Source organism: Zosterops lateralis (assembly GCF_965231275.1).
Source record: "Zosterops lateralis genome assembly, chromosome: 3".
Taxonomy (NCBI): Eukaryota; Metazoa; Chordata; class Aves; order Passeriformes; family Zosteropidae; genus Zosterops; species Zosterops lateralis.
The window spans coordinates 14,275,273-14,419,451 of record NC_139764.1 but is presented as its reverse complement, the minus strand read 5'-3'; the positions used below and the strand labels follow the sequence as shown (position 1 = coordinate 14,419,451).

At 40.8% G+C, this 144,179-nt stretch overlaps 1 protein-coding gene across 1 annotated transcript; it reads right to left on the bottom strand.

Moving 5' to 3' along the window:
- Positions 1 to 43,091: 43,091 nt before the first annotated feature.
- Positions 43,092 to 121,502, bottom strand: FSHR (follicle stimulating hormone receptor; the record flags this gene model as incomplete). The annotated part of the gene is made up of 10 exons (XM_083858561.1): positions 43,092 to 44,319; positions 50,106 to 50,291; positions 55,120 to 55,194; positions 55,305 to 55,373; positions 58,935 to 59,012; positions 61,249 to 61,320; positions 68,929 to 69,003; positions 69,394 to 69,468; positions 92,808 to 92,879; positions 121,351 to 121,502. 10 exons carry the CDS (start codon positions 121,500 to 121,502, stop codon positions 43,092 to 43,094), a joined length of 2,082 nt encoding a protein of 693 aa, XP_083714687.1.
- Positions 121,503 to 144,179: the final 22,677 nt, after the last annotated feature.

Sequence of the window (144,179 nt, the reverse complement as noted above, 5' to 3'; positions counted from 1 at the left end):
TTAATGTATGTTGGAGCATTTCTTCTCTGCATAGAGTTGCTCTACCAAAAAAAGGATGTAGCACATGTTCAGAATCCAGTCTCTTTCCTTTCTTGTTTCTGCTGTCTTAAGGACTAAATAATATTAAGTTGCACCAGAAAACTAAGCTCAAAGCAAACTTATTTCTATACTATTGGGGACTGAAGAGCTGCAAAGGCATATTTGTGGGATGTATGGGCACAAACAGTTTTAGGCATGGTAGAAACGTGTGCACTATAATTTCTTTCATTTCACCTCCTTATCCTACTATTTTTAGTCCTCTTCCTGTAATAGGAAAAGTTAGGATTAGACTGCCTGTCCAAATCCAAATACTGAGTTTCTGTGCAATATGACATGCCTGCACATTATTTTCCACAGGTTCTCTGTATCTTTAGTGCACAGAAGAGGGGTGCTCAAAGAACCAGTGGATGTTTGCTAGTTCTGTTTTTCTCATTGTTTCCTGAGCAGCCCCATGAATTACTTGCACACACCATTCAAACCTTACTCAGCAAACAATTGTTATTTTCCTCCTGGGCTCTCCTTTACTGTTCATTGCTACAGTACCTAAAATGCTTCACAAATATTAAGGTACTTATTTTTATGCCGTTCACCTGGACATGCAATAACTCCACTTTACTGATCATAAAATGCAATTCAGGGAAAGAGGTTGAAAATATTCCCATCTGCATACCCAGATGGAGGCATGGGAGTTTGGGTTTCAGCACAACCAGACTATTCCTCTCAGCTGGAGCTGCACAGTTCCAGCCTTCTGTCAGCACGGCTCCTGTGCCTTTTTAGGCACCTGGGCGTGCCCTCATTCCCAGTGCCTCTGGAATTCTGCTTGCCAAAGGTGGGGAGGAAGTACAGCTTTTTAAGTGGGCAGGGAGGCTCTAGCCCTTCTGGGTCTAGATAGAAAATTGGATGTTGAGATGCCTTGAGCTGGTATCATCCAGCCATGGTCCTCATCATGCAGGTGGAGATCATCTCACAGCTTCATGAATCCCTGTTGTTCCTGCAGAAGGACAGGAATTAAGAGTCTGTGGAGACCCTTGTTGCTTTTCCTTGTCACTGCAGTAGTGTGTGGCTGCTCAGTTTCCATCTCAGTTTTGTGGCTCAGCTCCAGATAAAACTGGGATGATCTAGGAATATTTGAGAGAAGTTACAATTAATATGTGAAGCTAATGGAGCATCTGCATTTGGCCTGGGTCAAGGCGTCGGCGTGTGACCTTGGAGACAGTGAGAGTAGTTTCTACAGGCACATCTTGCAGATAGATCAGCTCTTGTCAAGCAGCATGTTGGAAGTTCAGGAATGCCCCTTGCTATGTGTCTTCTTGTTATACAGTGCTCAGTGAGGGTGTCCAGATGGTTGGCTCCATCAAAACCACTGCAAGATCTTTTTACAAATGAACAGCCCAGAGATGCTGCTGAAACCATAAAGAAATCTGCAGACTGACGTGGTTTTTACACGACTGTGGGCTGCAGAAAAGCAACAAACAGGACTATCCAGAGCTGATACTGTTTTGGAAGAAACCTCCCTATCAGAGCTGTGGGTTAAAACTTAGCAAATAAAATTTGTAATGCATAAGATCCATTCTGCTTACAGGAGTTTCCTCAACAGCTGTTGTGCATCCACACTGACACATATTCCCATCAGTTACCAACCCAACTTGGATTTTGGACTGCAAAATCAGGCAGAATCACAGCACCAGGTTGAATGGCCTCAGGCCAGTTTCTGCAGCCCAGTGAGCCTCACACAGGCTCTGAAGTAATTTCTGGGAGCCTTTGAATGACTTACACAGAGGATATATTAAATATGCTTTAGGGGAAGAAAGGCAAAAGACTGAATTATTCTAAGACCTGCAGAAGTAATATTCAAATATCTAAGGAGTGCTCTGGTGTCCTGAATTGAACCAGGGAAGGGGATCAGTTTTATCATGGCCAGTGGGTCTCAGACATCAGCTAAACTTTCCCTTTTGCTCCTACACAGGAAAACCATTTTCTTGGCTTTGAGGGGGGTGGGGAACTGAATATTGCTACCTGACTAGTAGCAATATTTGCACAGGGCAGCAAGAACACTTGCTAAAGAGATTAAGTCTCCTCACTCAATTCTGTGACCATCCATCCCCTAAAGAAATAAGATGGAAGTGGGATTAAGGTACTTTAGGAAATTGGATGGTAGTTCTGAAGATATGAAAACTTCTGTCTCTGATATTATCTATTCAAGAGGTAAGCACTTTTTTTTCCCCCCAAGAATGGGCTTTTGCTAACCTCTCATCCTGTGAGAGTGAAAGGAGCAGCTGTTTCTAGTGGTGACAGAGGAATCGGTCAAATGGTTGGTTAGTTGCCTTCTGGAGAAGCCCCTGTAAAGCATCAATGCTCACCCAAGAAACATTTAATTTTCATAGTAATCAATGAGAATTTGGGCAGAACTTGTGAAAAGATACAGCTTTAAAAACTCTCATAATTCTCTGGTAAGTTAAAAGGATAGGGGAAATATACATTGGGATGAAAATCAACCAGGATTTCTGACAAAAGGCAGTTAATGCTAAAACAGAAATAATAAATGTCAAAACCGAATTTTAATATCCTGAGACTGTCACCCTTTTTCCCGACTATAAAACCATTCTATGTATAATTCCTTGATTTAATTATTTAGGGTTAGAGGTAGTTTCTACCACAAAGGTGATTACTATCACAAAGGTTACTATCCCAGAGTTACACAGCTATGACATGTTTTCACTGTGGGGAATTTTCATCTGAAATGATTTATTTGGTAAGTTACAAACCACAAAAATTGATCAGATTAGGGAATATGGAGAAGTGCTAATGCAGATAGCTCTGCCAGGTGGTTCAGTCTGGGATGAATTTGAGGGTCATCATCAAGAAAAATCCCTCGACTCCCAGCCTTGGGGCAGCAAGATCCATGTTCTGTAGGATGTGGTAAGAAGGTTCATCCTGCAGAACAGACGTTAGTACAGATGTAGTAGAGGCTGAGAAAATAAACCAACTCCCAGAGTGAGGAGTGCAGGCAGTGCCTGGATATGTACCCATCTGGCAGCTCATGGAGATGGGGGCAGATATGTTCTGATTTTTATGTAGTTTCAGCCTGCTCGTATGGTGAGTAAAGAAGTGGCTTCCCTCCAGCTGGGCTTGGCAAGGGGCTCCATGAACACTTCATGTCACAGTCAGTGTCAAGGAATATGCATGTGGAAACCCAGGACATGGTACCTTTGGCAGTGATAGGTGGAGAAATGTGTGGGTGACAATCCTGTTTTTTCATCAGGACTGCAGAAAAACGTGTTGCATCATATTGCAGTAACGACTCCATCAGCATTCCTGGATTTTTGCAGCCATTGCTGAAATGAGAGGGATTTTCTGTCAATGTGTTCTTAAGAGTTTTTTTTCCCAGTCTGAGCTAAGTGTTTGTAGATTTTGTGTTGATTTCAGACAGTTCAGTCTCACTGTCTCCTGTTACCTTTGTCTAACAGAACAGCTACCTTAAACAGAGTCCTTTCTGGGTTCTGGCTGGGTAATTTAAAATTCTCAAATGGGAAGATTGGGAGATAGCATTTGCTAAATAATTAATCACATATGATCTTGTTTGCAGGCTGAATTTTCTTCTTGTGGGGATAAATGTATGCTTGCATGAAGAACAATCCTTTTGCACTAATCTGTCCAGACAAAACTTTGTTGTAGCCAATATCAAACATCATGGGAAATCAACATGGCTGCAATGAATAGCTGTTAAGAATATAAATGAGAGTGCTAAAGTTTTATTTGGGTTATCTGAAATCCAAGCTGAATGCAGCAGCAATCCTCAAAGAATGATTTTTTTTAAAAAAATATAAATAATTCACTGTGTGCACAAAGCCTGCATTTTATTTCTATTTAGCTTTGGATTGCTCAGGTTTATTTTTCTGGTGTTTGGGAGGTATGGAAGTATAATATTGACCCTATCTTTGCAAGCAGAGATGTAATTCTGAGAGTGGTGGGAGAGCTTGACTCATGCCGTGATTTCTTCCAGAGAGCTTGAACCATGACAGCTTTTGGTCTCCTGTTCTCTCCACTCACCCCTGACAAAGGCAAAAAGCAGGAAGAGTGTTTTATGAACAGGGAGGGGAGGCCAAGGACTTTTTTGTACCCTGTGATCTTGCTGAGGGGAGGCAGCCATGGTTCTGAACAGCTCTGGGCAAGAGCTCAGGTTACACTCCTCCACTCCTCCAAAATGTGTGGCACACCTTGCAGTGCAGCAAAACAGGCAAACCTCAAAAAGGGAAGCAATATGCTGCCCTTCCTCAAAGATCTTATCAGCTCATACAAAGGGATTTCAAATATCTTTGGGAGTTTTTACTGGTACTCCAACTTGCAATTCTCTTCACATACCCCTTCAGTCTCCAAATAGCATCTTAGAGATCTAAAAATCAGAGCCCCCTGGATCTCCTGCTAGCATAATAAGATTTGTTTCCTGTTTATTTGAGTGTGTCTGTGCGTGTTGAGAGCATGGAGGCCTGGAGCAGGGCGAGAAGGGAGCCAATGTCAGGCTGAAGTATCTGTTTTCTTGCTAAACTGCTGGGAACACATAATTATAATCGGCACCTTAAAATTTCAAAGCATCTTTCAGAATTGCTTCCACTCCATAGCAATAATTATTGCTGTACAGTCATGAGGAAACATCACATTCAAGCATGCTTAGTGTAGTTCACTTGATGAGAACGTGTATTCAAAGACTAAAAGAACAATAAATGGAGTTATTCCTCTGAAGGCATTGAAATTCATTTGAGCTGATGGCCTCAAATGTGTGTTTGTCAAATGCAGGTAATGTTCAGTTGTACTGTAAATCACAGACTACCAGAGCTTGTGCATACTGATGTTTCATAAAAAGGATGTGCTAATGCTGCTTCTGCTTGATTTTGTCAGCTCTATTTAGCCTTATATTGGTTGTCTATCTAATAGTGGACTGAACCTGTATAATTTAATGTGGTTTTCCTTATTAAATGTACATTTGGTTTGGCTTGTGGCAGAGGTGTGAGAACAAGTCAGGCAGGAAGCTGCCTCAGAACCTGAAGGCTTAAGCTAATTTCACTTTAAAAAAAATCTTTTATCAAGAATTAAGCATTCTATCCTTTCAGTCTGTTCTTATAGTCCTGAAAAGGTGAGCTGAGCTAACATTACAAGTCAGGGCCTTAACCATCCCCTGAAATAACTGTGGTTTTGCTAACACATAAAACCTTTAATTAAAAGGTTGAAGGTTTATACAACCCTCAAATTGGGAGAACTGCTTCTGGTTTTTAATCACATTTTGAAGCAGAAATGGTAGAGTCCATGGGAGTTTATTTTCACTGTAATAAATATTTCTCCTGGGTTCTAGGGGCTCAGAAATTGAGTGGGCTTCTCTAGGGTCTTGACACAGAGTTTGTGTGGTCTTATAAGATCAGTGGGATTAATAACTGGCTTGAGCTTTGCTCCCCACCAGTAACTTCCAGCATTGGCTGAAGCCTCCTGCAGCCTCCAAAGGGACTATTGGCCATGAAGAGGCAGTGTTTGACTATCTGAACCACTCATGCAGCATTTGTTCTGCTCCTTTTTGGCCTGTATTTAATACCATGTCTGCTGAAATGTCTTCTCCCAGTGTAAGCCAGTTGGTCCTGTGGCTGGAAGAAGCTGCCCCTTCCCAAATGAGCCCTGGAAGGTGTTTGGGTGAGCCCCAGCCAGAGCTGAAACACACAGAGAGGAGATTTGGTAGGCACTGCAAGGTGTTCAAACAGCTATCATTTTCCAGGACACAAGCTGAATAACTGCATCCATCCTTTTGGGAACAGCCTGGGAAGCTAGTGAAAGGAACTGGTAGTGCTAGAGAAGAATTAAATAACCTAGAAGTGCAGCTTTGGCTACCAAGGGAAATATTCAATTTTGATTTTTGAAAAAAAAAATTGTTACTCAGTATAATTTTGTCTGAAGTTTTCTCACATTGTTTCTGCTCTTGGAAGAGGGTATGTGGGAAAATTAGGTTCTGTGTAGGATATGAGTTTGTCTGAAGACCATTTATGAGAGTGTGTGCCACTAAGAAAGCACTGAGTTGCCTCTTTATGGCCTTCTGCCTTTTACTACCACAAAGGAAAAACATAAAAACATGAGATATGTTTAGCATTTGAGGTTTTCATATGTCAGAACTATGGAAAAAATGGGGATGCAGAGAGGGACCAGACCACATTACCCTCTTCAAGTGCTGCAGTATTTTGCCTCCATAGACGCTGCTCCTTAGCTCAGTTTCTTGGGTTCATCAGTGCACCTATGTGACAAAAGTTTGCAGGAGGTGTCCCTAAAGGAGTCTGGTTTTGACAGTAACCCACAAGTTGAGGAATGTCAGTGAGATTGTTTCCAAACTGTCAGAGATAAACAATTAGCGATAAAAATCTTGCTTTTATTTTTTTTTCTTTTTTTAAAAATACATAATTGGCTTCTAATTTCAACATTTTAGAGCATTTTAAACATCCACCCTAATGTTAATTGACTCACAGTTGGGCAGCATGATGAGCAGATGCCACTTACCTGTTCCTTGGCACCCTGAGCAGATACCACCTGCCTTCTACAAGGCATCATTAACAGATTCAACCTGTTCATTGGCAATGTGAGAGAAAAATACCTTCTGAATTCCCTGGGAAAATGGGGAGTTGCCACTTGCCCTCAGCTTATTATCTTGAGCAAAGAGCTGGCACATACTTTCTGCCTTGTGTCAGCAGGAGAGATCAGAGATTGAAATTTATCTCAGACTCACTCTCACCTTTAGGTGCACACGATGTCTCATTTTTAAAGAACAATTAGTTGTAGGAGAAATCATCCCAGCAATAACAGTAGTGCTGTATTTGTGCCTGAAAGCCCAGACTCAGATCTCTTCATGAGGCTGCTGGATTTTTCCATAAGTAAAAGTCCAGGAAAGGTGCCAGGTGGGGTTAAGTAGTTTGTCATCATTTAACTTGGCTTGTGAATTGAATTTATGTTGGTGTTGTATAAAGCTTGAAGGATCCTCTGAGTGTTTTGGTCAGAGGTTCTTGATGGTTTTGAGATTTGCTTTCTCCCTCAACCAACTGATCAACTGGTGGCCAAAAAAGGAGTTCAGGCTGCAGTGAATACAAATGTTTGCTGGAATGAGCCACCAGTAGCTGCTTTGCAGCAAATGAAACCTGGGGAATTTGCTCATGCTGGAATTAAAAGCTTGAACACATATAACCCTAAAAGTCTGGAGAACGAACCAGAGTGTCCTGGAGGTGTTCTAGCTGTCCTGTGAAATGATGTGAGAAGGACAGAATTCATCAGGGATTTTTCTGAGTGAAAGATCCTCAGTTTCATTCTCATCCATGTAAAGTATTCAAAATGGGAAAGCTCTGCCCATTATTTACGTCTTGCAGGTATCAGTCCCTGGTGCTGTGGCAGAGAGAGTTTTCTTAACCAATCCCTTAGGCTATGTATTTCATTTTGTCTTTCTCCACAGCTCTCCCTTTGCTGTCAAGTAGTAAATACACTTGCTATGTGTCCTCACTTCAGTGAATGACAGATCTTACCCTTAAGTATTCTCTCTCATTAAGATGTCACTCCTGCCTCTCCTGCCCAAGGCAGCAGCCTCCAATACCTTTGCCTTATGTGTGCTGCAAATGCTTCTCTGTCTTCTCCCATGCTGCCTTTCATTCTTGAATACACTTCCTGTAAAAATTCATAACTCCCCTCATTATTTTCCTTTAAATCCCTTTTAAAAGCTCTCCTAGGCCATGTTACCCACAAGAAACTCCTTGATAACAGACCCCTGGGTGTAGAGACTGCGGCTCCTTGCAACAACCTTGGTGTTTTCTCCCAGCAGCTGACATAGTTCTGTAGTGCCTTCATTTCTTCTCCTGTGTGAATAGTGGAATTTTGATATGGCCTGGGCTGGATATAACTCCCACAGACTTGGAGCAGATGCTGCAGAAGTATTTGCCTCCTGGAGAGGCCACAAGAAGCTCTCCTGGGCAGCACCAGAGCCTAAAGCAGAGTGGCAGCCCAGAGGGATGGCACGCATACGCCTTGTTTGAGCCAGGACAAAACCATCTCAATTTGTTTTTTCCTGTTGTCAAGTTAAAGCACAGTTCCAGCTTTCACTTCTACACAGCTGTTACAATTAGGAGCTGGGCCCTCTGAACTACTGATGAGGCTTTCATTTTAAACATTCATGATGCTGAGAGAGCAATGTTAAACTGTACAATGAGTGTCCAGCAAGCCGTGTGGGCAACAAGATGCAGCTAATACAGAATTTCTGAGGATGCAGGCATCTATTTGAGCAAGCTCTTGGGCACATCAAACTGTCACATAAGATTTCCGTGACGAGTTGGCATGAAATTCAAATTATGAGCAACTATTGCTTTCCAGTCTGCTGACAATTTATTGGGAATCGCTCTGAGTCTCTGCTGCAGGCCACTCCTTTAGCTTAACATGACCTGACAGACAGTACCCAGCGCTGTGCTTCATGACACAGAACATCACACAGTGCCTCTGAAGAGAGAAGGGGGCAGTCCTGGGGGTAGAAATGCTTTTTAAAGGTTTTATAGGGAAAGAGAAGTCTTTATTCACAAATGCTCAGGATGGAGGCACTTGGCTTTAATTCCCCTCTATACCCTCAGGAAACTGGTGATGTGCTTCTAATGCAAAAATTGCCACCAGTACCATCCTGCACCGTGGGTGATCTCGGACAGTGGGATATTCAATGACCAAATCAATTGCTTGCCTTGTGGCAGCACAGTGACACCCTCAGCCCAGGTGACAACTCCTGGGGCATTACACACCCAGCATTCCCCAAGGGAGCAATTCCCAGCCGGGGCTCATAAGGGTCTCAAATTAAACATGCCTCCAGCCCCTTCTTCTGCAGTACAAATGTAAATTGCATTTAAACCCTTCTCTCTAATTTAATTAGGAAATAATATAAATCTCAACTTTCTGTCCAGGTCAGAACTGTATTTGCTGCATCAGGAAAAGACTGTGCCCAGAAGGGTAGTTTAGCACAACCATCTCCTTTGTGTATGAAATATCTAACTGCATTTCAGACTTCATTATAATTTATCTTACTCTTCCCTTCTCTGCTTCTTTCCCCCCATATATTAGGCTCTAAAAAGCCTGCAAACTCACACAGCTTAATATATGAATAAAACTTTTCGCTACACTCTTTTACAAGCAAATTTCGGATTAGATCAAATAAGAAACTTAGCTGACGCTGCCCAATATCTCGGCAAGCTCGGGTCCTCCCAGAAGGTCTGTACCTATAAATACCACATTTCTGCAAGCTCAGTAGCAAAGCATAGACATGCAAATGTGAGCTGGCCTCCCTGAACCTGGCAGTGGCAAGCACACCAGCTGCATTTGCAGGCAGTTGCACTGCATATCGAGTAGGCACTTTGGAGCAGCTCCACTTGAAATGATCTGAGAAAGCCACAACCCTCTCTGCCTGACTGCTGGGCCAGTAAAGATGTTGGTGGGTCCCTGGAAAGAACGAGTGTGCCTTTTCCAATTTCACCACAGCTGTGGAAATAGAAAGGCACAGCACTTTTTTGGCCAAGGAAGTGCCAGCAGCTGGGTGGGGAGGGATCAGGGGCCGCTGGTGTGATCAGAGCAAGGAAAGTGCAGCGTCAGTGGCCTTGCAAGCAAAAGGCTGAGGGGCTGGAGGAGGGACAGAGTGCTCTGCATTCAGCAGCTGAGCTGCTCTGTCTGTGCAAAAAGTGGTAGCCTACAGGTCTGGGGATGTTGGCTCATGATCAGTTCAGTTCAAAAGCAGAGTCATGGTGAAGTGACAAGGGAATCCAGAGGCATCATTCCGACTGAGTGGAATTAAGGTCTAACGTAGATTTACATGCATTTGCCAATTTCTGATTTTCAAGACATGTCTTTTCCTGAATTTAAAAGTTTCATCAGCCAACCTCAGCTCTTTACTTTGCAAATCAATCTCTCCTTCTCTCTGGTGGGAATGAAATCATTATTTGTAAGAGTTAGGATTATACAGAGAGCTGTAATTACTATCCATATTTTCAGTTCATGCTGCAGCAAGGGTGAAAGGTCCATGTAATTTTCAAGTGTTCTTCACACTCTTCTGTTTATACTTTCCTGGTAGTGAAACATGTGCCAAAATCCTCTACAGACCAGTTTCTCCATTTGAAAAGTCCTGCCTGTTTTACTCTATGGAGGGGGTGATAACACTTTGAGTATTTGATGCCTGCCTCTTGCAGCCCCTTCCTGTCCTGTCCCTTCTGTCCTGACCCCAAGAGCTGAACCCTGGCTAGTGGAGTCCAGCTGCTGCTGAGAGCAGGTCTCATTTTTCCTTCCTGACAGGGATGTGCCAGAGCTAAGGTGAATGCTAGGGGGTTAAGTCTCTAATTAGAAACATGGTTTCAGTGTGCAACTCATTCTGGGACACATAGGAAAGGATTTTCTAGATCTAAGTCTGTGGAGCTGCAAGGATGGGGCTCAGGGGCCTCCCAAGGGTGGGGACACAGCACATACAATACATGCAGGACAAGGCTATAATGTCACATGGATGTGCTTTCCCGAATCCAGCTCACAAAAGGGAACAGAAGCCCATGGGATTCAAGGACACTTAGGTCCAAGATCTTATAAGAACACCCCACTCTTCGTTTGTCAGTTAGAGGAAAGTAGAGCATGAAAGTTGCTATGCTGTTATTCTTCCTATCTTGCTTGGCTCTCTAATCTCACATTGTTTTAAAGCTATTCTTACCCTTATGTGCCCCTCTATTCTTCATATAAGTCCTCTGAATTTTTCAACCTGTCACACATCCCATTTTCTCCTTGTTCCCATCCCATATTTGCTTCCCCTTCCCTAATACCTTCCTGCAAGAATTTGTCACTTTCTGTTTGAAAATACTTCTAAGCATCTTCTGTTCTTCTCAGATCACATCTCCCCCAGATAAAATTCTGTAATAAAACCCCTTTTGACAGAGTCAGGCAGTAGCAACATTCATTTTTCTTTCTCAGGCTCCTGCCAGCTCTCCTATGAGAGTGAGCTGATGCTGACTGTGTGTGGGTCAGATTTGGTGGCTACTGCCTGTACCCCCAGGCTACCCAGTGGATGTGAACAGCCTTGCAGCTATTTGGCCTCCATTATGCAATTTTTTTTTGGTTTTATGAGCACCAGGCTCTATCCCTCCACAGAACTTCTCTCTTCACTGGGTGTTGGAAATGGTGCTGTCATCAGGTGTGTTGTAGATGCCATTAACTGAAGTAATTGTTATTTGACCCCACTGTGTGGGAAGTGTGAGAGTTCAAGGAAGCTTCTGAGGATGACTGCGCTGTCACAGTGACAGATGGAAAGGATGAGATCTGACTGCCTGATCCTTGAGTTGGTATTAGAAGGACAATGTGGTGCTCTGTCAACTTGTCACTCCTTTCAGCTGTGCTCTAATGTCTCCAGGTGGAGCTCAAACCCTTTCTTGTACAGAACCCAGGTAAAATAAATTAGCACCTGAGTACTTTGAATACTGACTTTTAAACAGAAGAGGTTGGTGCATCTTTGCCTCTCTCTTATAACTGGTGTTTTCCTGTAGTGACACCAGTCAGGCTTGGCTGGGGAGCTGTGTTAGGAACTGTGAACATCTGGAGATCTTCTCATGGTTCTGGCTGTGGTTCAAGTAAAGGTGCTGTCTTCGGGACAGATTTATCATCCCCATGGAAAGAGAATATCTGATGATAAAGGTAAAATTGGTGGAGTGGAGAAAAATGAGCAGAACCCATCAAAGGGTCTCAGGAGCCATCTGTGATGGTGATGAGCTCCTTCTTTAAATGGAGTGTTTGGATGGGCACATCTGGTGCCCAAGGCAGAGCCTTAGGATAAACCACCACCTTTACTGGTCTGGAAAGGACATTTGGGTTCTACATCCAGCCCTTTACCAATGTGGTAACTTAGTTCAAATTAAGTTAATTAACTCAAGTGATAAAATCTGAGGTAGATGCACTCAGGTATATTCCTGACTGATCATGGAAATGGAATGAAATAAAAACCTTAATTATTCTAGCTTTTAGAAGTTAAATGAAATAAATCCTATTTTATAGATTTTTCAAACTAGATGATAGCAGACAATAAGAATAATGGGACAGTGGACTGGATAATGAATGCCATGAGTAACACCCAAAATATTAGGCCAAGACCTCCTTCTCTGAATTTCAAAAGCAGCAAGTTTCTTTCTCAAACCTCTTCATGTGCAAGGGCTGTGCATAACTGAGGTGCCAGATAGTGGAGACATAGAATCATATTCCTGAAATACTACTGATTCCTTAAAATGCTCTAAAATTAATTCCCTATGTATATGTATCAGTTTATATCTTCAGTTTCATAGTCTTGAACTGAGTGATTATCAATAAAATAGTGGTTGATTGACTTACAGATCAAAATCTGTGAGTGAGGTATTGCTGCCAGTGACTCTCCTTCTACAGCTGGCTGGACCATTTGGCTTTGGATTAAGCAATGCTACTTTACATTCTTGTTCTTCACTATTTTCTTTCAATCTTTTTCCCCCTCCCTAATTTCACAGTTCTTCTCTGGTTATCACCTTTGTCCCCTTTGGCTTAGTTCTGGGTCACCTACTCTTTTCCACTGTACATCTACTTCCTTGTGATTCTCTGCTTTCTCCTCCACAGAGCACCAATGGACAGAAGCAATCAGCTTCCTCTCCTTCTGCTCATGAAGATCTCAAGCAAATATTTTAGAAGAAAAAAGGGACATACAAAGGAGCCTGGGATCCTCCTTTGCTTGCTGGTCAGTCCATGAGCTATTCTGGTGGGATGGAAATAGGCAGGCAGAGTGACCGGGAGGGAGGAAGCTCAGAGATCCCTCCTTGAGGCATCCCTGGGGCCTGGGAAGCAGTTGCTGTCTGCTTCTCTCTGCTTCTGTGTTCTCCTGGAAGCCTTTGCCCTTGGTCACTGTCAGGGGCAATGAGCTGAAGAGCCCCCAGGTTGGCCCAGCAAGGCCAGCCCTCAGGCTGCCTGCAGCAAGCAATGAAACCCTGCTGTCCAGATCACTCAGGCACTGGAGAGGACCCAGACTCTTGGTGAACCACAATATTTCTTCCTCAGAGGCAGAAAGGGGCTCTCAAATCAAGCTCTGACCTCCTGAGTGTTTGCACAAGCATTTTCAGCCACATCCAGGCAAAGTTTCACATGGATGGCTGAGTCTTGCAGCTCTTTTCAGATTAGAGGGATTGTTCTGCCTGGCCACAAAAAATGACAGAACAGGGAGAGCACTGGGAAATACTTGGTGTCTTTGTCCACCTTGTCTTCTACTAGCCCTGGGAATCAGAGATGTGCCACTGGATACAGTGCAGTGTATGGAACTGTGTCTTGTTTCTGGAATAGCCCACGGAGAGTGAACCTGCAGGGCAGGAATACAAACATGTCAGGCAACAGCTGGTGGACCAGGGCATGTAAAAAGAAAGCAGCAGTAGAAGTATTGTCTTCTATAAATAAAATATTCTGGGGATTGTTTTAAAATAAGCTCATGGTGTATTAGAAGGAGAACATTAAATTTGTCAAATTTGGGTTCTAACTTACTAAAGCCAGTCCTGTCCTCACTTTAAATGTTGCCCAAAGCAAACTTCAGTGAATGATGAGCTTTCTGCAAAAGAGAAAGCCACACATAGATAGTTCAGAGCCATGGTCAGCCTCACATGTTACTAACTTTTTAATATGGTACTGTGTTAGTATCTTAACAAATATATTACTATGTTCTGTATAGATGTAGAAACTGGACTTCATTGCAAAGGGAATGTTTTACCCTCCAGGAATTTGCTATAATCAGTAAATTCTGACCAAATATTTAGTCTACAGACTAAAACTGATTTTCTTCCAGAAATAAGGCAAAAACTGGGTACTGAAAAATAAGCTTATAGGCATGGCTGTGATAATCTGATTTTAGGACTAGCACTCATCATTTTCTTTACACTGAGAATGATAGACAGGTAAGAAAATAGCTTGGCTGTAGCTCTCTATTCCAGCTGGCAGAAAGAATTCACTTACCATCCACCAGAATTTCCAATAAATCTATATTTAGTATCGTTCATAGTCTATCACTTGATGAAATTACTTTCCTTCGTGAATGTGCAATAAAGTCTGACAGTGAAATATGTAAGAACATTAAATTCTCAATGGCCATGTTATGAGCAAAGGTGATCTAACAAAAAATAATATACTTTAAGGAGCAGACAGCAGGGCCCTGTCTCTGATCTCATTGACAAGGCTTAAAAGTGGTAGACCTCTCTTTACATTCCTAAAATCATTCATTTATATGAATGTATGGGAGAGAAGCTCTTTTTTCCACAGATGTGCTTCTCCTCTCCCACACAACATTTCAAATGTTTGATTTTACTAGAGTAAAGTGTATTACTTTTTGTTCATCTTTGCTCATGAAGTCTAGTTCAGTGTAAAGACAGAGAGAGAAATTCATAAATGAAAGAAGAGAACTAATTGATTGAGCGATATAGGCTGAAAAAACTATTACCACCCCACCCAGAAAAAACATTCCCCTCAGGCAGACTATGATTTCCCTTATGCCATCTCCTGTTTATGTTTGGAAAGCTAAAATTCTGCTGTTTCTTATGGAGAGGAGAATTTTAATGTTGGTAGTCAAGTTTCTCTGAGTTCCTGGTGGTTATTATCTACTCCTCTGACATGGTTAAAGATCTGCTTCTATTTTTAGAAGTAAGAAAAAGACTAGCATTTACTTGAGGATTATGGTTTCAAGTGATTGACGTGCTCATGTGTATTTTCTTATAACTGGGTATTTTACAAATTCTTCCTATCTCCACTCACCCTAAGAAAACTGTCCTTGCACAGCCTTCTGCCTTTCTCTTTCCCTTTTAATTGTGTGTGTTTATTGGATTTCATCTCTGGAGGACCCCTCACAGAAAGGTTTTTCCTATCCTAGTTAAAAGGTGCTCCCCTTTTATCACCCAGCTAAGGCTGAAATCCAATTTGAGCCCTCCCGTGTGGTGCTCTTTATTTATGGTATCATTACAGTGTGTTGCAGAAGAGTAAACCCTCTGCAAAACTTTCAGTAAACTTATCTAGCAAGCACTGTCACTTAGCTGTGGCTGGGCTCCAATCTGATGCCTTAAATACTAGCCTCACATAAAGATAATGCCTTTAATCAGGAAAGCGAGACAGGTTGCAAGAGCTTGTTCACAGTATCTGTCAGCAGGGAGCTGCAGTGGAATCAGGACAAAATCTAAGTCTTTGTTTCCAGAGAGGTTTTGTTCTTGGGCTCTGAAGGCTTATTAAACAGCAGGACCAGGTAACTGCAAGGAGAGGAAAGGCAAGCCTGCACTGCCCAAAGTTGTCCTTGGTAACTCCTCCCACCTGACAGAAAATGTCAGGCTGGGCATCCTCAGCTCCAGAGAGACAAGAGGCAAAAGCAGGGCAGGGGTGAAGGCTGCAGAAGTGCTGGTGAGGGACAGATTTGCTCTCCAGCACTGCTTGGGCATCTGGTGGGAAGTTTGCTGTGGCAGAGGTAGAGGCTGATGAGCCAACAGAGCTCTACTGCAGTGTCTGAGCTTCATCAGCTGCTCTGGGAATTATGTGCCAATTTATTTTTCCTCTTCTTGTAGACCAGCACTGGATTTTCTGAGGAAAGTTGTCAGTTGAGGCAATTTGGAAATAGCTGATTAACCTGGTTTGCTGATTGCCTTTCAATTGCAGCTGACATTTCTAACGTGATATTCCAGGTTTAGTTTCAACATTTCCTCTTCTGTAAGGGATCAGATAAGGCCAGACAGAATTACTCATTGCATTAGTGCAGGATTTACATATATGACTGTAAATTCCTGACTGGTACATATCAGCCACTTTTGCATTGTGGTAATTTCTACAAGCTCAGAGTGATATACTCTGATGTATGAAAGAATTCTTAAAATTAAACAGACTAATATCCAACCCAAATTTCTGAAGTAAACAGAAAAGCATAGTAACTTTCCTAAGATAGATGAAATTCTACTGGAGTTAAACATTTCCTCACCATCTCTATGTTTTCCTTATAAAGGAGTGTACAGGGAAGCACAACCCTTACAGTTTGAAAGAAGCAACTTTCTGTGACAAGATAAGGATAAATTTGCAAATTATAGTTTTCAATATGAAGAATTCATTAATCTTAAAGCCCAGCTTTAGCCTTCTATAAAAACATAAATATTAATTAACTTTGAATAAAGGAAAAATCAAATTAAAAACCACCTAGGTTTAGATATGTATTCAACAACACACATCTAAAATAACAAATCTTACATAAAATACCCATAATGATTAAAATATAATTCCAAACCTTGATGTCTTAGTCTCCACATGAGTTTTTAGTGATATGGAGAAACAGAAGTGCTGATGATCCACACTTTATTAAGGATACTCAATTTTTAAGAACACATGCATCTGAAGTTCACAATTTTATATCAACTGGAACTCTGCTGTATACCTACATCAAGTAAAAAAATCTCTGCAGAAGACAACAGCAAGTCCAAATGAGGAAGGTAAGCACTTCCCACCTAATCACAGAAACAGGGGAAAATGCACCTCTCACAGCAGGACTGGTAAAAGCTGTGATCAGCCTGGCAGGGCAGGAGTCACATGTACAGGTTTTAAAAAACCCCATTTCTGGTCAAAGTGATGAGACATTGTGTGGCCAGACTTCTCTTTGGGAATTTGCATGAATCTGAGCCTGCAAAGCACTTATATGGCTCTTGGTCCTTGTCTGTGTGAGAGGTAGAAATTGAACTGGAGGTGTGAAGACATGGGAAAATTCATAGCATGCCTGGGTGCTCTCACTCAGGAGTTTTAAGTGGCTGTAGATCTCTGTGGTTTATGCCTCAGAGAATTAAATTATAGTGAATTAAAGACTCTGCTGCACAAACTCCAGTGATTCATGCAGGGAAGATTTAACCGATTATCAGGCTGTTCCGTCCTCTAGCTGGAGACTTCTTCCAGCAGGGTCATAACTTGGCCTGCCTTCATCCTCTCCGCAGTGAGTGCTGCAGTTATCACTCTGTCTTATTAATTGCTTACACAATCAATTGCAGTTTGGATTAACTCTCGAGGCAATGAACTGTGGCACCAGGAATTAGAACTTCCCCATCACTGGCACTTTCGCTTCGGTGCTAGGAATAAACAGAGAGGACAGGCAGGTGGAAAAGGCAGTGTCCTCTGTCATGCCAGCTAAATCCTGCAGAGCCAGTGTGTTAGGACCCTGAAGCCACCTTAGCATCCTCCTGCAGACTGAATGTGCTTGGAATTATGTGCATCATCTCTTGCCTGCAGTAGGTTTGCTTTGACCTTCCTGAGTGTGTGTGTAAAGAGGACCCTAAAAAGAGGGGGCTCTACCCTACCCAGGCAAACAGGAGAGGCAGGACAGCTCAGTGTTCCTGCCACCCCAGGAACTGTCACGTGGGAATGAAAAGGCAATTTTACTATTTCCCTTTTTTATGTTGTCAGGTTTTCTTATGGAAGCTGTAAGCCTGAGCCTGTTGCCATAGGCAGGGATGCAGAGTGACAAAAGATCTGTATTGCCCACTTCAAGGAAAAATATGCCAGTGTGGTAGGTGTAGAAGGAGCTGAGTCCCATGGGGGTGTATATTTGGAAGTGTTAGGGCACTGTGCATTGAAGGAAAGGAAATAAAAGGGAGTGAGGGCATGAATAGACTCATACCTGGCCTGGAGAGGATCCCCTGCCTGCGGCGGCAGGAGAAAGGGGATCTGTGCCTGTGGTCTCTTTCTGCGCCTGCTGAGGTTTCCCATGGAGGGATCTGCACTGGCTGTGGCAGGAGGGCTGAGTGGCAGAAGGCAGAACAGAGCTCTCTGCCTCTTCTGCAGGTCAGGAACAGAAATTCTACACATTGGAAAGCCCAAAGCAACCATCAAGGCCACAAGACTGATCTGGGCTAATTCTTACTTGAATTATAAGTGAATCCAAACCAACCCCTCCCCCTTTAATGCAACATTTTGCTGTGGTGGAGAATCAAATTTACCTTTGGGAAATTGATCTGGTGATTAAATACAAATATTGTTTAAAAATTGCACTGGATTTTGAGCACCATTTTTTCTGCCCTCAGGTTCTAGCCATTTGGTATTTGATGCATTTCACTGCTAGATAGCAATTTTTAGAACCTATCCAAGTAGCCCCTGAGGCCTGATGGGATAAATAGCTGGAGCCCCTGGAGTTGGTTCTTTGTAAGCATACTTTCAAATCACTCAGTAATTGTCAGGAAATTTCTTGGAATCTTTTCCAACTTTTCAGAGTTTTTGTGAGTGACAGATGCTGTGTTTCCATCACAGATGGGTAAGTCTCATATGCAGACAAAATCTAAGCTCCCTGCTTCTATCAATACTCTTTAATTATGCACCTAATGACTGCATTTGTCCAGGGTCACCATGTTGTACTAAGAATTCACACTGAACTGATTATCTGCAAATCTGTCCTGCTGAAGATAATGTTTGCTGTAGAGAGCCAGGGGAATGTTTATCCCTCTGCTGCTTTAAAACACAAGCACTTTTTCTAGGTGGCTTTGCTAAAACATGCAAGATGCCTCAGTCAGTGAGCCAGGCTCCCCAGCCCAGCCAATATTCTGCACTGACTTGTCCATATTTTACCATGTGAACACAAGGAGGCTTTTGAAGGGTGCTGTGTGCCACAGTTGGTCTGTGGACAGGAGAGAGAATTTGAATAGGTTCATAAGCACTGAGGGAGCAGAGGGAGACACAGCACAGCAACTGGCACTGCTCTCACTCGAGTTCCCATAATGGCTTTGTTATCAGGACTAGATGGACTTGTCAAATTTCCTCTCCCCTGCAGAAAAAGAGAGAGAAAAGCTGACAACAGTACATCCCTGAGGGCTGCACACCCGGAGCTAATCTCTGCAGCTCATCCCAAGGCTGTGAAGAGCCGCCTGAGGAACACCAGTTTGTGAAGGCAGCATAGCCAGCATGCAATTTATTTATAACAGCAGTGAGACCAGGAGGAACAGTGCTCGGGGGAGGGTAGAGCTCTCCATGTGGGTTTCATATAATACAGAAGGAATATTTAGTCTTTCAGGCCCCTCTTGATACTGCGAGCTTGCATGGTGATAAGGTGGCTTGCCCATAACCTGCGGATATTAGAGGAGAAGCAGGTCGTATCCTGGTGGTCATAATGCCTAATATCCTAAGGAAATGATGTGATTAATGGGGCTGGAGGCACTTCTTATGTGCCACAGCAGTGAATTGCACAAATAGTCGTCAGCAAAACCAGCACTGTTAATAATTTCAGTGTAATAGGTACATGTCACTGTGCTATATGGGCATCCAGAAGATTTCTGCAGTCAATGCACTTGGGGGGAGGAGGAGGGGACAGCTGGGCTTAAGCACTATGAAATGTATATTAGAGACATGAGGATACAGGAGGAAGTATATTTAAGAAGGAGTTTGGGCATGATTCTCTACACCATTACTTTTAAGTGCCTTCTAAGTGAGAAAGCGAGAGTTTCATCCCTGTCTGTGTTGGCACTGCAGAGCTGTGAGTGGCAAGGGAGTGGCTGGAAGATGTGTGCCTTGGGTCTGAGACAGCTGTCCATCTTCTGGGGAGCACCCTGCCCAAAGTGACCCCAAAGATTTTAAAGCAGCGTACAAATGAGAGAGAATTAAGAAACACTAACAGAACACATTCACTCTGGTCGTGTTACTTAAGGTTACAGCAGTGTAAAGAACCAGAGCACCGAGGCATTTAGAAAAAAAGTAGATCTGTAGCAGCATTCCTACCAACACAAGAAGCTTGGGCAATAAATAAGAGGAATTACACATGAAAAGAAATTGGATGCCCTCAGGAGTACTGAGAGCTGGTTGGAAGCCTGAAATACCTGGAGTACCCAAATACTGGGCATAACCTCTGTAGAAACATTAAATTGTGCAGAAAGGTATGTGTTTTGGGTGCTTGTGATAGGCTGGAAGTAACTCTATCAAAAAGGCCATTTGTACCCCAGAGTGATGTATTTCTAAAAGGCTGAGAGTTCTTATGTGCTGATGGTCACAGGATAGATACAGAAGGGCTGGGAGGTCACCAAGGGGCCCCCATCCCCTTACAAGCTAAGTGAGTTAAGCAGAGGGAATAAGCAAAGGCGGAAAAATTTTGAAGCACATGTACATTCTCCTAGTCACACCATAACCTTAGAGTTTCTAAGTATGACAGGTAGTTTTCAAGCACAAAAAACCCCAAAGGTATTTTAAATATCATTGAGAAAGCCCCAGTTGCATTTGATGATCCTGACTGGAAGGCAGACATATCCAGCAATTTCCTCTCTTGATTCCTCTCTGCTTTAAAAAGGGATAATTCTCAAAAGGCAAAATCATAATGAGAAAAATTGAAACACCAGAGTACACACAGTAATAGGAAACTCTTCAGGAAATGTTTATTAAATTTCAATCCTCTGCAATTCAGCAGTGGGGGGAAAACCAGGCCACAACCTCCTGCTGATTAGAAGGAAGAGCAGTGATTGTAAGTGAAACCAAATAGGTGTATACACATTCATACACATTCCCAGATATGAAACAGGAATGTGGGGCTCTTGAATTTAAGATAGAATTCAGAATATTGATAAAAGAGGCTAAAGACAGTTTTGAACAACCTGAGGAGCAGATGAAACTTTAGTATTGGTACATGGAGAGTCATAGAGAAGGATGTGATAAAATATTAGTTATCTAATACTAAATCTAATACTGATACTATCTAATTACTATTACTATCTAATACTGATACTAAAAAACTGAAATCTTTATCATAAGGGTGCTGTTGGAACCATGGTAGCTTAAAGACTTAGGTAAAGCAGATTTTTCTAGGCAGTGATAAAATCTTTTCTTATACCTGCTATCAGCATGATCAAAACTATTTGATAGTCCAACAAAGATTTTGCTTCTCCCCAAAAGCTTTGCCTCAGGACTGTTCAATAATTGTTTGTTCTTTGCCTAGAAAGAAGGAGAATGATGTTTTCATGTTAAGAACATGTGTGGTAACACTTTCCCTTCTGTTCTTAATTAGGGAGGATGTTGAACAGCAACTACTGAAACATTTTAAAATCTCAGGATTACAGTGCTTATATCCAGAAGCACTGAAAGTGTTGCCTGAGGAGTTTTATGAACTGCTTGTACTGATTTCTAGCAAGTCTTGGAGCAAGAGGGCTGAGGGATGCCAGAGTTAATATTGTGTCACAATTTAAAAGGGTAAATCGAATGACCCAGCAAATTACAGATGAATTAAACTAGCAACTCTCTGGAGGAGACATCATGTAAAAATAGAAGAGGATCCATAAGTAATGAAAGAAAAATAATAGCAGAAGTATTGCTTTAGGTTTATGAAATATCAGTTTGCTCATCTTAATGATGTTAACACAGTACATTTTGATTTCTGAAGAACAACTGCAACTTGACAAATTGGTGGAAAAAGTAGTCTGGAGATATCGTGGTGGGCGTATCATGGATACCTTGTTTAAAAAGAGAGATTAAAGTTGTTTTTATTACTAGGGTGTGTCTCATTTATCCAAGGCAAAGAGGCAAGCTGTTCACTGTATAAATCCTACCCCAGCTAGAGGAAAAGCTGCTGGTAAAAGCCAGTTCTGTGATACAGCAGAAAAAAGAGTAAGGACAGAGATGGGAAAAATAATTACTCAGGATGGACATAAATATATTAAAGCATGCTTTTCTTTCTTTTATCTTCAAACAGTGATATAATCACCCATCTTGTGCTGGGGTCACTTAGATTTCTACCCATGCTTGGTTACCTTCCCAGGGGGCTCAGCCCACGCTGTCAGCTTGCTGCAGGTGGTGCTGGGTGAGGTTGTCTGTGCCAAGCAGCTCCCACTGTCAGTATTGCCTTCCTGGGCTTAACATTTTATAAATGAGGAAAGTCTTGCTGGTTTAAATGAGCAGGGACATCAGTCTAAAGAGGTGAGAAGGCTCAGCTGGCAAAACACTGGGAATCTGCTGTCAGGCTTGGGTTTAAGGGCAGTTATATATTGTGAAGGGTTGGGGTCTTTGTACAAAGCATTCATTGGTGGTGCTCTTTACGCTGACAGAATCACCATATTTTTTTCTCCTCCAGAATTTTAATCATCCTCTACAGATGTAACTTTGCCATTATGGGAAGCTGGTTCTTTGTAATCAACACAAGTGCTCAGCTTGGAGGTCTCAAGCCACCTTTACAATCTTCATCCCTGCAATAAAAGTCTCTGGATGGCAAAAAAAATTCAGAATACCCATCTAACTTTTATGAAATCAAACCCGTAGGCAAAACTCATAAAAAAAACCAAACCAACAACCAAAAACACAGCAAAAAAAGCAGTTGGAAATGAATGATTTTATTTTGAAGTATTTTGCATTTTGCTATGTGTTAAAGTATATTTTCTTTTAATGTATTCCTGTATTTGTGAACAGGATCTAAAAAGAGATAATCTCATGCAAAGAGCACAGTGACCTGATACATTTACCATTACCATATACTTGCAGAAGCCAAATGAAACAAGAGTGTTTTCAGTTCCATGTAAATAAATATGTATTTTAATAACAGCTAATGTTGGTTCATAAAGGGAAGCACACTAGGAGAGTTCTTTAAGAGAAGATTATACTCTCGGTGCAAAATCCTTTGTAGAAAGTGATTGAAAAGAAATATTAACTTACAAAATATCATCTCCAACATAGAACAGTCTCAGCTCCATTTTTTTTCTGGCTCCCTTAGGAAAGTGGAAAGGCATTATTAAGGCATATCAATCAATTTAGGTAACACCTTTACTGCCTGATATTATCATTGTGTACATACTGATAATTTCTCCACATGATGTTTACATAGAACATTTTACCCATCCCTGCTTCAAGGATGTGGTAACACCTTGTAAGTGTTACCACAAAAGTGCATAATCTGAATAATGCATAAGTGCACCAACTGCTCAGTGGTGCTTTGACATTACCCACCACTGGCAAAATCCATGAGAAATATAAAGAAAGGGTCCCTTTGTCTCTAGTACCATAACCCTTTAACATTAGACATGGCCTGTACTCCTCCCTTGCTTCTCCTTCAGATTGTATCTTTCAGGAGAAATCTCTCACACAGTGGCGCTCCCAGAATCAATTACAGGTGTAACCAGAAATTTAAAAACCTGCAGTGTGTCACAACTCTGCTGTCAGACCTGGGTTTGGCCAGAGTTCAGTCATATTTGGATCTTGGAGACATGGAGTTGTGGTCAAAACTCTAAGAAGTTGTCCCAGCACCCCTTTGGCTCTTACGTTTATTGCTTGCTTAGCTTGCTACAAAATAAACTGAAGAAATGTGGTGAAAGACCAAAACATCCAAATCCAGTGTGTCACAGGACAGCTGAGGGCATTTCCAGAGTCTCAAGTCTAACAAAGGTGATGTTTTAGCTGGAAGAAAATCCCAGAGTGCCCTGAAAAGGGGCTCATACCAAGCAAGAGACAAAGATGGAAACAGCAAAAGCAAAGAAACTAAAAGCAGTCAGTCAGGAAACAATGATTGTTTCAAAGTGATCTGTAGAAAAACAGGTTTGAGTCCAAGCCAGATGATGAGTTTAACCCTGAACTAATGGGGGAAAAATGACAGATGGCCACCTGGAGGGGTTTAAAATCACTGAGCACACACTGCACTGTCTCCTGTGGACAAGCTCTTGTGATTTAGAAGAAGGTGGGAAAAGACCAGCCCTTCAGAACCCACATTGTGTGTTTATAAAGAGGAAGAAAAAAGCAAAAAAAGCTCCCACACCCCAGTGCTGGTACTCTGAGAGATTTGAGGCATGTGGAAGTACAGAATAAATAGAGTGTGAGCAAACACTATTAACAAGTGAGATCTGATCCACTCCCTGCTCTGCAGGTATTGGCAATTTGGAAGTTTCAGGATTGATACAGCAATCCCATGTCTTAATCCCTTTTTTATACAATCCCATTAAGATATCATCCTCATTTTAAAATAGTGGTAAGTTCCAGTTCCTGCTGTCTTTTATGTAGGCTACTTCAGTTTCATTTTTTTATTAATCAGAACTAGTTTACTGATTTCCACTCTGAACTTGTTCTTGATTTACTCATGGCTATTTGATTTTGTATCAGTAGTTTTTTTTAAACTATTAATATTTTCTTGGTATGTGCTTTCAAACCCATTTAAATTTTTTTTATAATGATGGTGATGCCACCAAGAAAACTATGTTTGAAAAACAGAATTGGGACAGGCTACCTCTTCTGGCAATGAACAGTAACTGTTGACTGACTGAGACTGTGACTACTCTTGAAAATTACATTTTTTGGCTAGTACTACTGAAACACTCAAACCATTTCACAATAGACCTCTTGCAAGTTAGAAGTGAGAAAATTATATAAGTGAGTCCAGAATTAGCATTTCAGAGACCTGGGCTCTCTTAGGACACACAATGCAGCATCTGCATTAGCATCTTCAAGCAGAACTGGAGTGTGTTTTGAAATTAATTTCCTGTCCATTTCTGCTCACTCCACTTTTGGTTCCCACTGTGGAGTGATTATGGACCAGGTAGTCTTTTCAGAGCATTCACCTGCTGCACTTTGCTTGTGAGTGTGGGTCCAGCTTTATGGGCCCAGACTAGAAATAAGTACACAGCAAGGAGTCTCCATGTGGGTGCTTTGATCCCAAGACAAATATTGTGGTCCTCTTCAGATTTTTCTCCCCATAGCTCCACTCCTCCTGGGCTGTGCTACTTGATCAATCTCAGATGTCCTGCATGACCACAGCAAGGTGATTTCAGGATCTGTGCACCTTGTTTTCCATCTGCAAGGCAGGGCTAACTTGTGTTTCTTTTTTTTTTTGAGATCATTACAATTATTGGTGACTTGTGCTGAGTCCTTACAATGGTGATCACAGCAATATTTTTGACCTCTTCCTCTTTGTGATACCAGAAATTTCTCATTGCTGTTAATTAGCAACCAACTGAGCAAAGGAAAAAAAAAACAAACAAACCAACAAACCCACTGACAATTAATTTAATGAAAAAACCCATGGATTTTGAAGAATTGTTTTTAATTTCTTATTTATTTTTGAAACAAAAGAATTCTTTTCAATGCTTTACATTACTTTTTAAAATGTCAACAAAAAATGTTGTTTTCCATTTGAACTTAACACAAAATTTGCTTAAAATTTTGATTATAACCCTGATTATATAACAGAAAACTATATCCAACAGAAAACTATGTCCAAAACATTTGAGTTTTAGGTCAAATATGACTTGTTACCTCTTCCAGAATATCTATGTTTCCTAGAGTTTTCCTGTGACATTTTTCAGGTAAATGTAAATATTTTGATCTGACCTGAAACAAATTTCTTATAAATATTGAGATCAAACATAAAACTGAGGAAAAAAAAAAATAAACTCATACTTTCCTAAGTTATCCAACAAAACACTGAAACCAAGCAAAATAAACTGAGAGTGAGATTACTTCTGAAAGAAAAATCCTTGCGTAACCTCAATACTCAGCACAAGCCTCCTGTGGTTAAACTACATCACTGGAGTGCGGCTTTGAATCCTAGAACAGTCTTTGGTGCACTAATACATCATTAATGTGTCTGCCTTTGCCTCTGAGCTGGCAGAGCATCTCTGCAGAACGTCTCTGCTGGAGACAAGGAGATGTGCTCCCTCTGGGAAGAAGGGTTTGCAGTTTCATGCAGCTCTGGCTCCAGCGAGTGTCTGTCCTCAGGGGGCAGCCACCATAAACAACTGGGGATCATATGCAGATGTGCTGAATATATTCACACATTTAAAGCATTCTCTTTACACCGAGTCAGACTCTGCTAACAACAGTAACAAACCCTTTTAGCATAATTTGACAACAGTTCAGATGGTTTTCTTCCTTTTTTAATTTCTTCCCCTCTCTCTCTCTCTCTCTCTCTCTCTCCCCGTGTCATGAAGCAAAGACAAATATGTCTGAATTTCTTCCTTCTTATGCTTGAAATAAAAAAACTCAGTAACTCTCTTCTACCCAGCAGTGAGAAAGATTTTCCATCATACCCAAAAGCCATGTGATATTCAACTGGTTTCTGGTTCTAGCTCCAGCAGGGCTTTCTTTGAGATCTCTTAGAGGCTGCAAATCTTAGGCCTAAATTGCGAATGGAATAATTTAGCTGCCTCCAGAGCAGCACAAATTTCTTGTGTCAGAATCTCCATTGATTTGTTTCATGATCATTAATAAAATCCACATGGCAAGTATTCTGGGCCTTCATTCTTCAGAGCTCACATGCAGGAGCTGATAGAATAGACTCCATGCCAGTCCCTGTTAGATGTTTGTTATGTACCAGATTATTTATTTCCTTGTGTTTTTCATACCCCCAGTGAGCTGAATGTGGAAGGCTGCCCAGGTCTGTAAACCACAATTCTCCAACCTGCCTATAGGAATGGACACACTGATTAACTGCAGGGAGACAATTAATTAACACAAAATTTTGATGCTGTAGAGCATCTGTTCCAATAAAGACAGGCCAGTCACCTCAGATTCTAGAAAAAAACCAATAATATAATGTGTAGCAATATTTCTAAAAAACTCTATTTTTGCCCACGACTCTCCAATCAAGCAGATAATAAAGAAGAAAGAGTTGTTTTCAAAATCAGTCTGACTTGGTTTAGCCAGGGGGAACAGTGCTGGGTGGATCTGGAGGGCTCTGACTTCGATTCTGCTTTGTGTCTGCACTTGTTATTTCTGTCCTCATCCTTGAGGCAACAAAACAGTTGAGGAGCCTTGAGCTAGCTCTAAGAAGTATATAGTCTTCCAGCAATCTGAAAAGCACTCAGTGCATATCTGATAGAGAACTGGGTGGTTCATTCTGGGTTTACACCATGATTTAGGTAATGAGTTGCCCAGTTGTGTCCCTTCCTGGGTCTGAGGTTAACCCCGCACTCTGATCGTGTTGTTAGGGTGGCACTCTCTATGTTCATGGGGTAAATCATATTTATGTGATGTGAGTTAGAATGTCCTTTGTCTTCAAGCCTTCAGTACTCTTACAAGATTAGTGACAAGAAGGAAATATTAAAGAATCCCAGAATATGCTGAGTTGGAATGGACCCATCAGGATCATTGAGTCCAGCTCCTGGCCTCGCACAGAACATCCCAAAAGTCACACCAAGTGCCTGAGATTGTTGTCCAAATGCTTCTGGAACTCTGTCAGGCTTGGTGCTGTGACCACTACCCTGGGGAGCCTGTTCCAGTGCCCAGCCACCCTCTGGGATATAAAACCACATATGTTGTGAGCATATGAATAAAGCACACTTTCTGTTGCAGATATTAATTTACTTATTACTTTACTAATTAATACAATTCAGGCAATCCCATTGGAATGAATCTCTAGCCTGCATGCAGTAAGAAAGGCAGCAAACTAGAATTCTATTTCATGTTCTGATTTTCCTGTTACCCAAACCCCCAAGTATATTCCTCAGCAGACAGGAGGTCTGCAGGTCCTGGAGGCCACAGCTACAGCTTTAATGGGAGCAATCATCCCACAGAGAACCCCTTGTTCCTCAGACACTGACTTCCCCCTTCAGCAGTCAGGTTTTGCTATTGTTGGCAACCTGGCTGTACGTTTTTCTTGGAGGTTTGTGGTTGATTGTTGTGGGTCTGTGTTGGCTGGAAAAACAACATTCTCTGGGCACCTTTCCCTTCTGGGTGTCAAAGAGCATTGAAGGGTTTTTCAGTTTGTTTTGCACTGTTTCTTCTGTCAGAACATATTATTACATTGAATCTAGCAGTGTTGTGGGTGTTTAGGGTTCATGATGAGCAGAATGCTTGCATACATTCCCTCCCCAGGATTTCACACAAACATGACAACCTTTCTAGGAATAGCTCCAGGAACATGATGGTGTTTCAAGTTTCATTTTGTGGGGGTTTTTCTGCTGCTGTTTTAATTTTCAGAGTTTTCCCAAAATTTTTTAACAAATAAATAATCCCTGACATCACTATCATTAATAAATAGAGTATGAACATGTTAGGCCAATATAGGATACTTATATTCTTGGTATTTTAGATTATGGTGGTATAAGCAGCAATGCAGAAAAATCAAAATAAGTTTTCTTATTAACCAAGATTTAACACCAGTTTCTAAGTGTAACCACCAAAGACTACGTGATATCATTAAGCAAACTAAAGGAGAGCACCAACACTGCAGCCATTTAAACTGACTATATTCACACTTTGTAACCTGGGCATCAGCTCTTGTCCAAGGACATATGGAAAACACATATTTCCACAGTCTTCACAAGGAAACTCAGAGGTTCTTCTTCCTCCTGAGCATGTGGAGTGTTTTGTAGGAATTACTGGGACCTCAGACAGCTGACCTCTATACAGGAGTTGTAACCTCAGTACAGCAGAACTGACTCACAGAGCACATTGTCTTTTTATTGATACAATTAATCTTTTGTCCCATAAGTGGAAAAACCCAGAAATGCATTTAAAAAGTCCTTGAAAGCACAGTGTAAGTCTTTGCCAGTGCAGAGAGAGAAATTCCGAAGTGAGTCTACATCTCTTACAGGGCTGGAAATAATCTGTTTCTCTGAATTCCTTCTAGGTGCAATATTTATTTGAGACGGAGGAGAGACAGCAACAAAATGACATATTTGCAGCAGTACGTGACCAAAGATGCATCAAGATGAAATCTGCCTTTTTGCTGTGAGCAAATCTCTTCTGTCAGGCTCCTAGAAGGGTTTATTCACATGTGCAGCACTGTCTCCAACTCCTCACCTGGTATTAAATGCATCCTGTTGGCTTCAACAGTAGGGGCAGCTGAATTAAAATTCGGGGGTCTTTTACACAGCACAGGAGAAACTACAGCCATGGTGCCAGTGATCTGGTTCATCCCTGTTACAGCTCTTTTTTTTCCCCTGTGCACATTCCAATTGACATGCAGAAGTGCTGAGCACCTGCAGAGTGGTTGCAGAGGGTTAAATTGTCATCACCTGCCTGTGCTCCAGGGATGGGTTTACAGGGTTGGCCATGGGTCAAGCCCAACCATGTGAGCATCCCCTGAAGTTCTCTCTCACCCTGCCATGCCAAAACTGAGTGTGCACTTCAGGGACCCTCATAGTCCTTTGCTCTCCTCAGACCCCCAGGAGATGCTGGGTGCCTCACTGCTTTTCTATAGGTGGGACCACAAAAATTTCTCTGCACACACCATTCTAACTCCAAACAGTTGTCTCCCACAAGTGAGAAGCAGAGGAATAATGAGGGCAAGGTCACAAAGCAATGGTAGAAGAATCCTGCCTCTCTCCTCCCTACCTGCGAGCATCCTTGCATTTTAATCACACATTTTAATCACGCATTTTGAGATAAACTTTGTGCTGTTGTCCTTAAGGAAGGAGTGTTTCTCAGTATAGGCATGATGTAATGCTCCTTTTTTCACTTCAGAAAGAAAACAGGCATTGCAGTCTGTGCCTCACTAATGTCTGTGCAGTTAAATAGCTCACTGTGCAGCTGTGTGTGGGAGCACACCACAATGTCAGTCCCAGAGCAATTCATTTTCCAGGCACAGCAGCACCGAGCAGGAACCTCCCTGGCACTGGGCTGACCTGGATGTGGGGAGCAGCCAGGAGACAGTGTCATGCCAGAGGCTGCTCTGCCTGCTGTTTGCCATCTGGGAGTGATGGTGGATCCAGGCAAAACTTCCCTGCAAGGCTTTCTGTGAATGAGGCAGAGTGAGCACTGTGGAATTGGCTTCCTGCGACAGACCTGTCTCACATGGCTCATTCACCTCACCTCTGGCTCCATGGCTCTCTCCTGAGCCAGAAGCTGCAGCAGCAGGGAGCTGCTGTACCCTCCAGGTTGTGCCCTCTGTGGGAGATTTCAGACATTTCCCAGGAATGAAAGCCCGTCCTTTCCACCAACTTGCAAGCCTGAGGTATATGAGGCACGGAAAGAAAATGTCAGTGTCTCCCTGGGCAATGGGAAAAATTTCCCTCTGTGTTCAGCAGCTTGAAACACTCTCCAGAGACCAGATAAGGGTGAGCTACCCAAGCACCCTGATGATTCCAAGCAGGTTGGACGTGTCATTTGGAGTGTTGCTCATCTACCTCTTTGGGATTATGTGCTTGCTCTTTTTATGCCTGGATTGCCCCAGGAGCCTGGTGTTGCCACGGGCCATGCCCATCATTTGTACACCAGCTTTCCTGGCTGCAAGCTCTTCTGTATTCCCATAGGCAAAACGTCTGATTTTTATGCTGTTCAAAAGTTTGCAGTTACTCAGAAACTTCTGTCAGCTCCTGCTGCTCAGCCTTGGTTTTCATGTCCTTCTCTGAGCCTGAGCCTTGGGCATAAAAGCCTATTGTATTGCCACAAAGCAAGCCCAGAATTTATTAGTATTTTTGCTGTTTCACTAGCACAAAGTGACTGCTGTGAAATTCCATCATGATAAACTCCTCTGGGATGCCATGGCCTGAAACTGATCAAAGATGTTCAGGAAGCAGAGCAGTGAGTGAGCATTTCCAGCTGCTGCACGTGTGCCAGGAATGCTGGAGTCCCTGAGGACTGAAGCAGTGGAGAATAAGAGGCACCCAGCAGTGTTTATACATCCAGCAGTGTCCTGATGACAGCCAGCACATGGGCAATACTACGAAAAAGGGGTGGTGGTTTGTTTTGTTTAAATGCCTCACCTAAAAGCCTTGCAAGGTCAGAAGTTCTCTGCTATAATGAGCACATTTTCCTGGGGTGTAAAAGCATAGGATTTGCTAATCTGCAATACCACAATGTTTTTACCAATTGAACTGGTTAGTAAACAAAAAAACCTCTCTGCAGCTCTAGGGAACCTTACTTTCTAAGATGGAAAAATAAATCAGAGGTCAAAACGGATCTTTGACCTGAGTGGCTGTACAAGTCACAGCATTTTACTTTGCAGCAATCTCAAATGTGTCAGGACCTTAAGTCTCTGCAGAGAAATTTATGCCATTTGTCCAAAATGGCTTGGAGGTCAATGGAAGCTTGACCGAATATAGAGTGTGTGTTGCTATGTGAAGACTGTTGGTCTCTTAACCTCAAAGCAACAAGCCAGACCTGTTTTTTCTTTTAGTACCATGTGCACATTTTCATTAGGCTACACTAAAATGTCACATCCCTCTTCCAGATAAAATAGAAAAAGCTCTGGGAGCAATAATTTTGGTCTAAGAGAAGTTTGGAGGAAGTTTGTAGCAGCAGCTTCTCCCTCAGTCATGGGAAGAGAAAGGGTTAAATGAGCTGTCTAGAAAAAATTGGTGAGGCTGAGGCATGAGAAAAGAGAAGGAAATACTGCTCCAGGAAAGCCTGAAGTCCATTCCTAGCAGATGCATAGGTGGTGGAGTCTAGATGGACAAACAGCTATTGACCAGCAGGGTAGCTAATGCCATCCCATTCATATGCTAAGCACTGGATACTGTAGAAATCCAGGGCAGCTGCTTTCTACTTTAAGAGGAAAGGGAAGCTTCTGCATTATTAATAATTGAGACTGGGTATTCTATGCAGCTGTGAGTTAATCCCATTAAGGGAATGGATAAGAAACCATGACAAAACTTTCCAAGCACAAAAATAGCGAGTGGTCACAAAGCCCCAGGGTGCTCTCAGAGAGCTGAGGTGCATTTCACAGGCTTGCCCTGTTCCCTGGCCCCACCACACCCAGCTGGTGGGACAACCCATCTCCAGGTCCCCATCTGCAGATGCTGTGCCCTTGCTCTCTGCCCACAGGGCTTAGCAGGCAGAAAGAAAATGTGCTAAGAGATAGGAATGTGAAGAGAGGAAAATTTCATGTTCACAGCAATTTCCCAGCAACTGGCATTTCTGCTTTCTGGAGCAGCTTCTCAATCTTAGGAGCTTGGCTGGGCCACCTGTGGAGTGTGGGGTTTATACATCCAGTCAGCCTGATTGCCTGATTTTGTGGCTGGAGGCTGCTTAGCTGCGCTTTTTTTTTTTTTTTTTTTTTTTTTTTTTTTTTTTTTTTTTTAATCTGCAATGCTTTTAAAGCAGAGCAGCTTTCTTTACTATTCCTCTTATTAGCTGGAAAATGCTAGCCATGCTAGCCAATGTCCTGTAAATAATGTGACCGTGTTTTCATAACTGCTAGCATCTCTGCCTCTCCGTCATAATGTACATAAACCCAGTCCTTCTGAAGGGTTCAGTCTTTGGTGTCAAAAGTCTATCCCAAATTAGGATAGACCCTTTGGGCTAGGCCAAGGTTTATCCTTCTTCTTCTAAGTCCCCCAGAAAAAATTGTCCCACCTATCAGTGTCTTGCTCAGGCTCAGGCTTTCTGCCTTGAGCCTCCCTCATCTCCCCTCTCAGCTGCCTGTATGATTGAGGGGCACAGAATATTCCCATCAGAAGTGAAACATCCAGGCTGGTTCAAAGAAATGTAACAGGGAGGGAAAGGGAAGAAACAAAGCACTTGAGCAAAAAAGAGGGAGAGAGGAGACCTGTGCCTTGGGAGGTGGTGAAGGAAAACAAAGAAGGGGATTACAGAAGAGACATGTGGTGCAACATGGTGAACAATAGAGGAGGCAAGAAGGAGCTGTAATGGTAGCAAGTGCCTCCTTCTCCTTGTAACCAGACTGACTGTGTGCTTTCTCCTGCTCTGCACAAGTGGATGCTTTAGCTTTTAAAACGCTATGCACAAAGAATAGAGGAGAGCTGGGGGGCAAACTCTCCCCCCAACCAAAGCCCTTGAGTAGCTGGGGAGCTCAGCTTGCTCTCATGGACCCTGCTCATCATGCCCTTGAGTAGTTAATGGTGTTCAAGCACCAGCTTATTTTGGTGTCCTGGCTCTTAACAAGGAGCAAGGAGCAAGAAGAGTGCACTAGCAAAGCACAACATGCTCATTTCCTCATTTCCTGAGCTCGTCTTGCTCTCTTGCTCATCACACTCACCTGTATAAAAAAATTCTGCACTAGAACAAGGGAGCTGTATGAAACGGAGGGGAGGGCAGGGACTCTTCAGCCTCTGCCTGCTCTCCTCCATGCATCCCCCACTGTCTATTTGGCTTTAATGCCCACACAGCAGGTGGGACAGTATGTGCTCACTTATTTCACATGGTTTTCTCTGCAAGTTGCTCTGATGCAGAGTGTGAACAAAAGCAATTCTGTGAAAGCACTGAGGTCTTGCTCTCGTTTTGCAGCACCTACCACTGCCTGGGGACAGCATGCCTTGCATATACATTTTTGGGTTTGCCAGGCTGCACAGCTCTGCTGACCTATGAGGGGTGAAGTAGAGGGTTGAGTCAGTCTGCATACCCTGCTGTGATTGCTGATATTTGATATCACTGCCTAGGAAGCAGAAAGGGATGGGGTCCTGGACTGCCTGTCCTGTGCAGGTGGGAGGCAGAAAGAGAGTTTACTCTGCCACTGGTGGAGATATCAGTATCCTGAGCAGACATGGGAGGACTGCAGCAGAGGTTTACTGCAGACAGGCTTTCTGGCACTAGGAAAGGCTTGATTAGGAAAAGATTTTTTTTTTCAAGAAAACTGTAAAGAAATGTAGAGGTAAAGCTTAGAGTGATGAGGCAGTGAGAGAATTGCATTCAGTAATGGTGAAAGTGGTGCTTGGTGATGAAACATGAGGGTATTTTTTATGTATGTGTGTAAATTTGGCTGTAATTCAACAGAGGAGTTAATTTGGTTTGTTTCTAAGTAAGAGCAGACACAAATCCATGTCAGAAGCAATGGCAAGCCCACAATGTAGATTTGGTGGGATCTCAGGACCTTCCAGCCCTTTAACCACCCTTTTGCAGAGAGAAGGGTGTTGGCTTGAAGAGGCTGAGAACTGAGATAGTAAAATCAAACATTCCTTCCTTTTGTCCAGGCTTTCTTCCCTCTGGGTGTTGTTTTTTTTTTTTTTTTTTTTTTTTTTTTTTTTTTTTTTTTTTTTTTTTTTTTTAATATATATACAGCTTGAACAGATAGGAGCTCAGGTGCTCATGTAGCCTGTCTGCCTTCTTTCTGTGATTTTCAGCTCAAAAAAGACTGCCCTGATCCCAGGCAATAGATAGGAGTCCCCTGTCTTTTGGGGGAGGATTTTGCCATGCATTTTACTTTAAAAACAGCATGTTGCTCTGGTGCTATTCCGTGATGCAGAGCCTTGGAGCCCAAAGTGCACATAAACAAATGTGTGTTAGGAGTGGCTGGGGGTGACGGGGCAGGCGTGGGCCATTTTTCACAGGTGAAAGACAAGCCTTCCCTCCTCAACATGCAATTTGCTGCAGTGCAGAGGGCCAGCACAAAACTTACACATCATGTCAGCCCCACTTTAAAAGGTCATTTTTTGCGGAAATAGTCCTTGTGCTGGTTCTCTGAACAGGGATGGATATTGGTCTCTGTGCAGAGCATTGCTGCCTCTAGGAGGCCCAGCTTAAAAAATTAAACATTGCTTTTTTTTTTTTATGAGCCACCTCAGTGCAAATCTTTTCACTCCCCTCATAACAATTATTTATATAGTTTTATTTTAAGTAAGAGAAATTTCATTCTCCTTGTCACCCTCTTTCCTCCTTCCCCAATGCTTTTTCCTCAGAATTTGCCAACACGAAAAAGAAGTATAAAGCTTTTGAAAGCCTCATTAAGACTCTCTCCTCAGACAGCCATGTTCTCTTAGCTGGCTGAAGAGCACAGGACATGAAAGATTTTGTTTCAATACCATCTGGTTCCTGGTTACAGCCTTAAGAAAATCATTCTACTTCTGAAATATGGCAAAAGCTCCTGTTAAGTGCACCTTGTTTTCCTGGATACCATCCATCCATCCATCCATCCATCCATCCATCCATCCATCCATCCATCCATCCATCCATTTCCCTCCCTCCCTCCTTACCTCCCACCTTTATTTGCAATTCTCATGCTAGTAGCAGTGAGTGCTTCTCCAGGCTTATCCTTCAAAAGCCTTTTTATTCTTTTGGTCTTTTGGGAGGGGAAGAAAACCATGAGGGTAAGAAGGGCACTGCTGGAGACCTGCCTCTATGTTAGCAAGTATTAATTAAAATAGGGCAGATCATCATATTGTCTTATGTAAAACCCTTCCCTCAAACAGTTTCCCCAGACTAAAGAGATGCTAAAACCCCCAGCCTTCAAAGGAGTTCTCCCCATGAATATCCCTGACTTCTGGACAGCTGAGGCCCCTCTGGAGCGCTCTGCTTACCTTGTTCACCGTTGTCTACATGCAAGTGTTAACTGGAGCTTTGCAGAGTGAGGGGAATGTGGAGATGACATTATGCAAAAAGCCTCAGCTCCTCATTCAGCCTCAGGCACTGCCATCTGTGCCTGGTTGGCAAGGGGACGCCAGACACAGCACTGGTGGTGTTTCTCACCTTTTCAAAAAAGTGACAAAGGGTCTTTAATTATGAAAGAAGTAACCAGAAGCCACTTGGGCTACAGCTCACAGAGGGATTCTTCACAGAAAGGAAATAAATGTATTTGCTGATGAATTATTCTGAGAGAGGAAACAAACCAAAGGATTCCTGGACGGTTATTTTCCAGAAATTAGGTCAGACCTAATTAGTTGCATAATTAATTGTCTGATTGCTTAACTAGTTAACTCTTAAAGACCTTTATTGACTCGTGGTGACATGTTTTACAGGAGAGGTCCCACTGTGTTTTACAAACTGCAGCTCCAGCACTGTGAGTTCTGAGACACAGCACTGGTGGTGCTGTGTGATACACAGAGGTTTATCTACAGCAACAAGGAGAGAGGCAAAATTGTAATTACAAATGCTTACACATGAGATTTGGCTGACCTTCAAGTGTCCTTCGAGGTGCTTGAGCAATGGTGAGGCTGTTCTGAACACAGGTTGCCTATTTCCTCCTCAATTTATCATGACTTCACAGCTCTCCCTCCTCAGGGACAAAAAAGCAAGTCTCTTCTGGTGAACGTCAAAACAGGACTAGCACCTACAATTAGGGCAGTCAGACTGGGAGGTCTCTTCTGAGGACCTGAGAATGATGACACTTGTCTGGTTTACACAAGTGCAGAAAGGACAGTGAAACTGAGACCAAAAGCACCACCAAGCTCATGTCTGCATAATGGTGTTCTGTAGGACAGACACTGAAAGCCGAGCACTAGTTATGAGGGTATTAAGTGTGTGGAAAAATAGTCTGAGTGTTGCTATGAAGAAAAACAACACCTTTCTGGGAAAAAATAGAGTACTGACGCCTTGAAGGTTTTTCAGTGACTAATGAGTGTTTTGGTTGACTCCAGTGTAATCACACAAAACGTCGCCACCGTCCACAGAAGGAAGGAAAACTGGTATTAAAATGGTGGTTGTGTGTGGTGGTGGTGCGTATTTTTGCCTTCATTATCTTCTTTAATGGTTGGCTTCTATTCTTCCCTAAAGTTAATGGTTTCCCCCAGAGTTGTCACCTCCCTTTCCCAGTTGTCAATCACCCCCTTAACCCTGCCCTTCTGTCCAGAACATCATATGTCAATCTTCCCCTGAACCAGCCCCTTGCTTGTCAACCCACCTATTTTGTTGTCAGTCAGTGCTTACTCCTTCCCCCCTTGTTCTAGCAAATTCCATGTTATTTGGTGCCCCATTGGTCTGTGCAGACTGTAATTCCCCTTGTATTCTCCCATTTGTCCCAGTTTTGCAATCCCTTCCTCAAGCTCCTCCTTGGTTTATCATTGATTGGTCGCTGTATTTTACCCTTCCCTTGTACCACCCCCGTTTAGAAGTCTGGGCACAGCCATTGTACTTGGTCTTCAATCCCTGTGCCCTTTGGGGAATAAACCTCCTTGAGACACTGAAGACTCCTTTTTCCTCTTGCCCTGGTCCTGGGTGCCTGACACACCTATGCTCTAGGGAATGTAGGCTGCGTTAGTTGTGGGCAGCAGTGGTTTTTGAAGGAAGGAAGAACAAGCATTCCAGGAGAAAAGTAATGTTGGGTAGCAGGAGAAGTTGCTGGGAAAAAAGCCCATTGGTTAAATTGATGTGGTTGAAAACAGTACCATGGATATGCCACTTCTAGAAAAAAGTCTAGTTCAATGCAATTTTTTTTGCCCAGTCCAGGATCTTAACTCTGCAGAGGAACAGTGTTTCAGCACAGGTACAGCACTGATAAAAATCACTGTTTCTGGTGGCATTGTTAAACTTGGTATTTGGCACAGCCTCCTGACAGAACGACCCCATGGTTATACTCAGAGACCCCCCCATGGAGCAGAGTGAATCCTCTCTGACTGCAGGCCTTGGTGGCAGGAATGGAAAAATAGAATGGGTTTGGGCTTATCTTTGATGTGGGTTCTGGTAGTTCTTGGAGCATTTGGGGGTCATTTAAAAACTGCCCTAATTTGGCTGTGCTTTTCTAACGTTTGATGTCCTCAATTTTCCATTGTGTTTCCTCCCTCCTCATTCCACAGCCTTCCCAGGGCACTTAGGGTTGCCTCCTGCCACCATGACATCTGTGGAACAAGGGAAAAATGCAGCTGGCAGTGTGGGAGAGGAAAATGTGAATCACCTATGTAAAAATTAGGTTTTTTATCCCACCAACAAAGTCCACGAAATATGTAGAGTCAGAAAGAGAGATCTATTAATACCACCCTAAATTCTGGAAATTGTCTGGCTCAAACAATGATTATTTCAAAGCAGAATGTGTCAAGCTTGGCAAAGGGCCAGTTATCCCCACAACAGTCACTCAAACAAATAACCAAAAACGAGACAGAGAAAAGCTGGAAGGCAGCATAAGAAGACTTGTGTACTGCAGAACAGAGAGCTACGAGCAGCATTCTGGTCTTCCAACTGCTGATTTCTGAAGAAATGTTTCTAAGGGATGTGGATTCTGTTCCTTACATGACTGCAGGTAAAAGCAGAGCACTTCCAAACACAAGACAGCACAAGCCACCATTATGGAAATGGACAAGATGGGGTAAAGCTGAGGCAATGAAGAGGCAAGAGTATAGATGTCCAAGAGGTATGTCCCTGTCCATACAGCATAGCCAAGGAAAGAAGAAACTGTGAGCATTTAAAACTAATCAGACATTTGTAGCTCACAATGAATTACACAGAATTGCAGTGCAGAGGTGACTGGTAATGGTGCAGTGTTGGTTCCTGGATGGCCCCTAAAGCAGCTGCTATCTCTCTTTACAGAGACAGCACATACTCTATACTTATATAAATCTACACTTATATCAATCTTTTGCTTTTAAACCCCACTGACTTTACCTTCAAATTTTATCTCTCCATAGGATTTTTCCATGCAAATTTCTATGGATTTCTTCCTGGGCTAACTATACTTCAGCTAAACTGCCCCTTTAATGCAGAATTTTAGCACTGGATATTCAAATGACTCAACAGAAATGTCCATATTGCTCAGTTCTGCCCTGAAATCTTCCACCCACTCACAAATACAGCACATTTCCATCTGTGCACTGCTCTCATTGTGAACTTGTTGATTTTTCTGTTCTTTTTTGGTGGGGGTACGACTTGGTGCAGGTGTCCAGGCTGGGGTAACAAATACCCAGGTAACACATGGCAAACTCTGCATGAGACAGAAAACAGAAATGACAATATTTTAGTTACAGCAAGGTTAAATAAAGTGTATATCTGATGAGTAGGGCCTGGAAATACATTTTTGTCTCACCCAGCATAATTTCTGTTGGAAAACCAATTCTTTACGTAAGATTTTCAATGGACTTGGAGAAGTGGAGGGAAAAGGGCTCCTCTGCAGTTTCTTAATGTTTGAAATCAATTCCTGAGTACTTTCATCCCTAATTAAAGGTCACCTACTGGTTTGTGAACAACTGTTAATGAAGAGTTTAATTATCCAGATGACAGCTATAAAATCCTACTCCTGTGCTTGAATATTTTAAAGGAACAACGCCCAGATTTTCAAATATGTGCTTGTAGGCAAGTACTTAGACAAAAGCTCTCACGGAGGAAGAGTGTGTATGTGCAATTCCCATTTGCATACACAATGGGAGATTGCATATGCCCATATTAAAGATGCAAATCTGAGAGGAGGTTTGTATGTGCTTACTTGACCATTTGAAGCAGACCTACCTTTCTTTTCTGTTCTTTCATTCAGGAAGGAGAGGGATGGTTTAATTATTCCTTAAGGATAAATCATTTTGCATTATTAACTCTTCTCAACAACAAAGCTGCATAAATTAAATGTAAGATTATCTGCTATGTCCTCAGTGGAATGATTAGGAGGGAATCTACAGGAAAGAAATGTGGTCAAATGATTTGAAGACTTGCTAAATGGGATGCAAATCTCATCTTGAATTCTTAACAAGCTCAAACACAGATCTGCCTTCTAATGAGCAAACTCTGCTTGGCATATCTGTGCAACCCCCAGAGCGAAGTTGTAAAAAAAATGGATCATGGTTCATTTTCTTTATCTAGTCAGGTTTTTGTTTTTATTGGCACTTTTGACCAGGTGCTCCTGGTGCTCCTATTACCTTTACCCATGGTGGCAATTTTCATGATGCTGGCTTTAGTCTGCCAAACTGAAGTGGCTCCATTTCTCATTTCCCATCACAACACCTGGTGAATGTTTCTTGGGGAGTTCAGGTTTGGGTTCTCCACAAGGTACATGCCTGAAGGAATGATGCTTCTATCAAAAAGATCAAGAAGTTGCTTTTTGTCTCCTCACTGCCAGCACAGTGTCTTTGTGTCCCTCTGGTGGTGGCACCATAAGGGCAAAGAGAATCATAACTCTTTAACTCAGCATTTTTGGGGGCTTGGTGAAGACTAAAATGCAATGAATGGCCATTGTACCTGTAATAGACCAGTTCCCAGGCTTTTCCTGTGAATCAGAGCTAGGCTTTGATTGAGTTTCCTTGTTACCTTTGGCCTGTCTCTCCCACTGACATGAGCATATGTGCACACATAGACACACACTTATTTGTCTGAGCAAAATACTAAACAAAAGAGAATTACAAGCCCTGGCTCTAAAAATGAGGGGGAAAAAATTAGCATGCATCACATAAGAAGAGCTGTTCATATGAATTAAAGAGGAAAAATATGCCTGTCTGGGTTCTGTCAATGGTTAATATCTTACTTCATAAGAAATATGGGTTAATGCAAGAGATTTGTTAAAACAAAGACAGGTCAGTCTTTCTGTGTTATTTGCTGAAGAGGTTTCAAGCACACCTTTCTGTGCTTTGTTAACTCTCCAGGAGGCTGCAGGAGGGTTTTCTCTGCAGAGTCTCTCATCCGTAGGTCACAGTGACCTGACTGTGGGGGCTGCACTGCATAAATGGAGCTCTCCAGATAAGCAGCACAACATTTATTGCATACTTTGTCAACATATCTCTAGCCACACACTTGTTCTCAAGGCACTCTGTTTTGATATTGGTTTTATTAAAATAGATTTCAGAAAGGGAAATGTAAAATAGTTTAGAGATTGCAACATAAATGTTGTTCGGGAGCTGAGGAAATCCACACCAAACACCAGCAGGCTTTTTTGTACATTACAAGCATGGACAAAATATATCTTGAGGCTTTTTTTTTCCTTATACTGCTTTCTTCAAATAAAAACACTACTGAAAAATATGATACAAAAAGACCAATATCTCACACAGAGAAAGACACATGTCCCACAATGTCCCTCACAATTTGGAAGATAATTAAAATTAAAAGACTAGCTAAAGCCGAGGCGATTTAAGGACTAGAAGAGGGAGAATTTTGTCTTGGTAACTGCACAGTCAATCTCTCAGATTTGGAGCTGCCACCAGAGCTCCTGAGCAGCCTGTGTGGGCAGGATGACATGTTCTCCATGGGGCAAGGTGTCCAATTTTGGAGGTTTTACTTGCTCCTCAAATATCAACTCGTGTCCTCTGGAGGAAGTCCCAGGGGCTAGGTGACTCAGTCCTTTGGGCCCTGGTCTGCCTCTGGCTACAAGACACAACCCTGCGAGGTCTCTTTTCAGGGATGTTAATTAGAAAACCATATTTAACTGTGTTCTGATTCTGCAAATGCCTGGGCAATGGGTTTGCATGAAGTAGATAGTCTGTATCAAGCTCATGTGCCTGATGTATCTGTGGGACTGACTTCTAGACTACTATGCCTGTTCTTTCCTGAGCTGCCAGGTCTCATTCCTGGTAAATGGATGGAGCTCTGGCAAAAAAATGTGACATGACACACTGCAATAATTTTCCCTATTTATCATCAAAAGTGGGGTAGTATTTGCCAAAGCACATCCCTCATTTTTAGCCAAATAATAGATTTGGGACCCTTTAAAAATAAAACTAGATTGTCTTTTTGTAACATCATTGTTCAGTCACTTCCCTTGGGATGGGTTTTAATGGCTACACACCAGCACACTGTATATGACTTAAAGCATTTGTGGAAAAAAAAATGTTTCCTCTGTGTAGTCAGATGATCTTCCCAGAGATGAAGTGTCTTTCCCACTTTTCTCTTTCATTCTTCCTTTTCCTGGATCATGGAGGGAGTGTTACTTGTGTTGAGTAATGAAATTTCCCCCGCCAAAACGCACTGTCTTTGATCTCCCCTGTTTTATGCACTAGGGAGATGATAGTTCCTTCCCTGGCTAGGACTGAATGAATAATCGCCTCCTGTTGTTGTTCACATACGATTCAGATGCTGAAATGTGAAGCTGATGACAGGCAAAATTATGGACAGAAGCATCAAGATTTGCTACTGAAATTTTATGAGCTGTAGGTAGGAAACATTCAAAGCACATCACATTTAACCATGAAGACTCCAAGCTTTTATAATTTCATGGGGCAGAACTGTGAGTTGTTTGTGAGATGGGAATGAAGCCCAGACTGCTCTCCTGGTGTTTTCTTAATGCCCACATACCCACACACAGACACAAAATCAGCATGAGAAAACCCTACCCATCCATGAATCTTTGTTGCAATTTGGAATGACGAACCATGCAAAAATTAGATATTCAAATCATGTAAAAAGTCAATACATTCACTGAGATGTTAGTAAAACCCCCCATAAAATCAGGAAATCTTGATTAAAATTTTTTTCTTTCTTCTTTTTGCCTTTTTGTTGTTGTTGTTTGCTTGTTTCAATGTATGCAGCTTATGATTTATTTCACGTCTTCCAATCTGGACCAGCATGTGATAATGTGTGTGCAAAAGACTTTTTTTTTTCTTAGAAGGGAAAGAGAAATCCTAAAAAGACTATACAAAAAATTAGGATTTCACATGAACTTTTGTGCAGGGATTTAAAAGCCACATCTAGATCCATTGTTCTTTGTGCAGCCCAGGCAGTATAATACACAAATCCTGTTGTATGGCAAACCTGCCTCACATGTCTTGATGGAGCAGCCCATTGGCCCATGCTGGCATATCCAAGTTAATTCAACCTTGTGAAAACATTAGAGGACACACATTTTATTATGAGGGGTTTCTCTCGCCCTCATTCTTGCTCTTTCTTGCCTTGAAAACAAACCCTAAACCAAACTAACTCTGTGATACAAACACAGACTCAACAGGTTTCTCTGAGCCTGCCAATCTAAACCAACACAAATACCACCCAAAGTGACACTTCTGTGACGAGTAAGGCAAATGCACACAGTTTGGAACAGTGAAGATCCAGCATAGCTGGAGATGCCTCCTGCCTCCCTGCTGTGCTCAACAGAAATGGAAACATCACAAGATATTCCTCCCAAGCCTGTGCTGGAGGAGGGCTTAAATTGGCCTTCTGTCTCCTGTAACCCCAGGAGAAACAATTAATGGAAAAAGCTAATTATCTGTATTGTTATAACACAATTCACAGGAAAAGAAATCAATGCTACGTATTTTTTGAAACTGTACATAACCACTACTTAATTCTCAATAAGCAATGAACATCTCCCTAGAATGAAGGGAATCTCTCCCTGTATAGTGGGAGATACCAGTTTATGATCTCATTTATTTCTTGAGACAGTTCTGCACAAAGACTTTGGCACTTTGTTCTTCAAGAACTGATGAAGATGATGTGTCATCTCTGATGGTTGTTCATTGAACAAAAATAGGAAATTGGAATTTTTTTTTTTTTTTGCATAAAACATAAGTTTTCTTGTTATGCTGAAGTCATTATTAAAATTCACATACTTGCAAGTGATTAGCACACTGCTTCAGACACAAATTTATGCCAGTGTCTCAGTTCAAGTGGTTCAGGGGAACCAAAGAATAAATAGTGCCATCACCGTTTTTTGATGCAGTAGGGCAATGGCCATTTCTTGTGTGGAAAGTATGAGCAGATGAGGAGATCTCTGTTCTGTAAATCTGGGCTTGCATTTCACAGCAACCAAACTTGCTCAAGAGAATGAAGAAATCCCTGCGGAAATTCTTTGTGAAAATGGCATAGAGGAAAGGGTTAGCACAGGAGTTGATGGGGTAAAACAAAACCAGGAGGATCTTGGAATTGGACACTGTGATGAGAGGAACCTTGAGTGAGGCTGATATGGCAAAGAAAGATATGGGTGCCATGCAGAGGAAGTCGGTGAAGATCAGTATGGCCATGCGCTTGGCGATCTTGGTGTCGCTGTTGGAGGAGATGACGTTGGGGTTTCGCACAGTGAAGTAGATGCAGGTGTAGCAGACACAGATAACGACAAAGGCGAGGACATTCAGCACTAACAGAAATATAACGTAAGCCTGGGCAAATGGTGTTTCTATATCCATGGGCAGACAGATGCTGACCTTCATGTAGCTGCTGACCCCAAATATGGGGAGGAGTGCTACTGTGAAAGCGAACACCCAGCCGAACACCATGATGGTGACGGCGTGGCGCAGGCGCACCTTGTGGTGCAGCTGCATGGCATAAGTGATGGTGTGCCAGCGCTCCAGGGTGATCACTGTCAGCGTGTACACTGAGAGTTCACTGGCAAACACTGTGAAAAATCCTGCAGCGTTGCATCCTGCCCCGGTCTGCCAGTCTATGGCGTAGTTGTAGTACTGGCTTTTGGTCTGGATGTCTACAGAGGCAATAAACAGCAGGTAGATCCCTATGCAGAGGTCTGCAAAGGCAAGATTGCACATTAGAAAACGAGGAACTGTGAGTTTGTATTGACTGCTTATTAAAATAATGAGGACAACAGTGTTTCCAGTAATAGCTAAAATGTTGATGAACCATATCAGGACTCTCAGAATGTTGTATCCCATAATGTCTTCACATGGGTTGAAAGCATCGGGTTTAGGAGAGCAGGCTACATTAACTACTTCATTGCATAAACCATAGTCAAATTCATTCTCTGCTGGGTCAAATCCTATGCCATAGTTGGAAATATAATCTTCAGCTGCAGACCTTCTCCATAGTTTTTTGCCAGGATTCTCCTCAAAGTCTTGCTTCACCTGAGATATGCTACATATTGGATGTAATTCGGTCCTGAAATTGTAAAAAGAGCAGAGTTGGAACATAAGAGACACAGTATGAGGCAAAAAACCAACACAAAATCATCCAGTTTTCATTCAACAGCTCAGTTTTTCTGGTTAGCTGATTATATAGATTACCCTGGAGCCTGAAATTAATAGTGCAGTTGGTCCCTGTTTATAAAATACTAGAAGAACATGATAATGACTTGGAAACATCATAAACTGCATGGGAATAGAAAACCCAATATTTGCCTAGTGCTCACGATGCAGTTATCCACCTGGATAACACACTCTGTAAGAAGTCTCCCTCATCTGAAACAAATTTCTCACCTAAGCTGTGAGTGACAAGCTGATTTGTGCATGGGGGAAATCCATGACAAGGAACACCAATGTAAGACTGAGCTTTGAGGAATAAGTCAAGTCAGCTGTGCTCATAAGGAGTCTGTATAACCACAATAATGGCTACTGTCTCTTAGAGTTATTCTCAAATTCCCTTTTTCCTAAAGGTTTTGATCACCACTGTCTTGTAACTCTGTCAGGGCACATAACTCCATTTTGTGCTGTTCATTTTTAGTACCTCATATAATGATAGTGACTAGCCAGTAACACAAGTAAATAGCACAAATAAATTCATGCAGGATTCCTGATAATCTCTAGATGACAGATGCCAACAGAAACACCAGGAATATGAGACCATTTTGCTTAGAAACTGTTTTTTAAAAGAAGTGGATTACAAATCAGGTGAAGTGAAGCAAAATCAAATCAAACCAAATCAAACCAAATGTTTTCATGGAAAGAGTAGTTACTTTTGTTTCTGTCAGAAAGTATTTTTTAAACATTTTAAGAATTTTTAGTAGTACAGGTAAATATTAACATTTTTTGATAGTATTGTGTTTGGCTTTATTTTATAGAGTATTATCTCTATGCCCTTCTCCATGCCTAGACCTACAGAAAAAAACAAATATTTTGCCTGAGATGATAGAAAGATGATCAACTCCAATGAGATTGTAAATATCAAGAAATATCAAGTATAAACATGAAATGAATGGTGAGTTTTTACAACAACTCTTTGGCTGCCTTAGAATTTGGCTGTCCCATGAACTTGCATCCACCTTTTTGGATACAGACCTAATCTCAGTCATGGAATAAACCAGTTGACATTTTGTCGTAAAAGCAACCTAGTTTAGCTCTGCCTACATTCAGCTACAACCCAGACTGCAGTTTAGGTGTGTAATTTCTAGGACAGGACCCCAGCTTATCTTCCATCCTGACTCTGAGTACAGTTGAGAGAAGAGCTCTCTAGACAAGTACTGTTAAAATTTTGAACAACTGGTAGCAGCCTAAAAGGGAGAATTCTTCTTTGTAACCTAATTTTACCCTTTGACTTTCTGCACTCACTACATCTTCCGAAAATTGAGTTTAAAGGGTCTGCAAGAAAGGAAAACTAATGAAGGTCCAGCACCAGAAGGTGAGGGACATTTCCTATGAGATTCTGAACATCCTCTACTATTATCAATATTTTTTATCTTGCCTGTCAACCGAGTCAGAAAACTGATTTTCCCTGAGGTCAAATATGCACTATGAAGGTCACGGTAGCAATAACAAGGCATTACATTTTGCTCTCCTGTGTTCTACTCGCATAAGGATGAGTGAAGGGTCCAGAGTATTGATCAATATATCAACAGTTCTCTGGCTGAACGGGAATATAGGCTTCCAAGGAGCAATAACAGGAGAAAAAGTCCCTCATTTTTTAGTGCAACAGGCACTTGGGGGCACTGAAAGCTACAGCAATTGGTGGTTCTTTGAAAATGAACTGAGGGAAATGTTTGTAGCCAATCATTTCTCAGCATGAGGTAAAAATAGACTTTTTCTAAATTTTTTGGAGGTACTGCCTGGACCAAAATATATACCCAGGCAAGAGTGCTATGTAAGGACAATTAAGTATTTCTGATTATTACAATTCATTAATTCTTGCTTTATGTTTACAGCCAGTGTCCCAAATAAAACCAGAGTCCCAAGGAACTGGTGTTTGCTCCAAGGAAGGGTAACAATGAGTGTGTTGTTGGTTCCCTGTATTGGGAGCAGGTAAGATGAAACTCCCAACAGAAGGAAGAGCCATCCTCTGACACTGATCCTTGTCATATCTTTGCCCTGTTTTTCTCACCCTTTGGGCTGTGCAGTGCACTCAGAGCAACAGGTTAAAACATTATTTGCCAAGGGATGTGTTTCTTGCTTGCTGTTGAGACTGTGGGTGTCATAATACAGTTAATTTATTCCCTCTTTGTAAACTTTTCTTACTGTTTAACATTATTTTGCTCAAATAAACTAGAAAAATAAACCGGAGACAGGGCAACTTAGAGAACAAAACTGAAATTGGCAGAGTGCTCTGACAAAAATAAACAAAAATTACTACCTTTCTACAAGTTGTTATTTGTTATTTTATGTGCCTCGTCTGGATCTGGTGGCAGCAGGATCTTGTGTGCTGAAAAACACTCTCAGCAGAATAAATAGTCTTGACCTATGTTCTGTAATCAGTCCTATCTCAAACCAATCATCCTCACCAAAAAAGTGCCATTAAGTGAGTTGTGAGAAACTGATAATATGTTCTTGTGAGACTAGGCCCAAACACCATTCGTGATGCTGCCACATTTTTTGAAAAAGCAGGATTTCAAGTGACAGCTCCTCCAAAGAATAACGATCAAGTGTTAGGACAGAGTCATATCAATGCCATTCTTTTGGGCAGAGGGTGATCTTTATGTCAAAGAAAGCCAAAATTGTGCTGAAGTTCATAATGGTCTGTGTCAAGTTGAGGGTTTTAACATCCGGCCCCTGCCCTATCCACACTTCAAGGATATTATATTCCAGTCACAGAAAAACGTGAGAGGAGTTCAACATACTGTGCCAGACTTGTCTCAAGAGTGCAGCTTTTACCTTCTCTTAGGGCAGCACCACAATATCCCAGTGTGATCGAACTACAGATCAATATTTAGCATATAATCCTTATTTGAATGAGAAAAACATCAAAACTGTCTTATGTTTTAACGTGTGTCTCAGACTGGCAGAGCTGTACTTGATGTGGTATCCTCCAAAACTTAGAAAGCACTGTTGCTGTAACAGGTTTAAGCTTTCCATTATCACAAGAGCAACTGTTTGCTGCTGCAGAGAGTTTTTGGAGAGGTGATTGAGCATGATCCACAATGGTAACTTATTTTGTCTAGGGCTTTGAGTGCTGCAAAAGTCTCAAAAAGGGGAAATCAAATATGAATGGGCCAGAAAGGGGCCTCACATCCCTATTGTAATTCCTTCCCAAAGTTCCCACGTGAACACCAGCTGCTACTGTGATTCTTAGAAATGCACTTCTGGGGGTGATGAGGCATCATTTTTACACTCCCTGGACTACCTGGAAGAATTTTTTGAGCCAAATGGCCACAAGGAATGACCGTCTCCCGTGAAGGGGCACGACAAGCCAGGTCACACCAGGGCTCCCACCACCAAAAGCAGTGCCTGCTGCTCTGAGCCAAGCACAGCTCTTACCAAAGGAGTATTACACATTGAGTGATCAAGCACTATGCAAACTATTAATAACTTTTAAACAGCCTGAGCAGCCTTCAGTGCACATGCAGCTTGTGCCAGCTGTCACAAAAACTGCTTTGAAATGAAAGAGGGTGTAGCTACTGTATGTGTGACTAATCTCTGCTGAAGTGTATGGTAATACTTTCAGTCTTCAAACCAAACACATGCATCCACTTTCTCTCTTTAATCAGGAGAAAGGATCTCAGTTTCACACCAATTTCAGTACAAGAGACATGACTGTATGAAAGAAATGACAGTTTTTAATTATGTTAAAAAGAAGCTGACAGGAAAGATTCATCTAAGTAATATGTTCTCATAATTTTGCATTTATGCTTAATGTTTGGTAGAAAATACCTCTGGTAACTATTAAAGGCATGGATAAATATGTTCAATTTCGTTCTGTTGACCAGGGTGGTACAGTTGTGACCAGACTTGCTTCAGAAGCAGCCCCACCATGGCATGGTGCTCCAGCCCAGCCTGGAACATCCACACTGGGACTCTGTGAGCTCTTCACTGTTTTCTTGACATTTCTTTGCAAAATCACACTTACCCAGGCTGTGGAAGGGGCTGTGTTATGTTCTCCTTACCTTCTTGCTAGCCAGGGAAGGGGTTCCAAAAGTAGGGCTGTACTGAGGGGGAAGTGAGTACTGCGGACTTCAGTTCTGTGTGGGGAGTGTGTGGCATGGAAATTCTTCAAAGCCCATGTGAGGGGACTAGATACTGAGAGTTTACCACAGGGTCAGGACTGTTTCCTCCTGTAGCTTTCCTTCAATAGTAACTCTTTGTTTTTGAAAAGTCCTGCTGCCTATTTTAAGGGGTGGATTCTGGGATTTGGGTCCTGATTCGGCCCAAGCAGTGCAGAAGCCAAGTACCTTAAAAAATATGGATTACAGTGATACCAATGTTTCTGTGCAGACCCAGAAGTAAACATGCTTTCACTGGACTCATTGGAAAATAACACTTTGCCACCAGTTCTGGAAGGACTGGACCCATTTCTGCTTAGAAGCCACCAGGCACTGTGTCTGCACAAGTGTGTGAAAACGTCGCCTGTGGATCAACTGTTCTAGTGAAAACTAAGCATTTTGGATCAAAAATGGGTGATGGGGGATGGATTCTGTCAGGCACTTCTGTTATCAGTACAGTCTCCATCATAACACTTGCACTCTTTACACAGTTTTGTAAACACATGTAGATGATATTTATTAGCTATCAGCAAACTTAGTTATCTTCCTTTGTCTGGACACAATACAATCCTAAAAGCAAAATAAATGGCTATTAAGGGTATTAAAATAGAAGCTATTAATATTTTATGCTTTCTCTGCATGGTTTTACTTTTCTTTGAAGTTTTATGTCACTTCTGAAGATGATGTCTTGAATTGTAACAATGATTCATAGTGTTTTTTCTGCCATGGCAAAGTCAAAGTCTTTCAGGAGATCCAGCAAAAGAAGAATTTCAAACAATAACAAGGGTTTTCGTAGGTAGTTCCTCATGTTTTCCAGTGGCATGGGTTCAGGAGGTTCATTAACTACTAAATGTGAACATTTTAAGACCATATGATTGAGGTGAAAATACTTAATGGGAATCACTGATACCTAAAGTCTCACTACAACTTGCTAATGGAAAATTAAAATCAGCGTGGAAAATTACCTTTGGAGTCTAAAAAGACACCTTAGCCTCCCACCCTGCTCTGTTGATTTGTATGAGATGGATCTGCTCATAAAACATGTCCCAAACTGCTGTGAGTATGAACTGAACAGATAATGTGTCTGTGATGCTTGACTGGGCAGAGCTCCAACATCAATGAGGCTTTCTGAAATAAGAGTTTGGGATCACTCGGTCATCCTGTTGCTCTCCTGGACTGATGAACAAGTGTTGACCAGCTTCTCTGCAAACACAGCCTCCTCTCCGGTTACCTTCTGAAAAAGTTATCAAATGTTTTTTTGTTTAATGTCTTTGGTGTGGCTCCAGACTGGTCCCAGTGAAAGGTGGATTTATGACAGGTCAGGGCAGAGTTGTGTCTATCAAAATGTAATAATTCCCTGCAATGGAGAGGCAGTGCACTGTGTAGCATGCATACACCTGTATGTATTGTGTATTCATTTATTTCCATCCATTTACTTACCTACATTGAAGAGACCTTTTCTATCCACCTTTTGAGGAATTTTATTTAATTCACTATCAACTGCTGAAAAGCACCAAAAAGAAAAACAAATTAAGTCACTTACTTTTGTCTTTTCCAGCTTGTAAATGCACAGCAATGGCTAGGATAGGTGAAGTTTGCCTCAATCAAAGATCTAAATTTGCTTAAGTCAGGAAGCTTTTTTAAATTGTATGTAGACCTTGCTCTTAGCTTCTTAATGAATTCTAATCCATGACTTGGCAGGAAACTGATTTTCGTGCTGGAAATATCCCTTTAAGAAAACATATGAACATCTTGGTAAAAAGCAAATTTACTTCTGCTCAACAATGGACATGTGTTTTAGACTGTTCTACTCATTCTCAGAGTAGAGACTGGAAAGAGATCAGCTGGAAATCTATGCTGAAAAGATGATCCAGTGCTAAATTAGCTGTTCCTCCAGAAAACTGAGCTAATATCCATTGCAAACAACAATCAAGTGATGTTAGTGTGTGAGAACAAAAGAAAAAAAATCCCATAATATTCTGGATAAAAATTAGCAGGCATATAAACTATTACTGCCATATGATGCTGGGTTTAGTAAATAGCCATTAACTGCAGCAATCATCCCAGAATACTGTTAAACAACAAAAAAAAAGGCTGATGAAATCACAATAGAAGTTTGCTATATGAACATCACATCATGGGAAGGCTGCTGTGGAAAAGGCAATAAACACAAAGAGAGAAGCTCACATGTGGGTACAGATGTGAAGACAGGTTGGGGATATCAGATTTTGTACTCATTAGGAAGAAAAACAGATTAAAGAGAGACAGGGGTGGCATTGTTCAGGCTGTTAGGAACAAAAATATCTCAACAAAACCTCGGAGGTTTAGAGAACAAATATAACACAGATTGAAGCAAGGAAAGGGGCATGACTGCAGGAGGTTGGGAGAGATGTGTTTATACAGAAGGCAGTTACTGTGGGACAGGCTATCAGAGGCAGCAATGGAATCAGCAGCCATGTGTGTACTAAGGGGAGCATTGCAGGGGCTTTTAAAAGGAAATATGTTCTGCAAACGCTTAGTCTTGACTTGTGCCATGCAACTGAAGACAGGGAAGAAGGACCAAGGTGCTCCATCTCCAGGCTAAGAGGTACTTGGGATCCATCCCCATAGCTCCAGACTATAACAGATAGGGCAAAACTTCTCTGCATTTCCCTTACTGGGACACAAACCATGTCCCTCAGATCATGACAGCCTGAGATCAACTCCTTTCTCTGAAGAGCAAAGGTAAAAGTGAACTGCACCAAATCACCCTTCTTCCTTTAAGCCCTGTGCTCTCACAGCCTGAGACTGATCCAGGATGCAGTGTTTGCTGAGGCTGCTCTGCTCCTTATTCTCCAAGAAAAGAAAAGATTTCTCCCTAATCAAGGAATTAGACTGACAATATTTGTGGTTTTCTCCATGCCCCCTTGAAGGTACAGTTTCCAATTCATCTATGACAGTGTGATGTCAGAACATGTTATTTGATCTCTATCACCCAACATGCACAAATTGTTTTTATTATAGTATTAATACAGCAGAGTGGTGCTCTGTGTGGGGGAGACCAGCTTTTAGCAGCATGTAATAAAGTTTAGACAGTTCCTGTGTACCACACACACATTTTCACCTCTGTTCTCTGTTCTAGAAACCAAAATTGATACCAGGAAAAGGCTCTGCTTGAGCCCCAGCCAAGCCTAAGAAATTAATAGGCAGATGGTAAAGCAGCTTGGAAAATTGGTAAAGATGATTTCTGTGTCCATGCTGTGTCCAGAGTTGAGGCTTTACATCCAGGCTCTGAAGGAATGTGCCACCTTCAACAACTGGATAATGGGCTGTGGCAGCAGAGGAGCAAACACAAACTCCACTCTGCTGCCCGAACCTGGGACCGTGTCTTTTACTGGGAGACAGACTTTTGTACTCCAAAGTGCTATGAACTTCTGCAGGGCAGGCTGAGAGAAGCCACACCTCTCACAGAAGAGGTCCTGAGGTCCTGGGCCTGTTTCTACAGGAGCTCAACCCAGCAGCCAATGAAAAATGTTAGGCTATTGATTTCTAGCTTGGATGCTTGAAGAGGTAATTAGATTGCAATGAGCAGCCTCAATTTTCACTTGTGCTGACTACTGCCCTCAGTGCTCTGCCTAATGAAAACTGTCACCCAGAGTATATGCTCATGAGTCAAAAACTAAACAGCATGTTTCTGCTTAAATCCACAGGCAGCATCACTCATGGCATCATTAAGAGAATGTGTAACTTCATAGTTCTGAACAAGAGCACAGAAAATGTTTTCTTTGGCTTTTTAGCTAAAAATCATTACTGAGTCCAAACTGTTATTACACTGTGTGGAAACAAACAATTATGAATAGGAACAGCACTTAAAAATATCCAAAAGTTTACTGAATCTTTCATCATCTCCAAATAGGTTCAAAGATATTAAATATTTTTTCCACAAAAAAAATAAATTCTTCTTATTAAAGAAACTTTTCTTTTCATGCCAATTATCACACATAAATAGAATGGAGTTAGGGAAAGTGCATGGCATACCCCTGTGGGGTTTTTTCAGCATGTCTGTGAGGGATAGCTATGGATACACCACTGACAAGCCCCAAAAAGCAAACACAGACATTGTGCAGGTGATTTAATAAATTACTCCACTGAGTTACCACATACAAACGCCTCAGAGCAGAGGTTCTTTGGGGTGCTGTGCTCTAGTTGGAGGCTTGATAAGTTAAATAAGCCTGATGAACAAGATTATAAAGTGACAGTAGGAAATCAAACCAGAAGGAATCAGCAATTGAAATATGGGTTCTTGTGTTGTCGTTGCTTGGCTGTGAGTCATCAGCCTTGACAGCAGCCAGTGCAGGAACAGCAAAATGAATCTACCTTCTCTTCCAATCACTTCCCTTTCCCCCTGGGAGCTCCTGTTGGATTAGGAAAAGTACTGACCAGCTGATGAGGTCTGAAAGGTACCTACAGAAATGGCAAAAAATAGCTCCTGGAGCAGAAGTCAGTGCAAGGTATATGGATTGGGGAGAAAAACTTTCTTTGTACTTTTATCTAAACTGATCTCTGGCTGCGCTTCAGGGACTCAGCTGTTGAGCTGGGGATCTATTGGAGCTCTCCTGCAGCCTCCATATGTGGGATTACCAAGGAAGACAAATTGCAAGGGTGGGATGGGCCACAGCCATACATTGAGCCCTTCATTGAGTCAGGACACAGCCAGAGAACTGTGGACACCAGCAAAGGCTGGTGCAACCCACTACAGCTCTGAGAGGAGCACCAGACAATTAAATGAAGCGGTGCAACTGAAAATTGAAACTCTAAATTGGAAACAGGGTACATATCTGTATAGAAGGAATATGTACAGTTGTATTTATTAGCTATTTGATTTACTGGCCTACTGTCAATGCCAAAATCCTTTAACTCAAAATTTGATGTCTTTCCCAAAGAGAGATTCTAACTCAGCCAAGAGCTGTAAGTCTGAGAGAGGAATTTATTTGTGAAACTCTGTAGCCTGTACAAGGCCTATGATTGGTGCTATTTGTGTTTGTCTTTCTTTCACTTTACTTTAGTATGATTAATTATAAAATAGAAGTTGGCATTAATTGACTCTGGTTCAGGAAGATCAGGAGTTAAACCACCTTGATGTTCATTGTATTAAAACACTGCAGTCTGGAACATGGATTTGATTGCAGCAACAGCAAAAATATGATTTGTCCCAGCAAAGATATGATTATGGGTCAATCATTTCCACAAGTGAAAGCACATCCCTGGTGTACACTACAGTGATGGATGGGTAAGAAGGCTCTTCTTTCATGATCCCATCCAGGATAAAAAGGTAATTTCCCATCCACAGAATAGTGGATGTATTGGTAATGGAACAGAAAACTTTTTACACAAATAACTCAGTGTTAGAAATTGAACTATCAAATGAATCTCAACTACAGGCAAATCAATTTGATAAACCTCCAGAATATGATTGTATCAAGAACAGCTTGCAAAGAAAATGCATTTACTTTCCGCTACAGGAAACAATGATTTCCCAATGTAACACCTATGATATTACTGATGAAAAGATGCTCCAGTGTCAGTCTTTTCCAAAAAAAGATTCTTTGAAGAAACAATGGAAGTGGAACAGAATGCAGTAAACCCAGATCTTTATATCAGAGGTGCATTGACCATCGCACAGTAGAAAATAAAGCCTTCAAAAGAGCACTAGACTCAACTCAAGGTTAATCAGACATTTTTTTTCCTTTTTTTCCAGATTTATAACCACTCTAGCATCTGTGTAAAATCTTCCAGTGGCTCCAATGACTCTTCTCACTCATTCAGGGTCACTTTTAGCCCTCTCTGGACAACCAGGGTAGATGCAAAGAGAGAAAGGTCCCGATGAATCAGTGAGACAGAGAAGGAATCCTACATCTCTCTTGCAGCCCTTACATGTGGTGGCTTGTGCTAAGAAACACAGGCAGCTGTGCAAACTCATATATTTTTGGACCCAAACTGTGGCTTGAGGTAATGGTGGCTGAGATCCATGAGCATCCCTCTGCCGAATTTTCTACTGCTGAGTTCTCGATTGCCAACTCCTCACCCACCAAGAACATCCTGCTGGAACTGTGTGGGATGTATCTCATACCTATCCCAATCCCCATCCCCACAAAATGGGAATTTTGCTTCAGAATTAAGCTGCAGATCTTCAGTGGCAAGTAATTCAGATTTCAGCACTAAGAACCACTCACTCGGTCTTGATTTTGCTCAAACAGAAAATTAAAAGCATTTTCTTTCTAGAGGAAAAAACAAAGCAGAATGACTCCTTTCTTGCACAGTTTAATAAACTGTGGAGAGGAACCTGGATCTAAATCTCTCCTGGATCTAATGCTCTCAAAATCTTGAGGACAAAATGAAAATAAAATTTTAGACTGAAATTTTAGTTATGGCTTCCTTTTTTTTATTCAGAACTTGACCTCTGGTCTTGAACTCCAAGGTTTGCAGGATGTTGAAATCCAGACTAGCATTCATATGTTCTTCTCTGACCTTTTCTAAGGAGTCAATAATGAGAAAAATGTTTTCCAAATACTACTTACAAAACAACGGGTCCATTGGCTCCCTGGAAGACCTCATTTGGTAATTTTTCTAGGTTGTGATTATCACTTAGATTTCTGAAAAACACAATATTTTATGCTGAAACAATCTGAGACTAAAAAGAAAAAAAAATGTGCAGAAGTTACTATCTTCATTTTTCAGAATTGCAAACAACAGAAATAGTTACAGCTCATCCAGGTATGTTCCATTAAATGCATGATTCTCAATGTCCTGAATTCCATTTTTATTGAGCCATCTGCAACAGAAAAAAAGAAAAGAGAGTTGTGTTCTTTATGCTTCATGACAAAAATGTATGCAATTTAAAAAAGGGAATCTCAAACAAACAATATTATTAAATGGACATTGAAATGGTGAAATTTCTACAAATCCCATCGTGTAAGATCCTTGTAAATAATTGGAGGAAGGCTTTGGAGGGGGCAGATGTGAATAGGGTAGATGAGTGCTACCATCAGAGATGGCAGCTGGAGTAAGTTCCTGAGGTAAGGGCAGAGCTGCTGAAGATGCTGGCACTGCTCATGGCTCACTGGGAAGGCAGAAGAAGAGCCAGGGAGACCGAGGTCTGTCCTGTTGGTGCTGTCAGTGCCACTCAGTTTTACTCTTAGCAAGATGCTTTTGAAACGCTGGGCCACGGCTTCGTCTTTGTCGGTTATTAGGGAAAAAGCCTGCTGTGAGCCATGGGCTCACATCCACAGCCAGGCAGGTGGAGGAGGGGGGCTGATAGTCACTGAGCCAGGCAGGAGGGCAGGAGGGGGCAGCCAAACTGCCCAGAAAGCAGGTGATTCCTCCTACACTGCTGCCTTGACAAATTACACTCCTCGTCTGCTCTGCTGCCCAGTCCTACCTCCCCAGGCTCCTTTCCCCAGTAGGAGACACAGGCAGTGAACCTGGCAATTGGAGCTCCTGGGGCTCTCTGCCAAGTTTTTACTCTGGTGCATTACCTAATTAACGTTTAACGACCTTCCCTCTGTCCCTTTGTGGTCCTAAAAATTTACATTTAGGTCAGTTATATTTATCATCTTTATGGTGCAATCTTTCATCTCGCCTTAAACGTCACTTTGCAGCTCACGCCCTCTCCAACAGGCAATGACAGGTCTGATTGATGGCAAAAATGGCCTGATTTAATTAAACTGTCAGCAAACCTGGACTCTTTTCTAATTCACTTTGAAAGCTGAGCATGCAAGTGACCCACTTATCTGAGGTCTGAGGTGGTGAGCTAAGGTCAGCATGGAAATCAGTCATGGGTCTGGTTGAAAGGGTTGCTCTTTTGACCATGACAGGCAGATGCACAGAGCTCTGTGTCTGTAATGTCTGTCAGGCTGGATCAGGAGAACTGTCACCGTCCCCTTCACTTGCCAGCACTATTAGACATGAGTGAGCAGGCATGGAGGAGAGACAGATCCCTGCTTACAGCATTTGAAACATTTATTATATTACATTGATCTTGTAAATTTGTAGCTGCCAGGCTGATAGATATGTTTTTAATCACACTATTAGCACTTACTGCATTCTCTCACTGAACTTGATGTTAATGCAATGAGATACTAAGGCTGTAAAACAGAGTCACTGTAGCCATACAGTGTGGACTATACACTCCTGTCACCTGGCTAATAGCATCTGAGTAGTAAAAAGAGCAAAAAAAAATTACCCAAATCCCAGGACCTCATTATAGTACACATAGATAAATTCCTGTTGAGGCAAATTCTCCCCTCACTTCGACCAGCATCCTTACTGACTCCACTAACTCGTACATTAGCAAAGTAAAAATGGAAGCGAAGATCCAGAGCTTGGACGTGGGAGCTTTTCCTTATCACTTCATTATCAGAGCAGATTTTTAAAACTCAAAAAATTCACCCAGTGCAAGAGGCCACTGCCCCTGAGGTACCATTTACACCCTATATTGAGACTGGAAATATCTATCTTAGAGCCCGAGTGGCATGCAGACCTGGAAGCAAGGTGAATTTCTTCTGTAAATTTCTAGCTCTTCATTACTAAAGCTCTCCTCAGTTCCCAGCTGTGCTGATTCCATGCATAGCATAGGATCAGATGCAATCCAAATTACTGGCAGAAATTTGCTTGGAGCCTGCCACAGCTAAGCCAATTAAAATGGTTTCTCCCTAGAATGTGGGGGTTCAGTGGGACCTGGGTGATTTGAAACATCTTGATATGTCTGCTTTCTCTAAATAATGTTGCCGTAACAATAACTTTCTGTTGAGTTGCTGTGACTTCAGTTTTGTACAAAAAAATGGCAAAAAATGATCTAAATTCACCACAGCACAAGGAAAGACTAATCAGGGACTCTCAAAGGGCACATGCAGGGCCTCTGTTCTGAATTGGTGTAGGGAGAACTAGAGCAAAGTCAGGACATTGACCAGTCAGGTGCTGGAGGCCAGGTCTGCTCACACTGGTGAGTGCAGGGTGCCTGTGACAATGGGGAGCTGCAGGAGGAAGGGCAAACAGCTGGAAGTGGACATGATCCCCCCACCAGGACAATTTTGATAGCAAACCAGCAGCTTGAAGTCACCAAAGAGATATCCTGCAATACCCAGGCAATAATCATACCACAGAATCAGAGAAAGGTTTGGGTTGGAAGGGACCTTAAAGATCACCCAGTTCCAAAGCCCTTGCCATGGACAGCAACAACTTTCCCTAGAACAGCTTGCACAAAGCTCCATCAAACCTGGCCTTTTTCACTTCCAGGGCTGGAGCATCCACAACTTCTCTGGGCAATCTGGTCCACTGCCTCAGTAATTTCTTCCTGATACAAGCAATGAAACATTTTGGGGGGAGAGGGGGAAGCCAACTCCAAGCTCCTCAAGTGGCTCAGAGAGGTCAAAACACAGCCAAACTCTGGCATATTTATCTCACCCTTCCGTGGTATTATGAAAATAAACGTAGTATTTATTGTGCAGTGCTTTGGAAATATATTCTTGAGAAAAGTCTGGTGTGTATGTGTGTGTGTGTGTTTAAAACTTCAGAATTTGAAGTAGAGAGAGGTTGTGCATGACTGATAGGGAAAAGGGAGAGATAAAGCTAAATGACTTGTTCCTGCACTCTCTTCATTATTGACGGTCTGACCTTGCTCTCCCCAGAATCGACATGAGCTCAATCAGTCAGTTCAAACCTTGATTTTCTCTCAGTGTGCCAGGTAAACCACAAAAACTTGATGGGAATTTTTTCCAATCTGGCCACTGGCTAAGTGAAAGGAAGGCAGCTTGTTAGCAAGCAAATAGTATGTTTTGATACATAGAGAGAAAGGATCAAAGAAGCCAGCTAGTTCATTAAAATACATGACTGTTCAAATCAAATGTAGAGTCATCTAACCTTGCAGCTCCAAACTGCATTGTGAACCCGCCCGTGCCAATGCATTAACATTGTGTACAAATAAACCACATTTCCACAACATCTCCATACATTCTGCCCAAGTAATAAACGTCTTTGAGTGATGTGTCTGACTGTAAATATTTATGAGTCGTGCCATCCGTTTGAATACAATTTGTATCACGAGGAACTGTAGCTGTAGGTGTTTACCCCTGGCATCAGTAATTACTAAATTTGCTGTCTGATGTGCTTCTAAAATAAAGAGCAGGACAAGAACACAACAAAAAACCCCAAAAGCATTCATTTGTTTCATGGCAGGGAAACAGAATACAGAGATCTCAGGGGCAAGGAGAAATGTAAAATCTCAAATTCAATTTGGAAGTGCATGAAAAAGTGCCCAACTCCTGGTATCCTTGACCCTGTTCTGGAAAAGAAATGAGCTAACAAGGAGAATAATGAATTTGCTATGTCTACTCACAGAATCACACTTTCAGAACTCAGGCCCATGAATGAATTTCTTTCAATTGTACGTATATTGATATTGTCTTGAATATCTCTGAAAAATAAAATACAATAGAAACTACACCTTTTTGTACTTCTGTGAGCCTTTCAATACAACATGCTGCTTCAAACACAGTATTTTTCCCTCATATTCAATCTGAGGAAGTGCTACAGACAGAGGGTAATAACCAAAGTTTCCAAGAGTTTTTTTTTTCCCAGAGCACAAACCTTCCTGATAAAAAAAGGCTGGAGCAAAACACTCCCATACTTTCCTTCCAAATAGGCTGAAGACATTAAAATGCCTAAAATCTCAGGTCTATAACCCTGAGGTGGATGAAATAGCTCCTCCAGCAAACCTACACCCAGAAAATGCAATCGGAGGGGCTGCAAGGCCACCCCTTCTCCCAGCCTCCCAACCAGAAGGAGGAAAGCCATTAGCCTTTTTGGCCTGATTCAGCAGGGTACCTACCAGCCCATGAATCATTCCCCAGCTGATGTCAACAGGGTTGCTTATAGGCTTTGTATGTGCTTAAGAACTTAAATGCAGGACCCCTGTCAGTGCAGTTTGTTGAATGGACAAGTAGGAATTTCCGTCTTTCCTCAGTTGTGACTGATACAAAAAAAAAAAGGAATGTTCTGTTGCTGGCTCAGTATAGGCCCCAAAGAAGTTAAAGAGTGTTACTCATAATTTAGGCTGGGGATATAGCTGTTTGCATGCTGTTTCTGTTGGAAAGCAAGGAACAAAATTAATTCTCTACAAAGCTTGAAATTAAGCGCGGTTCCAAAATTATCTCATGCTGACAGCTCCATACAGCCACAACTCTGCACTGAGTGACGCTCACACAGAGGCTTCATTCAGCAAACTGAAGGCAGCAGAGGCAGGAACATGGGGGGATGCAGCACTCATGCAAGTGAACTGTATCCCTCTACTAAAGGTCGGCCCTTTATAAATATCAAGACCTGTCTTTTTGGGACTTAAATATTGACACAACTGAAGCCAAGCAGAATTTTCTTATTGAGCTCAGAGGGACCAAAGTTTGAACCGAGGCCTAGTTTGGGACTCAGTCAGTATCAAGGTCTATTTATTCTTACAGGCAAGTGAGGAGTTGCGCCTAAAATACTAAAAGCTCTTGTGGTACAGTACACAGTAATTCCTGTCTAAGACTGATGATAAACACAAAAGTGTACAGGTGAAAGTCTCTGTAGTGCCATAGCTGTTGCATTGCCTTAATGGTTTTGAGGAGCAGTGAACTGAAGTTCTCAGAATTACACATGTCAAATGGATTCCTGAAATGGATTTCTTATCTTATATGTCTGTGTACTATATTCTGGCATTCCCCTCTAAGTTTTACATGCATTTTTATTGCTATTAATGGCTATCACTAAGATAGCCATTAATAATTGCATGATTAATGTTTCTGCAGGTTGAAATCTTCTAATTAAAGATCTGAAGATGCAGAACTTTGTGTGTGAATTAACAATAAATCTTGTCCAAAAGAATGCTTTCAGTTGTACTAAGAACTTATTGAGAAATGTATGTCAAAATATTTTTCAGTCAAAAAGAAACTAAGTTTTTCTGATATGTGTTTTTTCTACAGAAGAAGTGCTTTAGGAAATTAACAGCCTGTTTTCACACAAAATTTTGCACAAATATTTTTTTCCTTGTTGGCACCAGAATTTTCTATAGTAAAAAATAATTCATTCTCTGGACAGTTTTACTGCCAGAGGAAAACAGAAAAGGGTATGGTAGATAATTCCCCGAGGTTGTGGGGTTGTGGTGTTGGTGGGGTTGTTTTTGTTTGTTTGTTTGTTTTCTTTGGTTTTTTAAAAATTATTTATTTATTGTTATTTTTTGTTATTTTTCTTTCCTGAGTTATATGGTCAGTTCTGATGGAACTTATCTCTGAGATCTGTAACTCTTCCCATGCAGGTCAGAAAATTTTCACCAGGTGGCAACAAATTTCCACTGCCACCATCCTGGTTTGGATTTCAGCTTCTGAAAGAGGAGTTGAAGGCTGTTATCTGTCCCCTGGGCCACCCAGACATGTGCTCACACTGCAGTTGGAGTGGTCTGTAAAGTGCAAGTTCCAAGGCTTTGTAGAAGGGAGACCTGGGGAGAACTGAGACCTTCTGAGCCACATTATCATCAAGGCCTGCAAAATTACAACTGACAGGCCACTGTAGAGCTAGTAAATGAACACATGGGGAATCATGTCTTGAAAGGCTTTGCTGGAGCAGAAGAACACTCAAAGGCAGCTTTCAAAAAGTGAAAAGCAAACGTTCAAACTTACAGCAAAACTTTCTGGAAAGAGTGAATCTTGTGGACAGCAGGCAAAAACCGAAGGCCAGTGTTTGATATTAACCTAAGGGGAAGAGAAAATGAAGATTATTCAGTCTACTTCTGGAAAGAAGGCAACGATTAATGAAGAAGAAAGAACATTTGGCTTAAAATGGTTGTCACAAAAGGCAGAGTTTAGCCACAAAGGTGGGGTTTCCCACTAGGAAACTTAAAAAAGCTTTTGTCCAAAGTATGAGCTGAATTCTTCCCCACAGAGGTAGAGACCCTACCTTGGATGATAACACAGTCCCTCCTGATGATCTCAGTAAATTGTTCATATTAAATTCCCAACAATATTCTAAGAAATCAGCTGCACTGACACTGGATAATTATTTTCATAGTAGATGTTTTAAGACAAAACTATCGACCCACCACAATTTTAACCTTCTACTATAATAGAGGACAAATTAATTACAGGAGAAATTAATTGATGAAATTAGGAGAGAATTAGAACATTTTACTCCCCAGCACCTTTAATAGTGAGGAGCCAAAACCATGGAACATTTCAGCAGTTTGTGCAGCTGGAAATGGACCCAAACCTCTGTTCTTCAATACCTCCACCCTCCCTCCCACTGCACTGACCATCCCTGGACCTCTGCACTGTGGTTCCTGTCCATGAAACAGCACCCTGGAACTGCTAAATCTGAAGGATAACCCTGATCTCACAGCCAGTGAGGTCACAGTATCCACAGAGATGGACCATGTCTAATTTAGCCAAATTTTGTTATCCAATCCAGAGCAGTAGCAAGGACAGGAAACTTGTGATGTTTCCATGCTGCAGGAGAGGACTGGTGGCTGCAGATAGCTGGAAGGAGGGCTCAGTGCTGGAGGGAGGAGTGGGACTGGGCTGGCCTCTCAACATTTGGGACCTTTTTCCAGACAGCAAAAAGTCTCATGTTTACCCCACCAAACAAAGAGACATTTTGATTATATTATTTTGATATAATCAAATAAAGTTTGATTATATCTTTGTGTTTTTAATATATGAGATGGCAGAGAAGGTAACCTTTCACGAAGAATATTGGTTTCTTAAGGAACATAGGATATGTAAAGTTTTTTTTTTTTTTTTTTTTTTTTAATCCTAGCACTTAGAACAAGATTCTTTTACTATTAGATGTGACTTTTTTTTTTTTTTAATTTTTTTTTTTTTTTTTTTTTTTTTTTTTTTTTTTTTACAGACTCATTCCTGAATAGCTGAATTATGATCAAAGGACTGGTTGAGACTGGAAAAAGGAAACATTGTTCATATGATGTTTTTTTATGAACCTAGATTATTTCAGGAGAGTTGTAGTCTTTCAGGTTTCATAATTTGAACTGAAACTGAACACCTCCATGTGACAAGCAAATCCTACATTTGGGAACTCAGAGTGACACATAAGTCCATAAAAAAGACATTCACTTGCCTAAGTACTGCTCTGAGCTCCCTGAGATGGTATCTGGGTATCCTCAGATGCTGAAAAGCCAACTTTGATCTGTCTCATCTTGTAATAGAAAGCAATACTTCATATGCAGGGAAAAACTAAAGTAGTATTAGTGAATATTCAAGAAGCCAATTTGGGAAAGTTGCTGAAATGTCAAGACTGTTTCGTCTCAGTATTCAGAGTGGTCTGACATTGCATTAACTTAAAAATAACAGCTGTCACATGTGACCAAAAAAGCTCCACAAAAATGCCTTTGAAAAACTATTACATATAGTTAAATAGAAAGCATGATTAATAAAGCAGGTGGATTACACAAGCCCTTGTTACTTAAAATATTTCTGCACTTACACTTCATAAAAGGACTTAGTCGAAAAAAATCAGAAGCAAAAGGAGAAGAGCCTGTAACTCCCCCTTACAATATTTTAAAATACACTCTCTAAATTACTGGAGATATACAGGGTGTTAGTAGAAAGCTGCCTTTAATTTTAAATGAGTCATATGCTAAAAATTCATGCAATCCTCTTTTACAAGCCCCTTTTAAACACAAATTATGGCATACATTTCCCTTAGTAGGAAAGTGAAGGAGGAGACTGCTGCCAAGTAGTGTGTGGCTACTGCAGGACAGAGAAGACATAAGAAGCTTTTCTTTCTACAGTCCCTTCCCAAGAAAATCTCAGTCCTCATGGTGCAGCAATGGAAGGTGACAGGACTCTAACATCTGCTATTCAAACACTGCTCCCAAGGGTAACTTAATCCCAGCATATCAAAATTCCACATTGGTTATCAGGGTTTTCACCATACATGTGACAAAAAACATCCCCAATGCCTTGGGTTAGTTCTGATCTTTCCAGTAATTCCAAAGTGTTCAGCGCTCAGTTTTCACTGGTGTAAACTGAGCAGCATGAGATGAAGAGGAAAGCATCTCTGACAAATCATTACATATTGAAGTAAATCTACAGGTGGCACAAGGCACTGATTGCACAGAGGCACAGAATGGTGATTAGGAGCAGAAGAGGATGTTCCTTTAATTAAATGCAGAAAAAGAACTGAAAAAATATTTAGCTAGACTGTAGCCTAGATCTTCCCTCTCTTTTTATTCCACCAGCAAATCTCCAGAGGCCTTTAAGTGGATAATCTTTTTAGAATGTGGATAATCCAATTTACTGAATATCTTTCCTGCAGGACAGCTTTGTCAATATATTTACCATACAATGTATACATCCTTAGTAGCCTCAGTTTAAACAAGTGTCCTCTTTAATCTCTGTTATAACTGAGTCCCCCCTTGCCATGCATAAACAGCTTGGTGAGAACCTTTTATTTTCAGATGGCTGATGGCTGCTTTCCAAGGTATTAATTGTCTTTCTGAAAAGGCTTACTGGAGTCAGCACTTAAGAAAACAGAGCACCACAACTAGCAGAGGAAGAAAAAAAAAGTATTTCAGAAACTAATTCCTGGAAGATTCTGGCTGCTTATCTCCAGATATAGCAACACGTCTGCTCCTTTTTATGCCAAATTGTAGGAGCTATTCTGACAAATCTGGGAATGCAGTTTACCTCATCAATTTACTGGGAGTATTTGCTAAATTGCAAACTCAAGGTAGGCAGAGATAAACACAACTTCACTCAGGAAGCATTATCTTTGTGTCCCTTAATCACACTGGTTACTTGATGGTGCATGTGAGCCTGATTCCAGTGAGACATTCCTCTGATTCAAGTATCCTAGGCTTCTTAAATCTGCAGCCCCCAGTCCTGGGGAAAGGTCTTTAATGGTGAGGCTGCCATGCCAAGGGAAGGAGTGGACCATCACTTCTTTTTATTGAAGAGTCAACTCCAAGAAAATTGGAGTTGGCTCAGTAATTCTGTGGAATTTGCTGCACCTGCAGCAAATTGTAGATTTGTGTTTAGGAAGCACCAGGCAGGTACAAGAAGCTGCAAGACTTTGGAATTGGGCTCTGCTCCTTCTGCAGGCGAAACCCATGGTTTTGGGACCTACATTTCCCCTCCCTTCCAACAATTCAGCTGTATGCTCTCAAAATTAACCTGAAAGGAGTGTTACATTCAGATCTTTGTATTGTAAGCTGAGATTGCTAAATACAAGACATTGACACCCCTCAAAAAAGAATCAAAGGACAGAGATTACGTATGAGAACTAATTTTGGAAAGAAAATTAATTTGAAAAGCCATCACTACATTATTAAAGAGACTATGCCACAGGTCTCCCTAATGAGAGCCAGATAAATAATCTTGTACCCATGAAAAGGTCAGCCAGTTACCATTTTGAAGCAGTCTGTCTCTTCAGCTTATACCCAAGAAGACCAATTAGCAATTTTCTTCTCTGCTTCTAAAAGGCTGGTGAGAAAGTTAAGGTTGCCTGTTTCTGGAAGGTTTAGGCTGTTCAGCACTGTGTTTTTTTCAGCATTTTCATCTCCTTTGTGTTTTTGCCATACTGGTAATGATGATGCAAGAGACAAAGAGAGTGGGCTGAGGAGGAAATGTATTTCTCTCCAAGTTGACAGAGATAAAAGCATATTAATATTCAACAGCTGGTGGCCATAATGAGCCCATGAAGCTGATGAGGGGTCTGACAAGGCTAGCTACAGCTTCTTGCCTGCCTATAAACATGACCTAGTGGCTATAAAACTATTTTTGTAGAAACACAGAGAAAGCCTTGCAAACAATGTGTTGCAAAGGTCATTAAACTAATGGGCTGTAGTACCTGGGTTCAGTTTTGGACATTGAGACTGATTAATTTTTTTTCTCTGTGTTTTCTAAATGAAAACCACCAGTAAATAGAATTTCTTCCAGAAAGATTTTCTGCATTGCGTTTTAAGAGTTCTGCTACAGCCACAGAAATGTGTAAGGAATCAGCAGAGCATGTGTCTTGTACCCTGCCAGACTTTCCCCATACCTGGGAGCTTCAGAAGAACCACAATGATCCAGGAATCATTGGGCAGGTACCCAAGTCCTTGTGCTTTGAGTTGCTGGTTGCAGCTTGGTCTCTCTGTACCTCCTTACACAGTCAGACAGAATCACCTACTCTGTTATGTGACAAGATATTGACAAAACTATGTCCTATTCCTTCCTAACTCACAGCAATTAATGTGAAAATTAGGCAGTGATGTACAGGTTTACAAGTTTTCAGGTTTTACAAGTTTCCTTTCATGGCCTTAAAATTTTTATGATTTTTGCAATAACCGTTGCACACAGATGCTTTACCCTTTTATGAATTATTTTAAACTATAGTCCCACATGTTTACAACCTTTTCCTTATATAGAAATCCCTGAATAACCACCACAAACCCTCCCCCCAAATGAACTGAAAAACCATCAATCTATTAACCTTGACATCTTACCTTATATTTTCAGTATTGCCTCTTCCTTGCATGTCACAGGAAAGTGAATATAAGGACTAGGTTACCTTTACCAGATGCGTTTTTACAGCCTCCCATCAAAGTTTCTGCTTTATCATTAAATTAACTTTCCTACCCTTTCAAACAGCAAAACTTTCTGCCTTTTCAGTTTCCAAAAGGGCAAGCGCCAGTGAGTGAAGTGAGGGGATGGAGAAAATGGCATCTTTCCTCCAGAAATGTGGGAGAGAACATGAAGGTGTGGCTGTATGTAGAGATGATCTGAGCATGACGTTACTCAGCATCACACCCAGCTCATTGGATGTAGAAAGTCCCAAACAAGAACTTTGGTCCCTGTGTTGGGAAATGATGTAGCTCCACTGAAGACAACAATCTTGCATGGATTTATACCTCCAGCACATCCTCCTCAACCCTTGTTATTAGAAAAAAGCCCACAATCACCTATTCAGAAGCTCTGAGCCACAAAACCTGCACCTTTTGTACTATCTATAGTCACGCAAGACTGGGAGGTTTCACCTCCTGAAATGAAGGCACAGAGGGGTTGCAGCATAAATCCATTACTTGTGTAAACACCAAAGATGGGTTTTATAAACATAAATTAGAGAAAAAACTTTGGCACAAGAATGAGTGTGAATTAAGGGGCCGTAAATAAAACTAGAGGAAATCTTCGAGTCACCAAATCATTGAGTTTCTGGAAAAGCCTCTCCTGGAAAATGGAGGAAAGCAGGGAACAGTGAAGAGCATCAAGAATGTCAACAAAGCACTTAATTAATGGGATATATGAAGTGGATCCGGGAAGAAATAGGATACAGCAGCTGGAGAGTCTCTTCTAGCCCTCAATGTTAACAAGAGAAAAAAACCTTAAAAAAACTTCAAAATGCAGTTTTCTCTGATATCAACTAGAAAGTAAAACTAGCTGAAGAGAACAGGGGAATGATAAGGAAGACAAGTAATTGTCTGTATTTTCAATCTGTTGTTTCTATACGTCATAGGATTGCTGCTGCAGCTGAATTTTTACATAGGTGGAATGTTTGAGTCAACATGCATGGGAGGGTAGAATGAAAAGTGTTCAGAAGAGGCAACATCTACTAGTGCCAAGAGAAAAACTTTCACTGTTTCAGATATTTGAAGTGTGAATTTACCTTCACCTATGATTTCTGTGCCCCGTATTTAAATGATCGCTGAAATTAGTGTGTTCTTTAGTGTGCCTACATTTCTTCTTCTTCAATTTCGTGTGAGATATATGTGCTCTCTTTCTTTCTACCCATCTGTGCATCTGACAACTGTACTTACTCCCCATGGCAGCTTGTTCTGGGGATTTTACATGGATAAACAAATGCTGTGGTTTCATTCTTTGGTGATCGGAGCTACTCAAAGACAGCAGTCACTGCTGAATGACTTGGGCTTGAAAAGGGAGGGAAAAGCACACAATTTCTCCTCATAGCAATGCAAACTTAGAGCTTTATTTCCCTACTGTCAAGAGAAAATCTGTGTTTCAGTTATGCAAACACAAAAGTTAAAGTTCACCAAGGTGCCTGATGAATTTGATAAAGTGGGAATCAGTCAAAATACTGGGAAGAATGAAAATTCTACTTCAAATCTAGCCACATATTCCAGTTTGAGGAGGCTTTAAACTAAAATGGCTTCTGTAGTGCTAAATACACCTTATCTCCTAAAGTCCAAGTCCTAAATCTGAAATCTTAAAGTACAAATTCAAAGCAATGCCCCTTGGCATTTTTGAGCCCAGACTGTCAGATACTAATGATTTCCAGAGATTTTTCAACACTCCTTGGCTTACTGGGAGCTACGCTTATCAGACCACTGACCTGATTTCATACTGTCTTTATGAGATCTCTAAGCAGACAATTAAATGCCTACTTTTATGTACTGAAATGTAGAAACCATGACCAGGCTTCTTGCACAAGTAAGGAAAACAAGGCTTCTTGTATGAGTAAGGTTTCTTGTGTCAGTCAGGAAAATCAGACAGGATTTATGTGCTCAGATGGACAGACATACAAAGGTTAAGCTGGTGTCCTGCTGGGTAAATAAACTGGTATCCTGCTCACAAAAGGGTGAATTGTATAAGCTGTGACCATTAAAACCAACCAGTTTTAAATAAAAAATTGAACTTCATTGGGGTTTTATCACAGAGGAGAGCTTATTAGTCATGTTAAAACCATGTGCTAGAAGCTGTGAAAATTTATTTTTCAGTAACCAGCTTACTTTAAGGATGCATTCAGTTACCACTGAATTTTGATGGCAACTCCACAGAAGCAGATGTAGCAACCACAGTGGTGCAAATGACATTCTTGATGAGGCTGGCTGAGGAAATAAAGCTGTCCACACATCAATATAAACATATTTTAGAGATCTAATAATCTCACATGAGGCATTTATGAAGACCATGGCTACAGCACTACCTTTGCTAAAGAAAAAATAATTTCAATGCTTAACACTATGTATGTGACATATAAGAGAAGGCAGCACCAAAGCAAAGACAGATGAGATTTTTTTTTTGTAATTTCTAAGCTACCAGGAGGAATTTCAACCTATATTTGTTTCTATAGACTTAAGAAAAGTCCAGCTCATATTCTCATCACTCATTTCCCACTTGTTACTTAGAAAGGCTTGAGGAACTTGTGTGTGGGACACCTCTGTGGAAGCTTTTATCTTCAGCTTTTCTGAGGATGTGTAGGCATGAAAATGTGTATTGACAATGTGCAACTGGTATGAGGAGAGGGAATCATCCTGTCTTATCACCCAAAGTGCTCAGCACCAGCTGGACAGATACACAGGTGCGTAATTCGAAGTGACTCTAGGACTTGTAAAGAGCAAAAGATCTTACAAATATCTGAGGCTCGGGAGGTGTTGGAAGGCATCTTTATCGATGTACACGAGGTTGTTGGCTTTCTCAATTCTTCTGCAAAGAGGAAATGAAACATCAGAGAAAAATGTATCAATATATTGATCTTAAAATTGTGTTTGTCCTGTTACGAGGTGGAACAATATGCTGAGATTTTCTTTTTGACAGCAGAAGGTCTGGATGATTTCAGGGAGCAGCCTACCATAGACAGGCAGACTCCATCACCTTTTGATCCTGGCAGTGACCTGAGGATAAATTTTCACCTGAGCAGGTAAAGAAAGGGACAGCTAGATAAGAAGATGGAAAAGACAAAGGGAGATTTAAAATGCTCCTATAATGCTGCATATTCTTCAGTGCTTACCTGAACCAAACTGCAAAACCTTTGATACTTGCCTATAATGAATCTTTATAATTGTCTCCTTTGCATTTAGATTGCTCATTACTTACATTTCATGTAGTTTGGGAAGGTTGGAAAACACATTTGCTTCTATGACCTCCAAGGCATCATTCTGTGAGATCTCTCTGAAAAATAATTTAGAAGTCAAGATATTTCAAGTCATGTTGAAGCAGAAACTGGAGAAGTGAAAAATTCACCAGGAGCCTCTTCTCAGATTACTGATGAGTTTTAAAAACAAGGTGGATATCAGATAAGAAAAAACAGAAACATTGATGAGTACTGCTGTGGCAAGCAATAACAACAGTCAGGAACAGAGATCTGAAGCTGGAGTTTGTATCTGCAGCATCAGCCCTGCATGTCCTGCTGTCACCATTCCCTGTGCATTAGCAGTCAGGGTCTATCCATCATGGGCTGCTGGACTTCTGACATTACTAATTACTGATAGAAAATTAGTGAAACCTTTTAACTCAGTGAAGAAAAGAGGCGGTGAAGGTGGCTGAAAATAAAGACAGCTAAAAAGTTCCCAAGAAATATGACACAACTTCAGCAATAGGACACTGCTGTCTTGACCCAATGGAAAGCAGAGAGATTAAAATTAAGCCACCAGCAGATGTGCCCTTGTTAACAGCAGCTGGAGACCACAAAAGTGAAGAAGTCTTCCATACCTTGGAGCAAACCCTATTTTGACATGGCCAATACACAGGTAATGCCCACTTACAGCCAGAGAACTGCAGAATATAAATGGCCTGTTTGCTGCTGTCACCACACCAGAATGCATCTCCTGCTAGCCCAGAGCACATATTTCTTTGTTTCCTTAATCTGTGGGATGGGAAAGACAGGGCTCAGGCTCTGGTGCAATTTAGAGCTCAGGAGTTCTCCTGGTGAACCAAGTGGGCATCACTGCACTATCCCCTGTTCCAATCACATCGCTTATCCTGGCACTGACCAGGTCAAGGTAAAGACAGCCATGCCAAAAGATTCCTCACTGCCATTTTTTGGAAATGGTGCCAAAATACTTTTTTTTCTCAGGCTGAGGTCAGCTGTAGGAAATAAAATTTGTAATACAGCTGTAATTCAGTGATAATGTCATGGTCTATTGCATTTTAATCATAAGGTAGCTGCACACATCTTTGGAACAAAACCTTGGATAAATAGATTGTAAAGTGGACGATACTTGTTCCTGGATATCTTGTTCTTTTGAAATTATGATGGTTGCAAATAGATTCAAATAGGCCTGAGGTAAAACATGAGATTGTAATGTCAGGTGCAAAGTCAAAAAATAATCACAAAAATTAATCAGAGGAATATAAATGTATTCCACTCTCTTCTAAGTAACAGATTACCTGTCCATTTAAGACAAACAAAAGCCTTGCAAAAGAAGATATGTTTTTCAATTGAACTTTTTAGTTTTTTAAAAAATGCCTTAGTGGTTTGATATTTTTTTAGTTTATTAAGAAGTTTTCCCTCCTGTTTCCTCAAGGTTTTTTTTTTTTTTTTTTTTTTTTTTTAAAGAAATCCAGCTCTGCTCTGTTCCAGGAGCTCTAAACTGGCTGGAGAATAAGAAAATAAAAGTACATGAGGACTGACAATAGGTGCTTGGCAGGGTGCATTGAGGACTGGGTTTGTTTAGCAGTGCAGAACCACTAGCTCACATGTGTGTGTGTTCCTCTTTATTACTTAATTTTCGGCAACAACAAAATGTTCCAACTGAGACAGAGATTCCTTCATGCCATGAGAGACACACAGCCATTGCAAGGGATGCTCCTTAGGCTTTTTATCATCTTCCTGCTTTCTTTAAAATACTTACAAGATATAAGTAGAAATGAATAGAAATCAATAGAATAGAATAGAATAGAATAGAATAGAATAGAATAGAATAGAATAGAATAGAATAGAATAGAATAGAAGAGAAGCAAACCCTCCCTATGAGGTATTTATATGACAGTATAAAATGCATTTGCCTAACTACAGACTCAAAGATTTAACAACATGGGAGGTGTCACAGACTTTTAAGGTTTGGTTTGGTTTTCCTTGTGCTCTTTTGGGTGGTCAGCTGTATATTTGTCCTTCTCCACAATCTAAAAATCAGCTGTCTAGAAAAAAGAAAATCTTCAGAGAAAAGCAGCATGTTTAATACCAACAAATGAATTATGACAGAAGATACTTCAGGCCTCTAAGAACTTCAGGGGAAAAATGTTGCAGATGTGTTGGCCTTATACAGGGAAAAAAGGGTTATTAAGAAACCATAATACAGTTGTGACCTCACCCAGCAGATAGTGCTGGTGAGGGTAATAATTTTTTATGATCCAATCTGCTATCTAACTTTGGAACAACTTGGATGACACAGCTTTTTAAATGGATTGCTTAAAAATGAATGTTTCTGCATCAGAAGAGTGTTTTGGCTTCCTAAGAGTGTGGTAGGTTATTTGCTTTGTTTTGATTCAAGAAATGGAAGATACAGATCTGATTAAGGTAGGGCACAAGCAGGCCATGGCACTCTGGAAGGCTTGGAGAATGCATGGTGAAGGAAAGGAATGAAGAGAGGTAGGAAGATAGGAATCTCTAAACTGTTTTTGCAAGATTGGGTTTTTAAAATAGTTTTAAAATAGTAAGTTTTTTAGAGATTCTGTTTTAAACAGAATTAAATATCACCTGTGTGAGGGGGGCTTTCAGAGGCATGGGAAATGAATGATGTTTGCTTTCATTCTAACATTCCCATTCACAGGTACAAAGGCGACGGTCTTTTTTTTTTTTTTTTAAACAGGTAATGAAAATATGGACATATATAAATATGTCCATTTAAAATGACTTGTTTTTGTTTTTGTTTTTGTTTTCCAGCTGAAGAAAACCTGTTTTGCAGCTGCTGAGGTTATGAACACCTCAAGATCAGTAAAAGGAACAGAAGGGAAAATTGTCAGTGGCAGAAGGCAGTAACCCTTCTGGTGCTGGGCTGCATCCTCTATGTTCAGGGGGTTGCAGTGGTGAGGGAAAAGACCCTCTGTCCCTTGCAATGGACTGTATCCTCTGCTCCACTCTCTCCAGGAAATTCTGTTGGTGATGACCTTAATCATCATTGTTCTTTGCAGATGAATCTCATTTTTGGGCTGCACATAAACCTGACAGGGCTGTCGTTCAGGTAAGAAGGAGAAATAAAATAAAACCATTCTGTTTAGAAGATCAGTCACACACTGTGAAAAATAGGCAGCACCAGTCTGGGGTTTCGTTGCATAATTTGTGTGAACTATTTATTCATATCTAGCAAATAGTGCACACCTGCTCCTGGAAATCCCAAACCACACTGTGTTGGATACAGGTACCCATGACATTAAAAGTGCAAACTACTGCTGTTCACATCAAACAACCAACTCAGCAGACTCAGATCCTCTGTAGAGGAGAGCAAATAATACCTGAGGCAGCAGCTACAAAGAGAAAAAAGGGATTGCTGGCTACTGTTTGTGCAAGTGATTTGTCTTACAGTATAAATACACACAAACAGATGATTGCTCATAATGCAGATCTGATTATATGTCATCAAGAGAGTAGATGGGGCTGTTATTACGTTGTTTGTTTGGAATGAATGGCACTATTAGTGCTGCTGGTAGCTATGGCTGGAAACCCAGCCGGCAATCCCAGCATCACTTCTGAAACAGACAAGCCTTGGAATAGATGGTGTGCAAAACAATCAGGGGCAATTTCTTAAAAAAACCCCAAATATTCCAACCACCCAGTGGTTGCAAAGTGCTTAGGCATCTGCCTGAGCTTAGTTTTCACTGCATGCAGAGTTGTACTGAAATCAAGAGTGATCCTTGAAAGCATAAATTGTTTACTCAAATACATCCTAAAAGATGAAAAAGTATTCAGTAAATGTGTGTTCCAAAGGCGCAAAGAACAACTGTTTTTATTTTTCTGCAAAGAGAATGTAAGACTCTACGATGTGACATCACACGATTAAAGGATTTTCTCTAATTTGCCACTAAAGTAGCAAACTAGAATTGTTATTACCCATTCCCCAGCAACTGAGTGCAGTGTATCACTTCCACGTGTGACAGCCAGAGCCTGTGTTAGAAGAAAGAGAGTTGGAAAATCATTCAATCTGCCTGCAAAGCTGCCCTTAGGCAAGGCCGGGGGTACAACTCCATGGCATCTGTGGCAGAGCTCAGTATGATCCATAGGAAGAGTTCCTCTTCAAACCAGCTGCACTCAGAGTGCAACCCATAAAAATCAAGATACATTGAAATAGCCTTTTAAACAATTCTTTTAGGAAGGGAGTTAAAAGTTCATAGCAGTTTCTTTGTAGGCCACTAAAGAAAAAGTCTTTTAGGGTAACCAAGGTCTTACAGAAAAAACAAGACTGTATTAAACTCATAAACTAATGATCTTCAAGCCAAGTGGTCTCATATTTCAAAATAATGAAAGAATAATAGACTGGAAGTTTATGTCTTTTATGATAGGACTTCCTTTCAGGATCAGAGTGGACCATGCAGGGATAGGGCATAGGGGCAATTTTTTCTCCTGCTTGGAAATATGACTGCTTTAAAAAAATGTGTTTATGTATGTATGCCTACATACAGATAGAGAGGGTTAATAGAGATCAGTAAGTGGTAAGTCATGCCAAAAGAAGAGCAGAGCATACTTGAGACAGAAGACCAGCTTAGGCCAGCATTAGCCCCTTTACATGATGCCCAGGGATGTGTGATTTTGAGCATGAAGACCTTGTAATTCCAGCAGCAGGAATGCCAGAGAGAAACCATTGCCCACCTGGTGAGCTTGGCTGTCTGACAGCCACAGTAAATGTGGGATTTATGGATTTCTGCATTTCTTCTCTTCCTGATGCACTAGCAGAGGGGGCTGCCCTGTCTGTCAAGGTTTCTCTGGTCCTTGCTTGGTGTGTGCACCTTGCCCACAGATGTGGCACGTGTGAAGAAGGGATTTCCTCCCTCTCCAAGAACACAGTCCTATTCTGTGGTCCCGGTTGTGACTCATTCCTGTAAACTCCTACAGCCTTCCTTAAATTCCCTTCCAGAGCAGATACATACACAGGCTAAACACTTGATCTGTTCACCTTGTATTTCCTGTGATACATTGTAATTGGGTCTTTATTGGCTATAATCCTTTGCCTTTGATGCAGTTCTTTTGTGGCATAGCTATCCTGTGGATTCCCATGAATGCTTTTCTAACACTCTATAGGTACATGCAATCAGCAGTGATGCTGGAGGTTTGAGGCACTGATTCCCAGAGCAGGTGGCCTCACTGTGCTCTCTGTGCTGCTACAAATCAACAGCATTGTGTTCATTTAAGGCAAAAGAGAAGGGAAAAAAAGCCAGCAATGCTTATTTTCCCCTCTTTCTATAAATATAAATACTCTTTAGAGCAATTTTCCAGGTCAGTTTTACTCAGTGGTTTGACTGATGTCACAATTTATGTCAAGCTTCAGAAGTAAATGTGGTGTTGCCCAGCCAATCCTGCCCAGCATTCACTGGGTGAGCCCCCATGGGACCAGCCTGAGACGTGTCTGAACTGAAAAATTGGACACCTGGCTACCTCTATCTCCTCTGTCTCTCTGTCATGGATGGAGCAGCTCTTATTTCTTCAGCCTGATCAGAAACAAGCCTGTCTAAAATGTATTTTTGAAAACTTCCCTCTAAAGTGACAGGAAAATGCTACTACATTGATTTTAACAGGTTACAAAAGAAAAGCCATTTTTCTTAAAAATATTAGAGACTTTTGACCTTTAAAAAATAGATAGTTGACACTTTGTCCTGTCACTTTTCCTTGTGAACATGAAAAACTTGTCTCCCTACCATGATTTATTGAACATCAGGGAGTTACAGGGTAATATCTTTTAGCAGATATTGATGTTTCAAAAATGAAATCAAGGACTGACTGTTCTCATCATCTCTTTGCTTTGCTGAAGATACACACGTGCTGTACTGGCCTTACTAATTAAGTGGAAAACCCATTTAACCAACTGAACACTACTAAGAACTCCACAGTTAGAGCCAGATAGTGTATGCATCAGTCTTTGAGGGAGATTATCTGGAGGTGCCAATGCTGTGCCTTCCTCTCTTCTCCAAAGGGCGTGAAACCATGTTCTCAAATAAATCCCTGCAGGCTTGGGAAAAAAAAAAGAAAAAAAAGAAAAAAAAAAAAAAAAAAAAAAAAAGGCAGCAAATTTCTGCACAGCAGAGAGAAGCAAAGGGGATTTTATTTCTATCGGTGCTTTAGCACCATGCCAGCAATCCAGATGAAAAGTCTGTGGAGAGTTTGGTTGCATCAAATTAATTGTCCATGTAACGGTTTTAAATTGGTCTCTCTAATCTGAAAAAGCACACGATTAGTCTGCAGAATTGGGACTGATAACAACTAGATCCAAGAGACGAAGCTACATCATTATAAGGATTGATTTTATAATCAGTATAGTTTGGGGGAACAGATATCGCCTCATACTCCAGCACTAAGGGAGTGTATTCTACTCCTTTTAGTTTATTGGCAGCAATGCTGAAAACACATGGAACTTTGTAGGGTCAAACAAGAGAAAGGATCTTTGGAGGAAATGGCAGCTTTCCACAGAAATCCAGCTCCACACAGGCAGCCCAGAGAGATGGAGCTTAGAACTCTGCCTCTGGGACAGACATATCTGCTGCCCCTGGCTTCAGGTAATACTACATTTTATCTTTGACTATGAAAGCTTGCAGAGAAGACAGAAAAATGTGTGTAAAATAGAAACACCTGCTCAGTCAATGGCACTTTTTCCCCTCAGGCATGATGGGTTCCAGAGGATGTTAAGACCATGCTGGCAGAAAAAGAGGGGTGTTCAGCTGAGGAAGGGACTTTCTCTTTCAGAGATGCTGATATTCCTAAGTTGTAACTCCTTCCATGGAAATGGGCAAGCAGCATTTATTGCCACTCATCTTGTATTACTCCTCTCTTGACTTTAGTAGCCAGCTAATGATGAATAGTTTATTAAGATGACCTGGGCAGATGAAAAAATTACATTTGAGACAATAATTCAGAAGAGCAGCTGAACGAGGAACTGTGGCAAATAATTTCTGGAAAAATCAATAGGCAGACTGTCTTGGACTGGGAGAACAAGTGGCTTCCAGAACCCAAAGTCTAGTGACAGCCTTTCCAAATAGATCATCCTGAAGCAGATGCTCCCAGATACTTCAGCAGACAGTTTTGAAATGCTTTAAGGAAGCACACATTCACAAGAGGCCTCTGGAGGACAGTTCATTACTAATTCAAATACGTTACAGAAACAGAAATATCCAGAACAACAAGTGCCTCAGATAGGCACGATTAAACATTTTAGCTAAGATAGGAAATTCTAAAAAAATCATTTTTACTCCTCAATTTTTGCATTAAAGATCCTCCCAGAACACTGAGTATTATTCATCAGAGCAAATTATATAGTACATACACCCACTTCAGTGAAAATAAATCTCCATGACTTGACCCATCATAATAAAAATATTAGCATTGCCTAATGTTAAGCCCAATTATGAATACAAACATGATCTAACAGCTGCCAGCACCATGCAACATTTGAACATCTTTCAAATGTTCTCCTGAAAGGATTTTCTCTTATTCAGTGTTGAGTTCTCCCTGTGAAATATTCTTTTCCGTCACAGAGATTTCCTTGTCTCCTCTTTACTATTTGCATTCATTCTTCCCTTTCATAAAAGCTACTTACTTTCCTTATGTTTTATGTCTAACTGAAGCCTTGACCCTACAAACTCTAATCCTTGAGCTTTGGCACCAGGCTCAGCTAAGATGATACTGCATAAATGTTTGTGTGATTACATATAACCTAAACAGGGAAAAGAATATTCTTTTATGCTTCCACAGTTAAATCCAAACCTTGCTACAGACTGCCAGAGAAAAAACACGCACCACCAAGAAGCTACTAAATCAAAAGCTTTACAAAACAAGTGTGCAACAAGACTTATTTATCAAATTATGATACCATGATGAACAGAAAAAATTACTGTTAACCCCAAATCTGCAGGTTCTGTATTGGAGGATGCAGATATGACATGCAAACGTGGAAATTGCAACAATCCCTAACCCTTTTGCCACATGGCAGCAAAGAGGAGCCTGAATACCTAGAGTCTTATTTTAGAAATAACTGAACAGCTGTCCACTATTGGACTATTGAAACCTTGGAAAATCATATGCTTCCACCTGAGTTATAACCGTTATCAGCAAACACTGCAAGGCTGCACACAGATAAGAAAGTCTTAATAGGGGGAAGGGAAGATGTCATAAAACTTGGGCCAAAATTCACCATAATAATATGTTTCCGTGTTTGTGTGTGTATACACACAATATTCCAATAAAAGCAATAAAAATAATAAACCCATGGCCACAGGATGGTTCTTACTGAAAGCAGGGAGCAGCTGCCTCTCTGCACATCTCACCCCATTCACAAGGAGGCTGCTGCCACCACTGCCCTGTAGCCCACTCTGGAGAAGCACTAAACAAACAAAGGCTTTCTGCTCTTGCGGGGCTTTCATAAGGAATCCAGAATTCACAAGGCTGGACCCAGTCCTTTGATGGAGAGCCCTCAGGAAGAACCATTCCACAGGAATGAGGCAAAACCCTTGAGAACCCAGAGGCAATTCTCAGCCACTTGGGAACAACTATAGCTCCTGTGTGAGAGTACTTTGATCTACCTGGGAACCCTTCTCCCCACTTTCCTGGGTCATATATAACTGGGGTATAGAAGGAAGTTTGACCTAGATATGATGCAAAAAGCCTTATTGGAATTAGATCTTCCTTCTTCATCAAGAGAAAAGAGGAATCTTCCTCCCTAGCCACAGCCCTAAAGAAGGAGGCTGGAAAAGAAATGTAGTTTGAATTTACAAAAAATAAAAATCATGTTTTCCTTAGAGGTTGCTATGTCTATTCCTTTGCTGAACGGTATTTCATATACTAATGATATCTTTTCTGTCTGACTTCCCGTATTGATGTAAATAAAATGGAACTTAGAGTGTTTTCACAGCACGCAAGCCTGGCAAAGCCTTTTTGTACTTCCAGTAAAACTCTTTGAGAAAATACTACTGATAAGGGGAAAAAACAATTCCTCAACTGATCCCAAACCAAAAAAATTACCCTTTGGAAAAGTTGTGCTGATGAAACACATTTTAAAAATAAATAAAGAAAATTAAATCCATCATTTCTGATAAATATCATTGCTTTAGTTGACACTGAAGATTTCAGACTCTGCAGCAGAAGGAATGAAAATCCATTGGTTTTAAGAGTGGATCTGTATTTACATTAACGTTCTACATTTTAGAGGAATATAAATTTTCCTGCAATTTTGAATAAGTGTTTTCTCTAGAAAACACACAGCTCAATACACAGAACACAGAAGTACACAAACTTAAAGGCAATCCTGTGACAGCAAATTAGCCCAGATTTAAAGGAATTTTTTTGCATGTTAAATACTGAATTAAAACAAAAAAAAATATATATACTGGTTTTTTACTCTACCAGATGGGAAAAAAGCATGTATTTTGAATTATTTTAATAGCAAAATGAAGATACAACTATTACATAAGATTATGGAACATGACCAGAATTCCCTCTGAAAGAAGCTTTGTCTTGAAATTATTCTAATGTGGACCAGATCCCTGGACAGAAGGGCATTTTTCTTACATGCAGAAAGATACAGTAAACAGAAAGTAACCAGCAGCTCCTGAACACCACATTCTTCTACACAGAGGTAATAGGGTTGCATTACACTCTCCCTCAGTTCCAAAATGGCTCTGCAGTGTGGCTATGGCCAAGAGACTCCTCAAATGAATCCCTTGTGCTCCATCTGAATGCCTTTGGTGAGGGCAGATTATGCAGCAGCTTAAATACATGAGGTTTTAATTTTTGTCTTTGACCTGGGGGCTGAATTACTGAAATCATGCAATTGGTACTTCAAAATAGCAGGGTCAGGATAGTGGCACCTATTTAACTTCAGGACCACACAAAGCCTCATATCAGATATTTCGGATTTAGGTGATCCTAATGAATACAAACATACTTGTATATTCTGATTTTTTTTTTTTTTTTTTTTTTTTTTTTTTTTTTTTTTTTTGTGTGTGTGTGTGTGTGTATTTGTTAGTTTTTTTGTTGTTTTTTTTTTTTTTTTTTTTTTTTTCCAACTGGCACACACTTCTAATCAATTTTATAACTTATTTTCAGTTAAATGAATGAAGCTCTGTGAGCATGCAAGTCCCAAGAAGCCACAGAGAGTATTTCTCTATGAGGCCTGTTAAAAGAGATTAATGCTACAAAACGACTACACTTCTGCTCACTTTTTTTCTCTGTGTTCTGCTAAAGACAATTTAAGGACATTCATGCACTGAAGACTGAGAGGGGCAGAGAAACTCCCCTGGAGTTCATGTCATGACCTGAACTCGGGACATCACTCTCTCCCATCTAGACCTGTGACCCTCCTAGATACATTTTGCCTCATCATTCAAAGAGCCCAGAAAGGCAGCACCAGGATGCTCTTATATCCTCCTCCTTAAAGATGTGCAGATGGAGACCTGTTAGGAGAGCTCAGCTTTGTCAGTGACATGATTACTCAGGAAGGTGCCAAAGGAAAAGAAGGAAGGCCCCTATTAAACAGGGAGAATGCACTTGATTTTCTTTTAGGTCACATTTAGTTAAAAGTGAGGTAAAAAGACTTTATTGATGTGGATGGCAAAATCTTCCATTTATCCACAGATGAGGCACAGCACAGCCAAAGCAATCAAACCTTCCCACAGTGCCCCACAAAGGAGTGTGGACACCCACTGAGACCCCATTTCAAAGTCTGGCCAAAAGAGGCTGCTGCTGCTGACAACCAGCTGTGGCAGCCTTAGCTTGCAATGAATCACCATCTCCTGAGGGCACAGGCTGACATCACCCTCTCATGGTATGCCAGCCATCAGCTTACCCATGTGAAAATAAAACATTCATCACACACATGCGGACTGGATATGAACAAATGACCCAGAAATCTGGGGGGTTCCAAGTCCTATTACCCTCTGCCTGAGCCATTCTCCTGTCACATGAAACTTGTTGTGACATATTTTGTGTGGGCTGCCGGGTGGAGAACAACCCAAAGCCTGCTTTGTCATTTAGTCCTAAAATTATGTATAACTCATTCAACATACAAATAAAAGAAAAAAAACTACCACGAAAGAGGAAAATGCGGCAGCAAGGGAAAAACTTCTTGTTGCATATTAGGTCCTAATTTGAATTCCAGCATATATCTGAATGAATTATATTTTTTAATTTGTTTAACTATGCTAATAGTCACCATGCACTAGTGGTTTTAGCAGTATTTTCCCTTTATATGTATGACTCAAGAATTGCCATAGCAACTTGCTTCCTAATTAGCCTTCAGTTACTAACAATCAATACGATTAGACAAGGTCAGCACTGGAGTAAAAGCTGGAGTAAGCTCCACAGATTTTAAAAAAGGCTACTGAGAGTGAATAACACCAAGAAGAGGAAGAGAAGGCTCCTGGATGATCCTCCCCAAAGAAAGGTGGTTTATCCCACAGAATGATTATTGCTCTGCCATTACTCACTCTCCTGTGAACCAAAGGAGTTGTGGCAAATGAGAGCTTTGCCTCTTGAGTGCAGAGAGCTTCCAGCCTGCCAACAGGTTCACAAAATACAGTGAATAGAAGCATCCTTACGTGTGCAGATAAAAAGATACCTTCCTGTCACATTGCTGGGGCTGATGTTGACTGCACACCACCAAAAGCAAGAACAAATATGTCCTAGATTTTTATCAATATGAAATCAATCTCCCTGTGTGGGAAAGGTGCCTGGAACCCGGAGACTGTCCAGTTCACAGGAAGGTGCTGCCTTGGAGTTAAGCCAGTGCAGTGCTTAGCTGAGATCCCCATTAGGAGGTCCTCCCTCTGAAGACCTGAGTGATTGCCCACTGCTGACACAATTCCCCCTCATTTTTACAGCCTGTTTCAGTCGTTAACATGTTATCTGTTACTCTGAAAGCACAGTGCCTGGCAGCACAGTAGGATGGAAATATAATGTGCTATTCAGAGCTACTCTGGGTCCTTGGAATACAAAACAGGATCCTTGATACTGACAGATGAAGGCTCGTGAAAAGCCACTTTACTTGTTAGTATGTTTCGGTCTGCTACCAAGAAACACAGGCAAAACCAAGCTTATTTTAAAAAAAACAGTTTGTGTTGTCAATTATGCCTGGGCACATGGCTGTTGCAGATGAACTGAAATCCATTTACTTTCCTCTGTAGAAAGTCATTGCCTCTTGGCTCTGTCCTCTGTTCCTCCCTGGAGGTTAATCCTCCTCTGCAAATGTGCCTCCAGCCTCAGCTCATAGCACTGGGTCCCCCAACAGAGGGTCAAGATCAGGGAATGGAGAGGCCAGGATGTGGCACATGGTGAAAACGTAATGACAAAAGAGTCTGGACACTGCCATGTGAGGGCACTTCAAGTCAAGGGTTTTGAGGCAATGTGTCTTGACCTCCTCCTGTACAGGATGTCTCAAAGAAGGATGAAAGGGTTTTAAGCTCAAAAAAGGCAGCTTTGATTAGAATATCAATAAGGATAATTAACTTTAAAGCAGAAAAACCTTACAGGATATTGGAAGAGAACTGGGAAGATTTTATATTCTCCCTACCCTGACTCCAGTGGCTTTGGAGGGTTGGAGTTCGTAGAATCATAGAATAATATAGGTTGGAAAGGACTTTTCAAGGTCATGCAGTCGACCTTCCCAGAGGGACATCAACTAGACCAGGTTGTTCAGAGACCAGAACAACCTGACCTTGAATGTTGCCAGGGATGGCTCATCCATCCTCTCTCTGGGCAACACATTCCAGTGGTTCAGCACCAAACAGTCAACAGCTTCTTCCTTATATGTAATCGAAATCAACCCTGCTGAAAAGTGTGTCCCCCTCTTTTGTGCAGTCCATCTCTAAACAAGTGGCCAAGTTCCTCAGTGGCTTGTTCCTAGTGGCAGTAAACTCTGCTCAGACCTCCTGTAAATTCTGTCCATCACCCCTGGGGCTTCTTCCTACTCTCCAGGGCAGACCTTGAGTGACACACATCCATCTCTGGCCTCTAACTCTCCTACTGCCTGCGGCCCCTCAAAGCTGCAAAGCCTCTTTATCCCACAAAGGAAATACCCAACACTCCTTCCTCCAGGGAGCTCTGTTGCTGCCAGCTCATCTAAAGAGCCTCATCTAATTGGAGACAGAAATAATAAATAAGCACGTTCTTTTCGCGGCATCGAGCTCACCCCTTCTCACAGCACAGATGGGAAAAGCATAAATCTTAAAAATCCAGCACAAGTAGCCTTAAAAATGTGGGGAATAAAGATGAAAAGCAGATCACTATAAAAACCTAATTCTGAATAAAAGATAAGATTGACAAAGGGATTAGACATGTCTAATGAGTACCTTCGCTTCATAATTACACTAGAAAGGATAAACATTTCCAGATAAAGATGTAAATCTTTGTGCTCTTGAGCGGAAAAGCAAGGCAGAAGTAAACAATGCTTCCAAATAACAAAAACTGGTTTAATTCTGTCTCCAGATGAAATTCTGCATTATTTCTGCTTTTAGTGGAGAAACTTCTAAGCACAAGACAAAATGGAGAGACCATCCCTGGCGTTTGTGCTGAGAAATCCCCTATTTATTATGTGCATTTCTTCTCCTCAGGGAAGGAAGCACCCTATGAGGTGGACAAAATATATTCCCCATGTGGATGAACTATGCCACAGTGATTCCAGAAACGTTCTCTTGATCGTCCTCCTTCAGAAAGTGACATCAGCAGCTCTCAGAGATGAGGTTCTGAACTGGGAAACTCAAAAGCCTGTCCCTGTCCCCAGCTCCCAGTCTTCTGCTGACTAGTCTGGAAAACTTACAGACATCAAGAGCTCTCCAGCTTTCTGCATTTCTCTCACAACCATTTGTAATTTCCATCTGTGGTATTGGCTCCCCAAGCATTCAAAATGCTTTCTGGCTTAGTATCTGTCTACCATTCTAAATCCTAGCAATTTAAATGTTTCCTAGACTACTCTCTGTGTACACCAGCATGCATGCATGTATTTAAGTATAGAAGTACATATATATTCTGCCAGGTGGTGAGTGGTTTAGTCACAAAAGGTACACCACTCTTACCTATTTTTAAATAATCGCACACATATATGGAAGTCTTCATCAAAACCATGTTCCTGCTCTAGAAATCAAAACAAATATTCACAGTGTTTTGTGAGCAAATTGTTCTTGGCTTGGTCACAAAACAAACAATGGGCAAAATGAATCTCTGGTTTTACACCTGGGATGAATTAGGGCCAGCAGAGCCTTTGATAGAAAAATCAAAATGCAGCTCACTAATAATGATAAAATGCTCAGTTGCCTCTCCACTGAGCAAAGCAGCCATCAAACTAATGATTAAATCCACATCAATCATTTGGCATAATAAAAATAAAGGCTGTGCAATATAATGTTGTCGGAGAATCAACATCTCCTGCTTAGAAAATAAATGTCTTGACTTCATCTCAACATTTGTTTTCCATAAATACTGAGAGTTATATCAGCATTTGTATAGCAATGGGAAACACTCCTTCATTGCAACATGTCAATTCCACTAGCATTATTCCTAAAATAAACAAAAAAGCTGGATAAAATTAATATGGGAAGGTGTTCCTGAAATCCTCCTGAAATTGAATTGCCATTTCCAATCTGGTGCCAGGCTTCTTTCTACAAACAATATTTAGTAGTAGCAACAATAAATATTGAGGCAAATCCCATTTAGAGGAAATTGGGCACAATTTCAAGGAGGTCACACCTTTTGCTTTCACTTGCTGGTACAGTTACAATACACTCAACAAGATTAACAGAAAAAATCCTATTAAAAACTTTGTTGTAGTTAGAAAATATATATATATTTTTTTTTCTTAAAAAACCTTAATTTTGTATTTACAGTTCTGTTTTCAAGTCAGTACATTTTCATTCTGAATTCTATAAAGAAATTTGGGAGTTAATAAGTAAGTAACACACAAAAGAGAACATTTTTTGCAAATTATTTCGAGATATTAGAATGAATATACTTATTTTATCAAGAAAAAGATTATTTAATTCAGGACAATATTCTGACATATCACATGAGAAAAACCATATATTTTGCTATGTATGAGTGGTGAATTATATTTGAAGATGTAAAATGTAAATAGAACCAGAAATTCTGAGTTCTTAGTTACATGGTATATGCAAATAAATTTAATAAATGTACCACTCAGCCACCTTAAGGATTATTTTTTATCAATTAGCAAATATGTATTTTTATATTTACAAAGTCACTTAGATAGTCATTTACTCTACCTTGAAAGCACATGAGTCTCATAATAAAATACAACTTCAAGCTTCCTTTATTTCCAAATAGAGTCAATCTTCTGGAGGAAAGAGATGAAAACTGAAGAAGTGACAGATTTTGGGGAAAAATTTTTGATTTTGCCAACATCCATCCTACCCTCTCAGAACAAAAAAACTCACCAAAAGCACCTGAGATGAATGTCAAAAAGCTGGCCAGAAAGCAGACATAGCAGCCTCCTCAGCATGCAGTGACCAGACCCATGGGAGAAAAGAAAGATTATGGGATTAATTCTGCACCACAGGATGACCATCAATTCTGAGGCTCCTTGCTAGGTTTGCCAGTCACAATAATCAGCTTCATGCCTCTAATGCAAGGACCTGGGCTGGGGCTGTCTTGCAATGCTTAATGATCCAGAGGGAGGAAATATCTCCATGTCATACAGAACCTCCAGCCCCTCTGGCACAGCTTCTTGCTCTAGTGGTGGGCAGGGGAAGACCAGCAAACTGCCTAAGAGCAGGGCAAGCCAACCGAGAAATAATCTTACTAATTGAGAAAAAAATCTCAATTAATTCACAATTCACAACATTTTTAATTACAGAGGTGTTTGGTGTTTTTTTTTTTTTTTTTTTTTTTTTTTTTTTTTTTTTTTTTTTGGTGGTTTTTTTGACTTCTGGGCTGAGATCTTCTTTAAGAACTGTGCATTTCATCCTCAAGTCTGATTTTGGATGAATGAGGCTCCTTGTGAACCTACATTTATATATGCAGAAAGGCTGTCTTAATTTAGCATGCACTTGGTTTTATCTGTTTTTTTAGCATGGAGGAAGGCAGAAGAACACTGGATCAAAGTTTCCTCTTAAAACAGAGTGGGAACTCACACAAGCATTTGCCCACGTTTCATGTTTTATGAATTCAGGTAATCTGAACAGTATGTCACTGGGGAGAGGCATTAAAGCATTTAGCATACATTCAGACAAGTTGGTTCCTGTTTTTTTTTTTTTCCTCTTCTCTGTCTAGACAGCTGTAAAACAGGGACCTGAAATGATGTGCAAGATGATTCTCCCATTAAATGCTTCAGTCTTTAATGCTGGCTTCACACCAATGCAGTTAACAAATAAAGATTCTGCTAACAGTTCATTACCACAAAGCTCATTCTTGCTCAACAAAAGCAAGTAATGACAAAATGTATTTTCTTTCTAAATTTATTTTATCAAAGAAAGCAAGCATCAAGATACTAAACCACATAGAAAGAATTATGAAATATTTCTTTCTTGTGCTCTGATGTGTTTCAATTAAAATATGCTAATATTAGCGTGTTTTTCTGGGACTTTTTGAATAGAAAATTTAGAAAATATTGATATGGACACTATTAATTGATTTTACATTTCCTAGCTTCTTCTTCTAAGGGTTTTTTACTTTATTTGTAATTTTGTTCCACCCAAGCTTTAGCAAAAGACTGAGATCAGATTACCTTTCCCTGAAATGTAGCAAAACTGTAATTAAATCTCTGCTCTTTGACACAGGCAGTGAGTAACTGACACGGATAATAAATTTCTCCTTCAGTTTTTGTAGTTGTGCAAGGGATGACAACAGTAACTGCAAATGGAAGATCTCTTCCACAGATAAGCTTTGGCAGGGAAAAGCAGAATACCAAGTGATGATGCAGCAAAAGGTTTATAGATTATAATAAACCACCCAGTCTTCTTTCATTGCTTATTGTGTTTAGAACGCAAGGCATGGCTTCTACTGGCATGAAATAAGCTGAATTTAGAACACCAGGCTTCCTATATTTTCACACCAAACACAAAAGTTTGCTATCCAGGGGGTGATGTTTCCAAAGGCTGCAGGAGGGTCCCCTGAAGCAATAGCACTGCCTGGAGAAGGAGAAGTGCAGCTCACAGCCTACAGAGAGACAGCAGCACCCAGCACAGCTCCTACACCACCATGGGATACAGGGCCCCTGGGAGGAGCTCCTGTGCCCATCTGCCTTTCACATCCCACTTGTGGGAACCCATCTCAAAGGGCAGCGGGGGCAAAAGAAGACTGACACATCCTAGCTGCTGTTGGGCTGTGAGATGCACATCTGGCAGAGGACAAGCTTTCTGAGGTGATTTTGCTGCTGAGTCGGAGGGCTGAAGTGCTGCCAACACCTCCACTGAGGAAAAGCCCTGTTCCAACCTGAGATCACTCTCAAACACAGACTGTCAGCTGGGTGGCAGCATCTGGGACTTGCAGGTCCAGCTGCAGGAGCCAGGAAGCCTTTCCTGATTGCTCCCTGCCTGACCACCAGCCTGCTGACTTGTCCAGGGCTGCAGGGAATACCTCACATCACAGTAACGGCCCCATTCAAACATTTATTCTTTGGGATAACAGCCTGAATTTTGAATTTCTTTGCCTATATTGGTTACTTGCCTTTATGTTTTTGAACAGTAGTCCTCTGCTCCCTGAGAGAAAATGCATAGAGTAATTTACATGCATTAAGTAGCATACTTATTTTCGTGGCCTGCCCTTAAGACGCAGAAAGTTACACAGAAGTTCCTATAATGTAAATTAGAATTTAATATCCATAGCATTGCACCTTGAGAATATACCCTGGAGTATTCACTACCAAAGGATGACTTTTACCTTATTCAGTATGTATTTTGGTACATAGAATGGTCTGAGTACCACTTTCACCTTAGGGATGTAAATAAATACTTTTAAAAGCATGTTTATAAGCACTGTCTAACTTATATATCACAGTAGATCCTAAAAATCCATATTTTTCTGCTTGCAAAAAATAAATAGCAGGTTAATCCAATGATGCAATGAAAGGTAGAAAGCAACTCCTGCCTAGATACAATTTCCAAATGCTTTGGCTACACTAAATCATAACCATTTTCTCAAAATAGCTTTAATGAACTTATTTAAGCCCAATCTTTTGCATATCAAATGAGGCAGCACACAATACAAGAAAAACTGGAGAAGCTGTGAAATGCTAAACACCTTTCTTGGTAGCAGAAGACACAGATTGCTCATCCTTAGGTGATCCTGTGATTCCTGCCTCCACCCCTTCCCTCCCATGTCTTTGGGCTCTACACTGAAAAGTGCCACAGAGTCACATTGAGCAGGAGCTCAATGAAGCTGATTTTAGGAGCACGTGGGATGGGTTAGCCACTTGCTAGCCCAGGCAGCCTGATGGCTACTGCTGAAGAAGGTCTGGATATTGAATGCAGCAATTTGCCAGGTTGTTATAACTTGCTAAAGAACGTGAAGTGTTTGCATTCTGCCAAATTCTCTAGGTGAGGCTTACAATGAAGCCAAGAATTCTGGTCCTTCCCCAGCCAGAGGAAAAAAGACACCCCTTGATTCAAAATTCTGTCTTCTGGTCTCCATTGTCCACACATAACTCCTCTGAGTTTAGATAAAACATAAAAGGTAACTCAGTGTGACCTAACTGAGTCAAAGGAAAGTTGACTCACCTTTTAGCTTACAGGGGCAAACAGAAGAGATTTTAGCATCAAATTGATTGTTGTTTATGAAATAAGCTGGTGCTTGTGTATCTAGGTTACAGAGCAGCAGCATTTGTCCTCAGGAACTATCACTGGATCCACAGTCTCAACAAAGAGAAAACCCGAAAATCTTAAATGCACTAAGTAATTGAGTAAATACATGATTCAGGGCTGTTTTTCTCTACAGATTTGTAAGGAAGCAGTAGATAGCTGCTGTCTCCCTTGGACAGAAAACTTTTGTTTCCAGGAGTGTCAGCTCTGGTGGATTCCCTCAACCCTAAAAGCTTTAGCTTTTTGTTATCCATACCATGGTTCATGCTCTTAAAATGTGTCTTTGTCAGCATCTGTTAAAGAAATGCCTCCCTCCAAAATAAAAACGGGGCCAGCAATGGTGGTTTTTTTTCCTCTGTGACATCTTCTAGTTCAAGAAGTACTTCATCCTCACAGCTGAATTTCCTTAGGCTGCACACAGGTTGAGTTTGAGAGCAAATGATGAACCAAAGCATTATGTTTTAGCTTAAACCCTTCAAAAAGAACAAATAACTGATGATGAATTTTCAAGGGGATTGTGCCTCAGGGTACAGACATGAAGCCTCTTTTGCTTGCACAGGGTAACACAATCAGACCAAACTTCCTATAAGTATGATGCCCAAATCAGGCCTTGTTAGATCAAGATTCACAAATCTACTTTGCCACCTTGTAGTAACAGCAGAAAACTCAGCAACAGAAAAAGAGAGACTTACTGCTGCTTCTGACTGCCTCTACTCCAAATTAAGCTCTTTTTGTGCAGGTTGAGGATGATATAGCTGGTGCCGAGCATGTCGGATTGATTTTGCCAGCTATGTGCCTGCATGGGACTGCTTTTCAATTTAGTAACTGGAGGGTTAATTAGTTCTGGGAGTGTAAACAAGCTGGTTAAGCAGAAATCCAGAAGAACTGCCACGCTCCAGTTGACTAAGACCTTGGAGTAGACTAAACATGTAGTAAAAATAACCAATCTGCTTTCCTGAACACCTATTTGCTAAATTAACATGAACCCAGAGTTACGGAGAAGTCGGAAAGCTGCTGGCAACAAGATGGCAAGGCTGTTCCTCAGACCTGTGGGATTCTGAAAGAGTTTTCTGTAGCAAAATTCGAGCTGCATGTTTAGTAAGAGAAGTCTCTGATAATTAGAGGCCATAAGTTTATTTCATAACTTGAAATATTTCATTTGAGAAGAAAAGATTCTTCTCCCAGAATATACTTCAGGAAAATTGTTGCACCATAGGACAGTCTGCAGAATGGTTGTTTCATGTTTTGCCAGCAACTGGAGGAATTATTTGAGAAGATAATGGCAAACTAGAAAATGGTTCATGGGCTCTCAGTCTTTCAAAAAAAAAAAAAAAAAAAAAAAAAAAAAAAAAAAAAAAAAATTCATATGAAGCCCAAAAGATTTTGTCTTGGTAACTAAAACTGGAGCTTCACCAGAGAGGTCAGAGGTCAGATCAACACTTCCATGCCAACATTTCCAAGTCACACTAGTTTTTCCATTATGAATTATGGTCATTGGTGTCCATTCTGGAAAGTCCTTGGACAGTACAAATAAAAAACAAATGAGATCTTGCCTGGATACTCTGACTGAAAAGTATTTGACATTTTCTGGCAAAATACGTCTATTTAAAGGTCTCAGCAGTTTGAATGTTTGGGAAGATACTAAAACGCATAGCAAAGGCAGGAAAATATCGAGGAATTATTTTTCTTTGAAAAACAGAAAATTCAAAAGCCTTCATTAACTTTGAAGGAAAATATAACAGAGTTAGGATTCTTAGGGAGGACTCATCTGTGATTTAACCTAGAATCATTAAGGTTGAAAAATAAAGATATTTCACAGGATATTCTGAATTGGAAGAGTCCCTCAAGGATCATTGAGACCTCCAAAATCATCAAGTCCAACCTTTGACCAAACACCACCACCACGTCAAATAAACCTGTGATGTCAACTTGTTTCTTGAACACCTTCAGGGTTGGTAACTCCATCACTTTCATGGGCAGCCATTTCCAATGCCTTAAAACCCTTTCTGGAAATCCTGAAATTCTCCCAGGTCCAACCTTGACCTTCCCTGGTACAGCTTGAGGCCATTTCCTGTTGTCCTATTTGCCAGGGAGAAGAGGCCAAGCCCCACCTTGCTACAATCTCCTTTCAGGAGATGTTCAGAGGACCACCAGTCTTTCTGTTAAAGGCTGGGGCAAAGACAGCATTAAGCACCTCAGTGTTTGCCTCATCCTTGGTGCCAGTGTTTTCCCCTGGGTCTGCTAAAGGAATGAGATTTTCCCTGGCCCTTCTTTTGTCATTAATATATTTATAAAACCCCTTTTATTACCTTTCACAGCAGTGGCCAGATTGAATTCTAACTGAGCTTTCGTGTCTCTAATTTTCTCTCTACATGACCTAAGAACATCCTTGTATTCTTTCTAGTTGCCTGACCTTTGCAAAGGTCATAAACTATTTTTTCTCTGTGTTCCTGCAAAAGCTCCATGTTAGCCTTGGTTGGTCTTCTTCTCTGACAACTCATCTTTCAGCACATGGGAACACTACTTCTGTGCATTCAAGATCTCCTTCTTGAAGTATGTCCAGCCTTCCTGAACTCTTTGTTATTAAGGACTCTTTCCCAAAGGACACTCCGAACTAGTGTCTTAAACAGGGCAAAGTCTGCTATGCCTAAGACAGCCTCTGACCATCACATTTCCAACTTGAAATCAATTGCTTTATCTCCTGTGGATGATTCCAGAGACCACCTTTTCCCTCCAAATTCTGGGGTTTGACACTTACCCTGTTCCCAGAAACACACTTGGGAATGAGGTATTAATGATGAAAATCACGAGTACAGCTATGTTGGGCTGCAGAAGATACTGTTTTTCTTCAGTAACACATTAAGGAAATATTGTCACTCTTCATTTTTAGCCTACTCAGTTCTAGGGGAGCACACACATATACTACATTGAAGTGCCTCATTTGTATACATCAGGCCATCCACATTTTACCATATGGAGGTATCACATTATTAATAGCTGTTTTCCTTAAATAGGCTACAGTTTGCTTAATCTTTCTTTCTGTGCATGATCTTGCAAGAGTAAAAAGGCTTTCATACAAAGGCTGTGTTTTTATATGCAAATTTATTATTTGATTACCCACTTTTTTTGTCCCTACATTATCATGAATATTTCTGATGAATGTTTTATGGGTTAGGTTTAGGATTTGTGAGCTATTTCAAATTTTATCTGTTTGCTATATCATCTGCAAATACCACAGTTTTGTTGATGTTGATTGGTCTCATTTACATATTTATCACACTTTTATTTTCAAGGATGTTTTGCTATAACTGACTGTCCCCATTTCTCCTCCATGTCCTACTAGTAGATAGGTGTATTTCCAAATTGAGCCCATTTAATATTTTTTTTTTGGTTAACAGTAAATCACCACTTAGAAACATCCCATTCAATGCCTTCATACACATCTGACATATGGTTTCTGAGTAATTAAAGATAACAGAAGCAGTTCACAATGCACTTTGCAACCCACTTCACAGTCCAAAGTGCTCAATGATTTTCCATAAGGACTAGGCTAAAACAAACCCTCACCACCTTCTTAATAAATCCCTTATTCATGCAAGAGTACAAGGGAGAAGGGTAGAAATGATGCAGAGAAATGTCCTTTGGAGTTTTGCCATTACACACACAGCACTGAAAAAGGTGCTGCATTTTAAGTATATTTCCCTCCTCCCACTCAGGCTGCTCTTGGGTGAACAGCCTGTTTGTGATCCTCTCCTGTCAGGGTGCAAGTGCTGTTCTGTTTCTAAGAAAAATGTGATTTGCCCATATGTGAAATATTTCAGAAAAATCATACATGAGGCAGAATAGTTCAGGTTGGACAGTGAAGGTTATAATTTCTGGTGCTAGCAGCAGCTAAGCCATAGATTTTCTGTTGTTGAAGAGAAGTAGGAAACATGTTACTATGTTCCCTTCTAGTGGTAGAGATGCAATACCTCCACAATAGCATACTAATGAATGTAAGATACATCTGTTCATCAAAGGTGTTCATAATTGCATCTTCAGGCTGATCACTAAAATTCACAGAAATGAGCTGCTTACACTCTTTGTGTACTAAGATTCTTGGATCTATCACCCGTAAGAAACTTCTCTCACACATCCTACCAGCTGCCTCAGAACATGCACAAAACAATCCTATTTATTCATTAGTGAAAAGAAGATTAACTGACCTATTATTAACAGGATCTCCTTCCTCCCTAATCTTTCCACTCTTTCATTCCAAAACTCACAAAATGATCAGTTTCCTGTGATCTTCTGCTATGACACTGTATTTATCAACTGCAATGACACTCCACGCTCAACCAGTCCCTTTGACTGAACACTGCCCAGTCGCTGATATGAAAATGTATTTATGACAACATTGTTCTGGCAGGTGTCAATAAAAAAGCATTCCATTTTTGCTTTAAACAGAAAGATAAAACTATATGAAGCTCAGTGACAGGGGCTTGCTCATAGGCTGTAAAAGGAGCTGCAATCAGAAAGTGCTGCTTGGAGTAAAATAGTTGTTTCCTAGTAAATATTGACACAATACATACATTTTCTCTAGGTCAACAAGTCCTGCGAAAGCTCCTTTAGGAATGACTCTCATCTTGGTGAGGACAAATCTCCTGAAAATAGAGAAAATGGGGTGATTATTTACTATTCACAATACAGGACTGTGCAGTACCCTTGCCAGCACAGGAGAGGCCTTTCTCATAGGCACAAGGATGGTCCCTGGGCTGAAAGCTTTGTCATCTAAATACAGATTTAATATCAAAAATTACAGCACAGCACTGGGGCTCCTTGGGGAGAAAAGCATCCATTAGTAGGTGCCATTTCCTTGTTTGCTACAGGAAGAAATCAAGACTTGCAGCTTCACTGTTTGCTGAGAGGGAACAGCATCTTCCTTATCTCAACTGCTCCTTTGAGTGATGCTCAAGCACAGGATGAAGCACCCCTTTGGAGCCAGACTGGGATGAGGTGCTTACTCAAGGCTGAAAAGTGGTCCATCCATGCTCATGGAGGAAAATTCCTTAAGCGATGCACACACAATTTAAGGAGTCAGCTACTGTCTCCCATCATTGCAACTTTAATGATTTTATGGCTTCTCACAGTCTCTCCTCTAATTAGCTCATAATGTGCCACAAAATTGGGCCTTTGGAATACTTGATCACATGCACCAGGACAACATTTTTATCATTTTTAAAGGTCACAGAATAGGCTTTATGAAGAAAACTCATTTGAAATACCATGCAAGCCTTTTTGTTAACCTGGAGTCATCTCCTTTAATTACAATAAACAAAAAAGAACTAGAAAATTTCTAATGGAACTCAGCAAATGACACATAGGGTTTCTACTACTCCTCAGAGAAATAAGTTGTCATCTGCACAGTTTTCTTTCACACATTTAATCATTGATAAGAAGCTAGCATAAACAAATGCATATACTAACATGACCTGCTCATCCCAAGACAGCAGGTAATACTGGTTGTATTAACAGACAGTTGTGAAAAAATGTTTTTTTCTTTTAAAAAAACAAACAACAGTCACCCACGTTACATACATGAACCCGTTACATGCAAACATCACACTCTGTGATTTGATTCAGTTTCTTAGCCTATTTTTCCATGGAAATAGAAATTAATTTTTTTCTTCATTACCATGGAAGTCTCTTTTTCATTGAACATATCTGCCAGACCACCTCTAATTTTCATCATCTCAGAACTGCTTTTGCATGCTGCTTGGGATCACATTTCAGCTCATGTGCTGTCTCATTGTAAGGTCTGCAGGAGGACAGAAATGGGAACTTAGCCTGCAATTACCTGCTGTGCAGTCCTGCAAATTTGAACATAATGCCACAAAACTAGAGATTTACTTCCTTACCATTCACATAAAGTATTCATGCAATCCTCATCTATGTTTTATTTCAGATGATTAGCTGAGAATTTTCATGGGAGATTATCATGTGTTAATCAAAATTTTAGGGGAAAAAAACTATTATTCTGTCACAGTACCAATGTGACAAGTTCACATTTTTTAATTGTAGGTCTTCAACAGAATCTACTCCCCATGAGTTAATATTTACTTAGGAAGGAAAAAGTCAATGCACAACTCACCTAGTTCTAGAGATGTCATAGTGATTACACCAGGAGTGAACTTGGTCCCACACTTTTTTTTAAACATTGAAATTTATGGTATTCTCAGTTGTGAAAGACGATGAAGTCAATTTGGTATTTCATTATTCTTGTACTATCATTAATGTAAATCAGAAAGAGCTTCAACACACTGTCACACAAGAATTACAGTATTGAGATGATTATGCAAATGTTAGAAGGATAAAAGAGCTTCCAGAAAAGGCCTAACCTGGATTAGGCAATTTGTAAAACCTGACTGAAAACAGGGCTGGTGTAATGCATGCAAAGCTGTGCCTGTGCTTTCAGAGTGGATGGGTACAATGGATCCTTGCAGAACACCCAGCAGGCTTAGTGCTACAAAGCTGAACCATCAGGAAACCCTTTAACTTTGATCTGCTTTGAAATCTCTCTCAAACTCTGCTTTGTAGAGATGCACGCCTAATTTCTGAGCCCTAGAAAAAGGGCTTTGTCTGAAAAGCCGCCTATCATTTTTTTATGGCAATGTGCTAAAATGAATCCTCTCTCCGCAGGCGCAGGTCATCGGGACATTTGCAATTTTTAATTAAACACTGGCCTACACTGTGCTTCACCACAACAAGAAATTACAGTCTGATACAGAAAATAATGAAAAGAAGGGAACTTCATTCATAGATGGGTTATCAATATGAGAAAAGCCACATCTGCATAGGACTAAAAATCAGACCTTGAGTTTCTTTGAAGAAGACCCTGATATCCTGTGTTAATAAAGGGCCAGAATTCAGGTTCCACGTGTCTAATATCCTGAAGCAGTTAAAACAGAATTGAAGTCTAATAGCTGAAGTCTCATATTCCACTCAGAAAAAATTAAGGTTAATTGTTTTTAAACATCTTTGAGTGAGTTACAGAAAGTCAGACATAAAGGCGTAACTAACAGTGAAAATTAGAATCAGCTACTCGTTGAATTATCAGCTGTATAATGAATAGAATCTATTATAACCAGCCAAATTCTCTACTGTCAATAAATCTCACCAATTAGTCTCCAAGAATCAATCTGTACTTAACATGAGATACTGGCTGTTCAGTACCAATTCTTTCTGAGGTACATGGAGACAATAAATGGAAAGCATTTCCTAGGTTTTGTTTCTGGCACTGTTTTAGAGTCAAATAAATGAATACAGCCCACTTTGCTCGAGTATGTTTCATGTCAGGAGAAGAAAGTAAAGAAAAGCTTCCTTTAAAAAACTGTGTACTTAAGAGAGAGATGCAGTATTTGGTCCTAAAAATTTGTGTTGGCACTTAGGCACCAGCAAGGAAAGCTCTCAAAGGCCTAAAAATTCAATGAATGGTGTGGAATTGAAAACCCAGAGCCAGGTGCCCAACACAAGACATGAGAAAGTCCCAGAAAAGGACTCCAGTGTTGGAGCCACCAAAAACTTAAGAAATGACACAGCAGGAAGCATGGAAAAAGGAAACAAAGCCCAGATGGTCACATGGTTATCCTGCATTTTGTGAAGGCAATACACTTAGCTGGGAATAGAAAAATGGCAATATTAACTGTTGTTATTCACTATGTAAAAGGATAGATTCAAGTCTGGCCCATTGCTTCAATACATGCTGTGATATCCAGGGGAAGTTTCTAAAGCCTGACTTAAATATCTGTTAAAAGTGACTCTTGAGGAATTTATTGGTAGGACTGAATATATGTGCTACACTCATACTTCCTATATTTCTCTGGGCTGAACATACAAAATTCCCCCAGCTTTCCTCCATTTTACATTTTTAATTGTTTTATATATCTCTTTATTACATAATTTTCATTTCTCTTATAAATGGGTGTGAGTAAACTCCTCTATTATGAAGCTACTAAAAATGTTGTTACCTAAAGCCAAACCTGTCAGGACGAGGACAGAACCACCTCCTACAGATTTATTTATTTGTATAGGAATATCTAAACCTGATTGTTTGTAACTGTGGTGTCTCAGTTATTATGAAGCCACTGACACAGATAACTTGCATTTTATACCACTATGAAAAACAAACAATACAAATGCATCTTGTTTCTGTATGGCTGTGTCCAGTATCACGGAAATATCATAGTGACAAATTAATCTCAAAGCCTATAGAGGACATGATGCAAGGAACAGAAATAAGCAGGTACTGCTAAAATGTTCCTGAATAACCCTCTAACATTTCCAGTTATGAAGAGATTTATTGATCTTTTCTTAAAATAGAGTCTTCTTTGGCTGAAGTAGTTCAAACGGGCAGAGCATAAGACATGAAGGAAAAAAAAAATCTTCAGAAAAATTAATGTTCTCTCATCCAGCCCCACATGACTCCAGTGATAGAAAGGAGACTGACCTCATCACGAAAGGATGGAGGACTGGATGTCATTATTCAAATATCTGAGGTACAAGGTATGGGTGATTAAAAAGACTTGTTAAATTAGAAGATAAAAAAAGTGGACCTATACAGGTCATTTCTAATTGTGTCTGAAAAAAAAGTGCAAAGGAAAGCTATGGTGTGAAGCCAAAGTAACTACACTGTGTTTGTGAGGTTAGCCATTTGTGTTCAGAATGGTATATTTTACATATTCATCAAATGAATTCTCAGACCCCGGTCCCACAAGTTTTCTTGAACAATTACTAAGGTGCTCTTTGGCATAAATTTTCCACCAGAACTTGCTCCCACACTGCTTTGATGTCTCCTCCTCCCAGCCTCCTTCCTTGGCAAAGGCCTTCCCCTGCCACTGGCATAACCTTGCACAAGAAAGAACTGCTCTGATTATCAGAAATTAGACTGGTTAAAAAAATTAAAATAATTTCTGCATCATAAAGCATGGCTGAATTTAGGTCTTTCAAAACACTCTTTAAAACTCATTTCTTAGATCTACTTAAGTCACACACAGTTAATCAGAGAAGTTGTGCATTGTAGAATTATCTTCCCTGCCTCATGTAAATTGCAAATTCTTGACGTTAAAATGAACTATATCAAGCAGATACTATAAACTTTATAACTTAAAGACCAAAGGAAAATAAAATAAAAAGCCAAAAAGATTCAGTGACCATAATGCTAAATCACTAACTTTGGTTCCAAAGAAATAAATGTGATAGGATTTTGAAGAACATTTTTGCTTTAATCTCTGAGCTAATAGACTGATGCTATCACCTTCTAATCCTCTGCAGCAACGTGCATTTTGTCAAACAAAGATTTACAGTGAAATTTAATTTACTCTCTTTAATTCTTTTGGTTGTTTCTTTGTTGTTTCCTTGTTTTTGCTTCTTGCTTTGGAGATGTGCTAGAGGTTCTTGGCACAAGCAACATGAATTTTTGCTTTACATCAAGGGAAGAAAAAAAGTTTCTATGTCCTGTTTAATGTGCTCTTGATTAAATGCACAAATCAACAAGATCCTGCATCCTGGTGGGGGTTTTTTCCGTTTTTGCTTGATTAGTCAATACAAGAGTGAAGGACTATTTCGCTTTTTGCGCTGCAAAAGGAGAAAAATAGATACTGCAGACCACATCCCAGATGGTGTGGATCAATTGATCTGTGTCACTTTGGCTCTAAACTTCTGTCCTAATTCTCACTAGAATGAATCATGAGATTCCTTAGAGCTAAATGCGATTTAATTTAAATTTATGAAGAACATTTATAAGCCTCCAGCTCACTGAAATGGGTCCACACTGTCATATGACTTCACTGTGACTAGGGTCTGGTTCTAGCGAACACCTCACTGGGAAGGGGCATATGTAGATATATGTGAACATTAAAGTATTTCTCCTACTCAGTTGCCTAGGTGGAAAATCTCTGGAATCTATTAAGTAGGTTATAGGTGCTTTCAGACAAAGCTATATTTTCCCTTTCCTAACAGCAGGCAGAGAGGAGTACAAAAGTTATAAATTGGATGCTAAAACATCAGGCTTCAAAAACCATCAAGCTAAATGCAAAAAGCTTGGGTTTATTTGCTTTTTGGCTTTAAAGTCTTTAGAGTGCATTCATATCATGCTGCTAAGCTATTTTCAACACTCATGAGGCTTTAATTCAAGAATGGGAAAAGATTTGTATTAGTCACCTCAATTCCATGGGATCCTGAAGTAGGGACTTTGTAAAGCTGAATAAAGCAGGGCTATGAGGAATGGCACAGGCAGTGACAAAAAACATCTCCCACCATCCTGCTGTCTCATCTTTTCAGGGAGATATGGCATTATTTTAAGAGCAAACCAAAGCCAAGCGGAATATTTTTCTAATAATGACTCTTCATGTAACCAGAGAGTCATTTCAAAGAGTGGACCCTGACAGCACAGGCACACTTGAATAATGGAGGAAGAGCTTTGCAATTCATTTGTTCAACTGAGACATGATCCATGGATTTGAATGTCTGAGAGGGCCTGCTTCACACACATGTAAATGGATTTATGAGAGAGAGAGCGTAATCCCTTGCTAACACACACAATCTGGATTGAAGCATCTGATCACTGCATACACCTAATGTGCTTAAGCCAGCTGCTCATCCCCTTTAAATGCTTGAGAAAGAAGTTATCTAGACAGTGCAGCTGGTTTATTCCTCTTGTGGGATGATAAAAGCTGGTAAAGGTGAGTACTCCAAGGAAAATCTAAACAATGCATATTTTATGGAAAAGACAGGAAACATAGGGTTAATCTGGGAGAGGATGCATCCTCCTTTCAGGAAGACTACTTGGGAATATCTTCAGGTCTGTGAGTAATGTAAAGGGCATCTGTGAGCAAGAAAATATTTTGGTTTGTGAGCTATTGTAGAGACAAAGTAAATACAATTAGAACTGTGATTATAAAGTTATTTGTGATGTCTGTCTGCTTTGCAGGTCTGAATCTAAAAGGCAATAAGTGTAGCAGCTGATGAAAAATCACTCTTTAATCTTTATCAGTGGCCTCCCATAAAAATCAATTTCCTTTTCTTTTTGGAATTAGATTAAAAGGATAATTAACAGTACTGATTGCATTCCTATTCTAAATTTAGTTAACACTTACCCAGTGTAATAATGCCCCCCAGCCACAAAAAGCTGCAGGGAAGCATTTCAAGATCACACCCCCAATGTCCTGTAGGCTTTTCACTTGCAGAGCGCCCACAACACCACAGCGTGGATAACAACATGCCTGTTTTCCCAGCAGAGCTGTGATGCTTCTCCCACAGGCACACTGCAAATTTGCTGTGGGATTTGTTTTTCCCCGAGGACCTTGCTTAGGTCAGCTAATTAATTGCACACAGCTGCCCGTGGGCAGCTAACAGCTGATAAGGAGAGATAAGGAAACAGAAAACTGTTGAGAAAAAAAGGAAAACAAACAACAGAACAACCAAGCATCTAAAAGACTGTAAAAATGGTCAAGCAATGGGCTCGTAGAGCTTACTCTCCCTCCTCCCAAAGGAGGAGTTTTAGTTTTCCAAAGCCATGGCATGTTTAGTCTCAGCACTGATAGCCTTTTCATTTCTGGACAAAGCACACACTGTCCTCAGTAGCACTGCTACATCCCCCCACGGCAGCAGATAACTCCCTTCTGAGGTCACACGTGCACCCAAGTTAAAAATAAAGCTCCAAGATGCTTTTAAATAGCTCTGCTCAAATAGGGTGGGAGGAATCTGGATATAGAGGAGCAGGGAAAAAAAAAAAAATAAAAAGAAGAGAGGATGGCAAAACTCCCAGTCAGAAATAGGAATGCAACACTAAGACTTACTCGTTCTGAGATATTTAATGGTCTACACTTACTATAGTTATTTCAGTGTATTTAGGTTGGGTTGATTTACACTGAGGCAAAGCTGGAGAGGCACAAGAGTTGTGATTATTCAGACCAGCTGCTTGTGTGTGTTAACTCATTTTGTTAAGTCCCTGACAATGAATTTTGTTGAAGATTTAGGTAGCAGTAGCACACAAGATCTGTCACAAACACAAATGGCATCAGGTAAAGCAGGCAAAGCAATGCTGTCTTGGCAGGAAGGATCTCCTCCCTGCTTTAGGCTTACCCAGAGCTGTAGCAAAGCAAAGCTGGAGCTCTGGATTCCTCTACACTATAAACACACACAGAGAAAAAGGGTTTGCTGCCGAGCACAAATTGGGACAAACAAGTCCTCTTTAGGCCTCTGAGCAGAATGACAGTTATCATGTTCACATCTGGGAAGAGTTTAACTGCTTGGAACGAGTTACCACAAAAAAGGCCAGCAGTAAGCTTGAAAGCAGAGTTAAAATTACTTCTATTAATGTCAAAGGCATGCTGTGAAAAGTGTTCTGTGTAAGATAAATAACACAAGTGAATGAAGTTATCCTGTCTCGGTTACAGAGAGCCAGGAAATAGTGATTGCTTTATTTTTACAAATAGCTATACTTTTATTAGTATTGATTATCCTGTAAGACACTATGCTACTTTTAGGAGAGCACATCCTTGTTCCTCACAGCTTACTCACAGGGGCCTTTGAGAAATGTATAGCATGTGATGAATGTACAACTTCCTTAAAACCTGACCTTGATATCTGCAACCATCTTTATGGTGAGGAGGAGCCATTAAAAATTCATTCACTCTGAACAAATTCTCGGTGTTACATCTATTTATATTAATATCTCTGCATATTTTCTTAACAAAAGGAACATTGTACAAGTACTGAGTATTTTGTTCTTGCAAAAAGAATGTTTTACTTTGTGTTCTTTCCCACGGGCAACTTGTCAAAGCAAATATGGTTCTGGAAAATGTCCACAGTCCAATCAGATGGGAAGCTTTTTAGGTATTGTCTTCAGAACTTTCTTCCCCTCTTTTGATTCAGTGCAAGAAAAGCCATCCTGCTCACACACTTAGATTCTTCCTGTCCTAAGAATGTGTCAAAAAAAAATCTTACTTCACAGCAGGGAGAGAACAGGGTTTTTTTCATCGTCTGAGGTCGTACCTGAAAGGTGACAAGTGTTCTTTGTGTGTAGTGTATTTACCTCTAAGACTTTGGGACTTTCTATGTCAGCTGGCCCACCATACATGATGCTATTTTTATGGACTGAGACAAATCCTCCAGGGACAAAATCCCTTAAGTTCTGAGTTGAGTACCTTAGGAAAGGTAAAAGAGAAAAGGAAGCTTTGCTGCAAAACTTCTTGCTGAACCATCACTGGATAGCAAAACACCAAATAACTTACCTGTATCACTTTATCTTGATAAATTCATTAGAAAGAGCTAGAGGGCTTTTTATCTCCTTTCTCATCCATATCTTCATAGGTACTATATCTATCCTGCTTAATGGGACACAGCTAAATTATCTCAGTTTTATTAATGAAATAAAAAAAAAGACACTCACTGTTACATTCCCTACTTAGCACACAGTCTAATAAGTGACAGGATACCCACCAAATATTTGGATTAATTTGGATACATACAAAAGCTTGTTTGAAGTTGTAATGAGATATCAGATACTCCCAGTGCCAAAGCAGTCAGAAACCATTTAAGAAACAGCACTTAGAGACTCGACTGTACTCCTCTTTCCTATCTGAATATAAGCTTTGCAAAAGTAAATATTCTCTCTACTATCTACTACGTGCTGTATTTTCCGAAGAGCAGTGTGAGTGTCAAACACAAGTAACTCAACTGGAATTCTTGGGAAAACAGCCTCTCTGGAAGGAGGGGTCCTAGAGGCAAACAGCACCTACTCTGCTCTTCTCAGGGCACCAGCCAGACTTGTGCTAACACAGCTGTCCTGAAATATAGAAATGTATTGGGCCTTTTCCACGTGCTCCTGCTTCTCCCATACCATGGCAAGTGGAGAATTTACTTATTTTTAACTACTGAAGCACACATTTAAATTTTAAATGCTTAAGTTTTGAAATAACACTAAAAGTGACAAAGCGGAAAAAATTCCATAACTTTGGTCACTCCAGCAACATGCAAAAAAGAAAATCTCCTCTGGTCATGCATTCCTATAACCTGAATGTCTCTGCTGACTCTTTCAGGGACACAGAAGCTGGCTCCTGGAATTGCTGCTGCATGTGCAAGGGGGTAAAGCACAAAACCCACTGAGAATGAGAGTACCCATGAGATTAAAGTGAGTGACAGGTTCCTGTACTGTAAAAGAACTCACAGTCCTCTCTCACTTTGGTGCAGTTTCCATATTATATTCAAGTCCTCTAAACATTCCTGCTCTCTGCCATTGCTCACCACACACTCCCACATCACTGGTCCTCTTCCCAGTCACAGAGCTCCCATGTCAAGAACTTTTCTCATCTCATCTCTTGGGGATTGCTGTGGGAAATAATCACAGGGATATCAACTGCAGGTGCCTGGACTCTTCCAATATTGCCCTGCACTCTCCTGAGAGTGTCTCTTCTCCCTCACAGTATTTCTTTGTTATTGAGGTCCTTTCCCCATAGACATCACCAATTTGATAGCGAATGAAAAAGCAAAGAATTCTCCTTACTTCTCCTTGTAAAAAACCAAATAAATAATTACATTTTCCTATTGTTTTAGCAGGAACTACCTTGCCACTGCAAAATGCTAAATTTATCTATCTACCTTCCATTAGCCATGGATTTATTTTCACATATTGAAACGATGCTCCTGACTAAATATGGCATGGCAGCTAGTGTGCCACTATCCTTAAAAATACTAACTGTACTGTTTACTTTAACACTGACAGGTCTCTTCTCAGTAATACACAGGACAAAGCCTGCACTGTTGTCAAACATGGATCTTTATTGCATTTGAAAGTGAGCAATATTGTTTCAGAAAGAGGCCATCTTGACCACACTGGCAACTGAAATGCTAGGTTGTGTTCAGAATAAAAATGTGCTTCGTGCTTTCACCTTCAGAGTGCTTCTCAAACATGAACCCTCTATGGAGCACTTAAAAAATAATAAACATACACGGTCCTCCTAAAAAGGGTGATAGAAGAGTGAAATAGAGATGGGAGAAACTTGACCTGATCAAGGCACAGCTGCAGATATGGAAGACCTCTAAGAAAGCCTTTAGTAGTTATGCCTGGAAAAATATATTCTTTGCAACACCCAACCTCAGTGGATGAGACTTCTGCCCCCTTCCTACACACCCTTCCATCATATTTCTTGATTTGACTGTGGCATCAGCTCTCTAAATGACTGTGATAAGCATCTCCTTGCATAAAACTGGGTAAAAAAAGGCATGTGGCTGTGGCACTTGCTGATACCATTTAATGCTTTCAGCACCTCATTCAGACTCCTATTTCATTGCACAGAATTGGCTCCACAAGACACTACCAAAAATAAATGTGACAAGAACGCTTCAGGATTCCTTAATAATGAAAATATTAAAAGAATGTTTCAGCTCACCACAAATTCTTTTCCTAGATCATTTTGATAATCTTTGTGAAATCAGGCAAATTGAACTGCCAGTGCAAAGTCTCGAGTTGTCCCTTCCTCTTCTCCCAGGCCCTCTTTGGGAGGTAGCCTAGAAGGCAAATCGAGGCGCATAATACTCTAAATGATTTTGGGTTTTGTGTCACTTGTTGCTCCACTCTTTTTCTAAAACCTTCCCCTCCCTTCTTTACTGTAAAAACAGAGGGTGCAGTTCTGATCCCTTCCATCTCAAAAAGAGTATTTGAGTATTGGGAAAGGTAAAGAGGAGGGCACTAATGTTGATCAGACACAGTAGGACTTTCGTAAGAGAAACAATCAATTTGACTTTTTGGCATGGAAAGTTTAAGAGATGCTAGAGGTCCACAGAAGTCCTGGAGAGGGTGGGCAAGGACTGATGCTTCAACACAAATTCCAGGCAACCCCCTGGACTGGAATTATTTGGTGGCAGGAGGAGTATTGTGTTAACATATCTTGAATGCTTGTCTGATTCTTAAGATACCCCTAGCAGCTCCTAAGACTCCCTGTTGTGCATATGATACTTGATTCACTTACAGCCACAGCTGATATTGCAGGGAGAGAGCAGGCAAAGGAGAGGGTCCCTTCCTACAGCAGGAAAAGCTTACCAGCATCTGCCTTTGCTGAGCTGTAACCCTGCCTGGAGACCTGGGGGCAAGGAAGTGGAAACTGGGAATAGCATGGCCTGAGCTGGAGCTGACGGGTCAAATTTGATTTGCTGACCCCTTGCTGAAGAGGCTCTCTGGGCTATACAACATCTCTGTGAAGGTTTGGGGCAAGATCATGTTGTAAACAAGCTGTGGGGAGTTTCTTTCTTACTGCATCTGAACAACTGTGGTTTTGCTTAAATGTTGGTTGTAGCAAGTATCCCATCGATAATCTACCTGTGGCTTTCAAGTCAAAGCAAAGATATCTTCCTAATGCACTACATAAGGCATTTCTAACCTACAAAGAAATATTCAGCGAAACTGGCTCCATCTTGCTGTGCCCATATTGATTCTGAAGTAAAGCACAGTGTTTTCAAAGCCAAACCAAGGCTTCAGAGGATATTACTGTATATTACCTTGTGCCTGTTTCCTTCATGACAATATCAAGGCTTATGCTTTGCCTGATTGATTCCAGCTGATAGTTCTGACATACTGCAAGAGAAATTGCAGGCTTTGGACTGTGAGGATGACCAAGCAGACCTCAGCATAAATTACGAACTCACTATGAGTTTTTCTTTTTTTTTATTGTGGAAAAAATACATTACAAGAGCAAACACTGTTTGCACAAGATGCAGTAGGGACAATATGCAGTCCCTGCACAAGCAGGACACTCAGAGAGCTTTGAACTAGCTAAATAATTTGGAAGTTAAATATTTAAATTATTTTGTTAAACTGGGGGAAAGAAGGCCCAATAGCATCACTTACAAAATACATTGACAGTAAATAAAATACTACTAAATCACTAAATGCTGATCTTTGCCCAGAAACTCCAAGCCAGCTTGGTGCTGAAAAGTGTCTATCTCCTTAAGGTTTCTCTTCTGATCTGTTTGGAATAATAAGGGCTTAATTCAATTTTTCTAAGTCTGAATAAAGGTGTTTATTTTTAGAGAACTATTGCCCAGCCTTTAGACAAACCTGTGGTTCCCAGGATGTACAGGGAAAAGATTTCCTCTGCTGGCCCTTAGTTTAGGAACATGGTGACTCCCATGAACTCCAATATGGGGAGATTGGGTGAATTTAAGAAAATACTTTTTTTTTTTTTTTTTTTTTTTTTTTTTCCTAGCAAAAAGGCTTTGATTTAAGCCAACAGAGAACAATACACAGTGGGCCACCTTCTGAACAAAACCTGCATGAAAAAGTGTCAGGTAAACTTTGCTTAGTTCACTTCATATATCAGAAAAAGGAATCTAAACCCCCCTGCTTGCACTGGAGGTCTGAAATAAAATGCTTTTTTTCTCAGAGAGAAACAGAGGACCAAAAAAAAAAAAAAAAAATGAAACACAGAACAGAACTCTGCTTGAAAACAAAGTGAAAATAAATCAGTAGTGAATGGATTAGCTTCAGATCAGACTGCCTAGAGCAGACTGATCTGGAACAGCAGAGCACTCAGGGCTTGTGTTTTTTAAATTAGTTTTAATAAATAGAATCAATAGCTCAAATTATGAAGAAGAACAAAAGCATAGATCAAATCGATCAAGGCTGTAGCTTATCATTATAAGCCAAGGGGTGTCTTCTCTTGTCTGAATGTGATAAGATGGCAAAAGAATCCACTTGCAGCTTTTCAGTATCTCTCCCAGAACAGCTGTACACAGAGCTGGATACTGAAAATACTCCAGGTTATCCAAACATAAACACAGACTCCCTTTCCTTTTCCCCAGAAGGAAAAAAAAAAAAAACCAACCCCAAAATAATAAATAAAGCCTAAAAATAATCCTTTTTTCCACCTGAAGATAAATGCAGGAATTTACAGGGAGGACAGAGCTAAATAGATAAGCAAGCACCAAGTATCCTGCATTATCTATGGGATTTAATACTCAGGTGAAGAGATTCTTGGTCAGAACACTGGAAAAGTGTCTTTCCACGGAGTAAGTTTGGAAAGGGTGTTGGAGAACACTCAGAAGTTCTCTCTAATTCCAGTGCTCAGCCAAGGGTTATCCACTGGAGGGGATCAAGGGAGATGCCATTAGCACCTTGTTTCCCCCTTTAGGCTTTTTCCTTGTTTTGTTGGAGTCTTTTTTCCAAAGGGACTCTGCTCCTGGGAAGCTGCAGTGTCTTACTAACAGGAGGACCTGGTCACTGAGGAGCTCTCCTTTCATCACAGGGGTTTTATCCTGAACACCCCAAGCACCAACCCTGAAGAATAAGTGTCACACAGAAAATTAAAGCACTTAAACACCCCCAGACCCCTTTTTCCCCCCTCCAATAAAACTTTTTGTTAAATTTAAGCCAAGTACAAACTACTAGTCCTGAATTTATTTTATCAAATACAGTTAGACTGAAGAGGTCCTTGGCACATTATGGGACAACACCCTAGATGTGTGAGAACAATGCAAGGTGCTGATAACCTCTGCTAACTCCTATTCCTCCTCAGGTTGAAAAGCTGGTATCAGTTATGTGAGATTTGTGCTCATGTGGAGCACATAAGAGTCTCTTTCATTGTTGTGGTTGAATTATAGATAAACAGCAGAAGAGGAATAGTAATCTTGTAATAATAGAATATATGACAGATGTACTACTGAAAGTCATTCACATGCTCCAGTGGTGAGCATGGTTCAAAACCTATCAGGAAAAGACTTTTATCTTGCTAATAAATATTCAGAGACTTTATAGTCTTCAAGGACATAATATTGAACATCTGACAGAAAATTCAGTGTAGATCCATAAGCATTTTTTATTGCATTTCGATTGGAAGTAGATTCCTTAATGTTTATAGCCAGCAGTGCCTTTGCCAGAAGACACAGAACTTTCCTGGGCAGAGTACCCAGTGGTTAACTTCAAGTCCAACAAAATAAACAAAACACCAATTATGATTCAAGTGTAGTGTAATTTATTTTCTGTTCAGTGAGGAAGAATTGATTTTCCCAGCAGTGTCACTTACACTGTAATGATTATTGCACATAAGACAACTTAAGAAAATGATGGAAAAACAAATTAGATGGGCTGCAGATCATTGGCTTATCTTGACTGCTCACCTTGGAGAGAGAGTTAGGGAAACATAAGATACAGTACTGGATGTCAGGGTGCTTGAAGCCCCTGCTCTCCTTCCACCTCCTTGATGTCTCATATTAAAATTAAAAAAAGAAAAACAAACCAACATTTCCAGCAGGGATGAAACAGCACATCTTGCCAGTCTGAGGGCGTCTGCTAAATTAAAAACAATGATAACTTGCTGTGACAGAAGGTAATTAAAGGGTATAAGTTGTATAAGAACTTGGCTATTTCTAATGTTCTCATTTTATTCTAAACATCCATTCACGAGTCACATGAGAAAAACGTTATCACGACTCCTTGGCTTCTGTTAGCTGACACTTCAGTGCTGATGATCAAGTGCTAAAGCAATGCACTAAAAACTGGGCCCAATATTACGACACAATCTAATGGAAATTAATAGGAATTCTTCCACTGATTTTTCTATATGTATTGGACAGACGATTTATTGCATGCAGAAACCTGAATAATGGGAACAGAGGTTAACCAGTCAGTGGTGCAGTGATAATCTCTTTATGCTGAGATGGAATTGTCCCAGTCAGAGTTTCTAACAAAAAAATGAGTTGGCCTCACATTCTTCTCTGGCGACATCCACAATCAGCCAACGTTCCGTACATTAAGTGCTGCACATCTTATCTAGCTGATAGAATTTGCTGCAAGAGGCTTGGTTAACCATGTTTGGTTTAGCTTAAGGGCAAGCAAAAATGACAGCATCAACCACTGAACCTGAAATGTCCCCGTGAAGTTTTGCACTCACCCTTCCAGAATCATTATGTGTTCCCTCAGATTTATTTCAAAGGTCTGCATCATTAGTCTACTCTAATTGCAGCTTCCTTGCAGAATCTCCTATCTTTTTCCTCTGTTTTACATGGCAAAAAGTCTTTTAAGTTTCAAAGACAAGTTGGACTTGCAAAAAAAAGTGAGAGTGCATGGATTTTGTAGCTGATTACTTTGTCAAGAAAATGTGCTTCTAATTTACACCCCTTGACCTGTTAGGTTAGATTCAGTCCTTGTTATTTCAGCCCTTTTGATTATTACACCTCAATAGCCAACAACTTTTTTTTCTTTTTCCTTTTTTCTTTTTTTTTAAATGTGACATTCATATCTATTCTTGCAAATAGATTGTTCAAAGAGTAGGTATGATCGGAGTCATTCTCTCTCACTTCCTCAGATTAAGGAATGCTTCTGGCAATGAGAAAATGAACATTTGCTCTGAGTTTGACAGTTGTAAAGGATGTTTATTTCCCAGGGCTTTGTTTATAAGGCTGCAGTGTTTAAAAGAATATTCTCTGCTGCTTTTGGACTCCCTTTCCAGCCACTTTCCCAGCTCCATTGCCCTTCTCTGGAGTCTCTCCACCCCCTCAATATCTTCTTCTGGTAAGGGGCCCAGAACTGGACACAGGACTTCAGGTGTGGCCTCACCAGTGCCAAGTACAGGGGGACAACTCTGCCCTGGCCTTGCTGCCTACACTATTCTTGAGACAGACCAGGATGTCATTGACTTTCTTGACCACATGGGCACAGCTGGCTCATGTTCAGTGCTGTCAACCACCACCCCCAGGTCCTTTTCTGATGGGCAGTTTTTCAGCCACTCTGCCCCCAGCCTGTCGTGCTGCATGGGTTGTTGTGGTCTAAGGGCAGCACTTGGTCTTGCTGAACCTCACACTGCTGTTCTCAGCCCATCTATCCTGCCTGTATAGACCCCTCTGCAGAGCTTCCTGCCCTCCAGTAGATCAACACTCTCACCCAGCTTGGTGTTGTCTGTGATCAAGGGTGCCCTTGATACCTTCACCTAGATCATCAATAAAGATATTAAACAGGACTGGCCCCAATACTGAGCCCTGGGGGGACATCACTAGGCACCTAAGGGATGTGGCACTGTCCACCACCATTCCCTTCCACCAGCTCCCTTGGTGCCTTTGGGTGAATCACATCTGGTGCTAAAGACTTGTGAGTTTCTAGGTGGCCCACAATCACTAATTACTTCCCCCTGGAATACAGGGTGGTATTCTCTCTCCACTCCTGCCTACCAGCTCAGGGGACTGGTTACCCTGAGGAAAACTGGTCTCACTGTCCAAGAGGCAAAAAAAGAAATTAAGCATCACAACCTCTTCTTCATCCTTCTTCACCCTTCATCCTTCTCCATATAGCAAGCACTGAAAATATAGAAAGCCACAGGCAAAATATTTTCTGCCTTTGTGTATGCTTTTTGATTTTCCTATCTCCTTCACTCAAGGGTAATCTTCCAAGGCACACAGATGTTTTAGCTGATTATCCTTTATCTGGAAGAAGTAGCCTCTCAGTGAGTATTGCTATTTCAGCATGGAGATAGCAGGGAATGACTAGTGATTGGTTTGACACTGTTTTCTTTCTGGACAGTATTTTCCACCACCACTCCTTCAATAAGATCAGCAAGGGTGAAGACCAATCGGATGATCATGCAAGCTAAGCATAGCTTGGAAAGGATGGTCCTACGTAGGCTGGCAGAGGAAACATGGGCAGTAGCTTCTATTAGGCAGCAGCTTCTATTAGGCAGCTGCTGAAACACAGATTCTGAGGTTGGAAAAAAGACCTTGCACTAGGAGGAACTTAAAGCCACAAAAACTCCTACACTGATGTTGAAGGTGAAATTTAGACCTCCACATAGTCTGGGTGCACCTTTTTCCTCCTTTGGGCCATTTTTAGAAAAACAGTTGGTATCTTATTGAAGCTCAAGGCTTCTGGGACTTTTGGGCTTCTAGGATTGAGATCCATTCTGAATCCCTTGAGTTCAGACTAACAAAACCCCGAGTGTTGCTATGCAACATAGGCTGAAGCCCAAAGCTGTTCATAAAAGTAGGATAGCAGCGTGTGGTGTTTTACGGAAATCTATAAACTCCCTTATAGAATGGACATTGTAAAGATGTAGTCCAGCTGGCAAGTCAGGCTAATAAAAAGAGCTGTCTGCCTCCCCACCAGATCAGAGGTTAACAAGCTTTCTGTGGAATGCAGAAAATCTTGAAGGAGATGCGAGCAGGAACTTCTGAGGCACCCCTTGCCTCATTGCCTATTTTAGCTGATAACCACCATGTACACCCAGCCTGGAGGATACTAAAGAGATGAATCCACATCCAGGACCAAGGCCGGCTCCTGGCAGCCTGACACAGAGGGTGAAAAAAAGCAAAGTCTTTCAAAGCCTTGAACGAAGACCCAGTCTCCCTGATTTCCAGTGCCGACAGAGCGTCTCTTCCAGACAGTGTCCACACCTCTGGCAGACAAACAAAATGCCAGAGCTTGAGCTGGTGCTGGTGCCACAGCCCTGAGACTATCCCCACCAGACCAGGGCATCAGTATATCCAAGGGCAAGAACTCCTCAGTGGGAACTTCATGGAGACTTCTGGCTCCATGTCCAGCCTGTACAATGCTCTGTTAGGCTATGGATGGACATGCTCCAATTTCTAGGCTAAAGTGTTCAAAAACCAACATGATTTCTGGGGTGTGGGCCCAGGCAGTGTGCTCAGCCACACTGATATAACACAGCAATAACATGTAGAGAAATGAAGTAAGTCAAAGAAATATTGTTTCTATATGAATACTGTAAATATATATTTAAAAATTCCTGTGGATGCAACATTCATACATTTGTGAAGATTTTTAGCTTAGGAGAAATATACAGAGAGCAATTAAACTCATGAAAGGGTGAAAACCTTCCAATCAGTGCTCCATAAACAGCCCTACTGACCATAACAGAGGCAACAGTTAGCCATAATTGAAATACAAAAATCTCCACCTCAGCTGTCTTTAAATTACTGACTGCAACACTACTGTGAAATGCTGCTCTTCTAATACAGTGACAGAAACTGATACAAGAAAAGTACAGAAATGAAGAAAGTGGAAAAGGTGATGATGCAGATGTACCAAGTCAATAAAAATGCATTTGAGGGAAAAAGTCCTGAAACTTTATGCCTCACTTGACATTAAAAAATCGTAGAGTTATAACTTTGTCTGCTGAAAAATAGTTATTAGAAAGAAATACAAATATGCAAGAGGTAATTTTTTTGTTTTTTGTTTGCTATTTGAGAAAGGGAAGCATTTTCCTATCTGAGAACAGTCTGGTGAATAAAGTGGAGCTAAGCCACTGGGTTAAACCCTCCTCTCTGGGGAAATTGCTTGTCTCATGCAACCCCCATAGCTTTGGTGTTACTGTAATGGATAAAATTATATTTGCATCCTTACCAGGATTTTCCCCATTGTGAAATGTTAATATTTATAGAAAACTTTGTGAACCCTAAGACAGTCTTATCAATTCCATGTGGCCCATCAAAACAATTAAAGTCTCCCCTCATAATTTAAAATAAATGCAAACTTCTTTTTACCTATTTCATTTGCACTTTCAATGCCCATTTTATTTTTCCCCGCAGTGGTTTCCTGTCTACTGCAATAGCACAAAGTCCTGAATCTGCAAATATGTGCAGACAGGTACTTTTGCACCTGCGATTTGTCCCACTGGGAAGCAGTGGAGCTGCCTGGGCAAGCAATTAGGATGTTTATGAATGCCTGTGGAATCAGGCCCTGGATTTTCTTGTAGGGTATTCCCTCACAGGGGCCACTAATGCTGATTTCAAAGGACTGGAGAATGAGGTCTGGGCTTCATCTGCCATGGCAACAAATATACTGCAGATAGGAAATTACAGCTCATGGGATTCGGATGCAGCAAGTATTCCCCCAAACCAGTAATTCCACCTAGAGAGAGCTGTTCTGCCAAAGCATTTCTTGGTCTGCTGTCATTTTCTAGCACAGCCTGTGCTTCTTTTATGACTCTTCACTTGCCAAAAATGAAAAGCAAAAATTTCCATAGCAGCTCTGTTGGCCAAAGAAAACTTTGGGGACAGAGAAGTTTTTTAGCATCAACCCACTGTCTTTCTGTGGGTTTATATCCCCTCTACTTATACCTTGCTTGTTCAGAAATTTATGTCTGTCTATAAATATTCTTGCTGGGAGACTGGACTCCAAGGAACGACTCTTCAGAATTGATTGCTTCCCAGTAGTTATCAAGAAGGAAAAAATGGATTTGGCTGGTCTGTGCTCCTTTTTTTAAAGCTGTGGAGAGCCTGGAGATGCCAGAGAAAGCAGCACAGGTGGTGCTTCCACTGCTGGAGACAGATGTGCTTTCTTACCTCAGTGAATGTCTGTGGCTCTCACAGGCATGAATATTTCCCACAGAATAGGACACCCTTTTACAAAGGGTCTAGTCCTTAAAAATGCCTATTGGGCTACTAAAGGCAATACCCTAATGTGTTTATACTGTGTGATGGTACAAGTGAAAAAAGGAAATCAAAGCTTACCCTGAAGGTAAGCACTGAAATCCAAACCTCTCAAAGCCAAGTGTAGGCAGGACTGTTACACCAGAGATTATTTCTAAGCACAAGACATAGCACAGATTGTAAAACTATTAAAAGGCTTTCAAAGGTGTGTTGAAAAGAAAACCACTATAATTCTTAGCCTGCCAATGTGACAATCTTTTTAGTGAAGAAAACCAAATAACCACGTATCACTTCTCCCCATCCCATGCTCTTGGTTTTGGGAAAAAGGGACAGGCAGAGGGTCCCCCCTTCCATTATTACTCTCTCTCACCTCAGCCTAGGCCATTTTAGGATCTACAGCTATAGATCTATGCTACTGTTTTCCAATCTCATCTTCTTTGCCCAAGGCCAAGCTGGTGGAGGAAGAAGTTAAACACAGACACCCTGTGCACATACAGAGGTGTGTGGACACACTTTCTTGGGGTAGGATCTGATTTTGGAGTGAGAGGGAGAGAAGATGTCTTTATAAGTATCCCATGGTATCCCAACTTTTATCTTTAGAACATAAATATAGGACACCAGAAACTCTCCTGAGAAAACAAACACCACTCTTTTCCAACTTTCACACAGAACATCTAATTCTTCATTGCATGCTACTATTTCAAATTTTAAAAAATCTTTTGATATTCATTTGCAAGTATATTCCCCCCTTGCTCCACTCTCAAACAAAAGATGAATCAAACACTGAAAACCTGCAAATTTTCCTTTTATGTTTCCCTTTCTGTTTATGCACACAGTGTTTTTGGAAAATCACTGAAGATTCACAGATTCCTGACTAATAAATATTTACAAATTAATTCCAATTAACTGGCTGTATTTGGACAAGGATTCATATCAGAAAGTACATCCTCATGTATGAGGATATGGGGAAACTTTATGTCAATAGGACTATTCTCAGAATCATGCTCCATAGCCATTGACAAAACAGAATTTCCAGGCAAATATGTTGAAATACTGAGTAGAAATAACATTCTTGAATAGATAAGAGAGTGAGCAGAGCTGAAAGCTTCAGCCTGCAGCTCACCCAGTGGGTATATGCTGGAAATTGAGGCTGTCCTGTCTATAGGAAGATCTGAATGTGTTACCTTTAAGGATACAGCATTATTTAGTTAGTCCAGGCAAAGAGGGAGGCTCAGCAAACTCAGTAAACTTATGAAAAGCAAGGACTCGTGGAGCTGAGCTGGGTTGGAGGCTGTTTTCGTTTCACTCAGACGCATATCTCCCTCTGCATATAATAACAGTCTGTAAATTCTCCTCTAGCTACCCAGGAGCTAGATTGTAGGTGGCTTGATAAAGTAATGGGAGATAAAAAGCATCTCTACCTTCCAGGCTGAGCTCCTGAAAGACTTAAGGATAGTTGGAGGAAAACATCGAGCAAAAGTAAACAAGCTTTTCTGACCCTAGACCCTCAAGATCAAAGAAATTACACCTGAGTAAAAGGCAGAAATTTGGCTCCTTATTACAGTGTGTGCAAGACAATTAGAAGAAATAATTTTCTATACTCTTACATGAAATCCATGCTTGGTCTGACCTATAATTTGAAATGAGCTTCATTTTAATGACTTAAATTTCACTGCTAATAAGAGCAGCCCAATCAAACTACAGGCAAAGTGTGTGAAATAATTTACAGATTTTGTCTGAAAAGGTCAAGGTCTTAAACAAAGAAAAGTGGCTTTTCCTACCAGAGCACTTGCCCCTCACTGTGTAAAACTAATAGACTGCCATGAAAAATAATACCTGTCTTTTGTGCCCAAACTATCTTGTTTACTGAACACACAACACACACAGACACACACACTCATTCCCAGTCAGCTGCTGCCAAAATGAACAACATGTGGCTGAGAAAGGTCCCCATTGCCAGGCGGTGAAAATCAACGGAGTGCTTTCCACCAAAGTTAATGAAGCTATGACAATTTAAATTAACTGTGAGCCTACCCCAATTATCTGTTAACTTGCCTGCACAAGGACTCAGGAAAGTTAAGCAGAACTAACTAAACTGCCAACAAGAGAGGAGAGAGTGAGGCATGTTGAACTCTGCATGGGTTTCTTTGGCTCCTCAGTTGGGTGTCTCACAGGTTTGCTTATTTTTCTTTGGCAGATAACTCTGCTTGGCTGTGCAGGACCCTCTCCTGCACACAAATTGCTAGCAGTTAGAGCAGCTCTCCCTTTGGGATGTATATTCTTACTGAGCATCTCTCCTCTGGCCAACTCTCTCTGTTTTTGTGGCATTCCTCATCCATCCTCTTTTGTCACCCTTGTTAAACTCTCACACAAGCAGTGTTTCCAGTGACATGTCAGCCTGGTGAGACCCCCTCAGCATCTGCAAAGAAAACCCTGGAGGTGCACAGTAGACTTGCTCCTGCTGGCTTATCAGGTGACACATTTTATGTGTGATACTCTTCCAGAGGAATGTGATTTGCAGCTTTTAAAGACAATCCCACTGGGGATCTCTTCTTCAGAAATCATTGCAGAAATGTATCTGGGATTATCAAGTATTTGAGAAGCTTTTTTTTTAATTTTATGTTTTATTTAGTGGCATGGCCTGGGATATTGAGGGAGATAATAAGCTTTACTCTTCAAGACTGCAATGCTGATATGAATTTGCTAAGTGCCTGGTCTAGAAAATTATTAACTCAAACTCCCAAGATGCCATTTATAAACCTGACTGAGGAGCTGAAAGCACAACTGCACAAATACAGGGATAACAGATGAACTGTCCTGGCTTGGTAGCTCTTACAGTACAGCAACTTGTACCCTGCTGGGTCAGAGCATGAATGCACCCACTCCCTTTCTGCATCCCTGTCTTCATAAATACCCTGAGCTCCCCATGTGAGGGATGGAAAGGCAGCTCCTTGAAGCTGAGACTGAGCCACATAAGCACTTTAATGTCACTCAAAGTTGTGAAAGCATTTCCCTAGAGCTCTGACTATGCTCTGTTCTCCCAGCTAGCAGTAGTCATCTTTGAGTGATACTCAGTAGGATTCCCTGTGCCAAAGTGTCCCTGCACGGGATGAGAGATGGAGTTAATACATTTTAATATTAGACACGAGAAGGCAACAAAGTCTGAAATACAGTGTTTTACTTCTGCAGAGTGAAAACTGATGAGTTGTGAGAAACTGTCGTAAGGGGAGTAAATGAAGCTAGGAAATCATCCATACTGTTGAAGTGTTTAGCCTAACATACCATTCAGAGCAAAGGAAATTAACTGCTGCGTGACACCAGTGAATTCATGACTCCTCAAATCTGCTTAGTGATTCATGTTCTTGTTGGAGAAATAAAAGATAGACCTCCATCCTACTTTGCAATATCCCCCAGGCTTAATGGCTTCACCATTTTTACCACATTTTAGTTTAAAACTACTAATTTCAGGTCTTAGTAGGGCTTTTATTTCCTGCCTTGCCTCAACACTAACTTTGTTATTTACCAGATCCCATCTCATGAATAACATTACTGTTAAACTCTTCTGGGTTTTTAACCATATTCATGACTGGGAGACACACAAGATGAAGACACCCTATTTGAGACAAGAAGATATAACTCCTACAAATGACTACTTTAATCTTCCAAACACTTAAGAAAAACATTATTATCTCATTCAGTAGGCATGTTTTGATTCTTTGTAGGAACTGAACCAGAATACATCTAAAATATCTAACAAAAAGGTTTTTTTTCAGGACATGGAGCTCATCAGTCCAGGAGTCCATTTTGGCCTGGTTTCAGATGTGTGGGGATGTGACACAGGCTGGTTTTTGTGTGTGTGTATGACAGAGTGCTGGAAAAAATGGAATTTATACATTGAGAAATTCTGTCTGTAGCTGACCCCAGTGAAAGGCATCAGCTTGGTACCCTCCCAATACTGCATGCAAACAAGATCAAGTCTTGGCTTTCACTGTTTCCCTGCAAAAAGCTCAGTCATTTAGCAAGTCATTAAATTTTAAGCAAATGCAGTTCCATTTCAAAGATATATTTTATACATACATACATATATATATAGACAACTATACATCATCAGACTTGGCCATACCTCTCTCATACATGCATCAAGCTGCAGACTCTATAAGTAAGGTGAGAGCCCTGTGCAAGTATTTATTTATAGCACCAGGAGCATCCAGCAGAGTGCTGCACTGCAAAGCAGCTTCCATTGTGTGCAGTATAACTCCTTGTGTTCAAAAGCTCCTGAAGGTTTAGAAATGGAATGTTTCTGTAAAGATATATATTTGGTCATTTATACCAGCCAAGGATCTGTCCTGCTGAGTTTTATCCTTTTGTGTAATACTCTTCTGTTTCTTTCTCTTCCTCTCTTATGATCTGCCTATTTCTTTTTATCCTCCCAATTAAAATGCCAAATACGGAATCCAGCCTAAGCGTTGGACCACTGCACTGTTTTACAGACAGGAATCTTACAGCAACTCTGTTGCTTTCTGTTTCAAAATAGGAGCAGATCATAAATTCAGGAAGAGAAGAATGTAACCCTAACAGATGCAAAACTGGTTAGAGTTAAAAACTAAAGTAATTAAAAAGTCTTTAGTCAGCATGTAATATGTTCTCAATATGCTCTGCTGTGAAAAAATTCTCATCTCATTCCCCAAAAAATGTGGGTTTATTGATCAACGGTATGATTAACCACCACAACACAGAGAGTTCAAAGCTTCATGGGTCTTCATTTCACTAGTTTACTTTATCCTCTCACACCTTGCCTTTCTTAGGTTAAGGTCAGTCCATCAGTATAAACACCCAAGTAAGAAGTGTAGCTGTTTGCAGGTTTCAGTGTAATTTCAACTCTAAGTGTGAAAGAATAAAAAAAAATCCTAATTGCAGCTGTCAATAACAGTGTTGCAGCTACAAGTCACATCATTTGCAGCTTCTGTTGCTGGGAAGCACATCTGACTCACTCAGTACATAGCACAGGACTTGCTATTTCTAGGCAGCTGATGTTTTAGTGCTCAGACATCTACTCAGCCTTGACTTGATAGTCTAAAGTAAATATCCTTGAGCAATTGTACAAAAACACCTATGCAGTGAACAAGTAAAAAACCCTGCTGTTTATAGTTTGCAGATGCTTGGGAGAAAACACTCTATATAACATACCTCTAAACTGCTCTGACAATGGCTAAACGGCCTCCTAGAATCATGGAATCATTATGGCTGGAAAAGAACTCCTAGATAATTGAGTCCAGCCATGAAGCCAGCACCACCTTGTTCACCACTTAACCACAAAACTTACAGGGATGGTGATTCCACCACTTCCCTGGGCAGCCTGTTCCAATGCCTGGTGACCCTTTCATGGAAGAAAGTTTTCCTAATATTGAACCTAAACTGCCCCTGGCACAACTTGAGGCCATTTCCTGTTATCCTGTTACTTGGTGCTATGCAAATGTTTCTGCTTAAACTAGTTAAATCTTAAGAAGGATCCGTTCTGAGAATGTTATTTTTGTCTGCATTACTATCTCAAAGCAAGACCTCTAATGAATAAATGAAATCCTACTGAATACTGATGATGGATTACAAAACCTGAGACTGGATTTTAAGGCTGGAATAGATCTTCAAGGAGCAAACTGCCTGCAGTTGCTACTGAGTTACTCTCACCTCTTCCCCCAAGGCAATTAATTGTTAATACTTTACACAGGTGAGTCTATATTTCCCATCTGAACTGCTGGCCTCTGCTTTCTAATGGAATGACTCCAAAGTTGTAAGTCAGGGCCATCTCTCAGGCATTTTGGTATCTATAAAAAATACCAAAAACTTTTCTATCCAGGCAAAGATTACAAAGTGAAACAGCTAATAACCACAGCCTCCCTTGTAAACACTCAGAACATGCCAGCTGCAGAGTGCTTGGAAATCTGCAAAAAGCAATGTACAAACCAAGCTGTAATTATCCTCTCATGGGACTTTTGCCTGTAAATGAAAAAGTAGATGTGGCAGAAATCAGAGTGATGAAAGCCCGTGGATTCTTATCCCTGCTCTGTTTCCACAAGGTAAGTACAAAATGAAATCACTCCCTGTAAGAGGCTACCAGCCTTCCCTTTGCAACACCCTAAAAGATGAAATATTTTTTTAAAGATACTAATCCAGCCTCTGTCTCATGCACCACACTGCAGAGGTCATGTTTCCTTTGGTGCCTAAGCTCTCTGTTGGGAAGCCAATCACAAAGAAATCCCTCAAGGCAGCACATGTTCAGGACTAGTCCTCAAACACTAAAAAGTAATAATTTAAAAAATTCAGCAATGGCAAGGAGATAATTGTTAGTGAGGGCCCTATTTTCACCTTTCTCATGAATTTCCCTACCAAGTGTCAGAGCTGGCTGCCACATGCCAGTGTCCCAACTTCAGACACAGCTGTAGTGAAATAGAAACATGCAGCAAAGAGAGAAGTGCTTGATCAGCTTGAGGCTGATCAGGCTCCTGTTCTCACTCTAAAGCATTCACCAGCATGCTATTCAACATTTTAAAGGCACTAGGGAAGGACACTAAGATAACTTAGGAAAGCTATCAAGATCACATAAGGGAAGGTGAAGAGCTGTAAGTGTACTGAAGAAACCCCTCTCCTTTACATTAAATGAAAATAGACTGTATCCAGACTCCCAGAATGAACTCTTAAGTGAAAAAAGTACCTTGCAGGAGCTGTACACAGCAAGAAGTCCCTGCTTGTGTCCTGTGTAGGGTTCTTAGACACCATGGCCTTCTGTGCTTAAGTTGGTACACTGATTTAAAACCCTTTTCACTCACTGAGACTTTTTGAGAAAACATAAAGCAAGATTCTTCTGCTGCCAGGAGTGCACCTGCAGTGTCATCTGGAGCAGTAAAACCTATTTTAGCTACCTGAATCACCCCACTGGGCGCTCAGGGGAGAGATGCAGAGGAAAGCACTTTTCTAGAGTTCCCCTTTGATCCTGAAGGAAAAATCTAAGATTTATTTGTCACTTGATAGCTCTTCAGCTAATGTATCTGGCTTTGGTAATGCTAAGGTTCGGTATATTCAAAGCTACTCTAGGCAGTTTTCAAAATTTTAAGGGATGCTGAAATCAGTCCCAGGTCTATACTGATGGAATGGGACCTGAATTACTTCCTGAGAAACCAGAAGCTGGTTTATTTTGAGAAAGTGAGAAGAGTCAAGTTGAGAGATTCTAACTCCTGTATTTGCACAGCACTGGCAGAAGAAAGGATTTGTTTGCTGTTTTCAGTCACGCTAATGTTGTATTCTGCCTGTTTCAGAGAATAACACTTGTGCTAAGAACCCACAAATTAGCATCCTCAACAAACTCTCCAGAAGTTAACAAGGAGAGAACAAATCCCATTTTACTAACAGGTGCTTTTCAGCGATACTCTACTTTGCAGAAATAATTAAAAAATGCTTTTGCTTAATCCCTAGAAGGCAGACCTTAACTGTGTAATCTAAAGAAACAATCAAAGCAAAATTAAACAAAATTAGCCGTATACGCCTGGAGCACAGTTCACTCAGGATTTAGATGACCTAAATCACAGATGGATTAGTTTTCCCTCTAGTTGTGAGAATGATTTAAACTTTTATTGACCTTTTGTGGTTAATTCAGACATTTCTCTCAAGTTTTCACTGCAGTCTGCTTAGTCAGTGAGCATAACAACTCCTCCCTCTAAACAGAATCAAAACTTCTGCCCTAGGAAAACTGTGGCATAATAACCATGGATATACTGTGGTGTATAAAACTGGGATGGGGGTATATTTTTTTAACTAGTGACACATATTCATCATGATATCCTCCCATCAAACTTGCCACTCCACTTATTAATCAAAGGCTTTATCCAGGACTACTCCTTTTGGGTTTGTTTTAGGTTGTAACAATGCCAGATGTCTGCGGGGGTGTTGGCAAAGGGTGACATAATTTGCCTAAAAACGATTAAAATGAAAACAATCACTTGCAGTTGCATACTTGCCATTGTGCAAGCTTGTTTGTTTGCCTGTGCTACTGACATAGAAAACAGCTGCTACACACTATTGCTCACATTAGCTTTATGAAAAATAATGAGAAGCTTTAGCATAGACAAAACCCCTCCTCTATCTTCACATTGTTCACTCTCTCCAGTCACAGCCACACTACTCCTCCGGTGGAGGAGGATCCCTCCCTGAATGTTTACCAGAGTCCTTTCTGCAATGCCTTTGAGATTTCAGAGGGAAAACATTAAGTTGCTTCTTGGCAAACAAGCACAAACCTTTGGAAAGCTCCTGAAGTACAAACAAACACTCATCATCAAGTTGTTTGGGACAAACAAGTTGCTCTGCACATTTCGACACCGCTAAAGCGAAGCCGTAAAGAAAGCTTAGACTCTGTGCTTCAAATTACTGTCCCAGCACCAAAGATGCTTGTTTCAAATTTAGCTTGCACTTTGCATTATAACGTGCAAAATCATTTCTTAACAGAGATCTTACAGTGAGCATGGTCAGAAAGATGGAGAGGAGTTTCAAGGTGTAATTAAGTGAGGTTCAGAGGAAGGGCTGTGCTCTGCAAACAGCTGGCATGGAGTCTCCCAAGGGAACTCCCTGCAAGCCTGACCTTTGGCTTGCCAAGCAGCAGCTCGTTTGGAGAGCCAGCCACAAGACTGCTGCTCCCAGCAGCTCCCTTTCCCTACTTACAGCTCGGTGGTGTTGGCAGGGATGTCCCGGGGAACCTGGACCACCTGGCTCTCCTGACAGATGAAGACCCTGCCCAGGCAGCGACAGGCAGGGTGCTGGCAGCCCAGGCAGCCCGCCAGGAGCAGCAGCAGGCAGGCAAGGGCTGGAGACATCTCTGCCTTCACATCTGTGCCCGTCTCCTTTATCTGAGAGGCGAGAACGCAGAGACCTCCCAGGCCAACTCCCTGGATGGAAGATCCGCCCCAAAGGCTGGGACAAACCATGTGGCTCTTAGGGGATGAGTTCTCAGCAAGTTTCACTTCATGACCCCACATTCTTTATGGCGTTGGAGTGGGGATAGAGACACGCAATGCTGATTTTTCATGACACAAGTATTTTGTGTTTCAAGTGGTGTTGAAATCAGGGAGCCCAGCTGTACTTACCAGGGCTCTTTTTGCTGGGAAAAGGCTCTTCCTTCTCAGCTACACTATTTTTCATGTCCTCATGTGAGACCAAGGGACAACAAAGCATTTTTACTTTCTACAGCCCAGACTCTTTTTGTCCCTGAAGGAGAAGCACTCTATTAATGGCACTATTTACGCTCCCATTCATGGATCCAAGGGCCCCTGCTTTTTGTATTGCTCCTAGGAAAATGTAAGGTGCTATTATTTTATATAGTCTACTTCATGGGGTAAAAGATCTACAGAATTGAAGCCAGAGCTAAATAAGGCTTTTTTTTTTTTTTTTCTTTTCCCAACTGTGATTATTTTTCATGCAGTTGCTGATTCATCTCCTTTTTTTCTTTGGCACCTTTATTGGAACCCAAACAGAAGAAAACTCCAAAATCCAAATTGTCCCTGTGGACTGGTAAACTAATATAATCAGCTAGAACAGAAATCCCAGAAATATTGCCAAATGACTAATTGTGACACAACAGGAGGAACACAGCTTCAAGAATATCATCAGAAGGCTTGGATGCTGAATCTTGTCTTTGAATCCTTATTTGTTTTGTTTACTCTTTTGACTGACTCTTCCATATTTCTCTAGAAATATTAATCTTTGAGGAAGGGGCCCTGTGAACCCTCTGCTGCCACTGAGTTAAGCTGCACCAGGCTGGAACCAGGGCTTCTTTACAAGACACCTGAAATGAGCATTTTGACATAAAAGAGTTTGTGGGGTTCTTTTGGTTTGGATATTTTTTTTAAAATGTTTTGTTCATTTGTTTTTTCTTTTAAAGTGTAAATAGCTGTTTCAGACACACTGAGCTTATAAATCATGTGCATATTAAATAAGGGAGGGAGCCATGGGTGATTCTGCTGAACCTGACTCACATTTAATCCTTCCCAATGCTTGGAAGGATTTCTTAATCTTGTTAAAAGCTGCTGTTAGCTTGTTTGTCATGGTTTTTTAAATTTTTTTTTCTTTCATAATCAAAAAGCATTAACAAATGTAATGAGACAAAGGACAGCATCTTTTCTCTGAATTATGTTGACTAAAAATTTCCATCATTCTCACTTTTAAAACAAACCTAATAATACGGATGTTTCTTAAGGGGAATAATTAAGATTTTTAAAATAATAATTCTTAAACTTAAGAGTTATCCCAATTGTACCAAATATTTATTTTCCCCCAGTCATTTAACCTACTCAAGATAAGCATTTCTATTCACATAGAAAAAAAGTAAGGAAAAATCATGACAATCTTTTTATAGCAATGGTAGACTTATAATGAGTTGTAAGAGTATTCTTTTAGTTGTATGTGTAAAAGAGGGTCCATTTTTCTAAGTTTCATGAGAACGACAGTGACTGCCAGAAAAAAAAAAAGCTAAAACCTTACTGACTTTTTCCTTATCTCTCTCTCTTCCCGTTCCTTTGAAAGATCTTCAACCTACAAGGTCTTCTGAAATACGTAAAACCTTCAGTCACCTTCATCCTCAATGGGATGAAAACTGCAGAATTGCACCCTATGATCAAACAAATTCCTATTTAGTTAAATTTTTGCTGTAGCCCACTGAAAGTTGGAATAATGACACACTTTAGGATTTAAATGAATGCCAGGAAGACAAATCATGTAAGGCTTTGGGGGTTTTGTCTTTTCAATACAAAGTCTTTAATTCCTGCAGTTGTAGACTAAAAGCAGGCTGAAAAAATCTCCAAAATATGAAATGTGAAGTTTGAAGAATATAAAGGGCACAAGAATATTTGGATGCAGAGGAATTTAAGCTGTATCTCTTCATACTGAAATACATCAGTATAAATGGTCATGTTATACTGATGAAATGGATAGTAATATTTGACATAGTTGGAAAAGTGGTAGCATTCTCTGAATGTCAAAACAATTTTCAATGATATGAAGACATTGCCATTTGATTAACTTTGGGTTTCATGTATCAAATCACAAAAATTATTTCAGATGATAGCAATAATTCTTCTATATGCAAAAGTCAGGAGATCAAAAAATATCACAAGGATTACAAGGCATTTTTCCAATTATTAGTGGAAACCAAGGCTGTAATAAATACATTTTATTTTAATACAACTAGTAAAACGGAGATATTTTAAAACATCAGGTCAGGCTCAGTAGCAAATCATGAACATAATGAACAAAAAATGGAGGGAGGTTGTCGCTGTTCCATTTTTGTCTGGCGAGGCCATTTTATCAGTACAGTACACATTGCTCCACTTTCACTTACATCAGTTAAGAATGAAGTGACAATTATTAAATAATATAAACCCCTTACCCAGACTGAAAGCTTCTCTTGTAATACTGAGGAGATAAGGCTTTGATGGAAATATGCAAGTATCTGTACATTCAGTAAAATCAGGCTAGTATGCTGAACAGAACTGACATCTCATTCATATTGGAACAAGCACTAAATCAGGACCACACTAAAACTCCCTGAGGACACATGAAGATTCAGAAGGATCTCTGAGTTGTTTGAAACATATGGTTCAAGCTCTTAAAGAATAGATTCTAGTATCTATTAATGTTTTGAATTGGGAAACTCTGTCCTATTTCTGCACATGGCTGTCAAATGGCACACAGCCACATCAGCACTGTCCCCTGCATGGATTAATCACCTGGTCATCCTCTCACTTCCAGTTCAGGAGCAGAGTTACCTTCACTTGGGAAGAAAATTCTTGTAGAAGAGGGGGAAAAACACTTCCTGGTATCTTTCTGTGGAATTTGCGCTCCAAAGTCATTCTTGAGTGCCAGCTTGGGGTTGTGACCATGCCTGAAAACCCACAGGACCTGTTGCAGGGGACCACCATCAGAGCATCATGTGCTAGGAGCAAGAACACACTGTCATTGAGATTCGTGCTGTTGAATGTGTAAATGCAGAGATGATGGTGCTTTCAGATATTTATGAGAGCCTTATCTTTGCATCCATTTGCAGAAGAACTATGCTCCAGCTGGCAAATTGGTCTTGAGAGTGTAAACTGTTTTCCTGAGTAAGAAAACAGAAATTTCCCCAAATTGAAGCACTGTAGCAACAGAGATGCAATTAAGTGAATTATGACAGATATTCAATGATGATGTTACAGATTATGAAATTAGATGGTGTCTGGGACAAACAGTTAATTCAAGGTTATACAGTCAACACAGAATCTTTTTTAAGATGGTAATAAGGGAGTCTGCTTGGTAGGACTGGCCTCTGAAATTAGATCTGGTTGAATTTTGCAAACACTGAGCCAGAGGAGCCAAGGGGATCTGCAGGTTCCTCCTCTGACCAAGCAAGCAGCAGTGCCTGTCCTGGGCCATGCTGTCACCTGGATCAATGAGGTTACAGTGGAAAAAAAATGAGCCATCTCAACTCTCTCTCTCTCTCTCTCTCTCTCTCTCTATTTCCCTCAATAAAATTGCTTCAAAGACAGCTCTGAGCCGTTTCACCACAGTGTAGATGTGGCCAGGTCAGCACCTAAATCCAGCTGTTGAACATGTGGGGGCAGCTCTTTTCCTTAAGCAGGAAGGTCAGCAGGTGCTGGAATGCATCAACCTACAGGCACACAAGGTCACAGCAGCATCTGCTTGTGTTTCTCTCCTCTGAAACACAGCATGACAGCTAATTAAGTAAATACTGTTTCTACTGATGTTTCCCAGCCTCAGAACAGTGTTTAATTACTGAATGCCTCTTTATCAGTGGCTTTGCTTAACAATAAGCATTCTCTAAAAATGTGTAGGCAAATCAATCACCTGCATCAACAGATGACATAAAAAACACATCCAAAAGAGGTTTATCCTTTCAGAGTGGATGTTTCTTTCTCTTTTGATGATTTCCAGCACATAGTTTCTCCCTGTGGCTTTACAAGCAGCAATACCTTCTATTGTCCTGGCTGCCATGCCTTGAGAAGAAAAAGGTGTTTTCTATCAAAAAAAGCTGGCAATGTGAGCTGGAGCAGATCCTAAAAGGAAATTAGTGGAAATTACTAAAAAGGGCCTTGACACATCACTGTTTTAACTTTTGTGAATGACCAACATGGATCTTAAAAAGCAGATCATTGAGGCAAACTGATCATTGACCTGATAAAAATATAACATTCTAGATGCTTTCCAGAAATAGCTGTTCTGAACAGAATATTTTTAGCTTCATCTTTTTCTGCAAATGGGGATTATTTTTAAATACATTTGAATGGACTGACTTTATCTGTGCCCTCGGTGACAAGAACATAAAACAATAAAGTAGCCTAATAAAAGCAGTATTATTGCTCGCTCAGTTCCTTTAGCCATCTGCTGCGTGAAACCTCAGCTCCAAAACGGAGTGAAGCTGAGACAGTAAATCAGCCACCAGAGGGAGTGCACTGACTCAGGAATAGAACACACACATGTAGGGAAAGGATCAGAAATTGCATGGAGTTAGGCTCATGACGATTTCCTGTGACTGACTCTTGACTTCACTACTCGGCTGTGATGAGTTGCTCCCTTATTAAACTGCATCCCTGCAGAAACCAGAGCTGCACTTCACATGGGGTTGTGTCCAGTGCAGCCATAAGCAGCTGCACTGTGGCTCTTACTTTCCTCCTCCTTGAAGGCGAATTAGGGTCTTGTGTAAACAGTCCTACCTATTTAGTTCAGCAAGGACATAGCCCAGCATGGAAGGGTCTCAAACACTTCTAATGTTTCTGCTGACACTTTTCAGCAGTGAGCTTCTGCTTGTGCTAGGGACTGGGGGAACAGAGGAGTTTTGACTTTCTTCATTTCACTCTGCCCCAATACTTTTATGGCTTTGATGGCTAACAAGGTCCCACTCAGCTCTTTATCTGTGTGATTTTTCTGAGGCAATCTGAGGATGTAAGCACCTCATGTATTTTCAGACCACAGGAGACATATGCAAGAGACAAGAGTGAAGTTAGAGAATAATCTTTGTCACTCCATCTAGTGCTGCTCCTCGGGTTCAGGTCTGTTCATCCCCAGTCGATAATAAAAGACGCAGCCCATCTGCTAGGTTTCTATCACGTCTGTAGAAGTACAGTTATAGAAGTACTTTTTCTTTGCACTGTCCATGAGTGGGTTTGACTAGACCAAAATAATGCACAAGAGACACCAAAGCCTGCCTAGAATCACACTTTGCATCATATATTCTCCTCTGATGCCTTTCCCAGCCAGAAAAAGGTTCCTGAAGGTCAGAGATGTGAGGCAAAAGAAACCTTGCCTGACTGTGGAGTCAAGGAGCCCTGCCCACAGACATCTATAACCATGCACTGCTCACGTCAGCACCAGGGGAAACCCATGGAATCCGACAGGGACAAACAAAAAGCCCCAAAACTGTGGAGGGCAAACTCCCTGCAGTGATGCAGGCTGGGCACTGCCTGTTCAGGGAACAGATCTGCTGGTAAACTGAGAGATGTGATTATTCCCCTTTACTCAGGGCTTTTGGACCACATGGGCAGCACTGCATCCATTCTGGGATGCCCAGTAGAAGGCAGACAGCATTTAACTGAGGAAGAGCAGGAAGGAACCAAGATGGTCAGGGCAGGAACACTTGCTCTGTGAGCTGAAGCTGTGAGAGCAGGGTTTGCTCAGCCTAGGGAAGGAATGGCCTGTGGGCATCAAAACGTAGCCCCCATTGCCTATGAAGGCGCTGTGGACACATAAAAGCAGTCCCTAGGATTGCTACAGGATGGACCCAGGCCCATTGCAGAGGTGAAGGGTGGCAGAGCAAAAAGCAACAGACTTTGGTTGAAATAAGTGGCATTCAGAGTGGCTACAAGGAGATAATTTTTCACCTTGAGGACAGCGAAGCAGTGGCACAGGCTGCTAGAGAGGTCATACCCTCTCCTTCCATAGAAGCTTGAAAGACCAGACTGAATAAGTCCCTGAGCAACCCAGTTTGACCTCACATTGAGCAACACGTGGGACCTCCCCAGGTCCCTTTTTCACCTGAATTCTTTTGTGATTTTCCTTACGGCTCAGGGAGAAAAAAAAAATCTCCCTAGGATGCTTAAAATAGAGACTGACTATTCATGCTTTTCCTCAAACCTACACTGCCACTTGCTTTTGAGCATGGTTACAATATACTGCTCAGTTATCAGTCTTTAATCCCTAAAGAAAGGAGAAATGTTCGTCAGCATGAACAAAATAGGCTGTCAATGCTTTCTGTCCAGCATTTCAAAGTTCACACACCTGCCATTCAGGACAGTTTAGTGAAAAACCTGAAGTTCTTACTCATTAGATTGAAGAGGCTATTAATTCTTTCAAGTACAATTTATTATGACATAAAATGAATTAAAGAAACTTTAATGATGCCTCCACAACATGCCATAATTATCATCTCATATTAAAGGAAGAGAGCTGCCTGGCAGAGCATACACGAGAAGTTTCAAAGATTGAAGTACGGAGGTATCTGTAAAGAGAAAATTTGTTTAATTCCTCTCATACTTAAAATTGGCCCATAGGCAGTGCTAACAACCTGTTGTTTGGCCATTTGGAAACCAAATTTCCTTAAATTCACTCAGGTTGTGTGAACATTTCCAGCATTAAAATACATTAAAGGGGTCTGAAATGGAAATATCTTTACAATATACCTATCTTCTACTTTTTTGACCTCATGCAGCCTAAGAGAAACAATCTCTGCATGAGAAAAGGAAGAACTCAGCTGTGATTGATACATGAAAGACACTAAATATCCTTCTGGGAAATTAATTTCATTCTGACACTTGATAAAAAAGAAAAAAAAAGAGGCAAGAGTGAAAAATTAACATTTGTTAAGACCTCTAAAGAAGATGCAGATGACTAACTAATCCCTATAGCAGATTGAAGAAGAAGGAGAAAAGGAAAAAAAGAAACATTGTGCAATTAGAGTTGGTTATTAATATTGATAGAAGGAGGTTAAAAAAGTGGCTCAATTACTTTGCAGGAGTTACAGTGTTTTGTATACCTTTACCTTCATGACAGGAAGGCTAAATAAGCTGCCTGAGGAGACAATTAGGAGCCAAAGAGTCACAGAGTCTTATTTTAGCACTAAACAGTGAGAAAGAATATTGCACATTTGTTTTGAAGCATCCCTGAAGGTCATCCAAGGTTTTTCCTACTTTTTCTGGAGCGTTTACAGCAAAGAAAAAAGTTATTTTACTTCATTCAGTGGCTGATGTGGAAAAACATTAAAACCTAAATATTCTCCCAATCTCTGGCAGCCATTTTCCTCTTCCACTTTTCCAGGAGCTTCCTGCTAGGACTCCTCAGCTGCTGCTGAACAGTACTGTTTTCCACAAAAAGATCTACTGGAATTAATAGGATTATTTATGGAACAAGATTCTGCCAAACATGGCTAAAAAATTCAGGATCTGCCCCTCAACACAAAAAATAATGAAGAGTGACACAGGCGCTTAAAAGCAAGCAAATGAGCATTGAAAGGAAAGCTGGGCATGTCTAAGTCTTTACACAGCTGTAGCCCAGGAAAAAATGAAAAAGAACAGCTCCAAGTTGCTTCAGAAAGCTCAAATTAATGCTGTAAGACTGTCCAATGATATATTCATCCTTGGAATAGTTGTCCTTTGACACTTTCTCTGTCAGGAAGCAGGTTATTGCATGGAAGGTGACAAAGAGGAGTCTCCGATCCTTGATCTGCCTGCAATTGCTCTCAGTGCAAGGGGAGCAGGTCAGGCACAGCTCTCTGCAAGAGGAGAAGAATAAGGTCCTGACATTGCTCTTAAGGCACAGAATGGAACGGCAGGTAGGCTAATGAGATTCTGCAGACGATGAAAAAGAAGCTTGTCCATCTCTCTGAGGTGCTTTATAGTCCTCATTACCATGTTATCAAAGTGCTCCGCAGCTCTAATGTCCATTTTTGTCCCCAATTCTGTAGCAAAGAAAGACCTTCAGCATCATTTTACAGATGATGTCAGCAAAACTAATGGCACATCTACTGCCTGGTGGTGGGTAGATCCCCTGGGCTGCAGCCAGAGACCTCAGAGAGGTGCAGAATTGTGCACAATAAGTATAACCCCACAGAGATGTGCCCAAGCCAGGAAGCCGTGCTTTGGGGTCCTGAGCTGCAAACACACACACACAGGACTTCTGACCTCCCCCTGGCCCACCTGCAGCCTCTTTTGGCTTCTTCACTGTGCTTCTCTGCACATCCAGCTGTGACCTGCAATGCAGAAGTGCTCCTGCTGCCTGCAGGGATTCACTGGCATCCACCACGGGAAACTGGGGAAGGACAAAGATGCACTGTGGTTCCTCTTCACATCCCAGCCAAGATCTCAAATTTCTCTTGTCTCTGAAATCCCATCCCACCTGACATTTCCATAGGATTTACTTGCTTTTCAAAGGATTCAAACAAACTTCACAAGCCACAGTTGAAGTCCTAACAGATGTATAGCTACCCAAAGTGAAATCTGGCCAGTGTTCCAAAGACTGACCTGTGTAGGAAAAGCAAGTGCTAACAGATTTGTTTTAGCCTGCCCACCCTGACAGATTGCATGTCTTTCACTCAGAAGGGCTCCTGTGGCTGCTACCACCCTTGTGACAATGCTGGGATATACTTCACTATTTGGGTTTGAGAAGAAAAGTTTTAGGTATTGAAAAGACATTTAAATCTCTTGAATTCTGTAAGCTAAAAGCAGAAAAAAACCACATAATCCACCACATATTCCACTTTTCTTATCTCATTTTTTTTCCTATCTCTACTACAATTTTCCTTACCCTTTCACTCACATGACATGGTTTAGCATGATATAATTTATCAACAATTAACACATATGAGACAAAAAAATTAAATACTTTTGGAACCAAGCTGACCACAGTTTAGGCATCACAACCCAAACCAAACTGCAAGACTATTTTACCTTTCATGGCCACCTTCCTTTGGTGGTTTTAAGGTGGACCACAAAGGTGAAACACAACCTGTTAAACACTGTCAAACCAAGTAATGAGGACCAGACCTTGACTAATTTGTGCTTGCCCAGATGAAATTCAAAGTGCTTGGAGACTCAAAAGCTCTCAGATGAGCTCAGGTTTTTGTAATGTCTCTTAGCAAGTGATATGGTTATATTTTACAAGCCTGTTCTGCATGTGCTCTAAGCTGAACAGAAATCTCATTAGGGCTCATTAGCTCATGCCCAGTGCTAGCCAGTGTTTCTCCTGATATAACTCCTGACTGGCCTGGCCTGTGGGTAAAGTGACGTGGCCTTTGCTCACAGAGTAACCTGTGGTGTGCCCTTGGAAGCTGCATCATCAGCCTTGGGGACATCAATATTTTTTGTCCAAATAAATACAAAGCAAGAGAATATTGCTGCACACCCTCCTAAACCACAGCAGCTCTGGGAAGGGGAAAGAAGGCATCTTGGCCACATACAAAGGCCCTCTTTGGAATGCAGGAAGGCTGAAAATTCCCTCATGGATTCCCAGCTGGAATTATCTGTTAAGCCTGTCCATGGGAGCCAGTTGTGCTTGCTGGCTTCTATTCAGGAACAGAGGAGTTTGTATGCCTTCAGGATGTGGGGCTCCTGTTGGGGCCAGTTTAACTGTCCATCTCTTCCACGCATGGCAGTGTAAATGTAAATGTCAGGGAAGATTCATTTCCAAACACTATTGACATTCACCAAACTTTCAAGGTTTTCTATGTTTGTACTACCTTCCACAGCCCCCAAAACATTTCAGCATCATCATGTAAAAACCATGAAGCAAGCCTGATTCCAATGGTGGATCCATTGAGTGAATGTTGACATGGTATTTATATCCACTGAAAATGAGTGCGACAACAAAGGAAATGAAAAAGTGCCAACAGGATACAGCCCACAGAACAGAATATGAAGGGATGTGAGAAGGAGCCAGGCCATACTGTCCTTGACTTCAGTGCAGCTATGCCAGAGCACCACTGCTGAAGATCTGGACTGCAGCAGCCTGGATAAACAGCTTGCCTCTGTATCAGAGCAGCAGCAGAGAGACATCAAAAAGGTCATAAATCTTGGAGAATGGTGCTAGGGATGTGCTGCTGGGCCCAAATATAATCAGCTTTTATGGAGAGCTTTCCATCGCTTGCTCTTAAGGCCTAATTGCAAGACATTATCTGGCCAAACAGAGTATGAAGTAGCAGGTAATAATGATTGCCTGCAGGAACCTCAGGTAGTGCAGCACACAAGATGAGGAGCTATTCTTACCTCGCTTATTACCCAGGAGCTGATTCAAGGAGTAGTTACAGTTGTGCCATTAAGCCACTGGTCACCCTCATACATCTCAATTCAAATTCATTATAGGAGTGATTTTACCAAATGCTAGCAGTGACACCGAACTGTGGGAAGAGGACTGAATTTTGAATGAGGTATAAAATGACTTACAAAGATTCTCTTTAGAGAAAAAATTTGAAGAAATTAAAATATTTAGCCTCTGCATGTTGTTATGCAACCTTGCCATCCTGGCGTTAACAGTATGCATACTTATGCATAAAGAAAAAAAAGAATGACTAACAGTCAAGGTACACAAATCAAGGTACAAAAGTCAAGCCACTACAAAGGTCTATAAAGCTCTTGGGGAAATAGAAACCCAGGCCAAATATGCCCTTCAGATAGGATATTTGTTCAAATCTAAAGCTACCTCAGTGACAGAACACCAGAAAGTCATCCAGCTTCTGGGCAGAAAACCTGCCAGCAGCAGCAGCAGCAGTAGCAGGAAAAGGTTCCCAAGGCTGATCATGGCCAATATTCACACTTTCACATCCTACCACAAACTCTGGCTTTCGTCACTGACAGACCACAGCTGTTGTAAGGAGCCTTCTCTGATGTGTGTAGGAGAAGGTGACATTTCTGCCACGTATGAAGGTGACAGCACCAAAGTTAAGCATCTGTAAATAGCTCCTCTTTCATCTCTTTCCTTCTTTGTCTCCAACTGATCTGTCAGTGTCACCTGGCACATTTCTGGCAGCAGGCCAAGGCAGAAGAGTAAATACTATTTGATTCTACTTAGTTTTCTGATCCTGTGATGAGATTAGAGCTCCAGATTCATTACAGAAAAATCAAACACTTCTCAGATACTAAAGTCCATTTAGAATCCACCCCGTTTTGCAAAAAGCTTGAAACAATAAATCCCACAGTCCCAACTCTACTTGATTTCTCATCTCAATCCTAATGCTGAAGCCACCTACAAAGGGAACTGACTGTGGCACAGCATGGGGCAGGAGCAGGCTGGAAGCAGAGAAAGGTCCAATATTCAACTTTTCTTCCATTTATTTTTAAGTGTATCTTCCCAGGAAGAGGATGGGGAAGGACTGTAGAGGAGGATTAACTCCAGAAACATCATTAGAACAGGAAGAGGGGTATGTGACTGCTCTGAACCACATCCGTGTATTGGTAAGGATGTCCCTTAGGAAGCTGCTGGCAGTGACTGCTCTATGCTGAGAGGAATCAGAGAGCCAGTGAGGGCAGATAATACAATTGCACTGGTTGACTTCAGCTCCACATGACCAGTAACCTTTGCAAAAACCAATGGCAGTCGCCCAGGGGGTGTAATAAAACTCAGCTAAAGTAGTTGAGTTATTAATGGCAATTTGCAAGCAGACCAACCACTTAAAATATCCTCCAATCTAAAGAATGGGTGCAATATCAATCTTTAAGATAAGGTTCCAAGGAGATCTGAGAAATCACAGGCCTGTAATCATGACAACGCTGGGCGAATTAGCAGAAACTCTAATAAAGGATCCATCCACAGAGTGTGGAAAACCGCCAGAGCTGTGAAAAACTGCTAAGGGAAATCCTGCCTTGCAGATCCTTGCAGAAAAGGGAGATCTATTTGTATTTCCAAAAGGTTTTTTGACGAAATTCTTCACCAAAGTCAAATAGCTAAGGGGGAAAAGGAAGAGCTCTGACTGGGTTAAAAAAAAAAAAAAAAAGTAAAAATATAGCTAGGGTCAAAATGAGGAAATGAGGAGGCTGAAAAAAAGAGCTGATCTGAAAGAATTTGGTACCAGTCTGCAAAATAAGGGTTGTCATGGAAGTAAAGGGTTGAAATCAACTTTTTTTACTATTTCTTTTATTCCAAGAGCTATGGGTCATTAGATGAAGCCAGGAGAGGTTTTTTTTTTTTTTTTTTTTTTTTTTTTTTTTTTTTTTTTTTTTTTGTGTAATTCATTGTTATTGTAGGTGCAAGAGTGGACACTGATTCAAGGAAAAAACTGTGTGATTATCTGAAAAAGAGATGATTTAGGGTTCTAAATGAACAAGCCACAAGGCACTTAAGAAATCGCCAGAGAGGTATGAAGTTGGAGGCTGAGAGAATATTAGGGGAAGGCATTACATAAGTTTGCTTGCTTTAGGTGTCCATTTGTGAGCACTTCTGGAAACAGAACAGCAAATCCTTGGTTTGAATGTTGTCACCAGCATTAAGGCTCCACAACAGCCAGTCCTGGCTTAAAGAGAATTAGCTTTCTGCAGTAGATGAAACCTTCTACTATGATAATAGAAATACTTAATTTATGTTAATCTCCCAAGTTTTGTCTTCAACATTCTCACTGTTTTGCATAGAAGTTATAACAGTGAAATATACTGGAACTGACAATTCTGGAAATGGAAGACACTTTCTAGCAGTGAGCTCTTGAGTCACACATCTCTACTGCCTCCAGATTCATGTAAGGACAGTGGTACTTTACTAAGAGTTGAAATCATTGCTTGCCAAGGAGATGTCTAATTTTATGAATCTGAGTTGTTTTATACATACCAAAATGACAACTCATGCTTAAACTTGGAGAATATTCCTGGGTTAGGGACTCCCACTGGCAAGGGACAGCTTGCCTTGTTCTGAAGAAATGCAGCAAAGCATTCCTTTTTTTGCTTTTCTGTTAAACTAATCTAATTCTGGGCATCTATAGCCAACAGACCTCTGGTCTTTTGTTCCATGTAGTAAAACAAGGAGAAAAGATATATCTCTGATTATTGACTTCAAGTTTGCTTGCAGAAAAAGGAAACAAGAGCACATGAACTAAGAGGTACAACTGCAGCCCTACCTTAACCAGCATTACTAGCAAATTATCCGAAGTACAGAAATCAGAACAAAATGGAGCTGTGAAACACCTAATTATATGTACTCCCTACTCTAGGTTTTCTCACAGAAACACAGGACATTGCATGATCTTTTGATGGTTTCTTTTTTCAAAGTGGCAGAGAAATTATTTTTCAAATTGTCTTTGCTTTGGAGGCTTTAAAAAAAATTCACTTTCAGTGAAATATCAAGATAAAACACAAAGAAAGATTTTTTTCTTTTTTTTGGTCCTAAAAGCTATATGTGATCATGAAAAAGAAAGAGTTGTTTTTAGGAATTGCAGAGTTCTCTGAAGAAAAAAAAGCCCTAGCAAGTAAAATGCTCAGTGGCAAATGCCTTGATTTGGAACTTTTGATGTATTTTAACTTAAATGTTCGTTATCCTTTGATAATGATTCCATTAATTTTAGTGGATTGCCAAAATAATGCATTGATGGCAGCCTGTCTAGAAAGAGTTTGTGAACTACTTCATCTCCCTATAAACTTCAGCACTTGCCCAAGTCCTGCTATGTACTCAATGATCATGACATTTGCTGTGCTTAAATAGGGACCAAGCACTGTGGTAGACTTTGGACTTTTTGCACATTAATATTTACCTTAGGTTTTGGGTCTGGCTTGGTTTAGCCTAATTTTTACTTAGTCCTTTGAGTCTATGAGACATTTTGTCAATAAATGATGATGGTGTTTTGCACATGTGGCACACCTTGCCCTTGTGTGTCTAACAAACTGCATTAGCAGAACACTGTCTGTCCACAGTCTCTGGGAAACTCTGTAAAAACAAGTTTGCAGATAAAATACTTCCCTTCCAAAGGATGCTTCAACTTCTAGAAGACTCCCTTGACTTGGATACACCAAGCTTGTAGTAATGTTTCTTGTGTTCCCTGAAATCAAGGTGCTCAATTATTTTCTGTCTATCCTTTTTATTTTGATGTTTCTCTATTAAAAGAAAAAAAAAAAAAAACAAAAAAACCCAAAAAAACAGACCACCAAACCAAACACCAAAATCCCAAACCCCAAACCATAACTGAATTTCTAATAAAATATCTTTTACATTTTCATTTTTTTTTTCTGATTTCTCACTACCATGGATGCTGAAAGCCCTGGCCAGCTGCAATTCCCTTCCCTCAGAGGCTGCAGGATCTATCTCAGGAGGTACCACATTGATTGCATGCACAACCTCTGGATTTTTCACCTCTCCATCTTCTGCTTATGGAAAGTGTGGAGCTAAGCAGCACCCAAAGGATCAGAGCTCCATGTTGTCAGCTCCATTTTCAGGCATTTTTACTCCCTAGCTTTGCATACTCAGTATTTTTATTCTTATGTGGTGCCCCTCCCGAGCTGCCTTAGAATTCTGTCAGCTTATGCAGTTGGTCTGAGCATGAATTGAAACACAGTGTCTCAGAATTGCATAGCAAGGGAATGTGATCAAAAAGAGATCACATTTGAGAGAGAGGCAGAAAGAAAAGGAAGGATGGTGACAAAGAGTTAATGTTTAGACTCCTCAAAAAATTGCATCATCGGGGTTAGCAGTTTCTAGTGATTTTGGTGATTCTATTTAGCACTGAAAATGTTGTTTGCTGCTTGGCATTTCAGTGCTTACATAATTTATAGTCTATTATTTGATAATGTATTGAAGCAGGTTGTTGTCTTTGGCACCATCAAAGGTGTCTGCTAATTCACTGCTTGACCTTCTCTGCACGCATGTAAAATGGAAAAGAAGTGGTGCAGGGCACACTGCGGCAGTTCCAAAAATGGCTCAGTGTTTAGACAGTTTGATTTGGCTGAACCTTACCACCAAACTACAGTTTTATTTGTCTATGCTTGGGAAAAAAAGTACCAAAGAGGTGGAAAAGGAGTATTTTAAAAGATTGGTGCATTCTGTTCTGTCTGGCTTCTCCAGACAAGAATCATTTTGTTCTCAAGGCAGTGAGAATGTCCTGACATTAGGGTGTAACTGGACAGATTGTGCTTCTACCTACACCATGTAGCCAAAGGTGTCCTCTTGTGAGTGTCTAAAGGTGTTCATCTCTGAGAAGAAGAGGAGGTATGCTAATAGCCAGCATACACATGGAAAGAAGGATTCTGCTTGCATATAGGAACATCTATGGAAGTATTTCAGCTTTTGAATGGTGAACACAAACAGATTGCATCCAGTTTCCCAAGAGGTTTAAAATGCTAGATAAAATGGATCTACAGAAGTCCTCAAAGTATTGGGAAAACCAGACAGAAATATCAGTCCTGGAGAACGCTTTGCTTCATGCATTCCCTGTAATGGGAAGGACAGAACATGGTGCTGGAATGTCACAAATAGAAGAAAACTCCAATGCTGTCCTCTGACAGGGGCTCCACAGCAGTGCCCAGCAGACCCTGCAGTGACCAGCTGGGGGATAATTTACCTGTGCCACAAAGTCCCAGTTCTTTGAACAAGAAGCAATGATTTCTAGGCACCAGCAAATACCCATTGACTTCAGTTTGGAAAGCCTCTACACAGCCAGGGACTTGATATGGAGATACGAAAAGAAAAGAAGAAAAAAAAAGAAAAAGAAAAAGAAAAAGAAAAAGAAAAAGAAAAATTTATTCTTATATTACTCTGCTGATGCAGGCTCACAGGAGGGAGCATATGAAAGTTCACATAAAGTGGCAGAGCTGTCACCTGTCCCTCACAGGCTTCACCCTAACAGCCCACACTACACCTGCTGCTCTCCAGCTGTCCCAAATCAAAAGCACATTCCAATATTTCTTTTCCTTTTAGATTTCCATTCTGTATCTAATATTGCAGAAAAATAAGTAGAGCAATGAATTGGGAGAGGCAAGGAAAATTTAAATAACTTTTTAGTGCCAAAGTCATTGAAAGGGTTGATTAATCAGAGATGCCTGGTAGGGGCATAAGATGGAGAAGGCTTCATTGTGGCAGAGTTTTCTTGTTGCTCTTTTCCCCAAGCATGACTTTTCTTTTCCCCTGTGAGCCACTTTTATGTTATGGAGAAACAGTGAGCCACAAATACATGCTAACTGCTACTGATCAAGGACAAAATGAATAATTTACTTTCTGAAGAAGAGATCATCTATATTGCTACAGACTTTTCAGGAAAGAACTTTTTCCCTGATGTTACAGCCATCCTGTTTCAGCTGCATTTACATGTGGCAAGAGTGCTGCTTTGTTTCTAAACTGGCACATCCCAGCAGAATCGCCCACCTTTTTTTTTTGTTTCAGTGGTTCTGATCTTAAAGAACATGAATTATTCACAAAGAATTCCATACATCTTCAAAACATTTCTGTTAAATGAAAATGCATACTTAATCCCCCTCGCCCTTGATTATCCACAGTGAGGAATAATTATTTGAATTGTTGAAGATAATAAATCTCAGGCAGCTCTCTACGTATGGCTACACCCACCCTGTCTTTGTCAGACCTGTTCCAAAGTCTGACAGTTTGTGCTACTTTGGCACAAGAATTTATAATTTTGTAGATTGCTAGATATATTTCTGTGATAGCACTATCAAAAGATTTTTTAATAGTCAAAACAAAAAAAGAAAAACAGCCTAGCATAAAAGGTTGAATAAGATACGAGAATTCTCCAGGAAATCAAAGAAAAGATGCAAATACCTAAACACAAACAACTTCACTGAACACAAAATATATATAAGAAGAGTCAGAAGGTCAATGACTTGGCCATTTTTCTTGATCCTCTTTTAAACTTTTCATTTTAAGATATACATAAACTCTACAACTACAATTAAAAAAAATGTGCATGCAGCATAACTAAATTCACCATTTACATAAAGAAACCTGACAAACCAAACAAGATTTTAAAACCCCTTTCCTGTTAAAAAGGTGGACTTTTTCCAGTGGGTAGAATAAAAGGGGGAGTTTTTCCAAGAACAGGAAAATGATACACACACAACTCCAGCTGCCTGCCTGTCTGGCATAGACTGCTGCCTGTATGTGCAGTGAGCTGCCTTTTCTAGAAAGAGTGAGCATGCTGCTGCAAAAGTACTAAGCACTCATGGAAATCAGAGCTTAAATGACTGTCTGTGCCCTAGAGATACCCTCCCTGTTCAGACTTAAAGTGCAAAAAAGAAGAAAGACTCTGAGGGAAGAACCATGACATCCACCTATTTATTGTAGGAGGAGTGCATTTGCAGCACCTCTGAGGTAAGCTGCTAAATAAAGAGCCACTTAGATTTGCCAGCATGAAGCCCTCTAGTTTCATGAGCCGACGTGTGGTGTGTGAAATGTGGTGAAGGCAGGCCAGGGAGATGCACAGGAAGGCAGAGAAGGTGATTAGCATAGAGTGACTCAGATCATTGGCCACGCTGAATTTCTAGCAAAGAGAATCTGGCACAAACATGAATGCAGGGAAAGCAAAGTCTGTATACAGATCTAGTGATAGATGCTAAAAACTGAAAGCCAGGAGGGAGATGTCTATTAGCCATCACATTGGGAAGAAAAAAGAAAAGTAAGATAAAAAACATTGCTAAGAACAATAACAGAAACACTGGACATCTGATAGAAATGCTGCATAAACATTATGATCTCCCCAAAAAATAAGCCAGAAGAGATCTATCATATATTTACACAAAAATAAGTAGCAAAAGTAGCAAGAATTTTAAACTTTCTTATTTACCTGTAATTTTCAAGGTGACTCCCTACCAACCTAGGATCCCAGCCACAGGAGAGTTTGCTGAGAAAGCAGTGCTTTCTCTCCAGAGAGGCACCTCCAAATATTAGCACCCCGCTTGGACAACTCAAGCTATTAGAAAAACCATCAAAATCACAGTCTGGGGGCAAAAAAAGACCACAAAAACAAACACTGAAAAAAACCCCCAACCCAACACCAAGAAACCTCCACACACAAAGAAAGAGGTATAAGTTAAAGAAAGCCGCGAGGAGTGAGAAAAGGAGAGGTGCAAGGAGAATGTGAAATAGAGCCATCTGTAATCCCCAGTGCTGCAGCTATTTCAGGAAGAAAGGGGTGAGCAGTGCGTGCACAGCCCAAGGATGCAGAGGGCTTTAGTTCAGAGGATGATGTCTGCAGTGCAATTCCAGGAAAAGCAAGGAGTGTATGCACAGCCAAAGCCAGGCACCTGTCACTCAGCTGCCGTATTTGCAGCTGTACTATCAAATGAATGTTTTGATTCCAGCTGGGCTGTGGTGCCAGATGCAATATTGTTAAAACAACAGTGATAAGCAGCAATCTTAGGCTGGGCAAGTGTGACCGACTGCAGGTGATGGAAAATAAGTCTTCTGAGGCCAGCTGGCAGCAGCAGGCTGTGGCTAAAAGCAGCACAAAATGAAATCTGGTCTTGTTTAGGGTTTACACTTGTCTATAGAAGTATTGTATAAAGCAAGCAGCTTTCTGCAGAGGTGTCAATGACTGGGGACACTGGGAGAGCTCAGGTCTGGTCCAAATAGCTGCTCAAAACAAAGGCAAAAGGAAAACTACAAAGGGGCTGATCTATATGAGGCAGAAGACTTTGGGCAGAAGTGGAAAGAATCCTAGTGCTCCTTAGCTAAAAATTTGAGTGAATGTCACCAGTGGCAAGAAAACATAGAAGAGGTTAAACTTGGATAGAGGAATTACTACGAAAGGACGTGAACAATCCAGAGGACCAAGATGCCAGAGGACACGGCAGTGTTCCTACCCACTTGCTGTGCAGAAGTACCTGCTGAAGGATTAAGAGACACCAGGATGTGAATGTGTGCCAAAAAGGGCTGTGTCCCCAGTGCAGGAACTAGGAATGTTCACATCAGCAATTAGGAAAAGGTAGGCAAAAACTGGCCCCAAATTTACAAATATTATCATGGTGGAAAAAAGATATAGCACAGTGAGGAGGGCGGTACAACCTCCTGCAGAAGTTTCCTGGAGGCTCCAGGAGAGGCATCAGAGCCATTCCCAGGCTGACTTACTACAGTTGTGGCACATTCACAAACAGATTTCTTCACAAACAGCCCATTTAGATTTACATGCCTGGGGACTATGTGACACCTAAATAGTGCAGGAGTGCTCACTGCTGACACTGCACATCTATCTCACATGGAGGCAGCATCATTTTACAGTGTATCTTGCACTGGTACTAAATCCCTTTTATTATGGAAGAGGGTGTAATCTTAGTAGGATTCCAGAGATTTAAAAGTTTTATTGTTATATTTATTGACAATGCAAAATAAAGTTTCCTCCAGCATTCATGGGCTTTTTGACTGCCTCACTTATAACTTATAATTGCAGGATTTTTTTTCCTATTTTTCTTTTTTATTTTTTTTTTAAGATTTATGTCTTTGTTGATTAAGAACCACGGGAACTGTATACCTTAGAAACAAACAAACCACAGGCCTTTCACAGAATGATTAACTAAGGGAACCACTCATTAAATTTCAGATGCATGTGTGACCTAGTATAGAGGCATAGAAGGAGGATGGTGAAAGTACTTCAGTGATAGATTAAAGAGACTACAAAACTTAAAAGCAATGTTAAAGACAGGATGTGTAACCATAATCTCATAAGAACAAGCATAAATAATGCTACCAGATTACTACAGCATCTCTGCAATTTCTGAAATAGGATTCAGCTCATTCTGGTATCACTGTTGGAGTAGTTCATAAACTCTCAGGTGTCTTTCAAGACAGCTGGATGAGTACCTTAAATCTGAATATTCATGAGAATGGTCTGAGGATATATGTTTGAATTTAAAAAAAAATTACTTTGGCATCACATCACATTTTATACTTGCATGCTACAGATTGGTTTTAACCACTTTACCAAATCTCAGACTCCCGTTTTAAACCACAACATCAGCACAAGGAAGCAGTGCTGCCTTCCTTGTGTGGCAGGAGAGACATCAGAGGACAATGTGAAGCCAGCAGGCTTGCAGAAATCTGCTTCAGTCTGCACTGACTTTGAACTCCTTCTCATGGCATAACCTGACATTCTCATTACCACACAGTAAATTGTTCCTGGTAGTTGCAGCAGAACCATCTTTAAAATTCAGTTCCCAGGAGCTCTCCACCCTTGTTCAACACAGCAACCCTCTATAACTGAGCATTAGGACAATGAGGAATTCAAATATCTGTGGCACAACAAAATGGAACAAACACATATGAAAAAGAATTAAATTCTAGTGCCTGTGGAGGTGTTCTGCATGAAGACCTTCCTGGTTCCTGGGAACTAAGGATGCCTCTGACAAAGCCATTTAATCCCTTGCTGTTCCTTGGAGCTCAATGTGTCTTGTTAACCATCAAAGCAAAGGATGTAATGAATAATCCACATTATCCATTAAAAAAAAAAAAAACCAAACAAAGAAAATCAAACTCCTTGACTTTCCTCAACCACTATGCTGCTGTTCTGCCATGAGTGCACTTAATTGCTTATCTGAAATTTCAGTTATTACAAAAACAGGTCAGATGGTGTGAAGAGATTACAATTAACTTCTCTTTGTGCTAATGCAGTTCATAATCATTAAAGAAAAATAAGAAAGGAAACAAAACCATAAAGGTTTTGATCCTCAAACTTACCTGCCTGGATACCTGGGCCACATTTGTATTGTACTTGCTAGCCCTCAATCATGGCATGTCAGAGTCTGGATACAAATATTTTTCCTAGTCAAGCCTGACTGTCCTGGAGTATGTTTGCAAATATTTTTCAGGTAACCTGGAAGAAAATATATTATTAAAGGACCCATGCTTGATCTGTGAGCTGTTTGCTTTGCTGTTGGCTGCTTCCTGCTATGGGAGTGGCATGACAGAATGGCCACCAGGAATCTGAGTGAATTGAGACAGATAACGTAGCTCCCCCCATAAACATTTGGCTTGAGAGCCCCTGTGTTTTATAACAATTGTACATTTTTCTACTGGACAAGGCTGTGCAGGGAATGATGTAATGACACAAATACTGTGATTTGTGCTGATTATTTAGGCACCACTGGAAAATCAGATAGCAGGAGAAAAATCCTGACAAATATTTTTGCTTTCTGGATAATGTAAAAAATAGAGAATTTACTGAAGGATTTGTTTATATTGATAAAGCCTACCAATCACCACCTCTTTCAGACAAAGGGAACCAGATCCCTTCCTGGAGCCAACAAAATAGTTGTCAGTCTGTTCATTTCATCAATTTGTTTAATGACAGCAAAAAGTTTTCTGTACCCACAGGTTGCAAGGGGAGCGTCGTGGTGCAGCCACACTGGTAACAGCTGTTCAGAGATGCCACATTCTTGAGGACTGAGCCAGAGTGGAGACAGGCTCCAGGCTCTGCTAAAAAGATGTCACACAAGTGCCCCTCCTACCAAAATGACCAGCCAGAACCAAGGATGGCTCAGTGGGACACGTGTCCATGCCACAGCAGCACTAACTTACTGATGAGTTTAAATTCCCAGCATCAGCGAATGTCAAGAGGCTCAAGAAATGAAAGTGAGATTTCCAAGTCACATTGACCACACACCCCATGTACCCAGAATCAGCCAGAAGCATCTTACCCAGGTACAGCTGGATCTGATGGAAGGTGTTTTTCAGAGCGCTCACTCACCATTTACTCTGAAACTCTCCTCCTTCCCCCTCCTGCCTTTAAAGTAAATGATGTCTCACTGCCAGAAGCAGAGCAAATAACGAGAACATAATTTACTTCACAGGGACTATGGGTCACCAATTGGCTACAGCTGTGAGAAAGGTAAATGTGCTCTTAAACTCCATTACCAGAGATATTCCAATACAGATCTAATAGAAAAGCTATTCTGCAAGACATTCTGCAAGGTAGGTTGTATATAAATAGGTATTTGCTTAACTCTGTATTTCCAGTTGATCATTAAATTGCTCTGAATCTTGCCAATATTTTGGGAAATATTTGCAATTTACCAATTCAGAATTCAAACACAGATATGGCCTCATTGTATATCAGATTTCCAGTCTTGAATACATTCTTCTTATGGGAGAAATGAATAAGTAGAGATTTTTGGCAAATGGGGGAGCCTTACAAGGTAATAAAGTGAACAACTTTTACATTTTAGTCAAAAAGGCAAACTTAATAATGAAATGTAAGTTTCACTTCTTTTTCCCAGCAAGTCAAGGGAAGAATGCTTTTAAAAACTGTTTACATCATTCTACCCCAGCCTCTACCAGAACTGCCAAACAAAAGATCAGGTTTTGAACATCCTATGCTGACCTGACAAAGTTGAGAAGAGAAAGGCGAGGGCATTTTTGTTGTTTTGCTTTTTCTTTTTTTTTTTTGGGTTTTTAAAAAATATTATTATAGGACTATAGTATGGCACTCTGGAGGCTTCAATGACAAGGTATTAAGATACCTGAACAATTTAAGAATCTCTCCCTCTCTCCCCAGAAAATGATCTTTACCATGCAGTTACCTGCAGTAAGTTATTAGAGAAGAGTGAAAT